The sequence below is a fragment of the Silurus meridionalis genome, chromosome 24 (assembly GCF_014805685.1).
Source record: "Silurus meridionalis isolate SWU-2019-XX chromosome 24, ASM1480568v1, whole genome shotgun sequence".
In the NCBI taxonomy this organism is placed as follows: domain Eukaryota; kingdom Metazoa; phylum Chordata; class Actinopteri; order Siluriformes; family Siluridae; genus Silurus; species Silurus meridionalis.
In genome coordinates, this window is record NC_060907.1 from 15,461,862 (window position 1) to 15,606,040 (window position 144,179).

The 144,179-nt window shown below is 37.6% G+C and overlaps 7 protein-coding genes across 11 annotated transcripts in view; 2 read left to right on the plus strand and 5 right to left on the minus strand.

Annotated features, from left to right (window-relative positions):
• Positions 1–572, plus strand: part of mrpl39 (mitochondrial ribosomal protein L39) — an 8,510-nt gene extending 7,938 nt beyond the window's left edge. Inside the window, exons 8-10 of the mRNA XM_046838424.1 lie at positions 1–75; positions 260–307; positions 411–572. The exon at positions 1–75 is cut by the window's left edge and continues 79 nt beyond it. Of these exons, the coding sequence (XP_046694380.1) occupies positions 1–75; positions 260–307; positions 411–494 (207 nt within the window). The 3' untranslated portion in view covers positions 495–572. The remainder of the gene's footprint in view (positions 76–259; positions 308–410) is intronic.
• An 8,808-nt stretch (positions 573–9,380) lies between these two features.
• jam2a (junctional adhesion molecule 2a) lies at positions 9,381–25,326 on the plus strand. 2 transcript variants are annotated; one of them, XM_046838428.1, is made up of 11 exons: positions 9,381–9,665; positions 16,340–16,405; positions 16,523–16,633; positions 17,193–17,342; positions 17,485–17,672; positions 19,564–19,666; positions 19,783–19,890; positions 22,445–22,457; positions 22,894–22,965; positions 23,291–23,324; positions 24,672–25,326. In XM_046838428.1, the coding sequence occupies exons 1-11, from the start codon at positions 9,617–9,619 to the stop codon at positions 24,708–24,710; spliced, it is 933 nt and encodes a 310-aa protein (XP_046694384.1). In that variant the 5' UTR covers positions 9,381–9,616; the 3' UTR covers positions 24,711–25,326. The 2 variants fall into 2 exon arrangements, with proteins under 2 accessions (XP_046694384.1, XP_046694385.1); XM_046838429.1 differs by lacking the exon at positions 22,894–22,965 and having other exon boundaries at positions 9,382–9,665.
• Positions 25,327–28,122: 2,796 nt separating this feature from the next.
• On the minus strand, positions 28,123–31,385 carry atp5pf (ATP synthase peripheral stalk subunit F6). Of its 2 annotated transcripts, none has more exons than XM_046838447.1 (4): positions 31,229–31,385; positions 30,134–30,310; positions 29,920–30,044; positions 28,123–28,233 (listed from the first exon to the last, which is right to left on the minus strand). In XM_046838447.1, exons 2-4 carry the CDS (start codon positions 30,301–30,303, stop codon positions 28,205–28,207), a joined length of 324 nt encoding a protein of 107 aa, XP_046694403.1. In that variant the 5' UTR covers positions 30,304–30,310; positions 31,229–31,385; the 3' UTR covers positions 28,123–28,204. The 2 variants fall into 2 exon arrangements, with proteins under 2 accessions (XP_046694403.1, XP_046694402.1); XM_046838446.1 differs by lacking the exon at positions 31,229–31,385 and adding an exon at positions 31,040–31,176.
• Positions 31,386–37,890: 6,505 nt separating this feature from the next.
• On the minus strand, positions 37,891–67,861 carry appa (amyloid beta (A4) precursor protein a). 2 transcript variants are annotated; one of them, XM_046838380.1, is made up of 17 exons: positions 67,597–67,861; positions 54,599–54,766; positions 54,076–54,205; positions 53,377–53,489; positions 51,590–51,780; positions 51,190–51,437; positions 50,888–51,055; positions 48,139–48,272; positions 47,037–47,111; positions 46,627–46,785; positions 45,356–45,484; positions 44,358–44,457; positions 42,716–42,910; positions 41,966–42,019; positions 41,525–41,616; positions 40,685–40,831; positions 37,891–40,085 (listed from the first exon to the last, which is right to left on the minus strand). In XM_046838380.1, exons 1-17 carry the CDS (start codon positions 67,681–67,683, stop codon positions 39,987–39,989), a joined length of 2,289 nt encoding a protein of 762 aa, XP_046694336.1. In that variant the 5' UTR covers positions 67,684–67,861; the 3' UTR covers positions 37,891–39,986. The 2 variants fall into 2 exon arrangements, with proteins under 2 accessions (XP_046694336.1, XP_046694337.1); XM_046838381.1 differs by lacking the exon at positions 50,888–51,055.
• A 5,026-nt stretch (positions 67,862–72,887) lies between these two features.
• On the minus strand, positions 72,888–79,537 carry cyyr1 (cysteine/tyrosine-rich 1). The gene is made up of 4 exons (XM_046838441.1): positions 79,160–79,537; positions 77,415–77,514; positions 73,924–74,084; positions 72,888–73,744 (listed from the first exon to the last, which is right to left on the minus strand). Exons 1-4 carry the CDS (start codon positions 79,236–79,238, stop codon positions 73,611–73,613), a joined length of 474 nt encoding a protein of 157 aa, XP_046694397.1. The 5' UTR covers positions 79,239–79,537; the 3' UTR covers positions 72,888–73,610.
• A 6,581-nt stretch (positions 79,538–86,118) lies between these two features.
• adamts1 (ADAM metallopeptidase with thrombospondin type 1 motif, 1) lies at positions 86,119–91,562 on the minus strand. Its single transcript, XM_046838376.1, has 8 exons — positions 90,652–91,562; positions 89,717–90,057; positions 89,459–89,591; positions 88,890–89,347; positions 88,619–88,805; positions 88,350–88,528; positions 88,058–88,233; positions 86,119–87,965 (listed from the first exon to the last, which is right to left on the minus strand). The coding sequence occupies exons 1-8, from the start codon at positions 91,262–91,264 to the stop codon at positions 87,251–87,253; spliced, it is 2,802 nt and encodes a 933-aa protein (XP_046694332.1). The 5' UTR covers positions 91,265–91,562; the 3' UTR covers positions 86,119–87,250.
• A 4,039-nt stretch (positions 91,563–95,601) lies between these two features.
• LOC124378636 (A disintegrin and metalloproteinase with thrombospondin motifs 5) lies at positions 95,602–115,615 on the minus strand. Of its 2 annotated transcripts, XM_046838377.1 has the most exons (9): positions 115,501–115,615; positions 114,178–115,298; positions 103,913–104,045; positions 103,272–103,439; positions 102,698–102,981; positions 100,960–101,143; positions 100,412–100,587; positions 99,853–100,028; positions 95,602–98,733 (listed from the first exon to the last, which is right to left on the minus strand). In XM_046838377.1, the coding sequence occupies exons 2-9, from the start codon at positions 115,177–115,179 to the stop codon at positions 98,103–98,105; spliced, it is 2,754 nt and encodes a 917-aa protein (XP_046694333.1). In that variant the 5' UTR covers positions 115,180–115,298; positions 115,501–115,615; the 3' UTR covers positions 95,602–98,102. The 2 variants fall into 2 exon arrangements, with proteins under 2 accessions (XP_046694333.1, XP_046694334.1); XM_046838378.1 differs by lacking the exon at positions 115,501–115,615 and having other exon boundaries at positions 102,698–102,978; positions 114,178–115,408.
• Between the last annotated feature and the right edge of the window lie 28,564 nt (positions 115,616–144,179).

A 144,179-nucleotide genomic window follows, 5' to 3' on the forward strand; every position in this document is an offset into this window, starting at 1 on the left:
ATGCATACACTGGGAGAAGGACAGTGGGGTTTGCATCGACGAGCCCAGGGCCTCTCACTTCCCCTCAACCTCACGGTAGAGAAATAATGTTACAGTTTATGTGGGTGCAGAAAAAAGGAAAGAGCATGTCGTTAACCAGACAGGCTTACTAGTACAAAGGCATACATTGTGCACAGAATGTAGAGAGGTGCATGTGTATAAAGAATCATGGTGTTGTTTAATATTTTGGTTATCTTTGACTACTTTTTTTTTTCCCCAGGCTCACCATACAATTTGGCGAAAGCTGAGGAAGAGAGCTGAGAAACTGGTAAGAAGGTTTAAACATGAATTACAGAGCACTTTTTATCATTCTGCTTATACTGAAATTATAAGGACTGAGATTTCAAGCAGTTAATTTCTCTGTCTTACAGGTGGAGATTCCTTCATCTGCAGCCACTAAACCTGAAACCACATCCCCTTCTCCCAAATCTATTCCCTCACCATCCCAACACTGACCTGCAATTAATCCTGTTTATACATAAATATTGTTTCCTATTGTGTAATTTTGCTGAATAAATCACTCATCAGTGCGATTTTCTTGTATTTATTTCAAATGGATGGATGTAATATTATAGCATATCTGTGGAAACAATGATTTAGGTTGATTGATTTTCAGAGATACTGAATTATTACAGAATCAATATTACATTATTACAATTAATTTCTATTTGTATAGCGCTTTTAACAATGAACATTGTCTCAAAGCAGCTTTACACAGATAATGTGGTGATAAAAAATTAATATGTTCTTTATAAGTAAGTTTGTCCCTGATGAGCAAGCCAGTGGCGACTGTGGCAAAGAAAAACTCCCCACGATGGCAAAGGAAGAAACCTTGAGAGAAACCAGACTCAAGAGGGAACCCATCCTCATCTGGGTTGCACCGAATGTCCATTTATTGCAGATTAAAAGACCAATTGGTGGATAAATTGCAAACTGATGGCAATATTTGAAGTTATAAAATACATACCTACGCAAAAAAGAACAGAATATGAAAATTGTTATTTATAATAAGTTTAAAAATTCTGTGGCAAGAACAAACTCCCTGAGATGAGCATAAGGAAGAAACCTTGAGAGGAACCAGACTCAAAAGGGAACCCATCCTCATCGGGGTGGCACAGAATGTCCATTCATTACAGTTCCATCACTGTTAAGGTGTGCAGTGCTAGGCAATTAAATGTAGCCTGTAATCCTGAGACATTTTAGTAGACTGTTGATATTAATTACAGTCCAAAGTTGTTGGGTTGCTCAGTAACTTTGTGGATCTTTAGACTGATCATGTGGAATCATCCACAGCTGCAACAAGTGGTCTCCAATAGAGGAGAATTCCATCCAAAGCTAGGGGGTCAGGATAAATCAAGCAGATCTAAAGAGAAGAAAGTGACAGGAACACATTCACTTATATTCTTATCTATTCAACTCAAACAACTTCACAAATAGGCTGTGGTACAGTACGAATTTCATAACTAGGATGGAGCAGGAAACTAATATGTACCAGCTGTCCAACTCACTCTTCAGCATCTCCATCAGTCCTGAATCTATTTTCAGACTTTCACTCCAGTTTGGTTGTTGACACACTCATTCTCTTTTCTATCCCCCTCGTCTGACTGACTGCCAGCTCTTGCATATCGCTGTGTTGTTTTTGCCTGAAGCTGTTGCCTGATGACATTTATCATAGGGACAGAAATTGTCTACAGGTAGAGCCTCTGATACAGCAATCATTTAATATTGCAGGACGACTTATATATATTATATATATATATATTATTATTATTATGTATTGTAGTGTTTATATATATATATAAACACTACAATACAGTAAAACATTTACGTCGATATTATATACAAACCCGATTCCAAAAAAGTTAGGACACTTTACAAATTGTGAATAAAAAAGGAATAATTTACAAATCTCATAAACTTATATTTTATTTACAATAGAATATAGATAAAATATCAAATGTTGAAAGTGAGACATTTTGAAATGTCATGCCAAATATTGGCTCATTTTGGATTTCATGAGAGCTACACATTCCAAAAAAGTTGGGACAGGTAGCAATAAGAGGCCGGAAAGGTTAATTGTACATATGAGGAACAGCTGGAGGACCAATTATTGCAACTTATTAGGTCAATTGGCAACATAATTAGGTATAAAAAGAACCTCTAAGAGTGGCAGTGTCTCTCAGAAGTCAAGATGGGCAGAGGATCACCAATTCCCCCAATGTTGTGGTGAAGAAATAGTGGAGCAATATCAGTAAGGAGTTTCTCAGAGAAAAAATTGCAAAGAGTTTGAAGTTATCATCATCTACAGTGCATAATATCATCCAAAGATTCAAAGAAACTGGAACAATCTCTGTGCGTAAGGGTCAAGGCCCGAAAACCATACTGGATGCCTGTGATCTTCGGGCCCTTAGACGGCACTGCATCACATACAGGAATGCTACTGTAATGGAAATCATAACATGGGCTCAGGAATACTTCCAGAAAACATTGACAGTGAACACAATCCACCGTGCCATTCGCCGTTGCTGGCTAAAATTCTATAGGTCAAAAAATAAGCCATATCTAAACATGATCCAGAAGCGCAGGCATTTTCTCTGGGCCAAGGCTCATTTAAAATGGACTGTGACAAAGTGGAAAACTGTTCTGTGGTCAGACAAATCAAAATGTGAAGTTCTTTTCGGAAAACTGGGATGCCATGTCATCCAGACTAAAGAGGATAAGGACAACCCAAGTTGTTATCAGCGCTCAGTTCAGAAGCCTGCATCTCTGATGGTCTGGGGTTGCATGAGTGCGTGTGGCATGGGCAGCTTACACATCTGGGAAGGCACCATCAATGCTGAAAGGTATATCCAACATATGCTCCCATCCAGATGTCGTCTCCTTCAGTTCAATTCATTTTTATTTGTACAGCGCTTTTAACAATGAACATTGTCTCAAAGCAGCTTTACACAGATAATGTGGTGATTAAAAGTGAATATGTTCTTTATAAGTAAGTTTGTCCCTGATGAGCAAGCTTAAGGAAGGAGATGGCATAAGGAAGAAACCTTGAGAGGAACCAGACTCAAGAGGGAACCATCCTCATCTGGGTTGCACCGAATGTCCATTTTTATAGCAGATATACGATGTACAGTGATGGTGATCAGAAGCAAACTGTAGTCCTGAGTCAGTGTAGCAGACTGTTGACATTAACTACAGTCCAAATCCATCTAAGCTTTTAACACGTAGCCCTGATTCAACTGCTATTTTATGTTCATTGTATCTTATTTTAATTTATTTCCTTAATTTTTTATTTATTTTTAATTAATTACTTTTAATTAAACTTTAAATTTTTATTTTTAATGTTTATTTTTTGCTTTACTGGAAAGCGCCTTGTGCTCCTTTTGGTGGTTGTAATGCGCTTTATAAATAAAGTTTGATTGATTGATTGATTGATCCTCAAAGCTCCCGTTCTTACTCCGGAATTTCATGGAACCACCCAAGGCGTTGATACGAAACCGTCCCCAGCTGTACAGAGTGGCCTCCAAACGAAAAGGACACTATCCAGAGGCACGGCTGAGCGAAGTGGGAAGATCCGCAGAGGGAAGAGGGGCAGGAACCAGAAGGTAACACAGACATGAGAGATCTCTGGCATGCGACAGCATACAAATATCATAGTTCACCAAACACTCTATATCCATGATCCCTCCAGATCTGCGCTTTTACCTAAGAAAAATCTACTGATAAAAGACATGACAAAATAAATAAGTTTTCAGCCTCAACTTGAACAGTGAGACTGTGTCTGAGTCCCAAACACTGATTGGAAGGCTGTTCCATAACTGTGGGGCTTCATAAGAGAAAGATCTGCCCCCTGCTGTAGTCTTCATTATTTGAGGTACCAACAAATAGCCTGCACCTTTTGATCTAAGTAGGCATGGAGGATCATACTGGTACAGAAGTTCACTCAGATACTGCGGCACGAGACCGTTAAGTGCTTTATACGTCAGTAGTAGTATTTTATAATCAATATGAGATTTAATTGGGAACCAGTGTAGACTGATTAAAACAGGGGTGATATGGTAATATCTACAGTTGTGTTCAAAATTATTCAACCCCCAATGCTGTAAATGGTTTTAGGGAATTTAGTGTACATTTGTAATTGTATTCAGAATGAAATCCTACAAGGACTTCTTAAAGAACCATATGCAACTAAAATGACATCAATTAGTTTTGTAATACAGTAGTAAATGTTTCTTTTGTGAATTCTTCATTGACATAATTATTCAACCCCTTAAAGACTACCACTCTGAAGAACAGAGGTTCAATGAAGTGTTTTCAATCAGGTATTGAAAACACCTGTGGATATCAGGGAGCAGCAATAAAGCCTAATAAGCACCAATTAGGCAGCTTTAAAATGACTGTGATACTCAGCTCCTTCTAGACATTTACTGGTGTGGTTACAAACATGGTGTGGTCAAGAGATTGGTCCAGGAAGACAAGAGAACAGGTGATTACTCTTCACAGGAAGGGCAATGGCTATAAGAAGATTGCAAAGATGTTAAACATACCAAGAGACACCATAGGAAGCATCATTCGCAAATTCAAGGCAAAGGGCACTGTTGAAACGCTACCTGGTCGTGGCAGAAAGAAGATGCTGACTTCGACTGCTGTGCGCTACCTGAAGCGTAGAGTGGAGAAAAGTCCCGTGTGACTGCTGAGGAACTGAGAAAAGATTTGTCAGATGTGGGTACTGAAGTTTCTGCTCAGACAATACGGCGCACCCTGCGTAATGAAGGCCTCCATGCCAGAACTCCCAGGCGCACCCCTTGCTGTCCCCAAAGAATAAGAAGAGTCGACTGCAGTATGCCAAAAGTCATGTGGACAAACCACAGAAGTTTTGGGATAGTGTTCTGTGGACTGATGAAACAAAATTAGAACTGTTTGGGCCCATGGATCAACGCTATGTTTGGAGGAGGAAGAACAAGGCCTATGAAGAAAAGAACACCTTGCCTACTGTGAAGCATGGCGGGGGGTCAATCATGCTTTGGGGCTGTTTTGCTTCTGCAGGTACTGGGAAGCTTCAGCGTGTGCAAGGTACCATGAATTCTCTTCAGTACCAGGAGATATTGGATGACAATGTGATGCAGTCCGTCACAAACCTGAGGCTTGGAAGGCGTTGGACCTTTCAACAGGACAATGATCCCAAGCATACCTCCAAGTCCACTAGAGCATGGTTGCAGATTAAAGGCTGGAACATTTTGAAGTGGCCATCGCAGTCACCAGACTTAAATCCGATTGAGAACCTCTGGTGGGACTTAAAGAAAGCAGTTGCAGTGCGCAAGCCTAAGAATGTGACTGAACTGGAGGCTTTTGCCCATGATGAATGGGCAAAGATACCCGTAGATCGCTGCAAGACACTTGTGTCAAGCTATGCTTCACGTTTAAAAGCTGTTATAACTGTAAAAGGATGTTGTACTAAGTACTAAGATTGAATGTCACTTGGGGGTTGAATAAAACTGATAATGATGTGAGCTCAGAAAAGACATTTGTGGTTATTTCATTATAAATGTTATGTTATATTTGTCTGACCTACACGTGCCTCTTTGATTTAATTGTAAGCAGGATGACTGAATGATCATAATCAATGTCAAACCGACCAAAACAATCAATTTCAGTGGGGGTTGAATAATTTTGAACACAACTGTAGATCTAGTAAGGACTCTTGCTGCTGCATTCTGAACTGATGCTTATTTATGCACTTACTCGAACACCCAGACAGTAAAGCATTACAGTAGTCTAATCTTGATGTAACAAAAGCATGAACTATTTTTTCTGCATCCTGTAACAACATCGCATTTCTAATTTTAGCAATATTTCTAAGGTGATATTCCTAAGGTGATATTCCTGGTAATATTATTCACGTGAGCCTCAAAGGAGAGACTAGGGTCCATAATCACACCAAGGTTTTTGACTGCTGTACACACTGAGATAGAAACACCATCCATAAAAGCTACGTAATCGGAAAGTTTACTTCTAGCTGCATGTGGTCTTAGTAAAAATACTTCCGTCTTATCTGAGTTGAGCAGAAGTAAGTTATCAAGCATCCACTGTCTAATGTCCTTTACACAATCCTCAACATTGTTAAGCTGATCTCTCTCATCTGGCTTTCCTGAAATATACAGCTGTGTATCATCAGTATAGCAATGGAAGTAAATACCATGTTTATGTATAATTTCACTCAGAGGCAGCATATATATAAAGAGAAAAGCAGTGGGCCTTAGACAGATCCTTGCGGAACACCAAATTTTACCTCAAAGAGTGTGAAGAACTCACCATTTACATCAACAAACTGATAATGATCAGTCAAATAAGACTATGCCAGGAGTGAGCTGTAGCAAGCAGTATAGTATGATCAATGGTGTCAAAATCTGCACTAAGGTCGAGCAAAACAAGTGAAGAGGGTCATTTACCACCTTAACTAACGACATCTCTGTGCTATGATGAGGCCTAAATCCTGACTGATACATTTCAAAAATGTTATTCCTAAATAGATGTGAGCATAACTGCTGTGCTACAACCTTTTCTAAAAGTTTGGATATAAAGGGGAGGTTTGATATTGGCCTGTAGTTGGACATGGGTCAAGGTCAGGTTTCTTAATTAGGGGGTTGATAACTGCTGGTTTGAAGGATTTAGGTACATAACCAGTGCTAATGGAATGGAAGTTTATCAATTTTAAACAGGTTCAATTATCTCTGGAATTATCTGTTTGAAGAAACTCATAGGCAAGGGATCGAGAATGCAGGTTGATGATTTTGATGAGGAAATAAATAGAATTAAGTCATTCTCTTGAATAGGAGTAAAACCTAGTAAATGATTGTCTTTTATAATTACACTGCTGTCTTTAGTGTTATTTGTAAAATAGTTTGGATTTTCCCTAACTGAAGTTTCATCTCAGAAGTTTACAGGCTCCATTTTAAGATTTAGAGTCCAGTTTATTTAGATTTTTTTTAGACAGAGAAGTGGTTGAGGAGACTGAGTCAGGGACTGAGTCAGGGAATGTTAGCACCTCTGACCTTGGTGTGTTTTGTCACAGAACCCACAACTCACAAGGAAATAAGAAATACAGCAGAAAGGCATCCTGAAGCATAACTATCTTGACAGTATTCTAGATGGCTAAACCTACCAAAGATGACTGCCTCAAAATGAAAAAGTTTTTACTATGTAGTTTTATATAAATATTTAAAAAGAAATCAGCAAAGTTAAAAAGCATTTTCAGTTACTTTCTTGTTATTTATTATAGAATTATATGTCAAATAAACAAAACAGAATTCTCTTAGACTTTCATTGTCTGGTAATCACATGCACTATTACTGCACTTTTATTAATTTCTATTATTATAAAACGTATATCCTAAATCAATAAATGTATGTAAAACTGTTCTGTGACAATGGTGATTATTAAACGTGCTATTCAAATTAAATTGAAGATGCAGTAGAGAGAAATGAGTTTGAAGTGAGCTGGAGGGGGCCAGTAAGATCACATGACATAGCCCACCTCTGCATCTGTTAGGTTCGAAAGCTCTTGAGGAATGTCTCATGTTGTAGAGTACGTGTGTGTTTGTGTGCCTGTACATCACTAGGGTGTGTTACTGTATTACATGTCTGGCCTTGTCTTGTCAGCTGAAGCTGTCTGTGCGCAAAAGTGAGAGTGTGTGTGCGCATGTGTGTGCAAGGCGAAGTCGGTGGTCAGCACTTCGGCTGAACTGAGACAAAGGCCTTGTTGTGTGACTGTCAGCCTCTCAGCAACTGGTGCATCTGTTGTGTGGGGACAGGTGGCAGGATTTAAATGCCTGTGCAGTTGACAAGTTGCGATTCCACAATTATTTCAATCCACCCCACATATCAACTGTAGAGCATGTTTTCTAAAGCTTAGAAAAACTCATTATTGTTTATCTAAAAGTTTAGCATTGTTAGCATTTTCAGTTATTTTTTTCCTATAGTTTTCTATTTATTCATATTGTGTGTCTGGGGTTAAAGTTTGACCAGGTTTGAGATCAATATCCACACTGCAAAAAAAATATAGCATCCTTTCTTTTTGTCACTTTCATTTTACATTTTCATTTGCTCAATGTACCTGTACAAATAGAGTTAATGGTTTAATCCTGAGTGCTGCATATTTCATATTCCAATTCCTCAATGTACAATTGCAACGTACATCTGTTAATATTACACAATATAACGCTGTGATATGTGATGATTTATTTCAAATTCAGTCTTAACATAGACTTAAGACTGAATTTGTGAAGGGTGAAGGGATTTTGCAACATTACACAAGGAATTGAAGTTTTTGAGGTTGGCCTGCCAGCTGTTGTCTTTGCTCAAACTTCAGACCACAAGCAAGTGTGTAAAGGGATACTTTGGTCCTGCCCTGAAGAAAAACACACTGCCTGCTGCATGTTGTCGAGCCAGTGAAGATGTTTGACCCACGGCCCATTAAGACCAACAGTGTTAATGCCTTCATGATGCCAACACATTCTCAGCATTAATCTGTCCGACCAAATACCCAACAAAGGTTGAGCAATAAAGTGAATGGTTGAACTGAAATTTGCAAAATGTATTTTTAAAAAACTTTCAGAATAAAATGTTTAATTGTTAAAATTGCATTAATGTCAAAAGCCTTATTGGTGTCTCATTTAACTTTTCTGCAAAGTTTTTTTATATATGAATGGTTTCCAAAAGAAGGCTACAAAAATGTTGAGCTTTTTGAGAACAGATAAACAATTTAATATTGGTCCAGTTTTATTTAGAATTTCATTTCAACATAGTACAAACACAAAATTCGATCGGTTCATTGAATTGAATAGAATTGAATTGAACTAAACTTATTTCACTTTGATTTGTATAGTGCTTTTGACAATGTATTATGCTTTTATTCCCAAAGTATCTTCACAGAAAGAAATAGTTTATAAACTTTAAATAAAAAATTAGTCTCTATACGTTTATCCCTAATGAGAAAGCTAGTGGTGATGCTGATATTGATGTCACTGAAGTCTCATTGATGGGTTATCTTATGAATAAAGCTAATTTCCACATGGTGTAATAGAAGTAATGTTATGCCTAAAATCTCCTGTGTTAGAGACAAAGTTCTAGCAAGTATCTAGATGGCAGTTTCCTTCCTTTCCTCACGCATAGCAGGAACAGTGGATGAACAGAGGCTTTGGAAAGCCAAAAGGGTCACACAAGAACACAAAGCAAACCCCAAACGCATGAAGTATATTCACACCAACTCGGGCCAGCCCACTAGGATGTTGCGAAGTAAAAATGTATACCCAGTTGACACGTAATTTATAAGCACGTTTCGGGTGCCTCGTTAGCATAGTGACCCTTTTGGCCTGCCTGAGCGCTCTTTGAGCTTTATAGGGTACTGAAACCCAAGACAGGAGAAAGCGCAAGTCGTGCCACGGATTAAACGGACTTGTCTGGTGTCTCTACACCTGTTTTTAGAAAAGAAACATCATAAACTCTCGCACAGAAGATTGTTCTCCTACTGAGCTCCAAAAGGTTGCATACTCCTTGGCTGCACACTTTAAAATTAGTATAAAATGAAGATTGCGGTTTTCCTTTCAGTCCTTCTAGCGCTGTTAATACACAGTAAGTAGCCTGACTTTTCATCCATCTGTTCTTCCTAAAGCTTCAACAATGGAATTAACTTGTAGGCTGCTTAGGAAGTGGCTGATTGTGCAGCCTGGTCAGAAAATAAACACATTCTTTCCTGGATGTGCTTCTTTTCCTGTCCTAAAACTGTTTCACAATTTCTTAAAATATATATATATATTTTTTTTTAGATATAAATATGAAAATATTAAAATAGGCTTTAGGAAAAGTCAAATGCATGTTTAGAAAAGAAAAAAAATGTATGTTTCAGTATGTAGGGAAAAATAATTCAAAGGATATAGGATTTTTTTCCATAAACAAATACATAAACTTTAATTAATTTTAAGGTACATTTGGAACTGATTTTACTGTTAAGTACATATTTAGGGGGAAAAAGAAATAGAGCCAAGTCAAATAGTCAAATATATAGCTTTTAAAGGTCTTAACAATAAACATTTTCTGAAATCAGAATCAGCAACTAGATTAAGCAGATATGTAAAGTAACACTATTAAAATGCTTTATGTAGATATGTAGCTGAAACATTTAATAAACTTTATTATATGATATAATAATAAATTATTTGTATAAAATTACATTTTACAACCATTGTTGTGATTATCATGATTTTTTCTTATTTGAAAAATAACATTATATAAGGATAAACTTAAAATGATAAGGAACAAACTTATAGGCACTCAACTTATAAATAAATAATAATATTTATCATCAGCAGCAGCAGCATCATAATAATAATAATATAAAAAATAAACATTGGCACATGAAATCTCAGATGTAAATAAAAATGAATTGAATTCAGTATGTGCATTTATTTATTTATTGCTAATTTGATCAGTGTATAAGTATCTAATACCACACTAATCTTATAACTATAATAACTCTAACACACATTGTTAATACAGTACTGATATAAATATACAATAAATACACAAGACCACAAGACTGATCTTCAGCAGAATAGATAAATATGTGTAATGTACAAAATATTTGGTGACCAGTGTAATGAGGGGAAAATAACATTAATAACAGATCAGTAATTGAATAGCCAATGACCAATTGTTGTAGGGACATTAAATTTAGCATGTAAGGGATCATTAACACTAATTGTGCTTTCCCAAGTGGAAACAAGGCTCAGAAATAACAGAAAACAAAACAGTAGCAGAAACCTAAATCAGTGTTGGCAACAACTGGAGAACTTATCACTACCACAGCTTTTGTTAGAGATAAAGAACAACGCATGTCTTTATATAATTAGATTAAATATTTAGAAAGACCATTTAAAGTGCTGAGTCAGGGGTCACAGTGTAATTAGAAAATAAAATAGAAAATACTGTGTCTTTAATATGTGTATTTTTGTAAAATAGTTTATATAGAGTTTATTTTTAATTTGAACAGGACACTGAATGAATGTGTTCATATGAGACCATCTGGTCTTATACCCTGTTTGTTAATATTCCTGGTTTCATATATGGTTATATATGTATTTATCTTGTTTCCAGGACTAATACCTTTATAGTAATGTTTATGATTATGTTTGTGCTTTTCTTTTTTTTTATTAGTTAGATTTTGTTCTGTGTACTTAAAACTATGATGTACCTCTGCTTTTGTTCTTTTTATATGATTCAGATGTATGTGAAAAAGACAAACTGAGGGGGAGAACTATTAGCTGTATGTATGTTTATGTGTGTTTAAAGGTGGGTCTCTCTGTACCAGAGCCATCCGTCTGAGCCAGCTGTTCTGTCTGACAAGTGCAGAATTACATGCACACAGAGAACCATTGTTTTCTCTCTCTGTCGTTCCTTCTTACAACTTGCCAAATGGCTTACATGAGAACATATATATCTTGCAATGAAATGATTCCCCTTTGTGTAATCATGGTACAGTAGTATTATGAATATTTATGGCATCTCAAAACTTAAGATGACATACGAAAAACAGTTTAACAATCTGGGGGCAAACACATAGAAAACCTTTTTTAGGGTTACATGATGGTGTGGAGTTTCATATGGAGTTTCTCCCCATGTTTGTGTCCCAAAAATGCCAGAAGGTCGATTGGCTACAGTAAATTACATCTCAAACACGGTGTTTTCCACTCATGACCAGCTGTTTTTGTAAAGTAAGACCCTGACTAAAATAACACGCTAATTTAAAATGAATGAGTTATTATAAATCTATATTATAAATGTATTTTTCTCTTGTAAAATGAGCTAGCTTTATAAGTCTTTTAATGATTGTAAGTGTATTAACAGTTTAATTATGATTGTTAAGAGGAAGAGCAGACAGCGTGTCCTTGTCCACAGCGTCGTTTTATCTCTTTCTTTTGGCAAAGTTTCCATGTCAATGGTCGCTATCCACCTGATTGCCTCATACAATAGCTTTTTTAAAATTTTGTTTTCTAGCCCGAGTGTTACAAAATATCCCAATAGGAAAGTAAAATGATAAGATTCCTGCTGTAGGGCCATGTTAGACACAAAGCCATGTTGATAAAAAATGTTCTGTGCTGTTTTAGAGCCTTTCTCTTAGAGAATACAGGTTAGTCAAGTCAAGTCAAGAAGCTTTTATTGTCATTCAACCATATATATATATATATATATATATATATATATATATATATATATATATATATATATATATATATATTCAATTTTTATTTGTATAGCGCTTTTAACAATGAACATTGTCTCAAAGCAGCTTTACACAGATAATGTGGTTAGCAACTTTGGCAAGGAAAAACTCCCTGAGATGGCATAAGGAAGAAACCTTGAGAGGAAACAGATTAAAGAGGGAACCCATCCTCATGTGGGTTGCACCGAATGTCCATTTGAAGCAGATTACAATGTTACAATATATATATAGCAGTATACAGTGAAATGAGACGTTTGTCCAGAACCCTGGTGCTACATAAAAACAACATAGAGCTACATCACACAACATAGAGCTACATAACAGAACACAGAGCTTAGGACTAATGTAATTTGTCCTAGCCACATAAAGTGCATCGTGTGCGACCGAGTGCAAACAGCAAGAAAAACAGCAAGAGCAGCAATCGAGAGGTGCAAAACAGCATGTAAACAGTATAATATAATTATAATATAATATGGATGGTGCAGAAGACATGGATGTGTATGATATGAAATGAGTAATGTGTGTGTTGAGTTCAAGTTGCACAACAGTAACACACAGTTGAGTGAATGTGTGTGAGTTTTGTACAGTTCCGTCCTGTGTGTTGAGAAACCTGATGGCTTGAGGGAAAAAAACTGTTACACAGTCTGGATGTAAGGCCCGATTGCTTCAGAACCCCTTTCCTGATGGTAGTAGGGTGAAGAGTGTGTGTGAGGGGTGTGTGGAGTCGTCCACAATGCTGTTGGCTTTGCGGATGCAGCATGTGGTGTAAATGTCTGTGATAGAGGGGAGAGAGACTCCGATGATCTTCTTGGCTGTTTTCACTATCCTCTGTAGGGTCTTGCAATCCGAGACAGTGCAGTTCCCAAACCAAGCAGTGATGCAGCTGCTCAGGATGCTCTCAATGGTCCCTCTGTAGAACATGGTCAGGATTGGGGGAGGGAGATGGGCTATCCTCAGCCTTCTCATGAAGTAGAGATATTGCTGGGCTTTTTTTGGTGATGGAGCTGGTGTTAAGGGACCAGGTGAAGTTCTCCGAAAGATGAACACAAAGAATTTTGGTGCTCTTGACAATCTCCACGGAGGATCCATCGATGGTCAGTGGAGACTGGCAGCTCTGTGCTTCACTAAAGTCAACAACCAGAGACAGGTTGTTGAATCTACACCAGGCTGTTAGCAGTTGTACCTCCTCACTCTCCCCACCACGGTCATGTCATCGGCAAACTTGATGATGTGGTTCGAGCTCTGCATTGCTACACAGTTGTGAGTCAGCAGAGTAAACAGCAGTGGGCCAAGCACACAGCCCTGAGGGGCCCCTGTGCTCAGTGTGGTGGTGCTGGAGATACTGTTCCCAGTCCTGACTAACTGAGGTCTTCCAGTCAGAAAGTCCAGGATTCAGTTGCAAAGGGAGATGTTTAAGCCCAGTAGGCTCAGCTTCCCAATAAGGTGCTGAGGGATGATTGTGTTGAATGGTAAACTAAAGTCTATGAACAGCATTCATGTGAATCTATCCATATTGTCGAGGCAAGTGAGGGCCAGAGGGCACTTCATTACGATTTATTACAAATTTTTCTTGACATAATGTAGTGTATGTTTAAAACGCATTTAAGTTAAAAAAAACATAGATTTGTTATATTTAACTACATTTACATTCCTCTAGAAATATCACACATAAAGAAATTGTTGAAGGTACAGCTTCTTAGAGTGATGAATGTGTTGAATCCCTATTCTTCATTCTTCATCTACTAATAAGGAAATGAGTCTGAAATCAGGAGCAGGAAACACCTCCTGATTAATGAATTTGAAGTGTGACAGCACCACAGAGTTATGCAGAGATAGCCAAAAAAAACAAAACAAATTGGGAGCACTTACAGTTTCCCAAAAGGAAGCTGCTCTCTGAAAATAGATTGAGCTATCAGTGATTCTATTTATCTTATAAATTTCTCATTTGATTAGATTTCCGATGTCCGCAAACACATATTCTTTTTTCTCCCTAGGTTCATTGTATGGTTTGTGACTCCTTTTGAGATTGAAATTAGCTATACTATACATATAATATTTTTTAAGATATATTTCTTTTCACAATTTGTTGGTAAGATAAATGGAGTGTGAGCAGTTACATATGAAGCTTGTGGGACAAAAAGATGAGAGCATACCATGCTGGTGCAATCTAAAATAACTGGTGTTAATAGACTGTGAAAAACAGGCTGAAGGTTTTTTGACGTTTTTTTCCCCCACTAAGATTTCAATCCTGATTTCAATTTCAGTCTTATATATATATATATATATATATATATATATATATATATATATATATATATATATATATATATATATATATATAGATAGATAGATAGATAGATAGATAGATAGATAGATAGATAGATAGATATGTACATACTGTATTAATCCCAAAGGAAAATGAACATTACAATTACACTCTATAGCTACCAAAGAGGCATGAACCATTTATTTCAAGACAATAGTGTTTGAGATATACTGCAAATTCGAAGCATGACAAGTAATTGTTGAATGGTGGCTTGATGACGTGATGACTGACCCATGAACAGAAACAGGATGATGAACAATGGTTGTAATGTCTAAACTGGGGTAGGGTTTAACTTGTTTCCTGTTGCTGAAAGGAAGTCAGTCATGAAATAATTTTCAGAAAAGCTATCCAGCTTATTGCTTGTTCATCATAGCACCCATGTGTGACTGGCAACTATTTATGCCTTATCTAGATAATATGTTGGAGCCTCACTTTCTATACAACAACAATGAATGAATAAATAAAATACAAGGGGATGTGAATTTAGGAAAGAAACCAAATTTCATATACAAAGCTGTATTCTTTTTTGAGAATTTAGGGACTGTATAGACTGTTTTTACTTTGCATATGGTGCTGCATGCAATCTGTTTGTTTGGTCTCTCATCAATTCTACAGTAATAACTATGCAATATTTATCCATAAAATGATTAAATCTAATATCATTGAAGGTTCTTCAGCTTCTTTTACTGAGGGAACCCCTAAAGTTTTTTTAGGTAGTTGCATACTGTACATATACAATAGATTATTACCATGTCTGATAGAGTTCTAAGGATTCTATCAAAAATCCCTTAAAGAAACTTTTTTTGATGTAAGGATTGATTGTTTGGATCTAAGTTTGAATTTATTTCCAGTGCTAATTATTCCAATCAATGACTTCCAACTTCAAATCAAATCAATTCAGTTCAGTTTTATTTGTGTAGTGCTTTTACCAATCAGCTTCACGTATATTAAAAGGTTATAAAATTTAAATGTATATAGGGGCCTATAAGTAAAGTGTCTATCTCTAATAATAGGTCTGTCCCTAATGAGCAAGCCTTTGGCAATTGTGGTAACTGAAAACTCCCTGAGATGGTATAAGAAAGAGATGTGAGGAACCAGAATCAAAGTGGAACACATCTTTATCTGAGTGGCACAGAATGTCCATTCATTATTCAATTGAATTCAATGAATTTCTATTTGATATTTGATATTTTCACATTTTATTTTATTTAAAGACACTGTACAGATTCTGGCAAGACAAACTATGATGACATAACTAAAATGGGGAGCCAAAAGCTCAAGAGGGCTCTCTGGGATAAGAGATAGGTGAACACATATCATGACCCCTCCAGATCTGTTCTTTTACCTGAGAAAAACATACTGACAAAAGGCTTGACTAAACAAATATATATTCAAACTAGACTGGAACACTGAGACTGTATTCTGAACATTAATGAGGGAAGCTCTGTCCCCTGCTGTAGTCTTAACTATTTGAGGTACTAACAAATAGCCTATACCTTTTGCTTTAAGTAGGTGTGGTGTATCATAATGGACAAAAAGTTTGCTCAGATGCTGTGCTCAGTGCTTTGAATGTCAGAAGTAGTATTTTGTAATCAATGCAATATTTAATTGGGAGCCAACCTAGACTAAATAAGACAACATGAATTGTGAAATGAAAAGCTACTACTTACATGTGAACAAAACATATTGTCCCTATGTTAGGTGTTCCTGTTACTCCTGTTACAGTCTCCTCCTCCAGCCCCATAGTAAAAGTGGAGGAAAACTCAGGTAAATGTAGCGAGAAATTGACACATGATGTAATATACCTTTCTATCCAAACACTTATTGTTATTGATATTATTTTATATTTCTTATGATGTTTATTGTACAATTTTTCCATTGTAGAGGCCAAGCTGTCCTGTGAGTTTAAGACAGAGAAAGATAAGAAACCTCGCATCGAATGGAAGAAAAAGGATAAAAACACCTTCTTTGTCTTTTATAATGATACCTTCAAAGGTGATTTTCCTACTTCTATCTAGAAAACTGCCATTAATATTGCCTAAAAATTGTAAATCTGAAAATTTTCTTTAAATTAACATTTAATTTTTTGTGCATTATAAATATCCGACTGCCACACCCATATGTATAAAACCGTTTTGGGAAAGCTTTCCATTAGAATTAAGATTATTGGAATATAACGAGCGATTGATGCAGTTTATTGATCTGATTCAGTCTGAAGAGAGTTTGTACATTTAGACAAAAAGAAAATCTGGTGCATTCTCAGTTCACAAGGTAATCATAAATGGGTTCAGTGGGGTAGAGGTCAGGGATCTCCGTGCAGAACATTTTAATTCTTCCACACAAAGCGTGGCAATTTTTTAGACCTCGATTAATGCACAGGGATATTGTCGTGCTGGAACAAGTTTGGAGAGATTTGCTAAAAACATTTAATTTGATTGTGTGCTTGCAGCTATGTGGCAATAGTTTGGGGAAAGCCTACATTTGGTGTAATGATCAGGTATCTTTTGCCGATATAGTGTAAAGACATGTGGTCATTCTAGCTTCTCTGTCTCAGGACCTTTTGTGGGCCGTGCAAAGATTGAAGGGGCAACAATAACATTACAAAAGGTGACACTGAAGGATGCTGGAGAATATCGCTGCGAGGTCAGCGCTTCTGAAGACACAACGCAGCTGGGAGAGACCAGTATCACTCTGAATGTGCTAGGTACGAATTCTATTTGTGTGATTTGTTTAATTAATTTTTTTTTACTTCGCCATTATTTCGTTACCGTCTCTGGATTGCTATTAATACTTTTGTAAGTGGTTTGCTTGATTGTTTGTTTTGGTCCTTGTTTCCTCTGCCTCAGTGCCTCCACATGTCCCGTCCTGTGTGATCCCGAGCTCTGCACTGACCGGATCTGCAGTGGAGTTACGCTGTATGGACGAGTACAGTATTCCTCCTGCAAGCTATACGTGGTACAAAGACAAGAAGCCTGTCATTCCAGTGCGCCATGCCAATGCCACTTACACTGTAAACAAGGACACAGGCATTCTTGTGAGTCCAAAAATTATGTATGCAGTAATGTATACTATACTTTTACTTTGTTTTTTATATAGAAGGATTTGGCAAACCTATACATCCTCTTATACATATGAAAACAAACTTCACATCATTACTTACATAAGCATAACAGGACATTCGGTGCCACCCAGATGAGGATGGGTTCCCTCTTGAATCTGGTTCCTCACAAGTATTTTTCCTTATGTCATCTCGTCTCGGGTAATTTTTCCTTGCCACAATCGCCACCGGCTCACTCCTCAGGAACAATCGTATTCATTCCTCATCACCACATTATCTGTGTAAAGCTGCTTTGAAACAATCTTCTTCTTCTTCTTCTTCTTCTTTCGGCTTCTCCCATTAGGGGTCGCCACAGCAGATCATCCTTCTCCATACCCCCCTGTCCTCTACATTTGCCTCTTTCCACCCCACTACTTGCATGTCCTCCCTCAACACATCCGTAAACCTCCTTCTTGGCCTTCCTCTTTTGCTCCTTTCTGGCGGCTCCATCCTCAGCATTCTCTTATCAATATACCCCATGTCACTCCTCTGCACATGTCCAAACCATCTCAATCGGGCCTCTCTCACTTTGTCTTCAAAACGTTCTACATGTGCTGTCCATCTAATAAACTAATTTCTAATCCTGTCCATCCTCGTCACTCCCAACAAAAACCTCAACATCTTCAGCTCTGCTACCTCCAGCTCCACCTCGACCTCCTGTCTTTTACTCAATGCCTTGTCTCTAAAGCATACATCGCAGGTCTTACAACAGTCCTATAAACTTTCCCTTTCACTTTTGCAGATACTCTTCTATTTTAAAACACTTCTGCCACTCTTCTCCACCCACTCCACCCTGCCTGCATTTTTTCTCTACTTCTCAACCACACTCCCCATTACTTTGCACTGTTAAACCTAGGTACCTGAACTCTTCCATCTTCACCACCTCTTCTCCCTGCAACTGCACCACTCCACTGCCCTTCCTCTCATTCACACACATGTACTCTGTCTCACTCCTACTGACTTTCATTCCCCTTCTCTCCAGCACATACCGCCACCTCTCCAGGCTCTTCCCAACCTGCTCCTACTCTCACCACAAATCACAATATGGTCCGCAAACATCATAGCCCACAGACAATGGTCCACAACAGTCCACGGTCAACCTGTCCATCACCACTGCAAACAGGAAAGGGCTCAGAGCCAATCCTTGATGCAGTCCAACCTCCATCCTGGACCAGTCTGTCATTCCAAGTGTGCAGTTGACCTTCTTTATACTTCTAAATCAACATTCACAAAGCAAATACTGCATCTGTGGTGCTCTTCCTTGGCATGAAACCATACTGTTGCTCACAGATGAAAGCTGCTTTGAGACAATGTACATTGTTAAAAGCGCTATACAAATAAAAATTAATTGAATTGAATTGAATTGAATTGAATTAACAGACCTGGAGGAAAACACTTTCTGCCCTGTTCTGCATACATAGCTTATAGTTAGTGTATTGAAAAGGAACAGAGAGTAGAATATGGCTTCCACCTAGAGAGTGTCATGGAAATATAAAAAACTTATTAAGTCAGATTTAAACTCGAATTAAATCAAACAGAACAAACTTTATTAAAAAGAAAAATCCTCTGCAGAGTAATGTCTGTCACATACACACACACACAAGATATAAATCATTCTTCTTCCCTAACCCCCCTCTTATTAGTCCCACTTTTGGGACTTTTATCACCTCAATGTGTGACAATGTGAGTGTGACTAACATTTTCCATTACAAGTAAAACAGACTTAGGAAGCCTGAGTGACAATCTGACCCTGACATTTTCAACACGTGCATATAGACAAGCACTGAGTATTTGTTACTTACATATTAATATTTTCCCTTTCAAATAGATGTTTCATGCAGTTACCATTGCTGACACAGGACTGTACCACTGTGAAGCTAACAATGGGGTTGGAAAGTCAAAAAGCTGTAAAGGAAGTCAAATGAAAATTGGTGAGTGCATGCTTCTGTGTCCACATCCAAATTCTAATCCAAATACATAGTCCATGTAGTTTCAGGCTTTTTTTTGTATGACTTGATGTTCCCTTCTTTTTATCCCACTCTCTCAGATGACCTAAATGTTCCAGGGATCGTTGCCGGAATTGTAATTTTGTGCCTGGTCTTAACTTTATGCATCCTCGGGGCCTTTTATGCCTACAGACAAGGCTACTTCAACCGTAAGTGTACAAAAACAGATGTTTAACTACCCCATGTACACAGGTTGCATGGCTGCAAAATTAATATAACGTATAACGTATAATATAACGTAATTGATTATAGTTTATATATATATATATATATATATATATATATATATATATATATATATATATATATATACACACACACACACACACACACACACACACACTCACTGGCCACTTTATTAGGTACACCTTACTAGTACCGGGTTGGACCCTCTTTTGCCTTCAGAACTGCCTTAATCCTTCGTGGCATAGATTCAACAAGGTACTGGAAACATTCCCCAGAGATTTTGGTCCATATTGACATGATAGCATCACGCAGTTGCTGCAGATTTGTCGGCTGCACATCCATGATGCGAATCTCCCGTTCCACCACATCCCAAAGGTGCTCTATTGAATTGAGATCTGGTGACTGTGGAGGCCATTTGAATACAGTGAACTCATTGTCATGTTCAAGAAACCAGTCTGAGATGATTCGTGCTTTATAACATGATGTGTTATCCTGCTGGAAGTAGCCATCAGAAGATGGGTACACTGTGGTCATAAAGGGATGGACATGGTCAGCAACAATACTCAGGTAGGCTGTGGCGTTGACATGATGCTCAATTGGTACTAATGGGCCCAAAGTGTGCCACGAAAATATCCCCCACACCATTACACCACCACCACCAGCCTGAACCGTTGATACAAGGCAGGATGGATCCATGTTTTCATGTTGTTGACGGCAAATTTTGACCCTACCATCTGAATGTCGCAGCAGAAATCGAAACTCATCAGACCAGGCAACGCTTTTTCAACCTTCTATTGTCCAATTTTGGTGAGCCTGTGCGAATTGTAGCCTCAGATTCCTGTTCTTAGCTGTCAGGAGTGGCACCCGGTGTGGTCTTCTGCTGCTGTAGCCCATCCGCCCCAAGGTTCGACGTGTTGTGCATTCAGAGATGCTCTTCTGCATACCTTGGTTGTAACGAGTGGTTATTTCAGTTACTGTTGCCTTTCTATCAGCTCGAACCAGTCTGGCCATTCTCCTCTGACCTCTGGCATCAACAAGGCATTTACGCCCACAGAACTGCCGCTCACTGGATATTTTCTCTTTTTCGGACCATCCTCTGTAAACCCTAGAGATGGTTGTGCGTGAAAATCCCAGTAGATCAGCAGTTTCTGGCACCAACAACCATGTCACGTTCAAAGTCACTTAAATAACCTTTCTTCTCCATTCTGACGCTCGGTTTGAACTGCAGCAGATCGTATTGACCATACATACATACATATATATATATATATATATATATATATATATATATATATATATATATATATATACACACACACACACACACACACACACACACACACACACACAAGAGTACAGTTTTAAAGATGCTCTGCCCCAGTCATCTAGCCGTATTGTCCAATTTGTCCCTCATCCTTACGCTTGCCCATTTTTCCTTTTGCTTCTAACACATCAACAATGAGGAAATAATTGTTACTTGCTGTATAATATATCCCACCCACAAACAGCTGCCATGATGAAGAGATAATGAGTGTTATTCATGTCACCTGTCAGTGGTCAAGTTATGCCTTTTCGGTGTATATAAAATTAATGCACAAACCATCCTGCCAGAGCATCTTAATGTGGTTGACATTTGATTTAGATGTTGATTTGTTGGTGTGTCATTTATTCTGTTGCATGAACTAATCCAAAATGTATGCTTTGTATTTACAGTCATGGAAAAAGAAAGTACATCCTCCCTAAATGTTATGTTTTTATTTATCAGGGTCTAAATAGCATGTGAATGTAAGGACATCTGTTTAAAGGTGTCTTTAAAGGTGTCTGGCTAAACCCATCTTAAACTTTTGAACAGATGTCCTTACATTCACGTCAAGACTTTTCTGAGTCCTTTGCTTTCTTAATGACTGCAATGAACTGAAAAATTTACCTCTCCACCATCATACACAATAACTGGTGGTTTCACCAAACATGGCACTGTGCATGATGATCAAACATCTCCACTTGGCCTCATTACTCCATTTGTTTGGTCAGATACAATTTCACAAACTTAAGTCATGCCTTACCTTATGTACTTTCTTTCTGGTTTAGGTATGATGTAGACACATGCCACACCTGACTCTTACTTTTATAAAAGTAGTCCTTTTGTTAGTAAGACCTGGCTGCTAATTACTCTTTTACTGACTGTAAGATGTCTTGTTTATTGAAGCCATAGCAATCCCATAATTGCTATTTGGACCCTGATAAATGAAAACATAAAATTAAGGGAGAGTACTTTCTTTTTCCATGACTGTAAATACAAAGCATCTATTTTGTATTCAAGTGACACATAAAAGGAATCTTAACTTCACAAAATACAGTTCTTATGTAAATGCATTTTATCATCATAAATGCCATAATTTTGGGATGCACAATTGTAATAGTGAGCTTAATAGTGAGGTGAATTTCATTTCAAATGAAAACATTTCAACCTGTTTTTTGTTTTTCTTTCATTGTTGCGGCTTAATCTCTTCCTGACAGGACACAGAGGAAGGTAAGAATGCTGACTTACTTTATTGATTTTGTCTGTGTGCAAGTATGTGTGTGTGTGTGTGTGTGTGTGTGTGTGTGTGTGTGAGTGTGTGGGTGTGTGGGTGTGTTTTAATGTGTCCCAAACTAAAGACTATCTAATGTATAGAATTTGGTTATTTAGGAGTTTCTGTACATGCGTAGGTCTTTTGTACATTATTGGAGGTTGTTTAGTGTGTGGGGAATATCCTGGCTTCATGGTCTGTTTAAATAATGGCTTATCAATATCAGCATGAAGTGTGTTGTGCTTTCCATCAGCAAGGACCTTTGTACATTATAGTTTTTGCATGCAGCTGGTTAATCCATCTATTCACACTCACTGGCTGTAAAACATTAGCATGATGCACTGTCGCCCCCAACTGTTACCTCTGACCTGTTACCCCAATGGCCCCTTATTGCAGATCATTCTGGATCCAACAGTGTCATGGAGTGGCTCACATCAGCAGCCAGAACCTCAACAGATCAGAGGACATGTGAGTTAGAGTGACTGATGGCAAAAATATTAGGAAATATGAGCACAATAACAGCTGAAATTCATGCCTAAATGTTCAGTAAAACGAACAAGCCAAAAACAAGCCATGGGGTTAGACTTTCATAGAAACACTGGCCAAAAGGCAGACAATTCATGAAATGAGACCAGTAGAAACGAGTGTAAAACTACACAGATAAATGTATAGTTCTATAGTATTTTATTATTAGGACAAAATTGTTGGATGTGTTCTGGAGGAATTTATCATCCTGCTTATTCAGATACTCTAAGATATTGTTGGGAGAATAACTGTGTGTTTTCCTTCATAGCCCCCATGCTGGTTATGGACCACCTTCACAAAATGTGAGTATTATTGTGTTGTTGTTTTTTTTTTTTAAATTAAACCAGGGGTCCTCAAACTTTTTTCTGTGAGGCCCACATAATTTTTGGTGGGCCGATTCAGTTAATTGCCTCCTAATAAACAAATGAGCATTACATTTCAGGAGATATATAGCTCATTAAAAGTGCATTCACATCATAACAGCATTTTTTCATATTAATTACTATTGAAATCAAAACATTTTCTTATGCATATGCATATAGTTGGTGGGTGAATCTACCAAATAATTAGGCTATGTTAATAACTATAGGTCGTCTAATAATGGCTTTAACTTATACCGATATTAAGATTGCATCATACTTGCTGATAACCAATTAATCGACCAATAGTTTTCAAAATACTGGATAAAAAACAAACACACATTATTACAAAAATAAAAAAACCAGTACTGAGTTATGAAAATGTGCTTAATATAATTAATAAATTATAAATAATAAATATAATATAGTGCTCTTAAAGCAGCTCGCTGTTTCATGTGTAAAAACAAACAGCACATGGCACCTGTGATTCACCTCTAGAGGTCGCTCTCGTAATGATAGCGGACCGGAAGCTGGAAAAACTATCGGTATGTATTTTTGCTGATAACAGATAGTTCCTGCAGTCAGTGCCTCGACCTCTGTTAATAACTAAGGGAAATTTTGGTTTGAAAGCAAACCTTTGTTATCAAATACAAATATGATATTAGTAAAACTTATTTTTAAAATGAAGTTCATCTGTCATTGTTCTGATGGTAATTACAAATGTGGGGATGAGGCATATTCAGCCATAGTATGGGGACCCCTGCATTAAACTATTAACTATTTTTTATCACGTTAAAAACATCTTAAACTAGAAAGAAACTTTTTGCAAACTAAATGTTTAAGCTTTGCAAAATGCAAAATGTTAAATATTTTGAAACAGAAATTTGATGCTAGAACTAAATTTTTTCAACACATTGCCTTCCTACTACCATCGACATTTGTGTGGAACACTTCTTAGATAGGCTCTGGGTTAAAGCTTAGATTGGGTTTGTGTTCATGCCTATTCTTATTTCTTAAAAAAAAACTACTTTGCCTAGTTTGTTAGAATTATGAGATGAGGTCATTTTTTCATCTAAACACATGCAGTTCTCAGTAATTCTTCATTTAGAGTGTAAAATGTAATGGCTGCTTTAAACTGGTCAAAAAATGTAAGATTCTATTAAATCTTCAGTTGAATATAATTTTCTGTAATGATGCACAAAATACATTTCTGGCATTATTTGTTAGTTTGCAATATTTAAACTGTATTTTCATTTATTTACTTTTTTTTTTTTTTTTGGACTTTCACAGATTCAGGATTTCAGACACACACAGTCATTTATGCTGTAAGAAGCTTAAAATCTTCCTAAAATCAAACAACCCTCATGCAGCATTTACAGACCCAGGAAATAGAGACTGATGCTTAACTCTGACTGTTACTGTGGAGGTTAACAGGAGACAAAATTCAACAATTTTCATGCATGTACGAGTGTTTTGGGGATGTCTATTCTCTTTGAACATTTGGTGTGGTAGTGCTGTGAAAAACTCAGTGACTGAAAACTTCTGCCCTCTAGTGAATACAGTGCACACAGACCAAATGTGCAACACTGGAATTTTTTAAGGGTGCGCCTCCCTAAAACATAGCATTTTAAAGTATTTGACATCATTGATAACTTGACCTTCCCTGCCTCCCACTGTGCCTTGCTGAAGGGAGCATTATTAGAATATTAGATTCACTGGTTAGCAAATGATCTTACATGGAAAAAAAACAAAAAAACAAAAACTTGATAAATTACCAGGATCTGAACTTTCTAGAATGCATCTCATGAGTAAAATTATCTTTGATTGTATGTAATTAAGACTATTTGTATTTGTATCTGCCTTTTCATTTGAACTGTACAGTGTTTTGATTGAAATGCATGAATGAATTGTATATTTTATCAGTATTAAAAACTTTTCTTTTGTACACGAGTGTTAATGATGCTTCTTTGGTAATGAACATTTTTATAATATAATCCAAAAATGATAATACATTTTATTAAGAATTAATATTTACTTGTGTGTATGAAGTAAAAAAAAATGTTAATGCTAAATTCTTTCATGGGGCTCTAAATCAGGAGGTGTTAAATCAGTGGGGTTCTGGGTCAGGGGGTTCAAACCCAAAAAATCACCAAACTGGCACACTTGGGCCAATGAGCAAGGCCCTTAACCATCTCATCTCTGATCCCAGCTTCCTAACATCACTGGGATATTTAAAGAAAGAATTTCACTGTGCTGTAATGTATATGTGACAAATAAAAAGCCTCTCCCTTCTCTCTCTAAAGATCACACAGGGTAGAGGAAGTTTTTCCTTTATATTATTAGACTTCCTTGCCTCTCCCATTGCAACAACCAGCAATGCAAACGAGTAACATCAATGCCCATGTGTGTTATCCAGAACTAATCTCTACTAACTGGACATGCTTTCTACAGAAAGTAATTTTATGCTATTTAATGAGTAAATTCGAGCTGATTCACACATAAAAAGCATTAGCAAGAAACCTCGAAGGAAACCAGGCTATTTATTTGTATACAGGACAGTGTGTGATTGACATTACTCTTTTACAACTGTGCATTATAAAGTAAAACAATGTATAATGTTCATTATGAGCATATTTCTAACAGCTGCCTGGGACGAACACAAGTTTATGCTTACAGCAGAATCTGTAGAATAGAGTGAGGTTATCCACAAAAACATGGGGGAGTCTCGGGCATAAAATGGTGGGAGAAGTGCACATTTTTAGCATATGCATGTGAAAAGGCCAAATGATAGAGTTTTAACAAAATCTGCAAAAAAATTATAGTGGAGAATTTGGTGCATTTCAAATACCCCAGTTAGCCATAACATTTAAACCACCTCTTTAATGTAGAGCTGCCCAAAAGATCTGACCCACTGAGGTATGAACTCCACAAGACCTCTAAAGATCCGTTGTGGAATCGGGTACCAAGGTATTAACAATAGATCAAAGTCCTGTAAGTTGTGAGGTGGGTCATTACGGGTCAATCATTTTGTTAATCACATCCCACAGATAATCGATTGGATTTTCATGTTTCTGAAGCCATGGATGTTTCATTTTTGGAGAGTGGCAGAGAACATTATACTGCTAGAAGTGGCCCTGGCATTACGGATGTCCATTAGCATAAAACATGTTTTCTTTTACATCATGTGGATGCTGGATACGTGTGTTGCTTATCACCAACACACGTATCCAGCATCCACATGATGTAAAAGAAAACACAGAGGAACTTAGAGTTTCAAAGTGGCGGAAAATGTCAGACTAATTTCCGAAAACTTTCTATGAAGTTCATCTTGGGAATTTTGGAAATATTCCAAATTGAAAACTTACCAGGAAGTTATTGGAATTAATAACAAAATTGGGAAATTTCTATAAACTATCATGTACAAACAAAAATAGAAACATTGTCATAAGCTAATATGACAAACCAATACAGATTTTAAAAAATTACTTTTGACTTTGATTTAACTATTAGTATTTATAAATATATTTTTTGCACAATAGCTTACACACAGCACAAAGAAACAAATGTATGTAATATTTATGTAATTTATGTGAATACTCTTCAAGGAGGAAATCTTTTGACGTGGCCTCAGTAGTTCTGCAGTAAGTGTGATGTGTGCATGTGATGGATGAATGTGCAGGGAAGAAATTCGACTACAATTGCATTAAATCTGGTTGTTTTAACCAAAATAATGCTGCAATAATTTTTCCTCCAGATACATATAACTTCCGTGTATAGGCTAATCTGCAATTTTGCAAAAGAAATATCAGTTGATCCCATAAAATAATTTTCAGTTTAGAAAATTTCTGTAATTTTACAACTCATAGTACAACTCTTCGTGCTTCATATTCTATTAGTTGCTCAGTGAGTAGCTCCTAGTTTTATAACTATAATGACTATAAGACTGTAGGAAGAACATTACTTATAATCACACATTCCACTGCTCATGTTAGTTCTCACTCTCCAGTGTTCTGTATTGTTGAAAGATTTATAAATCACACTCTCGATGTCACCCAAATGAGGATGAGGACCCTTTTGAGTCTGGTTCCTCTCAAGGGTTCTTCCTCATTACATCTAAGGGAGTTTTTCTTTGCCACAGTCGCCACGGCTGCTCATCAGGGATAAATACACACTGTTCACCTTGACTGTTGATTTCTGTAAAGCTGCTTTGAGACAATGTCTGTTGTGAAAAGTGCTATAGAAATAAACTTGACATGAACAAGTTCTGATGCTCACATGTGCATCAAAAGTGCACCATAAAAAACAAGTAAAAACACTGTCACCTAAACATGAATAATTGGCCCTCAGATCCCCTGCTTCCAACATATCACCTTAATACATCCCACCCCATCATTTTCCTTACGAAATAAATGTAATTAAAGGTTTAAGGTTTTAATTTGAAAGAAAAAAAATGAAACGGCTCCTTTTCTTTTCTCAGTAAAATATTAAAATTGCCTGTGGAAGTTACAGAATCAGCAGATAAAAATGAGGTTTAAATGAAAAACACTGGTGTATTCCTTTACTTTTTCTGTGGAAAAAATAATCCTTCAGAGTTCATAAATCTGGAGGCTGAAGACATTAACGCTGTACTGAATACTACAGTACTGCACTTGTTATTTTAAACTTTATATAATTGTATTACTTTTAAAGGAATCTGACATTTTTCATACAGTAGGAGAACGATGATGTGACGAAAATGAAATCCCATTTTTCAACCAAGTTTTATTAAATAATTATTTTCATAACTCAGAATGACAGACATGTAGATTTGAGCAGAAACCTGCTCACTTGGCAACCTCCTCCAGCTTGGGCTCTGTTGAAATAAAAATTGAAGGCAAAAATTAGATGAAAACCTACAAACCTGGTTTAAATAGTCAGCCAGACTGCCAAGTGCAGACACAAGGCTTTTTAATTAAATAAAATAGAAATATCATAAATACATATATATATATATATATATATATATATATATATATATATATATATATATATATATATATATATATATATATATATATATACACATATACACACACACACATATATATATATATATAAAAATAAAAGCGATGTGAAATTACAAACTTCGATGAAAAACACTTATTCATGATGTCCTTTCTTTACTCATATATATATAAAAAACTCCACCATAATTACTTTAAAACATTTACAAGAATATTTTGACTTTATGCTCTATATTAAATATGGTTTCACTAAAAATAAACATACATTTGCATATAGCATAAATATTTGTCCATGCTCATGTTGATGCTCATGACAATCAAGTGATTAATCACAATTAAATGTTTGATTGACAGCCCTCATTGTGTGTGTGTGATATATATATATATACATATACACACACACACACACACACACACACACACACACACACACACACACACACACACACACACACACACACAAAATAAGCAGGAATAAAGACAGAAGTTATAGATGCTTGTTCTGGTCATTTGCACAGTTCATAGACTCTACAAACAAAGTGAACGAGTGCATTCATTCCTAAAAGTTAGCATTATAAATATCCAGAATCAGCTTTTTAATGCTGCACAGCTCTGTGCTGAAACTATTTTCACTGCCAACAGAGCCACACTGTACTTACATACAAGGTGGGACATGTAGTTTTCTGAAATTGTGACATATGATTCATATAAATAATTAAGATCAGCCTTTTTGCCTTGAACCCCTTCTCAACAAAAAGATTTTGATTAATTTAGTTTCTGATTCATTTAGATTTATTTACTTAGTCGTGTTTTTATACTAACATAAGCCCAAACCCAATCTTCTGCAGAAGCATGGCACTTTGTTGTTGTTTTTTAATTTATTTTTTAAACTATTTTGAACATAATGACATACTGTAGTCTAACAGTGTATATAATGTATAATAAAGACACTTAATCGCTCCTGATTTTTTCAACAAAGTTGCCTGTTTCTCAGTGTGTTCATGCAGGTGTACAGGATATTCTGCGTTCTTGTTTTAAATCGGTGTGTTTCGTATGGAGATGGTGTTTAAGCTTGCTTGGGACCATTTCACCTTTGGATAACTTTTAAAGTATATTTTGACCACCACTCAATAGTTATCCCTTGCTGTCCATTGCCTGTCATGTGCAACATTAATTCTATTGTCATGAAAGGTCATATTGCGTTACTTACTGCCACCCACTGACATGGAGGAGCATTTCCATTACTCTGCCAGTCACTACATCGCAGGCAGAGACATTCAATACTGGCAAATTATTTCCAGTAAACAAATAATAATTTTTGGACTAATTAGGTGTAATTGGATAAATTTCCCATGGCACACCTGACCATCTCTCAGGGCACAGATGCTCTAGAGAAACTACTGCTACACCCACAGGGAGATTTACATAAGGGGACTCTGCCGAAATACAGATCGCACTAGGTTTAGATTTGTTGTTTGGTGGGGCAGAGCACTGAGAGTGTTAGTTTACCACCATGCAGCAGATCCAACACTGACCTTGGAATTTGAAGTCAGGGAATTTAGTCAGGTCACCTCCACCATATAACCTCTGCAGTTTGTTAATCTCTTCTGTCATGTTCTTCTGGTAGCTGGGGCCAGCATCAACCACTCCACCTGAAGTCCTACACAAGAAAGGAACAGGACAGGGACAATGCAAGGTCATGAAGGCAGATGATCATTGGCTCTCATCAAACTGGTCACGGATACTCACTTGCTCTTAACGGTGTACTCGCGGATTTTGTCCAGGAAGAGTTTCTGTACAGGGTCCAGATCTTTCGCCTTGTTAAAAAGAACAGCAGAGATGCCAATGTTCCTGCGCAGTGTCACACTCGCAGCCGAGCGGAAGACCAAGGAAAGCTGAAGAAGCCCACGGAGCGCCATGCTGTCTCTGAACAACAAAATAAAACAGTATTTAGTGCAGTAATACCTGAGGATACGTTCAGTCTCAAGCAGCCCGTTCCATCACCTGACACAAACTTATAGTTAAACTATAAATGTTCTCGACCAATTAGATGAAGTTCCCTTATGAGCCTGGTTCCTCTCAAGGTTTCATCCTTATACCAAAAAGCTTTTCCTAAACACAAGTCACCACTTTCTCACTCATTAGGGATAAACTTACACACACTAAACATATACAGTACATTCAATTTATATAACCTATTTATCTCCGTAAAGCTGCTTTGAGACAAAAGCCATTGTTAAAAAGCACTAAACGAATAACACCAAATTAAATTTAATAAAATACAGTTTATAAATAAATATCTTTAAATTAAAAAATTATATTTTAATACTGCAATAAATGAATGGTCTGTTCACATGCTACCCTGATTATCAGTGTTTCCCATTTTACAACCAGTCTGACCTAATAACCCAGTATTGTTTTTATACTTAATTTTTCACAATATTGCATTATATAATAGATCAAATTAATGCACGTCTACTGCTGATGGCTATTTCACATGTATATAAAGACACACAGGCACTAGAACAGTCCTGCGCCATGATGGAAGCTTAAAAGCGATTTCTTTTTTCACCAGAATCTCCGATTTACACGAAACTAAGGCGCAAGTGAAGGCAGCACGACCAGGTCACTGAAATGACTTCAGCTGTCACTCACAGCGGTTTAATGCTAATGTTCATTAGCAAGCGAGACATAATCCGTTAGAACAGCAGACAAAATAAAAAAGAAATGTGCATTAACCGTGTAAAAAAACTTAAACAAACTTCAAGAAAAAAACGTAGACAATAAATTCACTACAGTTTCGCGCAAAAAAACACAATTCACAGTAAAGACCCTCACAGTCACCTTGCAACTCGCTTCCGTTCGCAAGCAATGGCGGCCTCGCTGACGCAAAGTATTGTGGGTATTTTTCTTCTTCTCTTTCCCTCTATTATTTTTCCCTACCCATATTCCAATAAATCACACTTCCGGTATAGAGCTGCTCAGTGATTCGTAGACTCTGTGTAAGTAAGATATTTTATCCAATCAAAAACAGGAAGCGGGACCATGAGATCAAAATTCCGAAAAGGAGGCGGGGCTTTCTTGCAAAAAGGAGTATGTAAACGACAGAAAGAAGCTCTTTATTGCCTTCTAGTGGGCTACTGCAGTTTTTTTTTTTACAAAACATTCAGAGCATTCTACACAGTGTAATTTCTTTCTTTCTTTCTTTCTTTCTTTCTTTCTTTCTTTCTTTCTTTCTTTCTTTCTTTTAAATGTATTTCAGTATATATTTGCATGTACAACAGATGATTTTTTTGTATACCAATTCAGATGGAAAAATCTATCTTCTTCTTCTTTCGGCTTCTCCCGTTAGGGGTCGCCACAGCGGATCATCCGTCTCCATACAGGGGGGTTCTATACATCTGCCTCGTTTAACCCAACTACCTACATGTCTTCCCTCGCCACATCCATAAACCTCCTCCTTGGCCTTCCTCGTTTCCTCCTTCCTGGTGGCTCCATCCTCAGCATTCTCCTACTGATATACTCCATGTCTCTTCTCTGCACATGTCCAAACCATCTCAATCTCGCCTCCATCACCTTATCTCCAAAACGTTCTACATGCGCTGTCCCTCTAATAAACTAATTTCTAATTCTGTCCATCGTCGTCACTCCCAACGAAAACCTCAACATCTTCAGCTCTGCTACCTCCAGCTGCAACTCCTGTCTTTTACTCAATGCCACTGTCTCTAATCCATAAAACATCACAGGTCTCACCACAGTCCTATAAACTTTGCTTTTTACTCTTGCAGATACTCTATCACAAATCACTCCTGTCACTCTTCTCCACCCACTCCACCCTGCCTGCACTCTTTTCTTCACTTCTCTAACACACTCTCCATTACTTTGCACTGTTGACCCCAGGTACCTGAACTCGTCCACCTTCACCACCTCTTCTCCCTGCAACCGCACCACTCCAGTGTCCTCTTTCTCATTCACACACATGTACTCTGTCTTACTCCTACTGACTTTCATTCCCCTTCTCTTCAGCGCCTACCTCCATCTCTCCATGCTCTTCTTAACCTGCTCAATACTCTCACCACAAATAACAATATCATCCGCAAACATCATAGTCAATGGAGACTCCTGTCTGACCTCGTCCGTCAACCTGTCCATCACCACTGCAAACAGGAAAGGGTTTAGAGTCGATCCTTTGAATGCAGTCCAACCTCCACCTTGAACCAGCCTGTCGTTCCTACTGTACACTGCACCACCCTCACATACTTCTCTGACACACCTGACTTCCTCATACAATACCAGACTTCTCTCTTGGCACCCTGTCGTGCGCTTTCTCTAAATCCACAAACACACAATGGAAAAATTCATGAACTGACTAAAAACTGAGTAAGACATTTTAATTCAATTCAATTCAATTGAATTTCTATAGCGGCTTTAACAATAGACACTGCCTTATGGATACTTTTACAGAATGTAAGAATTATAGTAAAAAGTTTTCTTATATTTAAATTACGAGTTCTCCTCATTTTCAGAGACCCATCTAACAAAAAAACCAAAACAAAAAAAAAAAAGCTCTTACTCATATTTGTGGTGAGTTTTGTTTTAAGTTGTTTTTCATATAAATTCTGAGGTTTGGTGAAACTATGGGAGGTGGTAGATCAATTTTTAAAACATTGGATTTTGGATCTGAAGGTCACTAGCTGCCTCTGCTGGGCCCGTGAGCAAGGCCCTTAACCCTCAACTGCTCAGTTATAAGTTGCTCTTGATAAGGGAGGCAACTGCTGTAAATAATAGAAGAAATGTGTGATTTCTCAAGCAAGAAGTTGGCTGTCTAGAATCTGAAAATAATATTTTCACTTCTACCACAAACGTACTGTATAACAACAATGGCATTTGGAAGAGATGATCAGGAGACCAATCCAAACCTCAATCAGACAAAAAACGACCTTCTTCTAAAGCAGTGGTCCCCAACCTTTTTTGTGCCACAGACCGGTTTAATGTCGGACAATATTTTCAATATTTGTGGATAAGTCTGCCCCCTAGAGGATATTTTAATCTTTTTTAGGTTAAACGGCACTCATGATTCATCTTTCTCCTGATCCCATAGGAGCTGCAGAGACTTGGGCTTGTTAAATTTGTTATCTGACAAACAAGAAAATGGCATATAAAAATGTGAAATGAAAATGAAAATTCAGAAAATATACTGTAACGGTATAATGAGTTATGGGTATAATTGGTTATGGTATATGAAGATTGGTTATGGTATAATAGGATCAGTCTAAAAACAATTTCTTGCTTCATCTATTATATGCAAATAAATTTGAGAGCAGATTCAAAACAGATTTGAAATCACTTGTGATTTGGTAGAGTGACCAAAAAAAAAAAAAACAGAAAATGAGGTGATTATAAGCAACAGATGGACCTTTTGCATCAAATGTAGTATAATTTAGTATTGTATAGTACCAATGGCTTCCTGTTGTCCTTTATTGCTTAGGCCTTATTCATTTCTGCTTGCAGCTATATTGCAAATTAGCTTGTAGGCTAATTTCTAATATATATATATATATATATATATATATATATATATATATATATATATATATATATATATATATATATATATATATGTATGTATATATATATAGAGTGATTAGGTGGTAGGTGTATCATTTTCAAAGTCTACACCTAAGAGATTCCTTAATGAATGTAAATACAGATGTTTACAGAAAGGTAAACCTTTGGTATTTAGAATTTGATAAGTTTAAAAAAATAAAAACTCATTCTTTGAACAAAAATAAAACTAAAAATCAACTCATACCAGAATGATGGGTAGAAAAGAGTATAAAGAAGAAAACAAAGGACTCGAGCGAAAGAATCATAGCTCACACATAGTGGAGGCAGTGTTATGGCATGGGCATATACAGTACCCTCCACTTTTATTGGCACCTTTAGTAAATATGAACCAAGAAGACTGTAAAAAAAATACTTATTTATTGTTAGCCCTAACCTCAACTCTAACCCTAGCCTTTTAATCACACAAATACTCAACAAGTGCAAACAAAAAATAAATTTGAAATATATTCCCATTGGTATTTTACATTTGAGCATATCTGGGTAACTAGTAACAGGTAATTATTCAATCATCATTTCCTGTTTCTCAAGGGTATACATATAAAGTAAATAGCCATTTCCTGCCATATGTGCTTCTTCTCCAAACTGTTACCCCAAAGCTTGAGGCACACAGTTGTATAGGATTTCTTTGGATGTGATATAATTAATAAGTTAATAAGTCACTTGGAACCCAAATCTGTTCCAACATGGCAATGCCCCTTTCCACAAAGTGAGCTCTATTAAGATAAGGGTTGGGGAGGAAGATCTTAAGTGGCCTTCTATAGAGCTTGGATCTCAACCCTACTAACACTTTTGGGATGAATTGGAACGCTGACTGAACCTCATGACTCCTTACCTCTCATACATCAGTACCTGACTTTACTAACACCTGTGCGGCTGATGAACGTAAATGTCCAAAAGCACACTCCAAAATCTAGTGGGAGATCTTCCCAGAAGAGTGGAGAGAATTATATTAGCAAATTGGTACTAAGTGTGGAATGCAATACTCAAAAATCACATACCAAACTTATGACCAGGTGTCTGCAAACTATTGACAATATAGTGTAGCTAAAATATCAAATGCATTAACAATGCATATTTCCACCATCATGGCAATAATTAAAAAGTGTCACCTGGAAATAAAATACATCAGCCTGGAAGAGAATGTGTATTTATATTGTCTCAATGCACTGTAAAGAGGATCTATTAGATACAAGAATCACAAACGTTGCATACGTTAGTTGCATCTTGAGGTCAGAACATCTCCAAACCAATCTAACATTACCTATATTAAGTTGTTAGGAAGGTGGCTCTTTAATGATTTGGGGTCTGTTTTTCTGTCAAAAGACCTGGGCATTTTGTCAGGATACATGGCAACCTTGATTGGCAAACTCAAAATGGCCTATGGTTGTATCTTCCAGAAGGTCAATGATCAAAAACACATTTCAAAATCAACATATAAAATGTTTTACTGATCAAAAAATCAAGGTCCAGCCATGGCCATCTCAATTCCTTGACTTGAAAAACTAATCTGAACTTAAAAGGAGAGTCCATCAGCATAAACCTTGAGAAAATTTTCTGCAGAGATTCTGTGTGGAGGAGAGGTCTCAGAGGCCTTGTCACGTATTCTCCAACCTCATAAGGCATTATCGGAGAAGAATCAGAGCTGTCATCTTTTAGGGAGTTAGCACAAAGTATGCCAATAATTGTGCCACGCATATATTTTACAAATACATTTAAATATCAGTGTGTTGTGTTGTTTGATATCCATGAGAGTGGATTCATTTTGTGAATTTGGCTGAACAAAATAAGTCTGTTTTTCACAGCTTTGTTTGGTTTTATTTACTAATGTTTGCCAATATTACTAGAGCACAGAATGGCTATTGAAGGTGTAACTGAGTTTTATGTGTATAAAAATGTATAGACGTATACTTTCTGGTCAGATTCAGTTAAATGCTGCTTTAGGACAGTTCCAATTGAACAATACAGATAAAGTTGAAATAAATTGTTTTGAAAATGGTGTAAAATGAATAGGACTATGCTTCATGGTACAGACAGATAACAATCCAAACATACAGCAAAAGCAGCTCAAGAGCTTTTTAAGAAAAAGAAATGAAATGTACTTAAATGACTGAGACAGAGACCTGACCCAATTGAGCATGCTTTTCACTTACTCAAGGCAATACTGAAGACCGAAAGAATCACATACAAACATTAAAGCATTGACAAAGCATCTCAAGGGAGGAAACCCATTATTTGTTGATGGGTTTCCAACTCTTAGCTGAATGCTCAGCACCTTTCAGCTGTATCACAAAGGCTTGTCAGGAAAGATCATGTACTCACACCCGGAAAAGTAAAATGAGCCAACAGTGCTGAAGTGTGCAAGAAGGCTCATAACATAAACAGATGTTCACCCTCTAAGAGAGGTCTGTCTATTAGACTGATTATGTCAGATAGTGGCCCCAAAATCTGGCAGCAGTCCTATTCACCAATTCATAAAAACTTAGTTGAAACCTCAACAGACCTTCAAAAATGGTCATGCTCTGACAGATCCCATCTGTTTTATCAAAGGCATTGGCAGTGCAGCATATTAATAAACCTCTTTTATATCAATTTGCAAATGGGAATGCACACAGGTCAGTACTTTTTTTCAGTAGGAGCTTTCAAGCACTATCCTGAAATGCAAAATTATTAACAATGATAAATAAAGCAAACTTATCATTGGTTATATTATCGGCTATTTATAACATGACATTATTATCCCAATTAAGTCCATATTAGTTTGAAGTTGCAATACTACAAAATTTGTTAGATACAGTATTAAGGAGTTCTTTTTATTATGTGTAGCACCATCATATTTACTGAAAATCTGAACTATTTTTTCCTTGTCTATTAGCTGCTTTTAACACAGAGAATTCATGTATAACAACCACGACTAACACAGCATGTCCTTGAGATTTAAAAGCCAGATTCAAATCCAAGGTTGAGATTTGTTGATGTAACAAAATATGTAATTTGGGGTGGATTTACATTTATAGGATTTGGCAGACCCTTATCCAGCACGACTTACAAGAAGCTCATTTATCCACCTCAGCATTACTGTTTTAAAGGTCTTATTCAAGTTCCCAGCAATGGCAGCTTGGTGGTCGCAACCTTCCACTCCAAGGGCCAACACTTTAACCACTGAACTACCATGTAACTTTGTAGGAAAACAATGAATGTTTTTTAAGTATATTTCAAAACTGAATTTGTGAACAATGAAATACTGAATAAGATACAAAATTTTTTGAGGGGGTGGACAGTGGGGCGGTGGGGTTGCATTTTAAAATATAATTTCTGAACCCTAAAAAAAAACTTTGAAACATTTGTGTCAAAATTTTGCTTCTGTACAGCTTGACATATTTGGACAGCTGAGAAAATGAAAACAAATGTGCACAAATGTTTGCAGATTAATGTCCAAAATTGAGTTTGATCCATTTTAAATAAAATCTCAAAGATTTTAATATTTTTACAGACCTACTGTTTATTACCATACTCCATACACATATACACAGCCATTTATTTAGAAAAATATTATTTTATTTATTTATTTTATGATTTGGTATTTATATCGAATAAGAATAATTTGCTTCCCACCAGGGAAAGAAAGAGCAGCAGTAATCTTTCAGTCTCTCATTTATTGAAGGTGTTATTATGTAAAGGTCAGCACAGTTTCATTGGTTCACTGAAACCAAATTTAGTCCTGTCCCTTTGTGTTTGTTTTTCTTTTGGAAAGAAACAGTCATATTAAACTCTCTGGGAAAAATATTAAAATGTTATATCTGGTCCAGGGTTTTTATTGAGGTTGCCAGACATGGCAACATAGTCTATAAAAACATAAAAAGAGGTCACACCACATAATATCTTGTATGTACATTCAGAACTTTATTTATGGAATACAGTGTATAAAGCATAGTGTTTCCAGTCAAAGCAAATGTTCCATACACTTACACAGAGGAAGAAAAAGTCACACAGATTGAAAATGAATCCTGCTTTCTGTATCTACAATGCAGTGCATTACTGCATCCTAATTCCTCAGTCAGAAAACTGTAACCACAATCACTTTATCTATTTAACCACCGATCTCAGTCATTTACATCACCTTTTTTTTAAAGGATTACCCAAATAGCTCAAACAAAAGAATCCCAAGAAAACATGATGTTCACGAAAACATTGAGTTTCATTTGAACACATTCTGTTTGTTGAAAGACACTGACTACAGCAGTGCAGATGTTTCAATGCATGCTAAGATGGAAAGTGTAGTTTGTGTCACATTCATCAGAAGAGCTGAGCGAAGGGTTTCAGGCCGAGAGGATTATGTGCAGTGTAAGGACCAACCACAAAAAAATATTAATTTGCCTTATTTAAATCAGAGGAATAAATGATTCGGATGTTAACTGACTGCTTTCCCATTTAAACCCACTTGCTAAGTCGACCTCATATCCCTCTGTGTTATGTGCAATGATTTATACCCGAGTGAAAGCAACTGGCTTACATGGATCCAATCTGGCAACCTCCATAAAAACCAACTAAAACATAGCACAAGACAAAGACAGAAAAGAGATTGTACTGTCATTAAAGACTTTCTCCGTAACATTTTTTTTTATCTCGTTTCCTTCCATCCTTCATGTCTGTCTTTCACTTGTTTCAGTGTAATCACACCCAGTTCTGCACTGCAGCAGAAATCATCAGAAATGAGACATGAGAGGGGGAAAAAGCCTCTTTGGTACAACTGTGTTCTAGGAAACAAGAGGCTGAAGGAAAGAAGGGTATATTTATATGTTTTTACTTCACATGGGATTGTACAAAAACACAAACTTCACTGGAAAGAACATACAAACACATACAGTGAATCCCTACCTCCCAAACCCTAAATACCCTAGATCCTGAAAACCCATTACAAAAAACACATCCAACCATGTGAATCCAAACGGAAACTGAAATTAAATAGTGCAGAAACAGAGAAAGGGAGAGCGAGCGAGAGAGAGAGAGAGAAGGGGGTAGCAAGAAAAAATAATAATAATAAAAAAAGATACGAATAGAGACAAAATGGATCTCTGCAATGCATTAGATGAGAACACATCAAGATAGAAATATAGACACTGATTTTCCAGCCCCCAGTAGCTGGAGGAACTCAAAGTAGAAAATAAAGGTAAATGAGGAAAAAAAAATATTATAATAATCACGGTTCTTAAAAATCACATCTGTAAAAAAAAAAAAAAAAAAAATCATCAAAGCAGAATACCAATTTGACTACCGGTAGTTGTGTTGCTCATTAGTGAATCTGAATTCATGTTCATGAGGAGATAAATGTAAATGATGAAACCCTGCTAAAATTACAATCTCTACATGGAAAAGAACCCATTCAGACAAGTTTTTCTTCATTTTTTTTTTATCATGCACTAAATAGGTACAGCTATTCTTTTCTGCATTACGACAATACATTAGACGCAACAAAAAAAAACGTTCTCTTTATCCGTTTTTTTTTTCTTGAAAAAAAATCTTCAAATTAAGAATTCATTCAAGAGTACATTAGGGTTATCACTATAATCGTATTGTCATGATTTTAATCCTTTTTTTTAATCCACACAGCACAGCTGTCATCAAAGCACACAACAGGATACGGACAGGAATTGAATAAGGAGAGGGAAAAAAGAGGAATAGTGTTTTTAACACTAATCAGTTCTATCCCAGTGTTCAGCAGTTAAAGTAGTGTGGGAATGGACAGTAAGGGGGACACTCACATAAAAGTTTTATTCTAATCAAGAAAAAAAAATCCCAACACCTGACCCTGAATCAGTGCTTATTGAGAGATTTTACAGTTTTGTATGCATCTTTTTGACAAGTGACCAATCACAAGTGACAAGATATGTACTACATGGAGTGAGTCCTTCCCTACACTGTCCAGATCAGGGTAGGGGTTAGGGGTTTAGGGGACTACAGCCTAGCACATGGACCATTAGTTCATCTGCTCAAAGAATTTATAGGTTGGATTCTCGTAGCCGTTCTGCTGCATCTTAGAAAGGTGGCGCTCTTCTGGAGTGATGGCAGCATCCACCTGTAAAAACAAAACAAAACAAAACGTTAAATTCAACTATTCATATTTATGTGCATCTCTCATGGTGTCTAGGTGAAAGAAAAGCACACTGGAGTATTTCATGGCAGGTGTGCGTTACATCAGCGGTCTCATCCTTTTTGCTAACCATTTTTTCCCCATGGCACAGGGTGGGCACAATAACATGCATAATATATTTCTATTATACATATTATATGATTAAATTATTAATTCAATTATTACATATATAGTGAAAATTTTATTAACTCACTGTAAAATTGCAACAGCTAAATTTATTATGCATTGAATGTCAAAAACATTGTCAGTTTTATGTAAAAAGTCCTCCAAAAAAGTCATTCCTTTACCACCCTCTCTTTTATTTATCCTCGCTTTTAAAGTTAATCAGGCAAAAACTTTCCCTTAAATCTTTTCCGTGATATACAAGATTATGTTACGAGTACGTTTTCTGTAAGGAGAGGTCTAACTGTATCAATGATTAGAGGTTTTTAAATCAGGTTATAGGAAAAATCCCAGTGGGAGTCTTTACTTCAGAACTGTTGACTGTTTTAGACCATTTGTAATGTGAGGACACACGCACTGACCTCAATCACGCCGTGATGGATGGATGTGTACTGCTTCTTTCGCAGCATTACAAGAGTGATGACAATGACAGTCGCTATGACGACACCTCCTACCATCAGGCCAATAATAGCACCCTTGTTAGAGCTGACGTCTTCGGCAAAGAAAACCTAACGAGTAGGAGAGAAGACAGAAAACTAAATGGTTAAAAAAAAGAAGAAGAAGAAAAAAAGGAAGACACGTCCCACTATCTACTGGTAGAGAGAATTCTGTCACTAGGGAGGATGCTCAAGAGAAGATGCAGCAGCTGCCATCTCAGTGGGTCTGTGTTGCCATGCCAACTTGACCTGGTGGCATGGTAACAAGGACGAAGCTGCTCTTTTCCTGGCACTAGTTTATATCCGATCACAGGAGTGCAGGGGGCTGGTGTCCGGAAATAGTGATGTCAAGTGTGTGTGTGTGTGTGTGTGTGTGTGTGTGTGTGTGTGTGTGTGTGTGTGTGTGTTTTAAAGTAACGGAATGTATAAAACTGTTCACATGTCAGAGTGGCATTTGGAAATGTGTGTTACACAGGACTACATTTATGTGTGTTCAGGGAAGTTTGTAAAGTCATTTAATGTTAATATGAGCAATTTCAACAAAAAACAATTCTAGAACAACAAAGCAATTTTGTGAATCACCATCTTTCTAGTTCTACAAATATTATTATATAATTTCAAATTTACAATAACCTCTTTTCTAGATATTAGAATGTTCCTTTGCTCAAAAAACAAATTACCTATAAATGTGTATAATGACGATGCCTGGCTGTTGAATTATTTTTAAATCAAAGATTTCGGAGCATTCTTGTCGTGGATACGTACCAGTTTTTGGTGGTGCACTTCATACGCAGCATTGTGTCTCTCCTCTGCCTCCATTCTCAGTTCAGGAACATCCTCAGGCTTCAGACCAGACACTGAAACCAAACAGAGCAAAGTAGAATGTAGGGTATGAAAATGATAGAAGTAATTAAATTAATTAAATTAAAATGTAAAACTAGGACTTTCTAGTAGATAATTTTCTGAACTTAACACTTTCGGGAATCCAAGAATCTATCATAATACTATAGTGATGCTCACAGTTACACTATTAATTCAAGTGTAATACTTCACTGGGCTATTTAATGTTTTGAATTAAAATGTTATTTACCTCACAAGCAGTAAGTGAATACTAAAACCTATGCTAAGCTCCATAAATTAATTTAAAATAAACATTTGTTACTAACTTTTCTTAGAAATGCAGCACATTGTATTTAGTAAATGTACCTGGACGAGTGGGAAGACCTCTGTCAGGGAAGGGACGAACATCAACAGGCTCAACTGTGGAGATAGAAGCGTTTATTATGAGCGTACATGTTATATTAGTTATGGTGTTTTTTATGTGTACATGTTTACAGAGTTTAATTGTGTTTTCAATCTCTTACTCAATATACATATTTGAATTCATAAAATCATAATATGATAACTTTCGTCTGACTAATAGATAAATAATTGTTTGTTTTTTTGAGTATATTAAATGGTTTAGCATTCATTTAATTAAGGAAGAAATCGTTCAACCATGCCTTTCTGTTTTATAGGTGTATAAATATGAGGTAACACAAAGATAAAATTTTCTTAGTTAATCATCACAAAGGGTGCCAATATTAGAGGAGGGCACTGTATATACACTTACTGTCCAGCATTGTGCTGCTGCCAAATGATTGGCTGATTAGGTAACTGCATGAATGTGTAGGTGTATATAATAAAGTGAACAGTGAGTGTATATACATATTGTAGATTCAGAAAAAAATTTATAAATCTGTAGGACATTGCATGGCCAGTGTCAGCTGAGTGTTCTCTGCATGTAACTGTGTAACAGCTCACTTACATTCACTCACTGACTCAAAACAGAGGCTTCTTAAAGGGATTCTCTTAAACATTAAACCCTTGAGGTTTCAGTAAGTAGGTGCTTAAAATCTTACAATGGTGACATCATCTATGAACACTGTCTGACTGTATGAGTGTGTTTGTGTGTACCATGGTTCTCCGTGTTGGGCTGATTAAAACTTTCAGGGTGAATGAAGCCCAGGTGCTCGGAGTCCTCAGACGGCAGTAGGTCGAGTGGGGCGGTGCTGTCGGGCATCAGGGCGTCATTGCCATAGCTTATTCTCATGTCACTCTGTAGTGATGCTAACTGTGCAGACATCTCCTGCTGCTCATGCTGTAATAGTTCTGTTAAACGGGAAAAAAAAAGAGAGATTAACTGTCTGAAACACTGTGTTTACAGCGGGAAAAAAATCGAATGAATGAGCTCTGGCTTGATGGTGCAGTGGGTGGCTTTTATAGCATATGACATTAGAGTTTAGTGATGCAGAATAATAATGATAGGCAAAAGACTATCACACTTGACTTATGCTACCGGCTTTTATATAGTTTATAATTTTTTTATTTTAATGCTATAACAGGCAGTTGAATCCTGCAGTCATCCAAAATCTTATAAAATGAGAATCATGAACCCACAGTCCCAGTTTTTAATTATGTATTCATTTAAAATGCACATACTCTAAATGCATTTCTATTGTACAAGTACTGTAATCATAATACATTATATAGTAGAAGAATCACTGACCATTAAATTACCCAGAAATTTCAGTTAGATTAGCTTGACTACGCATTCTTATTTTTTTATTCCAATTGAGCCAGCAGGCAGACTGTTAACAAGATTAAAACGTCATACACAGAGGAATTGCCGCACAAACAAAGCAAAATGAACCGAATCAATTTATTGCATGAGAAAACAAGAATTCAAAAAAAGAAGAAGCTGTAAAAACGAGCAAAGGACAAAGAAAGTGTTGGGAAAGTATAATGAAAACACCTGAGAGGAAAAGAAACATGATTGAAATTTAGGACAAGATTGCAGGTAAAGCAACATGAAGAGCAGGGGCTGCTTAAATCACAGACTTACTGATGTTAATGACTACACAAGAGTGGAGGCAGTGAGGAAGACAGACGTGGTGATGAGCAAAGAGTCAAAGCGAGTAAAAGAGAGAGAAATAGACTGTGACTGAATCAGGGGCTCACAGATGGTCAAATGACGTACAGGGCACAAATATACAATGTACACACGTGTGCACGCACACACGGAGGGCAAAAAAAGATGTGTGAAGGACAAGAACACTCAAGATGATGGAATAGTTCTATTATAGCATATTTTGAATTCTCAAATCGGTTAGAAAGATGTTGAATAAAACCTATAATTGTACGAATTAAAGATGTATACTGATACCAAATCATTATAAATACAGTGAAGCTGTCTATAAGAAAATTTTCCTGTAACATTTCTGGTTGGAATTTCCTGTAACTTTATAACAGTTAGTACGTTTTTAAACTATTTTGGCCTTGTGAACGTGCCACAAAACTACAAAACGTTTTCTTTATTGAATCACAAAATGAAAAAAGAAAGCACTTTTTTTTATAATAAAGGAGAAATAAAACACTTAGCTGGAACTCCCCCTCCCTGTTTGGGCCTCATCACACAACCATTCCCTTAAATATTTTCCTATATTTCTACACTTATTTAATCAAACAGCAAAGAATCGGCTGGCACAGTGTGCTAAAACATGTTCATGCAAAATTAAACAAACAAACAAACAAACAAACAAACAAACAAAACACTCACCAACTTGGTCCTGGATATCCTCCAAAACACCTGGAACTTTGTACAGAAGCGCCAGAGACTGGTTCATCCGCTCCTCAATCACACGCAAGTGGGTCAACACCTGAGAACAAAAAGCCAGAGGTCCTGACATCTGGAACTTTGATCCCTTTATCCCTTGAAGCGGATTTAGTTTTAAAAAAAGACACATTCTTTTCATATGAATCTTCTGGGATATATTCCCTGCTCGTATTTCAATTTCGAAATTCTGTTATTAACTATTAAATAAACTGCTTCCATTCTTCGATCCATGAGCTGACTGAAGATTTCTAAAAGATTTCTTTTTTAGGTGGTTGACAAAAGCTTCAACATTACACAGTAGTAACTAAGGCTAAGCAAACCTTGTTTTCCCCCAAAACAACAATCCACCAGTTGACATTTGGGATCAACAACAGCAAAGCAGTCAAACTTAAAGAGTAGTGGGGATTATTTTCCTCAAAACAGTCTGAGAGATTTCTTATTGATTACTTTCTAATAGATGTCTATTGATTAGATCAAATTTCCCTCATTCTGGCATCTCGGTTTTGTCCCCCACAGAGGTGTGATATTAGGCAAGAAGGCCATAATGGGATACTCATGCAAGATACCTGCCTGGACAGTTTACATCGAATGTAGGATCAGTTTTCTGAGCTTTATTACTAATATTTCAGGCAACTTTATTAAAGAATCTCATTTGACATTATAGAATGACAGGACACAATTAATTACAGTGTAACTAGTTGGGCAAATATATTAGAATTAGATTTTTCATGTAAACTTTCACCATGTCCCTGTAATCCTATTATTTAAACCCAAATAACAAATACTGATCATTTTATGTGCATTAGAATTGCTGTATACTGTTGTAAACGATATAAACAAGGTACAAACAGCATATAAAAAAGGTAATGGATGCATTACTTCTATTTATAGCCCAAATTTCATTTTCATATATACTGTGAATATGAGGTCTGCTTGTGTACCTGAGGTCGAATCTGGGCGGCCTTCTTGGGGTCGACAACACGCACATGCTCAAAGTGTTTCAGGGTGTGTTGCCTGTCCTTCTGCTCAGCGCGGACATACTTCTTCAACAGACTGAACACATGACGTGGCTAAAGAAGGTGAGAGCGGGAGAGAAAGAGAGGGCGAGAGACAGAAAGAGAACAAGAAGTCATTCTTCTTGGTGGAAAAATATCCACCAAATGGCCAGCCATTCCTCTTCAACCTGTCACTGCCTTAGGGATTCGCACTTAGAGCTGGGAAGGATAACAGCAGCCATATGGCGAGGCGAGTTTTACTGCTATAAATATGTATTCATATGTTAATGTGAACTTGATGCATGAGAATATGTGTTGATAGGTTTGATCTGAAAGTAATGTGTAACATATTGAACTATTTACGATCACCTGAACATTGTTTAAGCCTTTAAATAATCAGGGTAGAAAAGAAAATTACTTTAAATCCTAAATACTCATAAAAGGTCCCTCTATCCATCCTTTCATTCATTTATATGTGCCATATATTCAAGATTCAAGAGGAAAGTCCTTGATGCCCTGCTTCCTTCCCAGACTTCTAGCCACATATATGACAGGTAGCAATCATTTAAAATCATCAAGATAACATGAGTGGGATTTTAGTATCTGGAAGAGCTTTTTTTATAGTCTTGGTGATTTCTTAGCAGAGTTACAGCAGCCAACATGTAAAGCCGTAAAAATGTAAAATAGCAATCCAAACTAACCAAAGAAAAAAAATACGTTTTTAATGTTCAATTTTGATTGTGATACTGCCCAACTCAAAATGCTGCGGTTGCTATCGTCACTATATGAATACTGGGTCCCACAATGGAAAAGCTTTAGATGAATTGAATTCAGTCTCAGCCCGATGCTACGGTGTCAAATTCAATCCGCTATGGGCTTTGAAAAATAATAAAATGATTTTAGAGCAGGGCTGGAGGGAGGAAGAGAGAGAACGAATGAGTGTAAAGGAGGAGAGGGGTCGGAAAAGTGCTGGAGCATAAAGAATGGATGGAGAGAAAAAAGAACAGTGTCATCTGGAGAGCACAGATGGTGAGAGGGTTATTACCAGGAGCTCGAACTAGGTGAAAGTGTGTGCATGTCTTCTTGGCCATTATTTTGTTTGCATTTGATTTAGTCCTTAGGCACACTTGGGACTAAGAGGCACATGTTGCAAAAAGTGAAACATGAGACATATTCAAACACACTGTGTGTGTCAGTGAGTGTGCAGTTGTGCGTACCCGTGGCTGATCTGCCTGCAGGGCACTCAGAAAACTCTCGAGTGCAAGGCGTCGGCGGTCGTTAAGAAGAGCCTCCACACGCGCCATATGAGTTTCCACTAGCTGTTGCCTCTCGCTGGCTGCCTCCTTTTCCAAAGCCTCCACCTTCTCCTGGAAGTGCTGTTTAGAAATAATTGAGAATATTAGTGAAAAAGAGAAGAGGTGGGGGGGGGGCAATGTGAGAAGATGATGTTAGAAAATGTAATGAATGGTTTGGAAGTAGAGAGAGAGAGAGAGAGAGAGAGAGAGAGAGACTGAAATCTGATCCCAGTTTTAACAATACACCAGAGGCAACATTTCCATTAAACCTTGTCCAGGCTGCCTTTAATGGAAATTTCCATATGATGAAAGCTTAGATGGGTGGGACTCACCTGGATGACTGCCTTCTTGTCAGCACGTGGCAGACTCTTAGACTGACGCTCGGCCTCCTCCCACTCTCTCATCACCTACACATCAAAACATCAATTTTATTGTCTGTGTTTTTCATGCTGTATCACTACAGCATATCCAGACAACGTCATGGAAAAGAGAGCGCTTAATGGGGCATTTGACACGACATCTTGCGCTGCATGTCCACTTTTCTGACTACCTCATTCAGTGACCAATCTAGAAGCCCTTGTGTACATGGGTAAAACATCTGAAACTCCACACAGACAAGTCCAGGAGCAGTGAGGCAAAAAACCCTATGCTGTTCTGCCCAATCTTTGTTTATCTTTACACATTTATAGTTGCATTTGATTTCCACTGGGTTAACAATTTCCCAGAAAAAAATCCTATGTGATAACTTAAATCCATTTCTGATTCATACCAACACTGATTTTGAAAAAAAAAGTAGCGCTCTATGACCATGATGCCCTTCAATGTCTTCTTTCATATTCATCTGTATGAATTAAATGCCCCTAAAGTAGACGTTACAAGCAAAAAGGTAAGCAAAAAAAAATCTGAATTTAATGTTAATTCAATTTCAATTATACAAACATTCAACTTCTATTAGACAGACACGAGGCTGGACAATACACAAGCTTGATTCTACCTTCAAGTCATTTGTAAAACAACCATAACCTACCTGTCCATCTGCTATCTCAGACCGCCTACCCTCTCTTCACCTGTCTGTCTCTCTCTTTCTGTAACTCATTCTCTTTTCTTTCTAGCTCTAAACAATAAAGTTTTATGTAGTGATTCTTTTTATATGAAATATGTCAATGTAAATACTAAGTGCAAATATAATACAGTTTTAATCTTCTAACTACACCCACCCACACAAATGCCAAGCTTACTGAGGCATGTCTCTACTTATAAATCCATTCCCGACACATTAATCATGGCTTAATCTCAGGTCTAGCAAATCTTTGCTGCAGGCTAGCAGTAATATAACTTTATAATAGAGATTCACCTCAGCAGTAGATAGTAGATCTGGAATGAAATAAAATGGTACTAAAATTCGGAGCAATCCCTATTTCCTTTTTCTCTCACCTGAGACATTCTCTCACGATGTTTGGCTTCCAGACTCTCTTTGGCCTTCTGGAAATGTGCATGCTCATTCTCATCTGCAGGCGTCTCCAGGTAGCGGTCTACTGCGTCTGGAGAGCTTGGAGAAGTGGTGGGCACTGCGGATGGACAGAGAGAGAAGTGTTAGATGAAATGGAGAGACGGCAGATAAAAAAGGGGGGGAAAAGAGAAATAAACAATAAGGTGATTATCTTAGAGTATGTTAGAGAACTTGTTGCCAGGAGCAACAAGATATCATGTCGGCAGCTGTAAGCACATTAGTCATTGCAAGAGACGGGTTAAAAAGGGGAAACAGGAAAATTAGTTTGAAAACAGCCCCCCAAGTAATGAGATCCACCATGTCAAAAAGTGAAATGCAAGCAACCTGAAGTGACAAAACTTTAATTAGCATCCTGCCGAGTGTAAAAGATGCTAAAAAAAAAACAACCACACCACACATATCTCTACTTTACAGCATAAGCATAGAAATCAATGTGGATTCATATTACAGCACCTGAGTCCAGGCCATTATCATCTGCAAGCTTAAATCTTTGCATTCTTGTTGTTATCCTGCCTAATCATTTAACTGCACCTCATTAACATGCTAATGGCTTCAAATAATGAAAAGCACAAAGGACACGTTTTCTTAATGATGTCATAATATGCCCTTGAGTGTTCAAACTGATTCAAAGTATCAAGAAGTTTGCAGGGAAATAACATGTATCATTCAAACCAGAAAAGATCAGCCTTTCACATAACAGGGGAAGGTTATGCCAATATGCACAAACTTAACCTTAATTTAAAATCGGTGGAATTATTACACAATTAAATGGTTTGCACCCACCTACACACTTTAAGAACATGAACACCAAGTCATTCATGCGTTTATATAATTATTATGTGGCAGCAGTAAAATGTTTGAAAATCATACAAACACGGCTTAGGGTATTTTTGGCAACAACCATCGGAATGGAAAATAAATGTGATTATGTGGTTATTTTGACCCCTTGGTTGGTATTTGTTGGTCTGAGATGGGCCAATTTATTTATTTATTTATTTATTTTTACAACAAAGGCTGATATTTTAGGATTTTCATGCACAACCATTTAAAAACAATTACCCAGAATAGTTTAATAAAGAAAAAACTTCGAGTCAGAAGCCAGGGAAAAAAAACTGCCTTGTTGATGAGAGAGATCAATGAAGAATGGCCAGACTGAAAAGGTTACTGAAACTCAGACAGTCACTCTGTATGACTGTTGTGAACAGAAAAGCATCTCAAAGTATAGAAAAGCAGATGAGCTACAACTGCAGAATTCCTTTGCTACAACCATATTATAGCACTTATTGTAAGTCGCTCTGGATAAGGGCGTCTGCTAAATGCCGCAAATGTAAATGTAAATGTATATTGATTTCCACCAGTCAGCCAAGAGCAGAGACCTGAAGCTGCACTGGGAACACGCTCTTGTTACTGAACCTAAATTCTAAAATCACTCCTTTAGGATGTGGTAGAACAGGAAATTCACAGCATAAACAGTGCACCTAAAAATCTGCAGGGATTTCATGATGCAATCAGAGCCACATGAACCAGAAACTCAAATGTATGTTTACAACATACTGAAAAACTGTGGCTGCTCGGAGAGCAAAATGGGACCCTAGAGTGTTAATATAGTGCTCCTAATAAATAATTAAAAAAATGTGATCTCCAACAAAACAACTCTGCCCCACCTCCAATCCACAGAGCAGGAGAGCTTACTGGATGATTTGAATGGGTTGAAAATGATGCAAATCATGTGCTATGACCTTCACAGTCACCAAATCTCAATCCAGCTGGAAACTAATGAGATATTTTTGGATCACTGTGTTAGATAGTGCTATCCACCATTATTTACACATTGCCAAATGAGAAAAATGTTCCAGTGAGGTGTACAGTCTATACTTAGCATCATTAAAACTGTTCTGGTGGCCCAAAACCTTATTTCAACCAGAATTTTTTTTTTTTTTTTTACATTTGACATGCAGTCACAGATTTTTTTTAAATGCATAATATCACACTTTGTGCATATATATTGTTTGTTTTTAGGATAAAAAGTATACAAATAAGGTAAACCTTAAAGTGCATTTATTTAGATCCTTTTCATGACATCCGGTCACAAGTTATTTACGTTTTTTTTTTTTTGCTTTTCAAACTCAGTATTATAACTTGAAAATGTAAACAGTATATGAATTGAAATTTTTACTTTCAGCCTGAGCACATAAGCGTTTTGTGAGTAACTAATCATCATTGCAATCAAAGAAGCCCAACATGCAAAGACACGTGCTCATCTGCGAGCTTCAGCCTGTGTTAGACAGAGAATGCGCCAAGCATCTTTGTCATCGATTACACAAGCTGTGACTGAACGAGTGTGAAATATACAGTGATCGAAGTGCTAGTGTGTCATCTCGCATCCCTCGGGTGCACACAGTGAGAGGCCGACATTGTGCGTGTGTGAGAAAGCAAGAAGAACAAGGCGGGCGACATATGGTGCGTGGATGCTGACTCAGTGCATGTGTATGTGTGTGTGTGTGTGTGTGTGTGTGTGTTGAAGATGCAATTCAAATTCCACACCTTGGAAACAGTAAATACCAGAAAGAAGGCACGCAAAAAGTGTGTGAGCGAGCAGTGTGAGGAAGATTAGCAAGGAGGACGGTAGGCTTGGAGAGACATCTTGCACGTCTATACACACTCGTGACTTACACGCACCACCGCAGACAGACTGGCAGTATTCCTCGGACTCAAAGTTATTACGGTTGCCTCCGCAGCCCCCATAGATGAAGGGAGCACAGCGACCCTCTTCTTTCACAAAATACCAGCGGGGCAACATGGCCCTGCACGGCCCAGTCTCTGCATTCGCCCAACACACTTCTGAGAGAGCACACACAACCAAGGGCTATCAATGTTTTGTAGGTTTGAACACTTTTTTTTTTCTTTTTTATTCTTATCCATTTACATGTGGAGGTATACACAAGACACATTCTGATATACACTGCATTTCTTACCACGGACCACTTCTTCGACCGACTCAGTCGTGGTGGTAGTAGTGGTGGTCATGGCGATGCTAGTGGTCTGTTCGTTCTCTGTGCGTTCATCGATCATCTCATCATCTTCCTCTTCCTCCTCCTCCTCCTCTCCATCACCATCTGGGTCATTATCTAGAATCTCCTCTTCATCTTCAATAACTTCATCATCCTCAGCCACTGCAGGCTCCGCCTCTGTCTGCTCTGCTTGCCCCGCCTCCCGCGTCATGCTAGAAGATGCATTTAATTTGTATTAAGTTTAATATAATGAAAAGCAACCCATTTGAAATGGTGTTTTAATAAAAATGGTCTCAGTGATTGGTGAGAGATTTGGCAATTTGTCTACAATTTGTGTGTCTGCAGGTCAAGTGTGTGAAAGCACCTGTTATCAGAATAGTCTGTCTCGGCTCCTCCCCACCAAACATCTGAATCGTCCTCCTCTGCTTCCACGTCATCCTTCTCCTGCTCAGTCTCCACCGGGCAGCATACAAACTCCACACCACGGAAGCGATCGATGGCACACGGTAACAACATCCCATAATCGTGTAGGTTCATTGTATGATCGCTGCAAGACTAGAGGGAGGATGAAAAACGATGGAGAACATTGAGTGTGACAGATTCGATAGCATTTAATTCGCTTCAAGATAATTTATTCTAATGCTTACTGTGGGAAGTGCAAACACGGGCTTGCGGCAGCAATAAGCTCGAAATTTTATCTACTGGGGTTATGAGAATTATTCATGGCACTGATTTAATAAGCGTAATTGGCTGATATTGCTTATTGGAGATGCTCAATAATGGTTACTGGGGTAATTCACAGAAATTCGTTTAGAACAAAGAGATGTGTGTCAGAATGCTTTAATCTGTGGGAATGTGCATATAATAAACACCAAACTGAATTGTGGTAAATTCTGCCACAGTGGGCCCAGTATCAACAACTGTATCCATGGTGACCCAGACCAAAATAAAGCTCTTATGAAATATGAAAAATTGATGAAAATATCAGCTCTTTTGCATGTGTCACAAGCAGAAGCAAATATTACAGCATCCTGACTAGCACTAAAAGTGAAATATAGATTTTGTTCAGACTGAGGAGCATGACTGTTTGGAAGCTGATATCTGATTGCAGATCAGAACTGCAAAAGATTATGCCATTTCTATAAGGCGTACACCACATAGACAAGTATGTGGACAGCTGACCATAAGAATCATATGTGCTGTTAGGACATGCCATTCCACACTGCTGTAATAATAACCTCCACTTTTCTGGAAAGATGTTCCACTAGATTTTTATGGATGCTTATGGACATTTTGCTCATTCAGCCACAACGACTCTAGTAAAATATCAGGGTTCAAATTCATTCCAAAGGTGTTCAGTAGGGTAAATCTTCCACTCCAACCGATTGTAAACCATATCTTCATGTAGCTGGCTTTTGCAACGGGGGCATTGTAATGCTGGAACAGGTTTGGGTCTCGTAGTAAGGAAAGTTTTATGATTCAAAGATCCTGTACAATTGTGTGGTAACATTTTGGGGAAGAACCATATATAGCTGGAGAAGTCAGGTGTCCCAATACTCGTGTCCATAAAGTACAGCTCTCCAAAAATTTATAAAATGTGACATTGTTCAGAGAAAAGAATCAAATTGAGCATACCAAAATATTAGGATCTTTTCAATAAGTCAGTAAAGGAAAGATAAATGCACACAGTTTGGTTAAATGTAAATCGGTTCCTAAAGTGTCAAAGAATTTCATAGCCATAGCTGGTTTTACTAACACCCTTGTGGCTGAATAAACACAAATATCCACAACCACACTGGAAAATCCAGTGGGTCATCTTCCCAGAAGAGTGGAAGTTATTATAACAGCAAATGTGGACTAAAGGTGGAATAGGATGGTCTGCAAACTACAGATAATAAAACCAGCTCATTTTTAAACCCTAAACAACTACTTTTGTTCAATTTGTTCAATTCAAGTTCAATTTGTGATAGTTTATATTTTACACTTTACAAGAAGTAAACTCTATGGAGGTTATTTGAAATATATACATTTATTTAATAAACCTGAATGTAAATTTGCACATACCACATTTTAATTTGAAGTACACAAGTCCTAAGATTTATAATAGTCTTTCTATGCAATTATCTGTTAAAAGTAGGAAGTTCAACACACCTCTTTGGCTACTGTGTGCCAGTGCAGGTGACTTTCACACTTGTCCATCCGCTCCTGGTGCAGGAACTTGCACTTATCAGGAACCAACAAAGCGTCACTTACAAATTCACCCACTGCACACAGAATCACAAACAATAAACATTCTGTCAACTGTGTACCTATGGATGACTCACAGACACAAAAAATGACTTTTGATTTACCATCAGTACAACTGAAACTACTTTATGATACTAAAGGTGAAATTATCTACCACTAACTAGAAATAAAAAATAGTTTTGGAACCAGACAATTATAACTGTTTGTATTAATTTGTATATGTGCAGGTTAATGGTACAAAAGCACAACATTAGTCATTTAACATGTTACTCATCATGCAAGTGATGCAATTAAAGTATACTTTATTGTTCCCACAGGGAAATATGTTATATCTTCACAAATACCAGGCATTTAGGAAGCTGGGGTCAGAGTGCAGGGTCATCAATGCTACAGCACCCCTGGAGCACAGAGGGTTAAGGGCCTTGCTTAGGGGCCCTAAGGGTGGCAGCTTGGAAATACTGGGGCTTGAACACCCAACCTTCCAACCAGTAACCCAAAGCTTTAACCAATGAGCTACCTGTCCCCTATTATATGCTTATTTGCTGTAATTATACAAAAAAAGCAAAGGCACACATGCACAGATGCACACAAGTGCATACACACCAAGGCAGCGGTAAGGCACTACAATGTGCACATGACTGCGGCACTGCTTCCGACCCTTCTTGCACCAGTTCGGGATGCTGACAGGCTGATTGGCTTCCACCACGTTTGTGATCTGCAGATCAGGGTAGACCTGAGGGACGACAGACAGGAAGTCACGCACATTTCAAGGTACATTTCATATGGTAAATATACACCAGTAACTTACAACCACACTAATTACTTTCTATCACTCTATTTTGTGTAATGTGTTCGACATTTACCCTCTTCAAAGAAAAATCACAAAACATTCTAATCCTTTATGGATATATTATTTCTAACCTGACTCATCAGCCTTTATGTCCTGATTTAGGTGTGCCACCCATTACTAAACCATATCCCCACCTATCTTGATATCCTCTTATTTCCTTAGGGTTTTGCATCACCACCCATTTCCACATTTTTATGTTTTAAGCCGTTTGTAGCTTCCTTTATAATTATAATTCTTTTTCAAATATACAGTATGTCTGTATGCTCGGGCTCTTACCTCTTGGCAGTACTGCAGGATGCCCTCTTTGGTGTTTACGCAGCTCTTGGTGCCTGAAGGGTCTGGTTCCCACTTGCCACTCTGGATGTTCATGTGCATATTGAGCTTCTCGCAAAACATGGCTACCTGCGGCTCAGCCAGTAAACCTGGTTCTTCTTTTGACGGCATCTGAAAACACATTTTGACCAAATGTTAAAACGTTATAACAATTAAAACATATAAAGCATAAAAGTGGAGTACAGAGTAGTTTATTAATCCCCAAAGGGGAAATCTGATTTCACAACCACCACAAAACACAGGCGCTACATAAACAGGGCTGAGCAGGTAAATATACAGACTACTGTTATTTCTGTAGAAATAACTGTATGACTCATATTACTGGATGGCAGGTTTGAAACCGTTAGTTAGACTATAAAGTCAAAAAATAAATTGCCAGGGCATGTTTAAGAATGTGCAGTTACCTTATTTAATCTGACCCTCCCTAATGCCATCAAAATGATCCATATTTATGTGGCCTTAGGATAATGTTATTCATCATGTTACCTGTCCACACATACCAATGTCTGGGTTCATATGGGAGTAGAAAGGAAATTAGTGGGCGTGTTCTGCGTTACTCATAGCACACCCAACGCTAAATCGCGCAAGAGCGAGTAAAATTGGGACAAGCCGGATGAACATCACTGTTTAATCATGCTCCTGCGCCCTACCCACCCATCTTATCAAGCGTAATTGTATGCAGTGTCAGAATGTTCTCCCTTCCTTCTTTAATCATCTGTCAGGTTCACAGACTTGCACAACACAACACACTCAGAACATAAGACACTCCTCAGTTGTGTTCACTGGCCTAGTTCCAGAAAATACTAGATTTTGTTTGCTGCAATTCAGGTCTGCCCTCGGGCACTCAATTTACCATCACCAAATCCCCGAGATGCATAAAATCCTGCCAACAAACCCAACTCTGCGGAAACCGGGAATCAAAACACAATCTTGGCTTAAACATACAGCATTAAAGTCTGCTTGGATGCTGAGATAATGTTCTCAATGTCTATATGAAACCTTGCGCTGACTGAATAAAATGTAATTTAGCCGAAGTGTAGGAAGAACAACTTAAAATAATCCACGATTCAAGTGGAGGACAGTGCCGAAGTGCTGCAGAAAAACGGTGCACTCTGGAAAGCTTGTGCGTGTCGCTTTTTCTTGTCGTTTTTCTGCAGCATTTCCACATTGTCCTCCGTTTGAATCATGAATTATTTTAAGTTACCTATTTTAAGGTAGCATATACCTTGCGCTGAAAAAAAAGTATTTATAATGCTACAAACTCAAAAATGACTCATGATTCAAACTAGGCCCGTGTATGTGTATTAAAATAACCAGTTTGACGCAATTTAAATATTAAGTTCACTTCTCAGGCAAATGTCGACATAAGAAAAAGCAAACGACACATCTGGCAGTATTTTGACACAAAGAGCAATATTACACAGATGTGCAATTTTTAGGCTGTGCACTGGGGCTAAAATATAACAGGCAACACATAAAACACTTATAGGACAAAAGAAAAACGATTTTCCTATTGCGGCACTGCATAAAATTTTCCTTGTGCTGGGTGGACTTTTTGTGATTTTTCCGTGCTTGGAAAAGGCTTACTTATATTTTCCATTGCATTATTTAATGATTAAAGAGTATTACAAGGTCGTGTTTTTCCCCTGCTGCTTCCATACATACACACACATACACACACACACACACACACACACACACACACACACACACACACACACACACACTCACAACACACTCACAGATGCAATTTTTGTTCAGCTATTTCTAATATTCTGGAAAAAGTCTATTACAGCAAAAGCTGGAAGGAAAACCAAGTCCCTCGCTAAACCATAGCGCCGAGATGAGCTACGATATCGGTATACACAATACAATGACCTACTTACGGATGGTGCAAATATCATTAGAATTTCATTACAACGTGTTCCAACACAGAGCCCACCAGCACTACAGGGGCCACTTGGGTCTCTGAACACCAGTTGGATAAATGAGAAAAAAACACTAATGTGATTAGTAAAGGAAGAGAAAGCCTGCTGTCAACAGGATTAATTCCTGTACCAGCTTTGTACAAGCTGCTGGCAGGCTACAGAGGGCAGGACTGAGACAAACACACAGTGATCTGAAAAAAGGCCTAAGAAAGTTCACCATCAAAGTTACAAACCTAAACTTCCCTAAACTCCTTTCTCACTGGGTGTAGTATTTCGATTTCGCTTTTGTGTGTAATGCCTGTGAAAGAATTCTTTTGTGAACGTGAATGTTGCCAGAATAAAAAGCCACTCAAAGACGGCATTGTGTTGTCGAAGAAAACAGGGCGAGGGAAGGTGAAGATGGGAAGAAAGGGGGTAAGGTAATGTTTTTGTGTTACTTAATCATTTTAGGAGACTGGATGTGCTGGCAAGAGAACAACAAATCTTTTGTTAAACATCTTTGGTAGGAATGGAGTGGACTTTGAGAACCATGTGACTGACACACACACACACACACACAGCTACTTATTAGGATTTGCAACTAAAGTCCTTCAAGGTCATCCAAATCTACAGTGAAAATACTTTTCAGATCGCACATGTGCACACACACACACACACACACACACACACACACACACACACACACACACACACACTTACTGACACTCTGGAACTTATAGGCACGGAAAAGCATCAGGGATCCACAAGATGCGATTAAAAAAAAAGCAAGAGCTGCTCTATTCTGCTCCATACTATTCATTTTTATCGCAATTTTACACAGGTCCCGCACACACCTCTTAACCTGCTCCTAATTTCAGTATTTCGAAACCAACATATCAAAATAACACCACAAATACCACCATATGCATGCACAAGTCGATCGCTTCAACCCAAAGAAACAACACTAGCACCTTTAGGTGCTAATCGATAACTAATTATACTCGGCAAAGGTTCAGGAATGGTGCAAGTCGATACCTTGCACTTCTCACAGAGAAGCTGTACTTTAGGAAAGTAACTCTATACTTTAATCTTTGCTGAAATGCCAAAAGGATCACAGAGTGAAATGGAACTTATTCAAGCTAAACCGCATTCGGCTGAAAAGGCCGAAACTCTAAACTATTGGGAGACACTCTCTTGAAATATTAGCGCATTTTCATTGTTGATTCATTCAGTTCTCATTTTCATGGGTTCAGAATGCAACCTATATGAATTAGTGAAAGCAAATGACAGTTAATGGCATAGTTTTACATTGTAAACTACTGTTCACCTGAAAATGTGCTTAGCGGTTTGTAATAGAAGACCATTAACCTTTACCACATTTCCCATTTAATGCTATATTATTAGTTTTTAAAGTTTCCTTTTTCAAAATGAATTACTGTTATTTTTCATATTCGTTTCTGCTTCGGACAAATTATTTTGTGTCTAGGCTAGCAAGACCTGACATGGCTTAACAAGTTGTCGTATGATAATATGCTAACTGCAGTTAATATAATAACATGCAGTTAACCATTTTATTTTAGCAGTACACACTGGCTTGAATTTAAGCCACACAAACATCAGCAACCTTTGTAAAGTGGTCCAACAACCCACAAGATACACTTATATTCATTAGACTTTATTTACAGTTTTCTTCTGTTTGTCTGTGTATGATTTACATCACTTGAAGCCTTGCTATTAATGTGAAAGCCTTTCATAGTATTTACAGGCAAACTGCTTATAAGCATTACAGCAATTTGAGTGTAATGGCTTTACATTTAATTGTAATAACACAGCCTTGTGTTTAACATATACCAAAATAATCATACAGCACACGGTGCCAGACAGTATTTCAGTAGATGTACAATATCAAGCTCAAGCCAAACATTTTAACACTGTCTTCATGTTTCTTTCTGTGGTTCTGTGCAAATTAAATGGAAAACAAAACCCCCCACAAATTCTATGTCTATATAGTCCCTATATTTTATGAACAAACTACAGTAAATTGTATCCATTCACTTTGATTTCATTTCATGACTATGTATTTGTGCTTCAGTTCATGCTATTTTTGCTCATTAACAAAGAGGTTTAAGAAAAGCAGTGCTGAACTGGCAAAACTGAAGTTGACATAACCACTGCTTCCTGTTACTGAGATTCTGTCTCAGCTATCTGCTTACTTTCTGCTAATTCCTTTTCCCCCTCTGGTCTGTGTCACTGTGGAGCCAATCAGATTGTTCTTGATGTTCAAAGCTCTTGAGGCAATCAGATAAAGACTACAAGCCCAAACCTGCCTCTCCCTGATAGAGGATTCTAATAGCACAGGACTCTGGCATTGACACTTCCATTAAAAAAAATGGACAAAAGTAAAACATTTTGTTAATTTATCTGTGCTGCAGATTAAAAGGCGGCTGGAAACTGTAATGTGATGACTGACCAAATAAACTGCAATGAAGTGTCCCCATAATGTAGGAGAGTGTAATTGCGATTCCATAAAAGGCCTAAACAATGCCATATCTGTATTAATAAACTGCTGAGTCCAAAGACAAGTGCACATTTTTTTCTGAGTATGATTATGAATCTTTTATAACGATGATGGAAAAAAAGAAAAGTACAAAGAAAAGCTTAGAATCATGAGTCATCTGGTTTAAGTTAATAATCAAAAAAGCCTTAAACTTCCTTGTTTAGAATACAAAAAAACCAAAAAAAACCCAGACCCTATTAACAGCCTGTGACCTTTAGTTAATTTTTTTCTTGAACACATACCAATTTTCCTTCCAAGCATTATGTGCAATTTAACTTTTTAATGCATACACTAAAATAGAAATTACACTAAAAAAAGAAAAATTTAACCAATGATATATAAAAAAAATCTGCCACCTCAAACCAAAATTCCTTCACAGGAATGGGGGTCTTCTTGGCTCCTAGTTAAGCAAATTATTTTATATGAATATTATCAGTATCAGTACACTGTATAGGCCAAGGTTTGCAAACAAGTGGCCAGAAAAAACTGCTTCTGCTTGATTGGACACTACTGATCAAAAATTTGTAACCACAGGGCCTGAACCCTATTCCATTTATTCCTATTATTATAAATGATATATTCCGATTATTATTCCCTCCTGTTCCTTTTATAAAGTCTTGCAGAAAGCCCTGATCTCAACCCCACTGAACACATGTGGAATGTATAATACATTACAGAATGATGTAGCATTCATCTCCACTACATCTCATGAAACAGATTCCGTATTTAAAAGCTGCTTGATTCTAGCTCACTACTGGAAATGCAAGGAATACATTTGCAAAGATCAATATTTTGAGATGGGCGTAAGGGACACGTGAGACATGCTGACAGACCTCCCACACGTTTGCGCATGCCATTCATTTACAAGTCTCTGCTGGCCAATTACGGTGGAGGTGTGTGCTCAGGTTTTAGAGTGCGACTTTTCCGAACTGATGACCCATCTGTAGTGCCATTCTGGCTGCATTTAGAAGGAAGTTATTTTTCTGTGGTCTTCAGCAACATCTGGAAAAATGTAGTGCCCTGTTTGAAACTATGGCCTTGAAGACAAGACACTATTGAAGGTTGTATAGACTACAATCGGACACATTGGTGATTGTTAGGGAAAGGGACACTTAAAACATGAGGAATTTCCCAACCATCTGCTGTGCTCGAGCATTTTATCACATTTGCATGCAAAAGCCTTATTGTGTAATTCACTGCTACAGCTTTAAAGACTAGGGTCATGTTTAACCATGAACATGAAAGCTGTCGGTTTTTCAGAGGAAGAAAAATTGGATGCCGTGAGAGAAAAGCGATACTTGCAGCAACCAGTGTGATGGTGCTATTAAGGAACCAAATGTTCTGAGCATCATAAAAGCTGATGGAGCGCAGAACATCTCGGTCACCGGCTTTGCACTTTCAGTGTAAGTGAAGGGCTTGGAATTTGTGAGGAGGCAAAACAAATAATCTTCCTGAAAGAAAACTTGTGAGTTTTATCTAAAGTCTAGAAAAGTACGCTGTTAAAACAAACAAAAAAACAGAGTAATAAAAAAAATAAAAGCAATAAATCTCTCAGTTAGAAAAAAAAGCAAATAGTGGGTTCAGACAGAGGGTTAGGTCTGCTTGAGGTAGATAATAAAAACACACTTGCAGTTCTGATAAGCCTTCTTGGTGTGCCTGTGTGTGTGTGTGTGTGTGTGTGCACGCGCGCAAAATAATATCCGCTGCCGGTTGCCTCGACCGGATCCCCAGGGTGGATGTGCAGTGCAGTGATTACAGGGTGATCAGTCTCTCGTTTCCTTTTCGCCCCATTTGCCAACATTCCACTCGGCCCTTCACCATCCCGCCGATACACACCATGTGAACCAACATGGACAACAAAGACAGTAAAGCTGGGAGTTACCACAGACAAGGCCTGCTGACGCACCAACCCCCAACTAAATGTCATGTCAGTGCTGCACAATAAATCAATTGTCCCGCCCCTCACAGTTCTATTTGGAAGAGGGGGTTTTGATGGCTATTTGTGTTCTCGTGGTTGCCCATTTGCACAAAGCCAACTAGCATTTTTGCTTTAGCATTTTGGTCTAAAAATCTGAGGAATTTCAGTTAGCCTTAAATCTGCACCAGGTGCATTACTGAGCATAAATCTGTGGAAATGCCAGAGATACCTTTAATAAGATCCAATAGAAAATGAATTACTGCATTAAACAGCAAACAAAATTGGATGCTCTATTATTTGAAACAGGTAGATGTTGGATGTTCGAAGCGTCTAGAAAAATGGTTAGTTATATTTTTATAAAAAAATATAACTGAAGAACTCTACCACTGCTCTTTAATACTGAAGAAACTAAAACTTTCAGCAGACACAGTTCTCAAAATAGCCATTCATGTCAAATGTTTTTTAAATGGTGGTTAAAAATGTGTGTGAATGTTTAGACTGTTAGATTAATCTGAAATAATGTTTGACGCTGGTCTTCTGTTTATTACAGTCACTGTTTAGACTATACCAGGTTCAGTTCTAAAACACAGTCACTCAAAGGAAAGGTGCTTTTCTCTTTATCATTGTGCTATATGGTGTCTGGAACATATTTTATCATAAATATAAACCACACTTTGAACATAACACACAGACGCACCGTAATAAAGATTACACAAAATACAAACAAACTCTGAAGAACTCCACGTTCATTTCGAAGTCTAAGACAGATAAGAGAAGATGGATCCTAATACTGCAAGGACACAGGACAGCAACATTGACTATTTCCAAGAAATGCTACCGTGCCCGCTGTCTGACCTCCACGGTCACTGCGGTGAAACATAAGTCAAGCTGTTTAGTGTGTGAGTACAGAGAGGTGGATGAAGGGGTTTTGTTATCTCTATCAGTTATCTGAAGTCAGCTGCTTTGGTTTGTATGATTGCACGCTTTTAATCTGGAACGCTGGAATAAACCTTTTTTGTAGCTAAGGGATCATAGCACATCGTATATTGGTTAATTCTGCTAATAAAATATATTAAGAATTTTCAACTGCCTGTTCTGTAGTGAAAAAGCACCAGGACTGCAGCACCTCAAATTAGCTCTTTTTTTTTTTTTCCCCTGCAGCTGCGATGTCTCAATCACCTGCCTGGTACAGTAGTCAGAGGTCTGTTCAGAAAATCGGCCATTTTAAGGGCTGTCTCAATCATAAAACCTTTCCCTTGCAGTGCACTGGAATATTTGCTAGCTAAAAAAACAACACCACAAAATGCACTGCAAAATCTAGCAATACAAACTGTTTCTTCACTGGAAATTAAGTCACATTTTCTAGTGGCTTTCAGCTAAAAAAAATAATCAATGTCGAACGAACCCTAACACTTAGTCTAGCAATCATTGTAGTCTAGCGCTAGTGCTAGACTCTAGCATATTGTAGTTCTCAAATAATTACTTATATTAGTGATTTTTAACTGTATTAGATGTCAACTTGTATTGAGTATTATGACTTCATAAAATGCACTAGCTAGCCTAAAATCCTGCTTGAAGTATAACGATATACTGTGGCGCCACAGCGGATCATCCGTCTCAGATAAAATATTATATACATTCTGTAAATGTATATAATATTTTATCTGAGACGGATGATCCGCTGTGGCGACCCCTAATGGGAGCAGCCGAAAGAAGAAGAAGAAGATATAATATTTTATCTGTTTATTTTACAGTGACTGATGAGGAAATGAGAAATGTATTAGTCATATTGCCGGAAATTGAGTCATTAAGGTCCCAATATGTGTAGTAAACACGGTTCTTATTCTTAAAACTATGTACACCATACATTTATTAATGACCTAGAAAGTTAGAGAGCTGATTAAGACCCCCACTTGATCCGCTTTCATTTCAACCAAGCAGGAGCCACATCTGATTCCACCAGTTTAATCAGCTGATCCTGGCCTTCTGTTGACCATAAGGCGTGCCTGCTGTTTGGTTAGAATGAAGTCACACCAAGTCTTTGCAGATAATGCCGCATATGACTAAAGCTTTTAAAGCCGATATTTTTTGTATCTGCTTTTGGGGGAAAAAAGAAATTGGAAAACCAACTTTGGATTTCTAGACAAAGGATTCCTCAATCCCAAGTTCAGTGTATGAAGTCATGCCAAGATGGCTGCTCACACCATAAATAGTAAATGCATTTTCACCACAGACAGATCAGCTGCTGAAATCAATAACAGTGTCCACTGTTAGAAGAATGTAAATACAACAGAAGCTCATAATCACTAATGGTTTCTGGATAGCTTGTTGACACAAAACCTATACTTTTACAAAAAATAGTGTTCATGTCTTTTCCCTGGTTTGTAGTGTGACACACTTAAGCTTAAAATTATATAACTTCAAGTTTATACTTCAGAGAGTTAGATTTCAGCAAAGCACACATTACAGGGTGTCTCTAAATAGGGCACTATGAATGCTAACACATCAGTTGTGCCTTTTTCAGTAGATGTCCATTTCTTGGTTGGTCTTGAATCTGCTTGAATATTTATTGTTAATGTCCACATTAAGAAAAAGGCTGGACAAAATATACATCTATAATATAAACTGAGTATTCACAAGTTTTAGAAGATTTGGAAATGTTTAGAATTTGCTATGTATGAAGATTTTTGGGAAAACCTGTGTATGAGCACGTATAACACACATACACAAAACAGACAATGACTAACACCTTTTGTCTTCGCACCACCAGGGGTCAAACAAACAGAGGAAATTCCCCTAGGCGAAAAACAGGAAAGTGAAGCAGGAAAGGTTTTGCACAGCTAGCAAGTGGCCTCTGCTCCACCCTTTCACAAGTGCTCTAAAATTAGGCTCACTTACAAACTGGGATATATGGGTTTTATATCTAGAGTTAGACCATGCATTATGATATTTCCATGGGGATTCACTTGGAGAAATCCTTACCAAACAATCTATACAAAATATAAAAAAAAGCTACACTTGGAGTTAATTTATCATGAGATAAAGTAGAAAATAAACAGCAGCAGAAACATGAAAAGGTGCATGAACATCATCTCCATCACTTCTACCCGAGGGAGCACTAATTATAGGGGTGAGCACTGAGGGATGGCCTGGGTGCTACAACAAACATGTAATGCAGAGATGAAGGGACAAAGGGAGGGGTTCAAACACAACCAAGACTATTTAAAACCCAACGAAAACACCATAAATATATAGTTATTATACATCTATATTTATCTTGTCCATATATTTGGAAAGCTAACATACACTTACACAGAAAATGTCACCTCTTCGAAGAGGATCCATTAAAATGCTCTACTGATTAACTTGTGAAGACGTAAAATCATAACGGCATAAATCTGATTTCATTCACAAAGAAATTGTGTGCAAAGTAAAATAAATCTCTTGAAAGCAATATTTTAATATGAGCTCTGATATCCAATGAGGAGGGAACACATAACACACAACCTGTGATGCTGCAACCTGTATTCAGGTCATGGTGCCAAGGTTACTCCATCTGTGGCTTCCTGGTGGAATAGGGTCTCCTGGGGGCTTTCAAGCTCTGCACTAATCACATTTCCTAGTCACAGCTGACTGTAAAGGTCAAAGGTCATCTAACACAAGAAGAAACATCTGTCATAATATGTCTGCACAGTTGATTGCACTTAGTTGCAGCACCGTTGCCAAAGCAGCAGGACCACTGGAGAATCGACATAAACCATGGATCACATCATCCACCCAATGAAACAACCTGCTGGAGGCTCTTGGGTTTTTCTCCAGGGCATGTAAATAGAGTAAAACCTGCAGCCATTTAAAGATCTAGCACTGATAAAGAGTTTTATTTTATTTTATATATATATATTCTCTAACTAACATTTTAAATCCCAATTTTTTTCCATGTAACTATTTAAATTGGGTTAGTCATTTTAATGGTTTACTTACAACTATCCACTTGATTAGATAGTTATCTAGCCATGCACTTCTCCATGTCAACATACCAAACCGGATAACGACAAGCTAATATCTTCGGAAAGCACAAGAGCTACCCGGACAGTTTCCTCCCAAATATGAGACAAATAAAATATCATAAATTAATTTTGGTGCATTACTGCAGACTGGATGAATCCTGGGCAGCTGGTCAAAGCGATTGTGCAGGAGGCCATGGCTCGGCTCTTCCCTGCAGACACAACATCCCTCACCTGCTGACAAGTCGTGTTCCAGCCAAACAAAGCTGCCCATTCAACACCGAGCTTTTCCAATGACCAGCGTTGAATGCTTTCCATTCCACTGTAGGTAATGTGAACTTTTCAGACCATACAGCACTGAATAAAGCGGATGAACAGCAGTGCACCACGAGGGTAATTGAAAAGAAAACACATGAGGAGGCAGATCAGGCAGAACAAAGCCACAATTTGTCGAAAGCAAATATATAAAAGACTGTTTATGCGGTTTTCTAATGGCTGGCAACAAAAGTCTGCAGTTGGTGCTAAACAAGTTTTCTATAATAAATTTAAAGGAACAAAACTAATATAAGTAAATAAAATATAACCATATTTAACATGTTACTGCATATTACTACGAAAAAAGTCAGGAGGTTGAATTATAGCAAGCAACCTGAAAATCATTCTTACTATTACGTAATAAGAAACATTTTATAACAAAGGGAAATAAGTATCTCCAGGCCATGTTACAAAAAAATGATATAATGACAAGCTATTGGACAAACAAATTCACTAGTTAAGATAACTATAGTTGAATGATTTTATAACAAAGAGTTAAATGGGGGAGATCAATCAAGACCTTAAATCTATCTAGCTCTCCTTCAACATAAATCTCACATTATGCATTATCGATATTGACTATGGCTTAGTGCTTTTAACAGTCTGAATGGTCAGCATTAAGGATGATTTATGCTAACAGAGTATAGTCCATACATCAACAATATTATGTACTAATGTTGCGAGTTTGAGCCAAGTTTGTTACTTAAATACAAACAATATGAAAAGTGCATTTTGTGTTTGTCAAACGAGCCTAAGAAATGCCCAAGAAACACTAAAATACCAGTGTTATGAAAAATGTACATATTTTTATTATTAAGGTCATGGAAATGTACAATGGACAAATGGACATTCATCGACTTTGGACTCGAACTGTTCAGGTCTATTCGGTATACAGGTTGCATTGTTGAACAATGAATGTAACGCCGTGAAAAGCCTGTTGTTTTGCTCACCCTGATGGTGTTTGGATGTGTTGATGGTGTAGTGAATGGACAATACAATCTAGTAAATATGCATTGATCAATATGGTTGAATTTGAGGCCAAAGACATGGCAGAGCTTGTTGAGTTTCGGGGGTTGGGGGTGCATCAACAATATTAACAATACCATGTCAAAGTCTAGGGTTTGTTACAGTTGGGTAATTTGGTCTTGTAAAAGACTTTACACCTTCAGAGTAAATACTATTGTCCTCTTTCTGGGAGTCTCAGTGAATCCAAAGGCTCAGCTTACTGCAGTTTGCTGAGAGACGCCATTTTTGCTTCTGTAGGTTACATCCAACTATTCCAGTGCACAGCAGACTGTGTGGGAAACATGTTCCTCACGAAACAGTCCCTTATTTTATGATTATTATTATAAAATATATAAGATTTTTTTTACAACATACAAATACAAGAGAAGCAGAAGATCTGGTGATACTTTTGAATTCCTTCAGACTATACAAACTGCATTTATCAGCCCTAACAGCGTTGCTATTTATAAATGAAACCAGGACGACTACTGCGCAATTGTTAAGACAGAAGCTCTGTGCGAGCAGCAACCCCGAATTAAACCCATGGTATTTAAAAGAAACGCTGATAAAGATCATGTTTTAGACTTCTACATTGTGCTAATCAGCAATGTTTCAATCTTCTCGGGTGGGAAACATTATATGAAATGTAGTGGTTTAATGTCCGCTTCGTCGATATAGTTATATTTATAGATATTTGCTTCGAATCACTTGATTTCATTAATTAATGCTCCGATGTAATCAATAAATGCAATTAATCAGAGAGAAACGGCAACAAATATATTCCGTTTTATTCCCAGGAACGCCATGTCATCTTATGGGAACGAGATACAAATAATCGGGTGATTTTTCAGCACACAATCCGCCGTAATATAATAACAATATATATATATTTAAATATAAAAAAAATAAAAACCTTTAGCCTTTAATTACCGAACATATTCATCTGAAATAGGTGCTATTATTATATATATATATAAATCTTTTGAATCTGTGTTTCAGTCATCCCAGGGGTTTATCACCAACAACGAGGATATGTGGTATAAGTTTTTAAGACCATCAGAGGTGAAATAACACCAATCCTATGACTAAATGAACTACCAGCCCTTTATTGTATATAAATAAGCACAATGTAACCCTATAGTTGTTATTTTGTGACTATTAGATCTGTATACATTGTAGCAGGACGCCGCGCCCGCGCCCACGTCCACACACACACAGCCGTATCGCGTTCCTACCTCCAGCGAGAGCGCCGAGCTCACCGACACCACCGCCACCGCCGCCGCCGCCGCCGCCAACACGAAGAAAAGCCGACGGTCGCACATTCTCCTGCAGATCTCTCTCCCCGACGATCCTGAAATTCAGCGACCCTGAAGTTTTTCCCTTTTTCTTTGTTCTTCACAAAGCGGTATTGGTTTTTATCCGTGCTCTTGGTGCATGTGTGTAGAACAGCGAGACTGCACACCACGCAGCGTCACCTGATCGACCAAACAACGCGTAGGAGGGCGACTCGATCCCGGAAAGAGTCGAGTCTCCGAACCCAATCATTAAGACATGGACATTCGGCTCTAAAGCATGTTTGCACTCGTTCGTTTCAGTGCCTACACAGGAGATGTAATCAGATAAAGTCAGAAAAAAACCATGAAGCCAGGAGATGCCAGTGGGCACGACTTGATCTCCACTATCAACAACATTAACAGAAAATGAAGTCAAATTATTTCTAATAGTAGTCAAAAACTAGGCATGTTGGAGACCTGTTGTGAAACTATTCATTGTAAACTGTGGGCATAAAAATCAGAAAATAAAAATGTTTCGCTTCTATTATGGTGTTTTGTTTTGTTTTTGTTACTTTTAAACCTTTTACATTATTATGCGTTTCTATCGAGGAGTGGGCCATAAGTCCTAGCAAGGCCTTCTCTGCTAGCCTAAATGCTATCACGATCACTGATTTACGGTTATATATCATTTTGTCTATGAACATGTATTAAATTATCTCCAAGAGCCTATTCTCTTCATTTGAAGCATTCCTTTTCACAACCAAGTGCCACACAACCAAGTTTAGGTTAGAGTTTCTATCCAATCAGATTTCAGCTGTACAGCAATCTGTCATAAGCGCTTCAGGATCACCAGTGCAAAGTCTTACAGCGTAAAATCCATGTAGCTTGAAGCTGTCGCTTTAACAATGTTTACAAGTTGCTGACTCCAGAGCCATCCAGCAGGCATCTAATAACGTCAGCATTTCCACGTCCGTTGACTGGATGATCAGACAGCGCACTAGTCAGAGCTCAACCACTGCATCTGTAGCAAGCTGCACAAGCTCAAATATATCCATATGGATTTAAAAGCTGTTTTTTATTTCATAATGGCTTACACAGGTGAAGAAATTGATTTTGGTTTAAGAAAAGCTGGACAATTTGAGAAAAGGTCATGCAAAACACTTCAAAACAGTTGTTAAGCTCATTTATACATTTGCATTTTATTTCCTGTAGAATTAATATGAAAACAAATGCACAAAAATGCACAGAAAATCCAGGGGGCATTTTATGAGGTTACTATTGATGCTTCTGCTAGAGATGATGTATGTTGTTGTGACTGCAGTGGAAGGAGACTAGTTAAATTGGGTTAATTGGGTTTCATGCTTTAGTAAGTGCATTTATGCAGCTGCATGAGATACCTATCTGTGATGGAATGTTCTGTTATACTCTGTTGTATAATATTGATGGTTTCTATAGTCAAGGCATCATAATGATAGTATTAAAAGGTGGATTGATACAGGTAGGACACCATTGGCAGCCTAGGGGTTAAATGCATGGCCTGTCACTGGCTTCTATAATGTATTGCAAATAGGTATATTTACTAATAGTATAATCATATTTAATAAGTGATGAATGTTTGATTAGAATCAGCACACTTGAAGCAGGAATGAGCAAACAAATCTTGTTCTTAGGAAATGTCTTATTTGAAATAATTTCATCTTGGTATTTATTTCTTATTTTTTGACTAGTGATAATAATGGGCTTAAAATGTACAAGCTCTAAATGTAATCGATTTGGCGTTTGACAATCACGGTTTAATCGTGTAGAATTAGAAATTATTATTAGTTTGTGCAGACATGTGACTGAAGGTTCACTGAGTTCATCAGACATGCTGCCTAAATATATTGTACAGAGTCGGCGCTTTGAGTCGGTTCCAGTGAGTCAATTGACTCTGCATCATAAGGTCATCTTAAAGGAGTCGACTCTAAAATGCCTGGAATTGGCAAGCAATCCCCCCTCTCTCTCTCGCTGTGTGTGTGTGTGTGTGTGTGTGTGTGTGTGTGTGTGTGTGTAAATGTGTCTTTGGTGGTTGTTTAGTAACTGGCCCACGCCACTCATAGGTGAGGTGACTTCACTAGCCTACACAGAGATCATTCATAATCCATAACTCTCATTTATTACACAAAGGCTTACTTGAACTGCTTAAAAATGTATTTGACTGGACGATATACTGGCAAAAAAAAACATTTGACCCGAGATGTCTGTGCTGGTATTTGCTGCCCCTTTGTGGTGGCTTATAGTACTTGGTTTAATAAGCATGCTTTCTTTTGGGTTATATTTTTCTTTCCCTTCAAAAAAAACAACAACAAAAACAACAATTGATATGAGAAGGTTATATTGTCCTGGCCAGTAAATCCTGGTCTTTCTTGAACTAAATCCACTTATAAATCCACCTAAAATGCTTTTCATAGATCTGGAAAAGTAAAGAAAGTAAAAATGTAAAACATTGCTCATACATACGCTCTCCGTCCACAAAAGCAATGTCAAGAGCTTCATGTTCATAGATAGATAGATAGATAGATAGATAGATAGATAGACAGACAGACAGACAGACAGACAGACAGACAGGCAGGCAGGCAGGCAGGCAGGCAGACAGACTTTATTGATCCCGTGATGGAAATTATTGCGTTACAGCAGCAGCAACTTACACAAATAGTAGTAGGGGAAAAAACAGAGTGTAATTAAGTAATTGTGATTTATATAAATTAATACAATTTTGCAGATTATACTACATAAAAAAAGAGTGCAAACTGCCAATTCAAAAGAAGAAAATAAAGTAATGAATTGTGCAAATTGTCAGTGTATGTATGTGTGCATAAAGTGACAGTAAATAAGAGGATATGTTTATGTTACTATTAGCATCTGATTATGTACAGGCGAGTCATTGTACAGTGCAATGGGAAACAGCAGGAATGATTTCCTGAACCGCTCTTTGTGACAGCGAACCTGAATCAGTCTGTTGGAGAATGAACTCTGCTACCTCTGCATGGGATCATATAGTGGGTGGGATGGATTTTCCATGATTGACAGGAGTTTGTTCGGTGACCTGTTGTCCCTCACTGTCTCCAGTCTATCCAATGTGTGTCTGATTATGTATTCAGCCTTGCGGATGATTTTATTGATTTTGCCTGCATCCCTGGCACTGATGCTACTCCCCCAGCAGACCACAGCACTATAAAGAGCACCTACCACAACAGACTGATAAAAGATTTCCAGCATCCTACTGCATACATTAAAGAATCTGAGCTTCCTCAGGAAATAAAAAGTCTGCACAACCCCGTCTTATACACAGTGTCAAAGTTGGTTCTCCAGTCCAATCTGCTGTTCACCAGGAGGGAGGTGGTAGCTCAGTGGTTAAGGCATTGGGCCTTATTGGGCTTGGGCTTTGGATCAGAAGATCACAGGTTCAAATCCCACCACCACCAAGCTGCCACTGCTGGGCCCTTGAGCAAAGCCCTAAAACCCTCCCCTGCTCAGTTGTAAGTCGCTCTGGATAAGGGCGTCTGCCAAATGCCGCAAATGTAAATGAACACCCAAGTACTTGTAGTTGTCCACAACCCCACCCTCCTCACCCATGATGGTAACTGGTTTAATCACAGTTTTACTCTTCCTAAAACCCACTACCATCTCCTTGGTTTTCATCATGTTTAGGAGCAGATGGTTTCTGGTGCGCCACTCCACAAAGCTGTCCAGAAGTCCTCTATACTCCAACTCTTGTTTATCCCTAATACACCTCACCACTGCAGAGTCATCAGAGAACTACTGCAGGTGGCAGGACTCAGAGTTGTACTGCAAATCTGAGGTGTACAGGGTGAACAGGAATGTGAATGTTGAAACATGAATGTTTGTATCAGATGGGCATGTTTGAGTATTTCATAAACTGCTGATCCTCTGGGACCAAATAATCTCTAGAACAAAATGAACAAACACAAACAAAAACCCAGAGCGAGTGATGTTTATGGGTGGAAATACCATGTTGATAAGAGAGGCCATAGGAAACGGAACTGCGTTCCACTACAAGAACAGGAATCTGTGACTATCAGGGGAATAATGAACAGGATAGTTGAAGATTAGGAATAAAAATGACCTGTTTTTACTCAGTCTTCATCTGTCAGTGCATAATATCCAGAGATTCTTGGTCTAGGCTGACAGGAAATAATGTAGATGCTCTTCTGTTTTAGCTCATTCACCACAAGATTTGATGTGTTCTGCATGCTGAGAGGTTTTTCTATTTAACATGGGTGGGGAAAAATATTATATAAGTTATTATATATATTATTATACCCTTCTTGGCATTTTGGTATCTGGCCTCTCTCATTAGCAAAGCATGTCTACCAACAGAACTGTTGCTCAATCAGTGTTTTTGTGTAAAGTTATTTCTAGTATGTTAATATCCCAAATCAGAAAGAACATATTTTACCGCCGATGTGATGCTTGTTGTGAAGAAAAACTATAGCTCTTGAGCTGTATCTGCATGATTTTATTGCACTGCTACATGTTCCTAATAAAGTGGACAGTGAGTCCACACTTCTACTACTACTAAAATAATACCTAGTGAATGCAGAGTAACTAATGCTTTGTCTTGTGTAAACTCTTGAAGCTGTGTAAATAGCTGTTTTGTATATTTCTAATTTGTGTTCTTCTGTGATGTAGCTGGATAAAGGACATGGTCAGTACCCAAACTGATTTGTGACCTGAACAAAGTGCTATTAGAAACGCATAAAGCATGCCTCACAAGCTAAGGAAATACTGCTGATTAAGCAACAACTTCTCATGTACCTGCAGTGAGGAATGAAATGGAAAGCAGGTATGGCAGCAGAGCCTGCTGAGAAGAAAGAATGCTTTTGCATTGCAGCTGCAGGATTAGAGTCTCAGCTGATTAGTCTCTTTGAGATGAGTGAATGCTTTTACTGAATATGCAACAATGCAAAGAGTAATATAGGGCAGAGCTTGTGGATAATTGTAGCCATTTGTTTGCAAACTGAACATGTCTTAACGTTTTACATGGAGTCATGCAGGATAAAGTGTAGGGTATATTTTTGATGCAATGCAACCTCAAAATGAAAAAAGGTTTGTGTCAGAACGGCATGTAAATTGCTGTGGCATCTCAGCATCAAATCTGGAGAGAAAGTCAAATTTTTAACACCCACAAACACAATGGTCAATACACACAGGCATATCCGGTGAGTAAATAAGAAAACATAGAAAATATATTCTGATCACGCAGTTTTTAAGAGTGTTTATTTTTGTTCTTTAAATTAATATACCTCACTTGAAAGATTGTATTTCTCTCATATGTCCAGTGGAATATAAAAAGCAAAAACATTTGTATTACCATGGTAATAAAAGCGTCAAGTTATCTGTGCTCATTTGGCTGACGCTTTTAAGTGGCCTTACATTTAAGACATGGCACATCCAAAAAGTCCAGCGACAAGGGACTTTCTCCTTCTTCCGATCAGTATGCCCAACCACTTTCCCACAGTTATTGTCCTGTATGGAATTTCTTTGACTTATAAACCTTTGATTTTATTATTGTCTGGTTTCTGTTCACAGATGAAAGTCCTGCAAATAGATCTTCATGAAACAATCCAAATCCCAAAATGGAGCATGGCTTTATCTATAGCATTGCTTCTACATTTTGTGTCAAAGAATAATCCAACTGTTCATAGACCACCTGCATATCCATTTAAATGTACACACAAGCCATTAAAAAAAAACATATACAAATACTGGGAATGATCCACATCCCCATTAATATAAATCATATTCACAAGGTGGCAGGTCGTTTGAATGCACGACATTGCAGAGTTTAGTTACATTTTTCATCCTTGCGATGTACCCGAGGCAACTTTTAATATTTTCGAACATTAGCGCCACTCTGTATATCATAAGTAGTGTTTTCCAAGCCATGTCTTGAGTACGTGCATGAGGAAAGTTTATTTTTGATTGTAGCCCGGATATGGTGGGGGTGGGGAGTAGTTCCCTGTTCTGGTAGGCATTGGGGTATATGGAGGAGGTTGAAGATCTGGGGGAAACATCTCATAGTCAAAGCTGTAAGGAGGTGGTGGCCCTGTGTGTGAAAGACAAAAAAAAATTAATACGACAATGTAAATGCCAGATATAGAGGTGTAGCATTATAGAAAAAACATCCATTTAAGCACTATCAGTTCATCTTTAACAGCGAAGTTCCCCTGTGGACTATGTAATTCAGTTCTGTAAAGAGTGTGATAAAGTGTGATGAATTGTTACCTGGATAGCCCTGAGTCACTGTGTTGATGTATGATGTGTTAAAGACGCCCACTCTCGCTCCACGGCCATTCTTCAAGCACATGCAAATGCACAAAAATATGGCGGCCACAGCACCCATCAAAAAGACTACTCCGAATACGATCCCTGAAATAGCTGTGCCCCTAGAATTGTTAACAAAAACGTATGTTACCATTGCATAATAAACAAACATATAAGCAAACAGTAAACATAATTCGCAATCATTTATTTAGATGACAGACCAATGAAGTTTATTAGGGCCTATATTTATTAGGGTTTAAATTACAACTGTGTAGTCCCTACCAACTTCTATACAAACAATAAATAAATAAATAAACAAACAAACAATCTAAACCAGGTGGAAAAAGTACACCCTTTCCAATTTTACAGTTATAGAGAGAGTTTTAGCTGCCAGTTGTTACTAATGAAATACACAAGATCAATAATTAAGAAGTGTGGCTACCTCTATAAAAGACATTGTTTTGTTCAAAGAACATTAAGGTATGTCTATATCATGCCACAAATAAATGACATTAGACATGACCCCAGAAAACAACTGCTACTGCTCATTAGTCTAGGAAGGGCTATAAGGCCATCTCCAAACAACTGGAAACTCACCATTCTACTGTGTGAAGGATTAGTTATAAATAGAGCCATTTGCTTCATTTATAAACATTACTTTTTATAACCGTTTTATAACCAATTAAATCCCCTTATTCCAATCCAGATTAAGCACATTTAATGTGAAGCTGAAAATGCGAATGTTGATAATAGCACATTAAAAAAAATCATAATAAGTATGACTCTAATGAGATGTTGATTAAAAAAAAAATGTTACTGAATTATAGGGTGTATTTCTTTTTTTCCCCGATCTGGTTTCTGAATGTTTAATAAAAAAAAAACACATAATAAAACCACATAACATTTGTTTTTTTGGTCACTTGAGATTATTTATTTGTATAAAAAAGTTGGTCAGAACCAGATAAACATTTATGCCCTTATAAATAAAAACATAGAATCTAAGAAAATTGTACTGTAATATTCTAAATATATAATCAATTTACATTTTCTCATTTAGACTGGTAAGTTAACTTGCATGTTCATTTATAACCTCCTGCGTCATTGCAGCATAAATAATAGTTCTCTTTCATCGACATGGGACATATTAGAGACTACACAAAACAAATGAGACAGTCTGCTATGTGTCATAAATCAGACATATAGCTATAAAACGTAGCTACATGCCTGAACACACACATATTTGCTGTTAGATCATGGCTGGGTATTTGTCGAACAAAATATTTGCATGGAACATCAGAGGAAAGCATTTTCTTTCATGTAACCACAAATATAAGTGTTTGGAGTGTACAATACAGTACTGAAACCCTTCACTCTAATCTGGGTGTGTGGCCTGATGAAACAAAAAATTGTTGCAACAAACAATCAAGGTGGGTTTACAATAAAAAGCAGGATAGTTAAACAGGAAAGAACTGAACACCACTGTTGAGTATAAATGATGTGTTGGAGCTGTTTGTCCTCCAAAATATCTCGGAATATTGAGAGAATACTGATTACACAATCATTGGACACTGTCAAGCTACAATTGTCTTGTCATTTTTTTCCCGGCAGAATAATGAACAGACATATAAAATCTGAAGAAATAAAGTATTGCAGACTGAACTTAGTTTTCATTGCTCTTAACTCTCAGCAAGCATTATGAAAAACTCAAGTGATTTTATGCTGACAAAGGGATCTATCGATCTCTTATACTTTGTTAACCAATAGCCTGTTTGGACTTGTAAATTGTCCAGAGATTTTTCATTTCCAAAAAAAGGAAAAATCTAAATGTGGAAGCTCTCTTACACTTAACTAGGCAGATCATTAAAATTAAGACCAGACCTAGATGTTCACCACCACAGTTAACATTAATGTGGGCCTGGTCCTTGACATCAGAAATGAATGAAGATTTGTTATCTCTAATTACACTGCAACTGTAAATGAACATCTCATTAGGCACATTCTTTCACACGAACAACACTTCTGTTTTCAACTGACACTTTCTTCCTTGTGTTAATTTGGTCAAGGGATAAAAAGTGTGATATTTCCACCAGCCTTGCAGTCGCTTTCTTTATGGTTACAGTACATGTGTCTGTGGGTTAATGGATCAAAATGTCCAGTGTGAAACAGCCTTACCAAGGGTCCCAATAAATCTTAAGCTGACTGTATGTATTGCCAATTTCATACAAAAGTGCAATATTGTTTGTAACCTGACAAACATAATGAATCATCCGTATCTGGGTCTTTCTACCCCCCCCCAAAACAGTCAGCAATGTTGTAATGGCAAGCCCGACCACCCAAGTTGTTCAAATGTATTTGCTTCTTGGAAAAGATAAATCCTTCATTATTGTCTGCAAAAGGCCAAGTCAACACTGTTCTGTCACAGAAAAAATGGAGCACTTAAGATACTAAAGACAAAAGTTAAAGAAGCATAGGACAAAAAAAACCCCAAAACATTTAACACACCTGATCAAACAAGTATAAAGTGTTGCACAGAGAACTTCTGCCCATATATCATATACTCACTCGCCTGGAATTAAGTGTAGATCTTTGTGAAAGAACCTTTAATGCATGATTTGCCTTTCGGACTGTAATCACTTCATAACTGTAGTTATTTGAGAAAACACAAACCCCTCACAGGTTATTGGCTTCCTAAGAGTGTTCTACTTCTTTCTATAATTAAATCATTCTCAATAGAACCCCTTAATGGTTCCCACTGCTGTAAAAAAAAGTTACAAATATTTTCAAAAGCAGTTGAGGTACCATGTACAGATGATGTTACAGAGCAGAACAGAAATCCCTATAGACCAGAGATACCAAAACTAGTGTCTGCATGCCAAAGTTGGTCTGTGGTAACTTTTGATTTGGCTCATCATGCCACAAATGAGAAGAGGAAAAAAGTAAAAAACTTTGGGAAAACTTTGGAGGCCACTGAATAGTTATTTTAGGCATTGAAATCTATTGTACATTAATTTGATTGTTTTTCAATGTACTACAAGTTTTACTGAACCAGAATTTTGGAAATATAACTGCATTAATTAAGAAAAATGATTTTTATTTATCTATCCATTTTGAAACTTCATGAATTCATAAACAATAGGAACCATGGCAAATTTAATGTTAATATAATGTTTAGTATAATGCAACATTTATTTTTGGCCCACAGCCTTCAGTTAGCCATTCATAGCAAAAAATTGGGCTCCTCAGCTTCAAAGACAGGTTTTTGAAGAAAAGAGCTTGTTAGGAAAGTTTATTGTTCCAGAGCACCGGAAATCAGTGAGGTTTCAGATTTATGAGCATAGCAATTAAAAAACAGCTGTCTAAAGGTCGAAGTTCAACCTACTGGTAACAGCAGAAGTTAAAATATCAGGGGGAGACGTGTGTCTGTGGTTATGCACATTGCACTGGGTACTTACGAGAGTACATCCCCCACGTAGGCGTAGTACGAGCAGCAGAAAGGAGGCACTCCATCGCAGCAGTATTCAACACAACCACTGCACTGAGCCTCTCCGTGGCCTGTAATTGCAGACAAACATGAAGATAAATACCAGTATGCCTACAAATAAACTAGAACCTCAGCAACCAAATGAAGATCCTTTTATCCAATTAAGTAAACTAATGTGGGTACAATGCATTTTTCTTTTTTCTTCACATGACCATGATTGACATTTCTGTCAATGAAGGAACATTTTGTAACAAATATTAAAGTTTAAAGTCATGAAGATTTTATGTGCATTAAATAAAGACACTAGACTTTAAATCTTTAAATTCAATGACCGATTGTGGTAAACATGTGAGGGTATAAACACTACAGCATACTACCGTTTTCTTACCTGTTTCTAAACACAACCTTGATGAACTTATTTTCCCTCATCCTTCTTGCTGAGCTTGCATGTGCTATACACTATCTAGGCTCCTCCTGCTCACTGACACTTCTTTCTTTTTTCTTTTCTTGCATTTCTTCTTTTTATGTAGACACAATTGCTGCCTTTCTTAAAACAGATGACTATACAATAGCATTTGCACTTGTTTGTGACAACGTCTTTCATCATAGACCAATTAATGACTTCTGGACAGTCTCTTCTCATATGCAAAATTAAGACCAGTTAACAACGAGCAGCCATCTGGTTTGCATTTATTTTAATGAGATGATTAGCTCAATAAGGCTTGGCTTGAATTTTTCAACCATGTACAAAGAGACACCCCATCCCAATTTTTTAACACACTTTGCTCTAGGATTCTGAGCAAAGACATGTAATTAGCTGGATCAGCACTGTAAGATTAGAGATAGAAAAAAAAATCTCCTGGAGCTTTTCCAGAGATCTCTAGGATTTTGCCAAAAGTTCCCAGCATATCGGCCCCAACATGGTCTCCTATTTAAGTATTCCCCAAAACATAAAGCATACAATAAAAACATTTTGGGATTGACTAGAATTTTTTATACATGATCAGTCAAATAAAATGCAAAACATTCTCCACCCACACAAAACAAATGCTTGCTGACATATCTAAACCCTGTTGACTAAATAATCGGAAGTGATGCCACAGCCATAATGAAATCCCTAAAAGAAAACTGCAATCCCTGCAGTAAATCTTGTGTAGGTGGCACCAGTTTACATGTGGAACCCCCACCCCCTTCAGTTTAATGTGTGGTGTTGATGAGTGCATGTGTGTGTACCACCATGTGTGGTCTCCAGGAGGTCCTGCTCATTCCTCTGGGTCCTGTCGGCCAACAGGATGAGGACAAAAGAGCCCATAGTGCTTCAGGCACCTTTTTTAAATGTTACCACCCAGAGTAACCCCCACCTCTGTGATTGTGCATTGTGAATAGGGCTTTAGCAATGTGCTGGCATTACTAATAGGCGCTTCATTGAGCTATTAACTACAGAAAAGTTCACAATCTCAATCAAGTTTAGGATTTTTGAGTTACTATTTCATTGGACTGTACGACAACATTTGTATTTCCGTTGCAAAAAACAACGGCAACATGTATTAGATTGTGGCACAACACAATGCATTTGAGGTTTGTTGGAAAGATTTGAAAAGAAGCATGGGAGATCATGGAGAAATATTTACACACACACTCTTTGAGAATGATCATGCCTGGTGCATACATGTTTTTATAACACTGTAGGATTAGTTGCCATGAAATGAGTCTTACCGGCGAAAAGGCACAGAAGCAGCGATTCCCTTAAGAGTTTCCATCCCGGTTGTGAACTCGTCTTCCTGGAGCTTTCCATCTTTTTTAAAGCTTTTTTTTCACCCAAACGGATGGGGAACTGTAGCACAGTTATCCAACACCTCACATAAGACAGCAAGGCGAGTCAGTGTTTACTAAACATATCTATATTTGTGTACACACGAGTGTAGAAATAAAAAGAGAAAGACTGAACTATATGTTAACTGTATGATCATTGAATAAAGAAGGTCATAAATGAAGATCGAATCCCAAAGAAGACTTTTAAAGCCCTGCCCCACGTGTTCCGGCTCCACAAAAAAAGTGTCCCTTGACTTCTTCCTCTTTTTTTTGCCTCCTTCCTTTTTTTTTTTTTTGCCCGGCTCTTAGCTTCATCCCCTCCCCCTGTGGCTGTAACGACTCTGTACTCGAGAAGAAAGAGAGAGAGAGAGAGAGAGAGAGAGAGAGGATGAAGAAGATGAAGAGGCCAGCTCACAGCGCACAGATTCCCAACAAAACCCCGTGGGCGCCTCCAAAGTCACGATGCTTTAACATGAAAGAAAAAAAAGCACGAATAAATGCTCAATTAGACCTATTAGGGAACACTGAATGAGCTCACGATCATTCCGGGAACATGATACACTCCAGGGTTGTTTACAGCACAGACTGTGAAGTTACTCTTGTATCTCAGAGGTTTAGAAGTCCATACACAGCATTAGATTCTTGTTTTAGCCACCATTTGTACCTAATCATTCACTATCTGCTGATAAAACAATAGAAACTGAACATAAGTTCTAAAGTTTTGCACTACAAACCATCTGGTGCAAACCATTAAAACCATTAATGATTTTTATTTATTGTTTTTAAAAAAATTTGTTCTATAACGTACGCTGGCACTGGATGACCATGAACGCTAACTGGTTTCAACAAAATGTGATCTACAACTTGCTAAAAAAATCTTCAATCGGTGGTTCAGATATACATTACACAGGGGTCACCAGCCTTTTTGAATCTGTTTGATACACACAGTTTTCAGTTTGATCTGAAATAACACATTTTAATATATGTTATTATTAATAATTAATGATATTCATCTATGTGAAGACACTGATCATGGTAATGATTTCTCATAATAATTATCAACAATCATTTAACAAAGTAGGAAGCAGCTATTTTTAGAAAAGGCCTGCGGGCTACTCATGTGGTCCTTGCAGGCTACCTGGTGCCCACGTGCACCATGTTGGTGACCCCTGCATTAGACATAACATGTGTGACACACAATTGTCACACAAAGCAACAAATAAGAAGACATCCAGACGAACCCTAACAGTTTCCATTAAAACCAATACAATTCCCATTTTACACCGCAATGTCCAATATACAACAGGTTTACTGGCGGCGCTATTTTGTGATTGAAGAAGTTTTTAATGTCTTTAGCCCGAGTGTATTTTGGTCTAAATTTTGGTCTAAATTGATATGTTTATATCATAATCAAGAAAATGTTTGTGAATTGTGGGCACATACAATATATTTATTGGTTTATGCTTTCACTTTTTTTTGTATTTGTTTCATGCCTATTCAGGGCATCATTTTATAAAATTTCAGTATCAGGAATTAATACAAAAATATATAATTAACCTTCAATAATCTATCTATCTATCTATCTATCTATCTATCTATCTATCTATCTATCTATCTATCTATCTATCTATCTATCTATCTATCTATCTATCTATCTATCTATCTATCTATCTATCTATCTAAAGTCATCTATCAGGATATCAGTATACTCTTTCACTCATTGGACATTTTATTAAGTAAACTATATAAACAAAAGTTTGTATTATCTGACCAGAACATTCATACATGCTTTCTGAACATCCCATTCCACAATGGCTTTATGCAGAGGGCCATTGTCCTGGAACAGGTTTGGGTCTACTAGTTCAAGAGAAAGAACATTTTATGTAACTGCATCCAAAAGACATCATGAATAATTGCTATGGTGACAGCTTTGGGAAAAAACACATATGGCTGGAAATTTCAGATGTCCTAGTACTTGTCCATGTAGTGCATGTCAACTTGATATGTACATATTATAAAATACACTGATGCAGAACAGCATTGCTCACCCCTTTGAGTTACCCCCCCCCCACACACACACACACACCCATGCCCAGCCACAGTATGGTCAGGTGGAAATTACAGTCACATCTGAATTGCAGCCACTGTGTCTCATTTTGTATTTCAGCAAAATCGACAGTGCTTTTGCTTATTAGGTGTTTAGCAAAATTACACCAACATTGTATTGGGAATAGAATCTCAGACTGACTGATTCTCTGATTCTAATGTGTGTAGTGTCGCCCCCTTGTGCGTATAATGCACTAAACAACGTGTCATATCCAAACCAGGATAAAAAAATATAAACTATTTTGCATACATTTACTCTGAGGATAGTAAAACTTCATATTTATAACTATTTTTACTGTTTCTGTGGACAGAATGGTGCAGCCAGCTGCCAGAGCAAAGATAGAAGAAATGCTTTAGAATTAAAATGTTATTTTTATCTGTTACCAGTTTTCATACCTTTTCACAATATACACTCAATGTCATCTTTTTTTTTCATGGAGTTATTTAATCAAGCAATCATGTGCAATGCAGGAGAACATGCAGAGAGTCAGGAGCTATAGGTCAAAAAGTTAGTTCACAACAAACATCAGTATAAAGAAAAATTGTGGTATCTGTAACTTTAACTGTGCTACGGATGTTGGTACCATGTGGGCTGATTTGAGTATTTCAGATACTGTAATACAAAAACTGATACAGTCTTCACCAGTCCAGTTTCTGCTTTTCTACTGTAATTGTAATTTTATACATCAAAATATATTTTAAAATAAAATACCAAATACCTTAAGTTTAAGTGTATGAAAATAAATGACAAAATGCAGCAGCCACACCATTTATCAAAATAAACGTCTGTATTTAAAAAATACTAAAAAAGTACTAAGAAAATACTTTTAATGGAGCATGAAATTTCTTCACAAACCTTCCATTAATTGGCCTATACAATCTGTATACACTGATATAGTTGATTAAGTAAACAGTGTTTAATAGCAACAGCTTTTCTCTGGTCGAGTCACGCAATAAATCTGACACGTGCAACCAGATAACAATTAAATATTTATTTATTTATCAATCATTGGACACCTACTTGAAAGCTGGCAGCCTGCACATTTCTTACCTCCACCACCTTCTTCCATATGGATCAATTTTCAGTTTTGATCTCAACAAATTTTGGGCAAAACACTGAGTAGGCAGCAATCACAGACTACATTTTTATGATGTCATCATGTAGACTTCTTACAAAGTATTTTACAGTATTTTAAAACTACAAAAATACATAACACTAAAGTATTTTAATACAAAATATGAAGCTATTTTATTTAACCTATCAAACACAAATGACAAAATCTTATTTTTTAAATACATGTATCATAAATACCAGAGGTGGCAAAAGTACACACATCCTTTACTTAAGTAGAAGTACAGATACTCATGTTTTAAAATACTCGGGTAAAAGTTGAAGTACTGATTAAACTTTTTTACTCAAGTGAAAGTAAAGAAGTCTTGGCTCTGACATGTACTTAAGTAAAAAGTAGTTTGTGTCGCAATTATGAGGAAAAAACAAAACGCCACCTAGAGGGTTAATTGTGTAAAACATGGCGGATTTTGTGTTTGATTTGAGACTTGGCGCATAAATAAAACAAAAGTTTACTGATTAAAAATATTTTTATCTGGAGTTTATTTATTTATTTTATATCTAAGTAAAGAAAGGACGTCGTGGATAAATGTATTTTTTTCCGAAGGTTTTAATCTCCCCTCTTTTATATTTAGATATTTATTTATGTATTTACTTTTTTTATAAAAATTGTAAAAACTGAAATGCGCGCTGAATTGATAGCGCGTTAATAACATTTAGTGCCGTTTACAATAATTAGAATTTTGACAGCCAAACATATATATATATATATATATATATATGGAACCCGGTTATCTCGCCCTCGGTTACCTCGACAACCCTATTAAGTCGACGTTTTTGAAGTGGAACCGCCAAATTCTCGCTTTTTCTAAGCATTTTTTATCGGTTATGTCGACTTTTTTTATGTCGCCGAACCCTGATATCTCGAGCACAAGGGGGGAAGAATTTGCCATTTAACGTCGGTTATCTCGATCGGCGCTGTGCAGCCGCAGAAGAACTCGCGAAAGTGGCGGAAAAATCAAGGCTTACAGCTGCTACAGGTGTTGTATTGTATACTGGTGAATCTCTGCTGTTAGTTAGTGCACATATGCCTTTTGTTGTTAAATGTTATGTGATGAACGGGAGGCGAAAGCCGCGCTTGGCGGCGCGGAACGTGGGATGAGCAGCAAAAGCATAGAATGAACACCGGCAGGATCGGGGGGGAATCCGCGGTGCACTTTGGGAAGAAAAGAGCAGCCGTTGAGAGAGTGCCGATGGGAAGGCACATACCGGGATACGCATGAGCGATAACAACGACCGCCGTGAACCAACATATACCAACAATAACGGACAGTGAGAGTGTGGAAGTTTAAATAGGAGCTGGTGATGATGATAAACGAGCACCATATGTGTGCGATTGAAGCGGAGCTTCAGAGAAAGCGGCCGAGAAAACACCTGACACGCTGAAGGGGGCCGAAGGGGGCGTGGCAGGTGAAATCCTGACAGATAAACATGTACTGTATGTATTTTTATAGCATGCCTTCATCAAACAAATCGCAGCAACGCTGTTGTGTAAAAAAAACCCTTCAAAAACACGTGCATGCACATTCTCATTTATTAACACACATCATGTACATAAAGAAATTTTAAGCACGTTAATATATTGCCGCCATTTTGATTTTCGTTTATCTCGATCATCGGTTACCTCGATGCTTTTTGGCGACCCCCTAGGACATCGACATAACCGGGTTCCACTGTATATTAATACAAAACGAATTAAAAATGCTGTTACCTAATGAATATGTCCAGGCTGAAGATCCACATATAGAACACAAGCAGAGAAAAGATGATGATGATGATCATGAATGTGTCTGTTCTCAGTCATGTTTAATCACTGACTCCCTCTGTCTCATCCACGTTAACTTTACTTCTTGTTGCGTTCTACCTGCTCATTCTAAGCTTCGTAAACTAGTCTACATCTGTGGTGAGTGAGAGTCAGGACTTTATACACCAGTGGATTGAAAAAGACGCGCAGTAACAGGAAATCGGTTGTTCGGCTGAAATCGGCACGCAGTGAAAATTAAAAAAAAATTGTTTCACCAAATCAATGGATTAAAACTAAAGTAACGAGCCGGTTTTGTAAATGTAAGAAGTAAAAAGTACAGATATTTGTGTAAAAATGTAATGAGTAAAAGTAAAAAGTTGTCTAAAAAATAAATAGTGGAGTAAAGTACTGATACCAGAAAAATCTACTTAAGTACAGTAACGAAGTATTTGTACTCCGTTACTTCCCACCTCTGAGAAATACTGCCTGTCCCTGGTTATAAAGAGTATACTCATGTTGTGTAAAAACTTATTTGGCATGAAAAAAACCTCCTGAAATGTACTGATTTACGTAAGTATCCATAACCTTAGCTGAGGCACTCCAAATTACGTTCGGGCATATCCTGCTTATTTTACTTATCTTGAGAAAACTCTAGAAATTAAATTAGCAAGATCATTCGCATGATTTAGATTTAGGTACTACCATTTACAATGTATTTCGGATCAAAAACTGAACCAGAAACTCCAGAAAATCTATTATAGTATCAAAATGTGCTGAGACACACATTCCAGCCTGAGTGTAAAACCATTTATAAAGAGTTGAATGAATTTTAGGAGCACAGTGTAATACATGAAGTTTGGGACCACCAGGATTTTTCCAAGAGCTGGTATTCTAGCTAAATTCTCGTTATTGCATTAGAAGGGCCTTGGAGAGGGAGGTGAGCAAACATCCATTGACTGCTAAAACAGAGTTTCAGATGTCCTCTGCAGAGACGTGAGCCCCTTTAACAGCAATTACAGCTAACTGTAATCATTTGCACACCTGGAATTTGGACATTTCTGTCATTAATCCTTGCAGATCCATAAGAATGGATGGAGAACATGTGTGACCTGTCATCTTTATGCTGTTCCCAAGTTGTTTTATAGAGTTCAAGTCTGGACTTTGCCTGGGTCAATCAAGGACATTCAGAAACTTTCTTTTTTTCTGATTAGACCAAAGAAAGTCATTCATATGCCTGATATAATCATTTTCCTCAGGTTTGGATTCCATCTGATCAATTTACCATAAAGAGCTGACTGATTGAGTATTTTTGTGAACCAGCTCTGAACAATAAATTAGAGAGTTCTTCCTTTTGCTTTGCCATCTTTGTTTACTGTCTGTGGATTGAAGAAAAACTTCTGAATACTGGTCTGGTCTGAATACTTTCGAACCAACTGTTTTCTATATATGGTGGGCAACAGGGCAGCAGTTGTAACTGTATACCTCCTCATTCCTACAACTATTTAGATATAGGTCAAAAGCTTGAGTTCATGTTTATCAGACTTCAGAATGTGGAAGAAACGTCATCTCAATAATGATGATTAAGGCATGGAATTATAAAATATATATATTTATTGGATATTTATGTACTTAGTGAATTTGTATTTTGATTCAAAATTCCCACTGGGTCTTGACGTTTTAAATATAACTAATGTATGAATAAACAACCACAAAAAGATATAATAAATAAATAATAAATTTTAAAATGTGATCAGTCTTAATTATTGTGTTGGTACTTGTTGTGTTGCCAGAATATTCTCAAGCCCTCGGAGACCTCTAGAACAAAGTGTGTCCTTATGATTCCCCTCCAAACCCAAATGAAGCGCAAAATAACTCGCACACAAATGATTTCGGTTCACAAATCAATGTGATACTTTATTCATAAACCTAAAAACCATATATAATACTGTATAAATACTCCAATATAATCTACATCCTTCTGTTTGTTTCAATATTAATGACAAATAAAAATTCAATAATAATAAAAAAAAGCCACAAGATTATATTTAACAGGCTGTACAAAAATAAATAATGTTTGGATATTCTGTACAAAAAAAAAAAAAAAAGATGACACCTTCTCGGAAGGCACGAGAGACTTACTTATGAAGTAGTAGCAGGAGAGAAGTCCCTCACCCTCCATATATGCCTTCTAACATACACACGCACCCACACGTACACAATCACTCCGATACAGAAACCATATTATTTGGCATTTCTTCTCTCTTCCTTTGTTTGTTAATGATGGGGTATGCATTGGAAACTCGCAAATACATAACTCTGTATATTAACGGAGTAGTTATAGTTATAAATACATACATAAAACCTTTGTATTATAGCAGCTTGAGTGTCTGGGTGATCTGAGATTTTGAACTGGGTTTAACAAGGGCTTGATACGGTCTCACGTACTGGATCACTGCTTCTCTCTGTCTCAGCCAAATACTAATAGATTCCAATATATTCACTAATTATCTTTTCATTGTTTTTTATGGATGCTCTCATATAGTTTCCTCTTATATAGCAACAATCTGCCTAGTCCAGCTTAGACAGACAATACAAATATATATATATATATATATATATATATATATATATATATATATATATATATATATATATATATATATATATATACACACAAACACAGACACACACACTTGAGCTTATCATACAGCCATTCATCCTTAAACACACACTCATACTTAATGACCTATAAGCATGTCATTAGCACCTAAAGCAGCCAAGGTGTCCTTAATTTTTTTTTACTCTTCCTCTATCCCAGCTTTGCAGACAGGAACACAGTGTGCCAGCTTTGTGTCCTGCACCCAGAGTTGGAGGAATGGGAGCTGTAGCGCTGGTTCAAGGTTGCTTGCAGTCACCGACATGGAGGGCCCTATTGGATCCCAAACCTGCATTGTTCTGCTTCAGACAATGAATAGCAGAATTTACAGTCAGAGTTTAAATATAGTCCTAGCCAGTCTTAACACGCACTTTGGACGCATATGTCCAGCAAGGGTCGTGGTCGATCTTTTGCATGACATCTATCACTGGGCAAAACATAGCCATCATTACCCACACAGTGCAGTGGACGTTTCCGGAAGCCTCGGCCACAGGTCTTAGAGCAGGCTGACCACTCGCCCACTACCCAGGATGGGCAGGCTTGTGTGATACAAGGACGTGAGGAAGAAGGGCGCAGTTCTTCAGGACATTCTTGTGAAGGTCGACCACGAGAATCTAGACAGAGGACATCCCTTCTTTGTGTACCTTCACCACAGGTCTGTGAGCAAGGTCCCCATTCACGTAGTATCCACTCTGCACCTAATACTTCTCTGATGGCATTGACGGGACGTCGATTTGTAGAAGCAGGACGTGGGGCAAAATAACTGTACTTGACCCGGGGCCGGGGAGAGTCACCTACAGACAGTACCTGGACTGTTAGTGGCTCTGGAAGAGGAGCAAAGCTACGGAGACGCTCAAGAGAGGCTGAGGAGCCGCTGTAGCGCAGAAGTGCCCCTTTAAGAAAGATGTCTGTCTCCAAAGTTGTAAGCTTATAGTCACCATTTAGTAGGTAGGTGCCATCTTGCTGGCGAACAGCCAGGTAGCTGTTGTCATGTCGACGGCCACCAATGGATCTCTGCTTGACATCAAGGTGGGTGGCACCTGCAGGGATTGTCACAACATCCTGATAGCCGGGTCTGAAAGCAAAATAAAAAACCGTACAGGTTATTTTCAGAGCTTGAGGTTTTGGTAAGTAAATAAGGAAATGTGTTTATAAATGTTTGCTCACCTAGCATACTCCAAAGATCCAGACACTTTTTTGCAAGTAGATCCATCCCCTCCACAAACGCCACATTTATCAAATTGTTTATCGGAGCCGATCACACGGTCGCATCCAGCCTTAACACACTGACCTTGAACACAAACAGAGGTGGAGTCGGGGGTGCAGGGAGTTCCATCCTCCACCTGAGAGCAGCAGAGAATCAACTATTATGTCTTGTTTCTGACCTTATTTTGCAAACCTGAATTTTATAATATACATATTTAAATTGTTTTATTATTTATTAGGTATTCGTACATACCTTCGGTTTGAGGATGAAGAAGTAGCCTGTTCCTTTTGCTCTGCAAACCAGCTTACAGCGGTCCTTTGGTGAGACGCCAGCATACTTTGGTACCCATTCAACACCCTCACCTGAGCCGAATGTCATATGGGAGGAAACATCGTTGTGGGCCAAACACTGCTCTTCACGGAAAGTTAAACCTGGAGAGAGGATCAGAAGGTATCGTTGGCTACAGACCAAATACACAAATAATAATCAGTCATGTCATATTCTTGAATTTTGACTCTTACCATTGCTCTCAGGGCAGTCTTCTGTATTGCAGGATCGGTACTGAACTCTTTTACCCTCACAGTATTTGCCTCCATTCTTGGGCATTGGGCTGTCACATTCCCTAAAAGAGTACTGAACACCGCCACCACAGGTACGTGAACACTCACCCCAAGGACCCCAGGTTCCCCATCCACCATTAACTGGGGTCTGTGAATAAAAGATAGAGAAACGGTAAGAAATCTAATTGTCACATTTTTTTCTAATGCGAACAATGCACCAAACAGTGCTTACCTGATAATGGGCTGCTTCACTACTGCTTAAACATTGGCCTGCCATGCAAATGCTGTCATGCTCACATGGAGTTCCATCAGCCCATGGAAAGTTCTTGGTTTGGCACACCAGAATACCATTTGTTGTAGTGACAGTGCACCAGAGCGCTGCACAGGTGGTGCTCTGGTCAGGGCAATGCTGTGACTCCTCACCAAATGTGAGACGGCACTGATGATCAGCATCGTAGACTGAACCGGGCAGGGCTTGTGGTAATTGCTGAGGTTTCTGTGGCTTGTCCAGCAGACACTGACCATGGCCATTATCCAGGAAAGATGTTATCATCAGTGCACTGCATGGAGACCATGGCTGCAACTGGTTCAGATTGGAAAGAGTAGACGCCATCATGTGGGCGCCCCAGTTCTCAGCATTGATGTTAGCACACTGTTTTGCATCATCGTGGGGCATGTTGAACACATGACCTACAGGATATTGAAATCAGCTATATAAGATTGTGCACATTTTATAACATAATATTACATCTTTTTGTTTATCATTGATTCATAGGCAGAAATCATTAAAAGAAATCATACCCAGCTCGTGTGCAACAGTGAAAGCTGCCTGCAGTCCATCATCCTCGACGATGGAGCAACTTCGCTCTGGATCGCACGCTGTGCCAACATCAGCCATTCCTAATGTGTCACAAGAATGAGCACCACATAGGTCCTAAAGAAGGAAGATTGAGAAAAATTTAAATCAGGCTATTTCAACATCTAATTCAGAAATTCCATGATTAATTATTTATTGCTGTTTGTCTATTTTGAAATATTTTTTGTAGACTGAATTCTTACTTGTCTTGTGAACAGGATGGCAGTGTCATAATGTTCTGGGTGACGATCGCTCAGGGGGTTGTGCTGTTTTTGCCACTGGCAGAAGTTCCTCAAGGTAAGGGCAGCATTTGAGGAGACTTCTGGTCCATGTTCTTCATCATATATCACCATAAGTTTTACCACGGAAAGTGTAATAGAGTTATGAATAGTTGGGTGGCGGTAAAGTCGAGACGCTACAGCCATTATAGTTAGAAGGTAGGGCTTCAATCCAGCTCCATGGAACTCTGCCATTGACTGATCGGCCACAATCATGATTTCCAGATATCGTGGGGTGGACACAAAACGACGACCCCGGTGATGTGCTGGAACAAAGAGAGAGAGAGAGATGGATATTTGTCATCAAAAGTAATTCTCTTTTCCCCCCAGAAGATTCTTTTTTTACAAAGACTTTTTACAAAATAATTTTCCTAAGAAGTAAGAGACTGCATAGTGAGTGATATTATGGCTCGGCTTCAACCTAATCTACGCAATAAGCACACTCTGACGTCTCTGACTGAGATTTACTCCATCCGCACTCGTCCCGGGGGAAATGCCTGCGGATGCTGACCTGCGCAACAAGCGCTATCAGGAGACAAGTTTCCACGTTTCCACCCGCTCAGACCCTCCCGCCTTCTTCCACTCCCTCCTACGCAATCACTGGGCCCTGGGCCCTACCCAATGGCCCTCCCCTTTTCTCCTCTTTTTCAAGTTTACTCAAAGTTCACTTGTAGCATATGGGCTTCATTCTCGTCTCCGCCTGGCTACTTGTATTTTATGTACTATATATGGTGTATCAGTGCATCAAAAGTAGCTGAAATGTTTAATTTATAGGTTTTATAAGTTACACGTTATTTATGTATTTATACGATGTATTAGGTTATTAAATATAAATGGAAATAATAAAATGTGAAATCTACCTTCAGACTGATTTGGATTTGAGGCGTGTTCTTTATGTGCCTTCGTCTCAAAGTGCCCAGAGATCTTCTCCTCGTCCTCTCTGACACCGCACTTGGATCCACCGACCTCCGCATGGAACCGCCTATTTCTCCTGCGAATGATGTGCGTGTCCGCGCTTGGAACGCCGCTTTCCCTGGTGGCGTTCGCAGGCTGAATGAAATACTCTTCCCCACCGTAGTTGAAGCCCCCTCTCAGTCCATGGCAGACGTTTAGAGCGACCGCAGAGTTCTTCTCTCCGTTCACAGTTCCTGTGTAAAAGCAGCGCGCCTCCCCCGAGCTGTCAAACCCCTGCTGGCCCTCCGGTTTCCCCACCACATGGAATACAAACCCTGGCGCCAGGAAAGTCTGATCCGGCTCCAACTCCAGCACCATCTGTTTCCCGAAAACGTCCAACCGATAGAAAAGCTTTTCGGATTCTTTCTCCTGCGCCTCTGAGCTTACAGGCGACTCCTGGTTGCTCTCGTAGGAGTCGAGCCGAACTGGTATGAGGGTCTCTTCCTCCCATGCGCTCTGCGCCGCCGTAGCGCACAGAACCGCAATGAAACTCAGCGCGACGCGCACGAACATCATCATAATCCTTCAAGAACTGTAACAAAAACAGTCCAGGTGCGGGGTTCAGCAAACTTCACAGAAACTAAGATCTATTAAAAAAAATCCAGTGCAAACTCTACATGAGTACCAATAAAGAAAAAGAATAAATATAGCAAATTTGCGCCCGGTGCGTATTTATTATTATAATAATTTTTTGTAGACTAGACGACAGATAAGTTACTATGCAGCCTTTCAGAGTAAAGACTACTTTCTCCGGGACGTATTCAGATGTCTGGCTTGGGATAGTGACTTTCCTTGTCTCTGCTTTTCTCTTAGGTTCGAGAAGAGCCCGGCGGTGTATTTATACCTCCAGGAGGACCACCCCTTTCCTACAGCCCCTTTTGATCTGGCGGCTACGAAAATCTCGTGCGCAACCAAACGCAGCAGAAGTTTGGCGTTGGGCCACAATAATTAATCACAGTAGAGTAGGACGATGCTGGACCAGAACACTCTCCCACTTCCCACTTCTCTCATACACACGCACACTTTTTACGCAGTCAACTTTGGAGATCCGACAATTGGTTCCAAAATGTAGATCTTTTAAACTATCTACTTTTTTTGTGGCATGTTTTTAGTATGATGTTATAAAAAATCTGGGGCATTATTTCACAAGAGAGTAAATGTAAAAAGGCAACAGAGGTTCAGGTCAATAGAGATTGGCAGGACAGTGATAGCACACAGCTGAGCCAGTTCTTCTCTTCTTGCGCGCTACGTGCAGAACCAGAACGCCGGGTGGAGAACGAGAACGCAGTAAAGCGGTTAAGGTGGAATCTCTCCTCTTTCTCATCTCCTTCTTCACCTCGTCCCGAATGCAAGCTCCCCCTTTAAACCCCCCACTGGCAAACAATTAAGCTGAGATAAAGTGTCCCCAATTAGTCTCACACTCATGTGTTTGGGAAACGAGATCTCTCTCCAAACGCCATAATAGATCTAATTTAATTAGGTGAGTGAAATCGGGTCTGTTTAAAAACCGTGAAGTGACGGCATTTGGACAGAGGGGGGAAAACAACGGAGCAGACAAGAACAAAATGTCTTAAAAGAGAACATAAATTTAGATAGCGATCAGAGGTGTCGAAATGTGCTCAGAGCAGGAACACACAGTGCCCCGAAGCTGGGAGTCACACCTCACGCTCCTCTTCCATCTCGTGAAGCTTCTCAGAGAGACGTGCACCACAACAAACCTATAAACACAAACACAATGACTTGTAAAAGCTTTGATTAAAAATCTGTTGCTGATTTGGAAGAATGAGTCATTCAATTAAAATCTATACATGAGTGTGTGTGTGTGTGTGTGTGTGTGTGTGTGTGTGTGTGTGTGTGTATGTGTGGAAGCACATCGACCACCTAACAGATGTCCCTATATTGCTCAACAGCTTTGAGCAAGATGTCTGGTCCACCTTAAATCAAGCAGGTCAGTTGAATTTGTTTGCGGTCATATACCACCGTCCACCAGATGGCACTCACGGATCATGCAATAATATCACTTATCATTATGTGCCCTTGTGAGAAACATTAAGATTAGATATTAACAGATTAAAAAAGGTCAAACTGTTCCTGAATACAATGCTATTATTATACTTTCCGCAGTTCTTCATTACTTCCTTTTTATATCTCCTTCAAGGCCTCTTTCAGGGACGTTTAAGGGCTGTGTGTGGAACAGTTTTTGGTATATGGTATTGGGCTACTTGTAAGATGATTGTCAGTTTAAATCACAGTATCACCAAGCTGCCTTTGTTGGGCCATTGAGCAAGGCTGTACACCTTTATCTGCTCAGCTAGATCCTGTCTCAATTGTAAGTTGCTTTGGCTAAATATGTCAGCCAGATAAATAATGGTCCATCAAGTAATTATTTAGATTTAAATTATATTTTAACACTAACTTAATAAAACACAATTAAGGATTCCATCTTTAGGACAATTAAATAACCAATAAAGGTCGAAGAATGTATACAATAATTAAACAATTAGTGTAAAATTACAGGTAAAAAATTTGGGACAGACAGCATCCATTTATAAATCACCCAAAGTTGCCATTTTAGATTGTTCAGGCATTTTATCTATAACATTTTATATATAAACATTTAATTCATAGCTCTATTAATGAGGCCACATCCACAGCTACACAGTCTCAGAGATCCACCAGATGGCACTATCACTTTACAAATGACCTCACCCTCATTCGTAGCGTTTGGCACAACACCATGTATAATTTGTGTGCTTAAATTAATTTAGGAAGAAATAATACTGGCAATGCATTTAAAGCCAATGAATACACCTATTTCGTGCACAGGGAAAAAGTTTATTTCTGTGCAGTTAAACAACAAATACATAAAAACCGGGAGCAGTTTTCCAGAGAAGATTTCTAACCTTGTGAGCAGGTGTAGCTGTAGACCTTGTCGTGGAAATGTCATTAAGATGCAACGGCTTGTGAATAGCTTAGCTAAAGTAATGACTAAAATCCTCTTAGTTTATAGTTAGTACTTACATTTGCAGTTATAACGAAACATATTGCAGATGTTCTTACGTTACTTACACAGTTTAAAATCCAAGAATACAGCTGATGAGTTTAAAAAAGTTCAAGATCCCAGTGCTGGGACTCTTAAATTCTGATGTAATTTGATATTATAATGAACTTTGTGGACTTCGCGGGTTTTTAAAGCTGTTATTAGGGCCTTCTTCTGCTATCTGAACCCTAACCACAGCATTAGCCTGAATTATGTCCATATATTAACAGAGGCACCAGCAAGGTTTTTTGTTTCCAGGATGCAGTTATCAACATTAGAACTTTTCAGATCAGCAGATATGTCCATTCTTTCTAATGAACTGTGTCAAATGGTGGTTCACAAATTGTGTAAGAAGAGGAATATCTGTTTGCATTGTTACTTAAAAAATCAAGCAATACACATTCAGTTATAAGCTGTACATTATATAGTATACAATGGACAGTGGACTATTTAAAACTGTATGATTACTAGGTTGAAAGGTTTAATTTTATAGAAACAGTACACAGGTTATCTGTGTTTAGCTTGGGGTCTGAGAATATGTCTATGCTTAGATAATGTACAAAAACACCTGAAGTAAAAAAATATTCAGATCTACAGTTTTCTGTTGTTTATCCTAAAATTCACATAAATTAATGATTTTTGAAACATATTTTTAAATTTATTATGCAGTTAATACAGGTATAAAGTAATTAACTGATACACCTACCATGCCACCCAGAAGTACTGGGATTCTTCGTAAATTGAGCAAAAGATGATTGCAGAAAATGAACACTACACACTGACTCGAATTTTCCACTCAGTCAGCAGTAAGAAACTGTTTATCTTTGTTGAAGCAGAAATCATTTACATGTTCACATTTCAAATTTTTGCGGATATTTGGTATTTTTGATTATGATGCCAAACAGCTTTTATTTGCTTTATAACGTTGCTGTGAGCATATATTAAAATACAGCACCTGAGCTTCACCAGATGTCATTAGAATTGTATAGTATAGTATTGAATTGTAAAAAAAAACACTGTGTAAATCATTTGTCATGCACACCATCAGCAACAGAAAGAAACAAAAATGGACCTCATATAGGGGATCATTTTTTAGCCCATTGTAAAATATTGAGGTAGATAGTATTTAATAATATAATCCAATAAGACAAAGGAACTTTGCAATAACCATGTCTGTGTCTGAATCTCTTCATGAAAGATGAGTCAACATGCAGAATCATAAAAATATAAATAAAGCCTAAAACGCTCAGCATGGGTGAGTGATCCAAGATCCTCTACAGGTGTCTCCATCCTTGGTAGACACTGGCTGCTGTTATTTTTTCATGAATAATCACAAAATATTATTGTAATATATCAAAGGTAAGTCTTCATGCATGAAGAGTTTGGATGATCGGTTGTTTTGCTAAAAAGAATGGCAATGGAATAAAACACCATAGAAATAAATTTAAACTTTATTGTACTTCAGTTGTCTCAGCTGGCTTAAATTGTGTGAATGTGGATGTAATTAGAGACACATAAATAGTTATAAATTCCAGCTGGCTGAGTTCAACAGGGGCGTCTACATCCAGCGCAGTGTTTTTTTGTTGAATGGAATGAAATGAAATGACTGATGTTGACCAGCAAAGTAAGAAAATACTTAAGTTATGAGACTCTGTCACACCACATCGCTCTGATAGAAGAAAATAACTGGTTTCATCTTTCTAAAAAATATACTCTCTATTCCGCTCTTACATCGGTTGTACAACATACATGTGATTCTATATATCATATGATTGTGCAAGGTAAAAGGAATTGTAGAAAGCCAAGGAAGAACATATTAAATATAGAGATTTTATATACATATTCTAGAGATGACAAACAAAAACATGTAAAAAAGGAAATACTCTGCTTAGTCATATAATATTCATATTCCTTGTCAAATACAACATAATAACAAATAAATAAATTCATCAATTTTTTTTTACATACCAGTTAAACACACAATAAATTATGATTTCAGTGCTGTGTTTTTGTCATTCAGGAAAGGCATTTTCCCATGGCGATAATCAGACAGTACTGCATGTATATAAAAAACAGAGCTTAAATCTCAGGGCCCCAGAGTTTGGAGCCAACTGAAATTTCCGCTTGAGTAGACAAGTGTCTGGCATGACATGAATTTTAAACAATTTTGAAACAATTCCTCTTTTGTCCTACAGTAAATACGAATGCATTCGAAAGCATACAACAAACAATAATGTGAAGTAGATGTTAGACACTAACAATTTGCATGGTTTTTTTTTAAGCAGTCCCAACGTAACTGTGCTATTGTCGGAATTTACTAGATTATACATTAACAACATGATCTCCTGTCAATTCATTTGAATAAACATAATATTCAAGGCTAAAAGAAATACAAGGGCACCATCACTTTTAAATCCTTAGCTCTCAATTTGAAGGCAAGCATGTTATCACTGTAAAAGCGGTTGCTAACACTTCGGTTTCACTTAAAAATGACCAAGCAAATTGTTAGCTGAGGTTAAAGTATTGTCTACTCTTTTATTAGTAGTAATATTTCAACTTTGTAAGTCCAAAATTGTGTGTATTGGTTATCTAGTTGCACCAAGTAAGACTACGACTTAGTGTTAGTCTAGTATACTTTCAAGATAATTGCCCTATATTCAATATAAAACGGTGTGCATTTGTATCAGCCAATAAAAATTGAACAGAGAACAGAATGCTAATGTTAATATTAATCAGTGGTCTCCATGATTGGTTTTATCAAACAGATATTATAGTACAAATTAATATGTTCTCTCGTATGTTTTTGCACTGGGTTGCCTAAATACAAACAGATGACAATGGAAAGAAAGGAAAAATGAATGGTGGCACTGTTATGCAGCTACATTTATGGCATGGGTTTCATCCATTGCAAATTCATACAAAGTTCTTCTGATTGACCTACTTAATCCTACTTGGAAACATTTCCATCCTATTGAAAATGGTCTCTTTCCAGGGCATGTTCCCCTAATCCACTGGGCATGAGGGCTCACTGAATGTTTTATTATAGCTAAAATCATTTGCTATGGCCTTAACAGACACCACAACTTAACCCAAATACACAACTGTAGGAGATATGGACCTATGTGTTAGATAGCGCTCTCCACTATATCATTAAAACAAGAACATTTTAAGTATGTTCATTTGTAGAATCGATACCATGGTGCATTTAAGTTTTAGGTGGTTTATAAACTTAACAACTTGAGTTATCTTCAATTTGCTTAATTTGACAATGCGTAAGTATTTTCTAATTGTTTGAACTGACTATTTCAAAAATCTCACAAACCTTTATTATGCTGAATTGACATGTTTATATTAAGTTCTATTTGATATTGGTCAGGATCACTTTTTTGAGTGTATTTTTACGTGATGACTGTATTACGACAGATCACATGTCTAAGAAATGATGTAAGAAATGTTTTTGCCTGTTTAGTATGAATGCTTGCTTTTTCACATCATCATACACGTCCACCATTATTGCTGTAAATGTTTACGCATGTTCTTAAGGAAAATGTGTTAAATTAACACGTTCAAGAAAAGTATATTCTTTTTTTTCAGTCCATTCCTTTTTCAGCAGGAATCCAGCAAACATTAAAAAAAACACTGACAACTGTTAACCAGAGAATTAGCAACAGAGACATAGCTGAGCTCACACTGTACTGTATTTGAACTATAGTTCAAATTTGGTGGTACGTGCATTAAGTAAGTGAAAATGTACTGGAACATGGTGTACACCCAGAAACCATTGGGCATGTTTCCAAAAGTTCCAAAAGTCAGTCCAAAGCCAGAGAAGTCTTTAGTATAGTCCAATCATGCAAAAAAAAAAAAAAACCTCCATTCACTTGCAGTTCTTTTGCTGAACTCGAAATTAATGTCTACTGATTTCTCTGGTTTACAGTTTAAACTTGAAGTTAATGAGATGAAATGCACTAAGCCACATAGAAGGATGACTGGACAAAAAAGATTGTGGTTTACATTAGAAGAGTGGCTACATACTGTTGAATCTTTAGTGAGTCCAGACAGCAATTGATGTGACTGCATCAGAGGCCAGGACAGCCACTACTTTGTCCAGGGTCATATTGTTAAAAAAATTCAGTTCCACAGTGATAACGTTCAGGCGCTTAAAAGAGCATTAGAACTTCGAACTGTTCTGCTCTATAAGACACTGTGTGCTCCAGTTTGTCTGTCTGTCTCCTCTTGAGACCTTTTACCGCAGACCAGAAAGGAGAAGCACGCATTCATGTGCACAAGTTTTTCCAATTAGATTTCCATTAGGAATTCTCAGCACTTTTTAACCAGACAGTGTTTAAATGCTGAAGGTCTGTCCACTAGAGGACATCCCTTAGCTAGCTTTCCGTATGGGTCCTTGCACTGGACTGTACGACTTTGCCAGCCTGTGTGACAAGTTCTCGAACAGGACATCCATGGGCCTGTCACCCACCGTGGCCCAGGTGGGGTCGTTGATGAAGGTTCTGTTGTGGGAATAACCTTTGTGGTCATGGTTAAGACCTCATCAGAGGACAAAGCTGCAGGTGTTGCAGAAAACACCAAGGCCGTCCGAGGTGGAAGAGGCATTTTGCGAGGCAGAAAGAAGCTGTAACGTATGTCTAGAGGCTTCTTTGGGTCAGTTGCTAGTACTTGCACTACAAGGCTCTCTTGGAGAGCCCCAGGTCCTGTGGTGTGAAGACCCTCATCGTGTTGGCTCCAGCCGCTGTAGTTGAGCATGGTGCCATTCAAAGGGATTATTGTCTCTGAAGTTGAGATCATGAACTTGCCATTAAGAAGGTACTCTCCACTTGGTCGACGTAGGGCTAGGTAGGCGGTAAAGTGAGTCTGACCTTTTGGCTTGTACTGACGGACTTTAACGTGAGTCGAACCCTCTGGTATCTTCACAACATCTGTATATCCTTTACTGTATGTAGGAGGAGAGAAAGAGAAAAAATGGAAAGTAATACATTTTCAGAAAATTTTAATAGAAAATGGAAACATTTAATGGAGACATACAAAATATGGTTATAAATGATATTAATGTTCCATACACAGACACTTTTTGCCACTTTTGCACTTTCTTATTTAACTCAGGTGGTTTATTCCAGATATAATCTGCTACTGCAAGTAATTAACACACAAGGAACTGACCCATGTCTTATAGATATTTAGGAAAATTGGCAAAAAGCATAAAATTTTAATTGTGTGACTGAAAGTAGGCTCATTTGGTTTCTTGTCTTTCTGGATGAACACAAAAACTGCTAATCACCAGGGTTATGTTACATAGAACTGTATATCTCTGTAATTGTCCTGCAGCCTTCATTTGTGATTGTCAGCTCCCACTTGCATAAGAGAATGGAACTCTTTTATATTTGGGCTAATATTATCCTAAAATTCAGATCTAACTGATAACTGCTAGTTCTGTCGAGAGGTCTTTCAGCAATGCAGCACCAGTGAATGAATCTTCTTCTATCGTGTTTTTAGACAACTTAAAACAGAAAAATCAAACATTCTTTAGTTGTTTATTTAAAGTGAAACACATTTAAAATCTTGAAAACATCATGAATTTTTTATTGGATGATTTCAAGCATCTGCATAGGGCATGTAACAATGTGCTTTTAACAAAATCAGATGTTGCAAGTTTCCATTTAATATTTCTTATATTTGACCAGAGATTGTTCATTTGTCTGGTTTTAAAAAGTATTGCAAAAAATAAAATAAAAAAATGGCTGAACTGAACTGCAATAAAATAGTTGATCATTAATGATGTGCTTCTGTCTGTTGCACTTCCATGTTTATCTGATTTTATTTGTCCTGATATTATTCAATTATTTATCTTAGCATATTTTTTAGTAAGCACTAAGAATTATTCATTATATCCAATTAAAGTAAAATAATTGTTTTATGTAGTTACACAAGTGAGAAAGAGTCCTGGGAATGTATGGGTTTAGAAATTCGGCACAAAAACTCGAATTCTAACCCCTTTAAACTAACCCTAGTGGTAAAATGATTTGACCACAAAGAACATGTAGTGTTTTCCTACCTCTTCTTGGTGAAGTTGCCAGCGACTCTTACGCAGCCTGTGCCATCACCACCACAGATGCCACATTTGTCATAATGCAGCTTGGAGCCTATTATTCCGTCACAGCCAGTGCGCACACACTTCCCTTTCACACACACTGAGCTACTGTAGGGCCTACACTCCGTCCCGTCTATCACCTAAAAACAAGTTTTAATCAGTTTTAATTATTCAATTAACTCTGAAATGATTCGCTTCTTTAAAGACACAGCATAGTGTGAAAATAATACATTTAATGAAAGTAGGTTCTTGTGCCAAATGACCAGACAGATTCTTTACATCCATTGTGGCCAAAAAACATCTAGGGTTGAGGCAGATTAGCTACAACAATAGAAAACTATGACCGGGTCCACTTCTGTCAGTCCAGTATAGGAATCTGGGGCTACAACTGGTTCAACTATTTCACTGAAACCTGAAAAAGTCGAGACCTTTTAGGATTGTGATCAATAATCCGGTTTTGATTAATATCAGTATAATTATTATTATACACACTATATTTCATATTAAACTATGCTGAACTTACCCTCTGTGAGAACACCACGTAGTACCCTGTGCCTTTGGCCCTACAGGTTAACTTGCACACATCCTTTGGCAGAACACCAGCATACTTGGGCACCCACTCGACAAAGGTCTTCACACCTTTAGGGTCTGTCTGAGGCCCATTTCTCGCGGCACACTGTTCCTGCCTAAAATTCTTATCTAATTCAAAGCAAAAAGTCACATTTAAGAGTGAGAGTGTGTTCTCAAGAATATAAATATCTGAAAACTTCATCTAAAGAATCAAAATGTTTGTTCTTGTACCAAGGTTTTGTACTAATTTAGGTGTAATTAGTGGCATCTATTAACACATCAGTGGAAATTTTCCACAAGATTAATAAAACAAACATTTTGAAACATGTTGTAGAGCAATTTATATAAATGTAAGTGTGCTGCACAAGGCAACACATTTAGATGATGTGTCATTTTATGTGTTTATAGACCATCTTGGATTAATTTGCATCAGGGTATGTGTGTATTGTAAATATGTGTGTGTGTGTGTGTGTGTGTGTGTGTGTAGGGGTTGGCTCTTACGTTGCGCAGGGCATGGAGTAACGTTACAGGACCTGTAGATGGCTCTCTTTCCTGTGCAGTATCGTCCACTGTTGCGAGGAGGGGGGTTGTTGCACAGACGCTGTGTGAACTGCACTCCACCTCCGCATGTCCGAGAGCATGAACCCCATTGCCCCCAGGAGCTCCAGCTACCATGGTTAGAGACCTAAGAGAAGATGAAAACAGAAGGAAAGTGACTTAAGAGGTTTTGTTATTGACCATAAGAAAGCCCCTTAAAATCCCAGCATGAAATTGTAAAATGCAAATGTGGACAGCACAAATAGGTCTCTTCATGAGAACAGCATAAACCACCGATGAAATCCACTGTAAATGTAATTTATTTCATGTTTTTTTTCGTGTAACATGAATTTATTAATTCATTGAAAGTCATCTGACCATTTATAAACACATATATAAAACAACTGACAAATGCGTTACGGAATCTGCATCTGGATCTGTAGCATTTAAGAGACAAACAAGGTCATTTTTTCTTGAATTGCTTAATGTCAAAAGAATTCAGCCACAGCAGTAAGTGAGTTAAGTTTCTCACAGAGATGTTTTATGTAAGAATGTGAACACACCCATTTCCATTACTAATAAACAAGCATGAAGCCAACAACAGTTTAAAAACTGTCTTAATTGAGCGATGGCACACTACAAACACTTGACATTGTGAAGATACAATGCACATTGAGGCAACTTTACCAGAGGGGAAGTGGGGAATTATGCATGTGTAAGTCTTAATGGAACACACCAGAGCCACATTTTCCTGATTCCTTAGTACAAACAAACAGACACGAGTAAACGCTCTCAAAAAGGACATTCTTCTTTCAAAGAAAATGAGTTTCTGTGACACTTAGTACATACAATTTATTAAGTCCTGCAGGATTAATCTGCTTGATATTATCCTGACTTCTTTAGGCTAGAAAGAAAAATGTCTTATGACTACATCACTGCAGAGTTATGCACAATAACTGAGGTACACAAAGTACAGCTTGTCATTTGGTAATATTTTATGACCCCAGTTGGTTTCTTGTATTTTATGTCATTGGAATATTCTTCTCTTATCTATTGTCTGCCATCACTGAAACAAATTACTGAGAATACCCTCTTTTGTCAAGTCAAAAACATTTGGCAAATCCAGCATCAGCGTCCGTCTCACGTTCCTGCATCTCATATATTTGTTCCCATTCCCTACTCCTCATATATTCACAGTAAGAAGGCCCACACACCTTCATGGCTCATTTGACCTGCTTTCCTGCTTATACTTTTCTTAATGACATTTCCAGTTCATCTGTCTTCAGCTTCCAGTCACTAGTTCCACCCCATCTTTCCTCACTTCAAATTCCTCTCTGCCTCTGACCGTGCAATATCTCACTTAGGGTGTACTTTATTTTCAGTAAGCCTGCTTCACTTTCCCACTGACACTCTGCCTGTCTCTTTCTCACATTCCAGCCCAAGTTCATGCTGGGGAAGCCTTTTTATCCACACAATGCCTCCTGGAGAGCTGCTGAACATTCTTTTAACACATTTAACCATATATTTTTCTTCAGTACTCTTCCACTGAGTGATTGCCGTACATCATGCTTAGCTTCTCAAAGCAGGATTCCTAAAACACCTTTATGCTTTGATTAACTATGTGATTTGAAACACTGGTTTAATTGCAATAGATGATCAAAAGCTGTCAATTAAATTGTTCCATACTCTCCCTGAAACCCACCGAATAGTGCCTCTTGCGGGTCTTGTCCACACACTTCCCATGCAGGCATATCCTTCCTTTGCTGCACTGCGTGCCCTCGGCCGCTGGCAGCTTCTTGGTTAGACACACCATCTGGCCCTTCCTGATTACAGCACACCACAGACGAGCACACACATCCATGCCTGGGCACACATTGTACTCAGGCCCGAAGGCAAGCTGGCACTGGCGCTCTGCGTCATAGCTCTGACCAGGAAGTTCTTCAGGACCAAGCAAAGGATTATGTGGCATGTCCAACAAACACTCTGCTACAGGAAAAGATAGAAGGATTGGGCAGTCAGCATACTGATGCACTAATTTAAAGTTATCTTTGTTTTCATTTATAGATCCATTTCTTTGATATGTTTATGTGTTAACATGAAATGTTAAGCCCCTTAAATGAGTAATATTTCAGATGTTATTTAAGATACTAAATATTTAATTTAAACAAGACAATGTTTTTTTTAAATCAACATTTCAATGAAAAGAACATGGCTTTGGAACAATATCTTTTTTTTTTGCTTGCAAAGCCTATTATAACTTTGATGAAGATTCACACCATTTCCATCATCAAAGAAGTCAGTGATAGTGGCTGAGGTGCAGCGGCTCCAAGGTTTGGAGGCGTCAATGGAGGTCAGGATAGAAGACATGAGTCTCTTGTCCTCCGTGGAGCCAAATTTCTCCTCACAGAACTTTGAGTCATCATGTGACAACCCTAAAAGATGCCCTGGAAAGAGGAATATGAAATTGTAAGAGACTTATGAGTAATTTGTGGTAATTTCAAAACTGATGAATATCAAGGAACATACAGATATTTTTATGTTAATGATATAAAGTTAAATATTATACACTTAAATCATTTCTCAGAGTCATCGCGGTTGAATCTTTGGTGTCTGATGTCTTTTTTTGTGGTCTAGAGATCAGAATTTTAAAGCGTCATCATGCTATACATTTTATATAAAAATTAATCAAGTAAAAAAAACAGATTTAAACTGCTGTGTGTTCATTCTGTTTTCTATTTCCAATCACATCTACTACAAGGTTCTGTAGTGCAACTAATCCATTTACTGTTGCTTCTACTTTAACCCAATTAAATGCAATTATTATCTTACTGCCAATGCCAGTGTTGATTGGACTTTAGAGTGTGCAGATCTGTTATTAAACATGTGCATTGTTCTTGAATAAGTACTTGGTTCATACCAATTTCATGTGCAACAGTGAAAGCAGCATGCAGGCCATCATCTTCTATCACAGCACAGCTCCTCTCTGGAGAGCAAACCGTGCCCACATCAGCCATGCCCAGAGTATCGCACGAGTGATGTCCGCACAGGTCCTAAAAAGAGCATATACGTGCATGACTCAAGTTCAGCTGAGAACTGCACAGCGCAATTTTCTGTCAAACACATTGTAATAAACACACGCACACGGTATTGCAATTATACACACTGCTAACTCTTTAATGAAAGAGCTCTGGGTTGAAATAATTGCAAGAGGACATCACTGTCAATTGCTACAACTCCCAATGATCATTTTGTGTCTTGCTTGTTATTCCGTTTTTAATGTTCTGGCAGCTGATTAAGGCATTGATCTATTTTCTTTTATTTCTCAAATACAACTACAGCTTTAGGGCTGATTAATGCTCAGCAAGGGAGGAATCAATTAGATGGTCAACAAACCATGCTCTCTGATTTACATCTCAATAAGAATACACACATATAAACGCATGTAGACTTTAGAGAGACAAAATGATCTATAATATGAAAATTGTGGAAAATTCAATATAGTTTAAAAATTAAGTTTTACAAAACATGATTACATAATCAGTGCAGAGATTTTTCTGTTTTTTTTTTTCTTCATGTATTACTGTACTGTAGCCACTCTTAGTGCCGGTCCCAAGCCTGGATAAATGAGGAGTGTTGCGTTAGGAAGGGCATCCAGCGTAAAAACATGTGCCAAATCAAACATGCGGATGATCCGCTGTGGCGACCCCTAACGGGAGAAGCTGAAAGAAGGTTTTACTGTACTGTATTATTGTAGCAACAACTAAAGACATGTCTTGCCAGATGAAAGTAGAATCTTTCTTTCTTATGGTAGAAATCTGTTTTGTTTTGCCTGGTGTAAAGTTGAAACTGCTGTTGTGATGATGTGATCACTGCTCAGGTTTTTTTTTAATAATAATATATAAGCAAAAGTCCCTTGAATTGCAGTCATGGGATTGCCCAAGAGTATTGTTTTCAACTCTAATGTCAACCATGGTTTTATTAATAAGATGATAAGTAAGCTTATAGCAGTGGATAGTAAACTCACAAGAGTGTTCAGTGGTTTCTTTCTATTAATAGTGAAAAATAAACATCGATGACTTTCTATGGAATGCCAAAGGTATAAAGCAAATTAAATTTTTCTCAAAATGAAATCATTTATTGCATAACTACACTGTTATTACTCCCTACAATTAAATCTACTTTAGGTGATCTGGCCCACTGCTTCATGGGTCCCTTGGACGATAAAGCATCCAATGAAAACCTCACCCACCCCCATGTTTTCTTGCAAACAAATGTACAACATTTATAAGACGATGGAAATCTATTATTGGCATAAAATACCACATATTCCCAGCTCTCTTATAACAGAATAATTATGCTCCAGAAGCTTGTGGAGTTTTTCTGCGTGCATATTTACCCATTTACTCATGCTGAAAGAAGACAAACCACACTCTGTTTCAGCTTTTCACACAAGTTTATGTCAACACATACACACACAAACAAGTCACTTCCTCCCACACCCAAACCACATTAAAGAAAGGGGCTTCAAAATGCCAAGTTCTCTAAAGACCAAATACGTTTTATGAGACCATCTGAGTTTGAAAATCCTGATGGACAAGGTTTCAGTGATTACATCATCAGAGTGTGTGAGGCCAGAGTGAGGACAGTGCTGAATGCCCTAAAGGCTTGGTCTGGGTGTTGCATTGCACTGTGTGGTTGTATATGGTCTCATGAGATGCCATGTCCCTAAACTACCATAACTAATGAAAAATTTCACATGGTCAACAGTGCCAAATTATTTGATCTTGATGTTGTTATTCCTGACATTTGTGGTTGAAAGGACTAATATTTATGCTATTCCACAACATTCACTCCCTTCTCATGGGTTCCCTCATCCAGTATCTATCTAACCCTTTTTGTTTTGTTCTTTTACCCTTTTCTTGACACACCCTCTTCCACATATCCCTTTTATTTTCTTTCTCTTTTTCACCTCGCTTTTCCCCCTATCCACTGCATCTGACCTCTTTACTGGCGTTTTGTTGATTTTGAACGTAGATCTTTCACAGACCCATGAGAAAAGGGCACAGACAGACATAAACAGAGATGGAGACAGAGAGAGACATGGCACAAGATAGAGATGAAAAAATATGGGAATAAAGAGGCAAATACACACACACTGATTTGAGGAATTCCCTTGGCTGTACACCAAAGCAAAAAAGGGGCCCTAAAGGAAATGAAAGTTTTTGGAATATTCAGGGCAAACAGTTTTGGCAGCGAGAACTAAAAGGAACATACAGTATGTGAGACACCAGTCAAAACAAAAGCTGGGGATTGTGATCCAGGGCCATTTCAAAGGTAGCGTAAGTAGTCATGGCTGTGTGGTCATTCAAAGATTAATCCGTGATAGTGATGGCCTGTCACTTTCAGAAGCTGCATAGTGGAACATAACAGAAATGACAATAAAAGTAAGAATCAAGACAAAATGATGATGTGTAGGAATTATAATGACAAGAACAGTTTATAGTTAGGTTTGGAAAATTTGGTGAGACAAAGAGAAAGAGTCTCTCTCTATCTATTTACCACAACTTCACTCCTACAACATGCAGCACCACTGCAAGCTTGGTCGGCCCTCAAACCTGGCATTCATTCAAAGCAAACATGCTGAGAAGAGACAAAAAGAGTGGTATTTAGGTAGAGAAAACTTTGGATATTTGATGCTAGGTGTGACCACACCACAAGATTCTGTCAGCTGTTTCTGATTTGTTGTTCTTCTGAAGGATGGGTGAAAACAGCTCTGCTTCCTCCATGCTCGGTTTCACATTTGGCTGTATTTCCTCTTATGAGCATCTATTTAATGCATGCGATAAGTAGAGGATTTCTTCATTATCATCATTAAAAACTATAGTACCAAGGATCTGTGTACATTATATATATATATATATATATATATATATATATATATATATATATATATATATATATATATATATATATTTATATATATATAATTAAATGGTTTTTTTTTGTTTGTTTGTTTATTCATTTGAAGATAACTTTATTCATTGCATGGTAGACTATGGGACACGTTTATGTGTGTGTATATATATATATATATATATATATATATATATATATATATATATATATATATATATAAATATTTTATGTTTTTTTTACATGATTGCTGTGTGTCCCATAGTCTACTATGCAATGAATAAAGTTATCTTCAAATGAATAAACAAAAAGGCCCACTCCCATAATGTCAGCAAAAATTTATGAGCAGACCCACGGTGGTCAAAGACAAACTTCTTGCCATATTGAGTTTCTCAAAAGTTCCCGGAACAAAATCCAGCAGTGTTGCTTCCTCTGTTACACTGGCACACATCCCACAGCTTTTTGCCAGGCTGCTGGCATTATGGTTCAACATTGTCCATCCCAAATTTGTGTGAGGTTTTTAGCATGCTGTCAACTTCCAGTACAGGCAAAGAAATACGGATGTGTGAAATACCAGACCCTGATACAAACATTAGTAAAGTAACTTGTAAAATAGTAAATATGGATATGTGTTAAACAGCAAAATCAAACAATGCTTGTGCTGTGCGATGTGACGAATCTTGTCTTTTGACTGTTGGTCACACGCTATGACTCTTGTTGTCAAAGTTCTATCAAAAAGGTGCTCACTGAGTGACACTTTACAACACTGTGTGCACTCTATAATACTGTACAATGATACCTTATTTATCTCAGTTCTGAGGCAGTGTTGAGTTTGCACAGTTGTTCTCAAAATGAAAAAGTAAAAAAAGGGTCAGAAGTAGGCAAACACAGATGGCGCCATTGTCACTTTTCAATTACTGCTGATTCCACTAGCTGGGTTTTTTTTTTCTTTCTTGGGATTTTTTTGGGATATAAACATGAGAGTCACTCTCAACCACACAATGTTAATGATAGCACAAACGTAACTGATGGTTCTCAGTCGGCTTCTGTTACACACAGCAAATCACAACAGGGTCCACACTACACAAAAGACTTTTTAGATATTGATTTTTCCCCCCTGTTCATAATTTATCTTGCTTGATCTTCCAGAACGAAGAGCCTAAATGAGCAATTGCACCATTTCAGGATTAGAAAGGGTGTGGGAGGGAAAAATAATATACATTTTGCACTCAGAAAATGCTTACCAGCAGTGGCAATTACATAAACTGGTGAATTGTGTATTTTAGACAAAGAAATCTACAATATTCAGTACATTTTCCAATCGGTTGTCAAACCGTAATTAGACTGATATTTTTCACTGTTTTATGCTGCCGTTTAAAGTGTCTGAAAATAGTGTATTTAAAAATGTTCGGATAATCTTCAACATTATAATAACTTGCAAACACTTTATACACTATGCTGGCCTATGTATTTTAAAAAAATTTCATCTTTAATTTATTTTGGACAAAAAATTAAAGAATTGGTGTCAAATATGGTTTGTTGCATCCCTACTACTATACCGTATAGTAAACTGATTTTAAGTACTGTATATGCTTGTCTAGTGTATTTAAAGTAATAACCGAGGCAATATGTTCAATTAAATTTAATTCATATTTATTTGCATAGTGCTTTTAACAATGGACACTGTCACAAAGCAGCTTTAGAGAGATTAAGAGGTTAAACATATGTATAAACAAATGTATAAGTTTATTGCCTATAAGTATGTTCCTTATAATTGTACATTAGTGAGCTAGTAGCCACTTTGACAAGGAAAAGACTCCTTGAGGTAGTATGAGAAAGAAAGCTTGAGAGGAACCAGAGTCAAAAGGGAACCCATCCTCATCTGGGTGGCACTATCATAACACAGAAACTGCCCTAGTTAAAATCACCAATGACCTGTTTTTAGCTTCAGACCAAGGCTACATCTCTCTGTTAGTTTTACTAGATCTTAATGCTGCATTTGACACTATAGATCATGATCTTCTCCTAGATTGCTTACAAAATTACATCGGCATTCAGAGACAGGCATTTAGCTGGTTTAAATCCTACCTGCCCGATCGTTACCATTTTGTAGACTTAAATAGAGAGCTATCCAGACTAATGCAAGTAAATTATGGGGTGCCACAAGGTTCAGTTCAAGGACCCCTGCTTTTCACAATATAAATGCTTCCCTTAGGAAATATTATTAGAAGGCATGGGATTAGCTTCCACTGTTATGCTGAATATACCCAGCTATATATCTCATCGAAACCAGACAATACAGCTCAATTGGATCGGATAACTGAGTGTGTCAAAGAATTAAAAGATTGGATGACTCATAACTTTCTATTATAAAAATTCTGATAAGACAGAGATTTTGCTCATCGGCCCAAAAACTAGTACACAGAAGATCCAGCATTTCAACCTGCATTAAGAAGGATGTACTGTAACTACTAGTTCAACAGTAAAAGACCTGAGAGTTATTTTAGACAGCAACTTGTCTTTTAAAATTCAGATCAACCATGTTACAAAAACAGCCTTCTTCCACCTTAGAAATATTGCTAAGCTAAGAAACATGTTATTTATATCTGATGCAATGAAGCTTTTTCACGCATGCGTTACTAAGTGGTTGTTCTGGATCATTAATAAACAAGCTACAGTTAGTCCAGAATGCAGCAGCCAGAGTTCTCACAATGTCGAGAAAATATGACCATATAAACCCAATCTTTTCATCCCTACGCTGGCTACCTGTTAAGTTTAGAATCGACTACAAACTTCTGCTACTTACTTACAAAACACTAAATGGTTTGGCTCCCATATATCTTTCCAGTCTTCTAACACGTTACACGCCACGTTACCTGAGATCTCAAAACTCAGGACTTCTGATAGTTCCTAGAATAGCAAAGTCCACTAAAGGTGGTAGATCATTCTCACATTTAGCTCCTAAACTTCGGAATAGTCTTCCTGACAGTGTTCGTGGCTCAGACACACTCTCCCAGTTTAAGTGCAGATTAAAAACTTATCTTTTTAGCAAAGCCTACACATAACACACATCACATCATAACCTTGTGCTCCATTACATCTGATCAAATGCACATTATCAACTTATGCTTGTTAATATCATGAACAGCAGCTACGCTAATTCCTCTCCACTGCTTCTCTTTCACTACCCATGCCGAGGCATCCTGAGGTTGCGCCAGCCCCAGTCACGTCCCACCTCATGAAGATCGTGATCCTTTAAAGAACTAGATGCCACCCCGCAAACATCCCGAACTATCTAGAGACGTACCAACGCCAGTTGGATCCCACTTTAAGTGGAGTTCGGACACTGGACCTTCTTGAGTGTTTAAAGGCTCCGACATGGAGAAGTTGGTGTTGGATCTGTGATGATAGCAAATGTTGAGCTATTTTATGAGTTGCTCAGTAGCTCCTAGTTTTATAACCACAAATGACTGTAAAAGACGGTAGAAAGAACATTACTCAAAATCTTACACTCCAGTGCTCATGTTAGTTCTCACTCTCCAGTGCTCTGTATTATTTAAATATGTATAATAACATGCTTGATGTCACCCAAATGAGGATGGGTTCCCCTTTTGAGTCTGGTTCCTCTCAAGGTTTCTTCCTCATAACATCTAAGGGAGTTTTTCCTTGCCACAGTCCGCCACAGGCTGCTCATCAGGGATAAATGCACACCATTCACCTTAACTCTTAAATTCTGTAAAGCTGCTTTGAGACAATGTTTGTTGTGAAAAGCGCTCTAGAAATAAACTTGACTTGACTTGACTTGTGGCCAGTGTCCAGAAATTCCTTCATAGTACAGAATACAGTGCAGGTAGATGATTAGGATATAATTCGGACCATTAGAGATATTTGAGAAGTTTTGCTTACTATGAGTTTTAATTTCCTGTGAGGGTATTTAATTTAAATAGGCATTTGAAAATAATAGGTAATAGACAGATATATATATCAGCTGTTATTTAATCGGATTTTAGTGCATCAAACGTTTACACAGCCTTCATACGTATTCAGAGGTATTGCCTTTTAATTGCTGAACTTTGATCAACCACTTGGGGACAGTATGTCATCCCAGTGCAGTAATGGCTCAGAGTTTAAAGGCTATGGGCTACTGATCAAAAGGTTCGGGTTTCCAGCTATAGCACCAACAAGTTTCCATTGTAGGAAATACATAGGGGCATACTCCTAATGCAGAAATGTTTCGGACCAGTAATAGATGTACATATTTTAGAACCCGATGCCTTCAACCACTTTACCACTACATTTGTTAAGGATTTGGTATTCGATTTCATCTTTTAGACCAAAATTCTTTACTCCTAGGTGTTATTTCTATAAATAAATTTAGATAATGGTTTGTATAGATGCTTGCAGTATCTTAGGTTGTTTGGAAATTGGTCTTAAGAAGGAATTGGACTTCCACTTTTTTAGTGTTTTTTTAGGTTTTCCATAATATCAAGAGCTTAAATATTAAACACAATCACAGGTTGTGTTTAATATCCATTATCATCCATTAATTTGATGATAATAATTGGCCAATCAGAAGATGTAAATGTTACTTCCTCAATTTTTGAAATCTTCCATACTGTTTGGGACTTGGTGTACAGTATGGAAACAATTTACTTTATTCTATTGTAATGTCAAATTTATGTATTTGTGAAAAACGGAGTTTGCATATCTTTTGCCGAGGTGTATGTAAATATCAAATGGATGACCTAAACTCTACCGAATGTATTGTAATAGAAGATGACCACCCAGTGGGTGGGAATTAGCAATTTAGGAGAAAATTAGGAGTGCATTTTCAGTTTCTCCTTGACACCAGGCTCAAAACTGAAACTGAATCAAATGACATTTCAGTTGACTCAGAGATTATTTTGTTGAGAACACAAGTGAATACCAAATCTTTTCTGGCATACACTCTCTCAGAAGCTGCTCTATGCATCCTATTCTTGTCTAGTTCCCTTCACAGGCTGACAGTCGAAGCTTTGTCCCCTTCTCTCTCTGTCTCTCTCTCTCTCTCTCCTGCAGTATCAGAACACTCTTGCATTCGTCTCCTGCATGACATAACATCTCATAATGCCTCTCAATGTGCCTCTTGTTTGGGTCTCCTCTGTCATCCTCGCATGCTTGAACTCACACTGGAGCTGAAAGAGGGGGAAAGGGATTCTGAGAACTGTGTGTTGGTGTAGGGAAACTGCTTGTTTTGTTGTTCTGCCTCCTCTTTGTGGATCAAAACATGACTCAAAAAGCCAGTGCCAGACCCATTCTGAATTATTTTCCTTGCTAAATTTCACCTAGGTAAGGTCTGTGCCAATTTGTTCATATCCACAATGGATTATTCCAAACAGATTGATATACAGTCAATTGATTTCACTCATTCTCTCTTATGATTCATTTGGCATTATAAAAAATAATTTGGCATTATAAAAAAAAGCACCAATCCCATTTTATTGTAATAATACCAATTTCTGAATATTGAGTTATACCAAATCTTTCAGTAGATATGCTAGCTAGTTAGGGTGTATGAGAGGTGTGACCGTGACATGCTCTCTGTCAGGTTGTCGTATGTTCACATACATGATCTGCGGTGTCAGTTAACATCACAGCTGTTCATGGCTGATTATATATCAGGGGATCAGCTCATAATAATATGTGAAACATGAGCTGGTACCCATGCAGTGTTTCAGGCTAATATCAATCAGTATCTGTTGGTACTGTTTTACTGTCAGATCTCAACTTGATGCAACTTGACTGAGGCATGATTGAAAAAGCTGTTGGCACATATTTATTTTTAGACATCACTGTAAAAGGTGCATTTATTAATTTTGCAGATGCTTCAATCTAACATGTCTTAAAACTAAGCTGGGCAGTTAAGAAAGGGTCCAACACTAGCAGTTGGATTGACTTAGGGTATGAACTCTCAACCTTCTGATCAGTAGACCAGAGCCTTTACCGTCTAACAGCTTAAGTGTCTCATAGTCTACAAAGTGAACCAGCAAGGCTTTATTTGTCTTGGTAATTATAGTCACTGCATATGCACTTGGACACTGTGCACCCTGAGGAAGTGAAGGGTGATGATTTTGTAAGTCCATTTCCCAGACTCATCACTGTGGGTAGGTAACTTCTCCTCTGTTTTTTTTGCATGCTCTTTTCTGCCTGCTGTCCCCTGCTGACGTGACAGAGACATCCATGATAACCACACCCACAGATGTTGCTCCACCAGGTGTGTAAGCACCACTCAGCCAGAAAAATGCACTGGCACTGACTTACTCTACACCAGTCCAGCACTGTGTGGCACTGCCAAGGGAAAGCGGGCTGTCAGTGGAACATGGCATTAGTGAGCTCTGCCAAGGGGAAGCAGCATCAACCTAGTGCCAAGTGAAAGCACCTCAGAGCAGATTCTTGAGAAATGAGAAGCGCCAAAAGTAAGCCATAAGTAAGCCATAAGTAAGCGTGGGATCTGTTCCATGCTGAACAGGACCTCACATGATTCACATATGCTGAGAGTGTGGTTAGGCAAAGAACATAGCACTTGCAAGCAAGGATGAAAGCTTACCACATGTGACGGGGTGATAGATGCACAAAACATTTTACTTTGCTGTGGATTTGGTTCAAACGATGAGGGAATTTAAATGAGGGTGGTCTTAACATCCAAAAGGAAAGCAGAAAGCATTAAAAGTGTTTGAAGGTCAGAAATATTTACACATAAAAGAATTATTTGAATGCTGACTGGTGTATATTTTGTTAAATCGCACATATTTTGAAATGGTACACCTGCTAGAGGTGCTGAGACATGGACACTTATGTGAACCATGTGAACTACATGGTTTTGATAATAATGAACTTCTGGTTTGGCACGCCTCTTTCAAGTGTGTGTAAGTGGGTGTATGAGTGCGTGTGATGAGAGATTCTTGTATGTCTTGTATGAGTGTAGGCCCTGGAGGTTTCAATAGCAATCAATGAAGGTTTGTGAAAACAGGGCACATATTTGTGGAGATTTGAAATGATGACTTCCTTTCTTTATTCCTGATTTCATTCATTATGGAACAATCATGAATTTTGGATCGTTCTGAAATGATGCATGACTCAATCAAAACATTCGCACGTGGATCTCTGGACTCACCCAACACACACACACACACACACACACACACACACACACACACACACACACACACACACACACACACACACACACACGTTACTGATTCTAAACATGCTTCTATGTTTACTTTTTACCTGCCTGGTGAAGAGAATGGCCGCGTCGTGATGGTGATGATCATCATCATCCAGTGGGTTTTGCTGATTCTGCCACTTACAGAAGCTCTTAAGCGTTGCAGCAGCGTTCTTAGATACATCGAGCCCTTTCTCGTTCTCTGTCAATACCGTGACCTTTACCACAGAAAGACGGATCGGGTTCTCGATGCTGGCGTGGCCGTACAGCCGCGAGGCGATCGACGCCAGGGTAAGCAGGTAGTGTTGCAAATCGGTGCCATATTTCTTGGCCATGGAGGCGTCCGCCACCAGCAGCAGCTCCACGTGCCGCGCGCGCGACACCGATCTCCGGTGGCGCGCCTTCGCCCAAAGCCTCCTGCCGCGCGCCTCGTCACCGACGCGCCCTAACGCATGACCGAGCCCTCGGTGCTTCCGCGCACCGCCGTGCCGCCTTCTTCGGTCGCGCGTTCCGCAGCTTTCGTGCTCCGTCACTGCCTCGAAGCGAAAGCTTTCCCGTTTGTAATAGTGCGGCGCGCGTTCTGCGTCGTTCTTGTGCTCCGCGCCGTGCGCAACCGGCCTGATCCTGTAGCGGTCACGGTTCACGGCGAAAACCCCGTTCAGTCCTCCCTTGCACGTGTTGAACACCGCTAACGACTCCGGATTGGCGTTCACCGTTCCTCGATACAAGCAGCCACGCCGCATGGTGCCCGCGCCGCGCACGGTCGCGCTGGACGGAGCGCCAAAATCAGGCGATGTCACTGATTCATCCCGCTCCAGGTCGATCTGAAATCGCTGATCGTCCAAATACACGAGGTAGCCCACTCTCCCACCGGCGTGATACAGCCGATCGATGGAGCGCACGAAACCGCCGGTGTTCCGGACAGGTGCGAAGCCCGACCCGTTGACAGGTGGCGAGAGACCCGCGGACTCCGGAAGAGCATCGACAACACGATGCAACGAGAAGCACAGCAAAACAATCCTGAGCAACGCCACGCAGCCGGGGAGAGGGCAAAGTGCGGCAGTCATCCTCCTTTAGAAAGCGCACGGCTCACATCCACTCGGAAACGCGCAAAACAGGCTGAACTTGGAGGATGAAATCTAGGAAGATGTAACCAGCTGCTCTGTGAGGATGTGGACGAGCATCTCTTGATATAAAAGTGGGAAGAATAGAAAGAAAGAGAGATCAGGTCATAGATAAACAGAGCCGGGACGGAGAGTGCGCGAGAGGTAAAGCCCAACATGAACAACCGTAAAGTTCTCCCCTTTAAAGCGCACGCACGCACGCGCGCACACACTCATATATATATACACACACACACACGCGCACAGAAAGTCCTGCCCCCTTACCGTTGATCCCTCCAGTACACCTCCCTCTACACAGCGCTCTTTTTGGCATGGTCCAAAATATGCACGCTGCCCAACTACACAGTATGTTAACCATGATGTGTAGTATTGTCTTCTTAGGCATTGAGTGCGCCAGTGGGCAGTTTTGCACGCAATCGCTCTCCTTCTCTCCTTCTCTCTCTCTCTCTCTCTCTCTCTCTCTCTCTCTCTCTCTCTCATGTCTCCTGGAATCAAAGTCAAGTGCAAACTGTCTGGACCAAGTCTGTCTGGCGCCGAGACACAAACAGCAGGAGGTTAATGTTCACGCAGAGGCCAATAATTGGTGCTAGAAGACCCGCAAAGGCTAAAAAGTTAGGCTGAAAAGTTGATTGTGTCCCCTGAAGTGTTTGTCAGGAGCTTAAAACAAAACAAAACAAATAAAAAAAATGTAAACTGTTTTGGCTTTTTGTATATTGCTTTACAAAGAAACAAAATCCCAAATACTCCAATGTCAGATTGTCCCACCCCAATTCTGGATTTAATAATAAACTTGAATAATAACCCATTTGAACTGTAATTGTGCCAAAGGAAAAGCTCAGTTTGACTATGAAGGTGTGAAAAGACAGGTGTGGCCTCCGGATCGTGAGCAGAGAGCATTTTTAAAATGCTGTAACTTCGGTATCATAAACAAACATTTGTGAGCAATTTTACTCAAAACAAGTGCACAGCTGAAGAAAAACCTGCAAGATTCAATTGGACACGAATGCGTAAAAAAAGAATGAATTCAACAAGCTGTTTCAAATCAACACACTGTAAATACCAGTCCAAAACCCCCACCCCATGCACACACACAGACCTATTTATTGCTTTGTAATGAAACGTGTACACACATGATGATGCCTTTAACACGAGATGAAAGATCTATTGATTCTACAGCGTGTGTGTCATGATGTTAATACAGTGCTGAAAACACACAGGAGAGGAGTATGCTACTTAGTGAAAAGCTAGAGCAATGCACATGGCACGTGGACTAGGGCATGCACATACATGCACACACATGCCATGCTCTGCCACACACTGGCCAACGTGCTAACGTTATCCCGGACACACACATAGAGGAACACACACACACCACATAAAATCACACACTTCAACACCAAGCATTAGCAAAATTACAGAACTACATATAATCCAGATCCTGTGAGAGAAAGTCACCAGGGAGCCATATGGACAATGTCCAAGCTCTCTCTCTCTCTCTCTCTCTCTCTCTCTCTCTCTCTCTCTCTCTCTCTCTCTCTCTCTCTCTCTCTCTCTCTCTCTCTCTCCCTCTCTCTCTCTCTCTCTCTCTCTTTCTTTCTTTCTTTCTTTCTTTCTTTCTTTCTTTCTTTCTTTCTTTCTTTCTGTCTTTTCTCTCATAAACACACACACACACACACACACACACACACACACACACACACACACACACATATAGTTACAGCCCACTGTAAATATAGTGAACTATGGTGTATTAAAAACATGCATGTGGACATGCTTGCTAGGGGACACGTGCCAAATGATCTCCACACACACACACACACACACACACACACACACACACACACACACACACACACACACACACACACTTACTGTGAGCACACCATCCAATTGCACCAACCAAAAGTGGAGCAAATTACATAACTGGAGGCTTGATCCACAAAGATAATGCATCTCCACAGCTGCATGACCATTTTACACACACCCAAACACACACACACACACACACACACACACACACACACACACACACACACACACACACACACACGTTTAAAAGCTAAAGAACAAAGATTATGTATGTTTGTTCTTTTTTGCATTTTTTCCGATGTAAATTTTTTCCTATCATTCTGTTTCTGTCTCTCACACTCATCCAATGTGTTTCAATCTGCTTAAATGGCGTTTATTCATAATCTCTTGCCACACTGTATGGCCAAAAGTATGTGGACATACGATCACCACACCCACGTATGGACCCGCTCCAAACTGTTGTTTTAAGTATTTAGAATGTCTTTGTATGTGGTAGAAACCTGTGTCCCTAATTTAGAAACACACAAAGACAGGACAGCAGCATTTGTGATTTCTATTAGAAATTAGTGCTTTAGGTTCATGCATGTATCTGCTCCAAATACCGAACAAGATGAACTGAAAAATGAATACACTTACCATTAAAACTGTAGCTAAAAATGAAAAATTCTGAAATAATTCTTAAATAGTTCTGAACTATGTCTATGAGAAGGTACATTACAGACAGTCTAGCATATGTATTTACACTGATCGGGCATAACATTATGACATTATAACTTCAGTCAGCGGAGAGTGAATAACACTGTTTCTCTCTTCATTATGGCACATGTTAATGGGTGGGATGTATTAGACAGCAAGTAAACATTTTCTCATTAAAGTTGATGTGTTAGAAGCAGGACCAATTGCCACGTGTAAGGATTTGAGCGAGTTTGACCAAATTTTGATGGCTAGACGACTGGGACAGAGCATCTCTAAAATTGCAGCTTTTTTTGCCTGTTCCTGGTCTGCAGTGGTCAGTATCTTTTAAAAGTGGTCCAAGGAAGTAACACTGGAGAACCATTGACAAGGTCATGGGCGGCCGAGGCTCATTGATGCATGTGGGGAGCGAAGGCTGGTCCGTGTGATCTGATGTGACGTGTGATCCAACAGACGAGCTCCTGTAGCTCAGAATTGTGCAGACATTAATGCTGTTAATGCACGAAGGTTCAGGACAGTTTTAGCAGCAAAAGGGGGACCAACAAAATAGTAGGCGGGTAGTTTAAATGTTAAGCCTGTTTGGTGGCCATAAAGTTAGGCTGGACCAATGTAAATACATCCACCACTGTAGCATGATATGGAAACCTGAAGAAAAAAAGGAGGAGACACTTTTAAGGGAACACTGGCCTGGAGTATTATGCAGCTTCCGTTTTATGCTAGCCAGGCCCAATGCTGTAACTGTTGTCTTTGTTCCAATATTTCAGCTGTTGTATTTTATCTGAAATGGAAGTCAAATAATGCATACCGAATTAGTACACATTATAAGCAAGGGAGACAACTGCAAACATTGTAGATTCCTCAGAGAATGGCAGGATAACTGTAGACAAACACTTTCACAGGGTTTAATGAAATACGCTATTTCAGGTTATCTAAACCACTGGAAGTTTTAAAAAAAAGTCATGGTAGGAGGGATAGAAGCAATGGGTGAAGGACAATGATACATGGATGAAAATTATTACACATAATTCATTTATATAAAACATTTTTGCTGCTCTATAATTCTTACGTTCTGTAATACTGCTTTAAGAAGATGTGCATTGTGAAAAGCGCTATAGAAATAAAACTTGAACTTGGGCCATTGGGCAAAGCAGATGCAACAGGAGTTGGACAACCACACAGATTTTGTGAGGTACAAGGTGATACCCAACCCAAATGAGCCCAGAATGAGGAAACAAATCACTATTTCAGATACAAGGCATCAGGGATTAGAATAATCCATTGATAGGGATTGTAAAGCTAAAAATGTATGTATAAAGTTTTAGGTGTGGTCTTTTTCCCAAACTTCAGTTTGACATGGCAGATTAATGGCATCCAGATGTTACACTTCACTGATAATGAATTATATACAAAGGCTTTAAACAAGAGAGGTTAATTGTTGGTCTTGGTCAGGGACCATGTCCTCAGGTAAACTGAACAAATGAAACACATGATGCAATGGTATTCCTTCACTGTTTGGGGAATTTTGGCGAGGGAAACAAATACATGTGCCTTGGTAAAATATATTAGAAGAATACAAATCTCAAGAGGACAGTTAATTCAGTCAGCAAGTGGTAAGGGGTCGTAACAACATGTTAATTTCTTTATGGAATGCTGTGGGCTAACGTAACACTGCAACATCCATCTTAACAGCTAAAAGTATTGTTGGATGAGAGTATTTGTTGATGTGAATACAAAATGTGATTTCTAAATGACAGAATACTTTAGTTTTTTATTCTGACCACTGGCAATTCGTAAGACTTCTACTAATGATAGCTCTAATGGTTGAATAGACCCCAGACTGAATAGCACTAAAGGTTAAAAAAGAAAATGAGATATTTATGCATATTTGGAATTGTATAAATTGTTATTTGGTGGATATTCAAATGGATTTTGGATCTTATGAATTTTGCTATCATCCATTCATACCTGAGCATTGAGAAGCAAAAACTTCTTCTACTACTACCACAGTGTATATGCTTAAAGGGAAAATAGACTGAAAATTGAGCATCTGAAGTTGATATGCCCCAAGGTTTGGTTGTAAGAAATTGTTTTCAGTCTGCAACTTTATAGGGTATTAGAGAATATATAATAAATTCTGCATGAATGAACCATAAAACTTATCTGAATACATATGTATACGCCTGTGGAAGTGATAAAACACTATGAATGTGGACTGAGATTGCTGTCGGAATGTACTTTGCAGACAAGAAACAGGAGGGAAAAAAAGGAGAAGATGAATAGCAAGACTATGCAAAAAAAAAAGGAAAGAAACGTATACAGTGCCTGATTCTGTAACAACTAGTCGCTTATGGTTTTTAAAACACGTTCCTTTTGTTCATACGCAACAAATTAGGTAATTTATTAGTATAAAAATCTACTTTGACTAAATAAATATATAACAGTACAGATGCTAAACATTTCTTTTTATTGAAAAACCCTCCCTTAGCATGAATAACAGCATTAAAAACTCTTGGCACCTGGACAGTTAGTTTCACTAAACATTCAGCTGAAATACTTTGCCATGCCTTTTCTATAATGTGCAAAATGTGTTACACAAGTAACTGGCCTTGCAATCCAGTTCATCCCAGAGTAGTTTAATAGGATTTAGGACCTGCAACTGCCAGTTCCATGATAGATAAGACAGCCAAATGTTTGTTCTCTAAATAACGCTTACAGACCTTGAAAGTATACTTCGGTCCATTGTCTTGTTGCATGGTGAAGTTGGTTCCAATTAGCCGCAGTCGAGACGGAATTACATGGCATTAAAGTATGGAATGGTAGCAATGTTGGTTCAGTATTCTTTTTCCCCGGAATAAGTTTTCAACCTTCCCTGCTCCAAAACAACCTCAAACCATTAAGTTTCCACCTCCATGTTTGACTGTGGGGATTACACAGTCTGCTAACATATACTCTCTTTTTCTCTGTCTCACATAAGCTCTTCTGTTAGAGACAAAAATGGCAAACTTTGACTCATCTTTCCACAGAACATATATATCATTGTCCAATTCTTGTGTTTTAGCCTTTTACCTAGTTTGTAGGCATAAACAAAAAGAACATGCATGTGTTTCAAAACCAATTAAAGGACCACATGTTTATAGACTTTTGACAAGTGCTGTATACTGCACCTGTATCTTACAGGAGAAATATAGTTTGCCATATATGTGAAAAAAAATCACAATATTAACCTCTGATACTGTGTCCATATGCCAGTTAATACTAGGAATTTAAATTCTCCTTCAAACTGTATTGTTGTGTTTATATAATAATTAATATATGAATACAGCTACATGGGAAAGCTAAATAAAAAATTTTATTTCTAGTAAATGGCAGTAGTAAAACATATAATTTTCATTATGATGTTATGCATATGATATAATGTATGTATAAAATGCAGAGTTCATTTAATAATGAAAAAGACTTAAAAGAACATGTGGTAGTGAAGTGAATTTGCAGGGAATGTTATGCATGTGCGATCACTACAGTTTGGCAAGTAAGGGGGAATTGGGGCATGGCTGCACCCAGCTGTATTTTTCCATAGTCTAATAGAGATTTACAGCACTTAATGTTGATACTTGAATGAAAATACATTTTTCTTTACTGTCTGTAGAGAGGTAAAACAGACCACAGTTCACGTAAACATAATGGAATCTGTGGCAAATGACCATACTTAAAGTACAGCATGACCGAAAAACATGGTTCAACAATACATTTCTAAATGATCATCTCTATTTGCTTAGATGCTCAGAAAAAGATGGGTAGTGAAAACAAAACTTTTTTCAGTTCCAGAGTTCTAGACCTGTGAACCCATGACTCTGATGCAGATTAAATTCCCAAAGCCCACCTCTGAGCAAACATCTTCAATACCTTGCTGCAACATACCTTTCCTACCACAAGACACAGTAAATACTACAAAGGAAACTTTAGTAGATAAACATGCTAAAAGACAGCCATATTTTTATATCATCCTGTTTAGGTCACGCCCAGGCCAAAGCTAGTGGGCACATTCTTTTCTCTGCTAGTGCTTTGTAGACCATGGCCACAGCAAGCCATAAAGTTATTTACCATCATAGGTTTTCCCCAGTTCAGCTTAGGGTGTTTATCAACTGTTTTCCCATGCCATTATGTTTACTGCCCTTCTCTGGTTTAACATCACATTTTTTTAGATGCTTTGGCATCCTGAATTGATATTGTAAGTGGTAAAGGCATTCAATTTACATCTGGAGCAAAGTTTCATGGAATCACTGGATGCTTCTCTGAGTCTGATTTAAAATTATTAATGTTAATAATTTAATAAAAAAAGTTATTATTTAAAAGTCAGTGTTCAAGAGGAGTGGACAAATCAGGAGATCAGATGCTGCCTGTATGCTTTTTAAGAGATAAGATAAGATAAACCTTTATTCGTCCCACAGTGGGGAAATTTCTTTGTTACAGTAGCATGAAAAAATAAAAAATAAATGCAAATATATAAAAGAATAGACAGTAGACATACTATAGTATACAAGTATATACACAACACAATGTATAAATACAAATGAGGAAAAAGTACGTATTGCACACAGGTGGTATTGCATGTATTGCAGGTAATATTGCACGTATCGCAAGTGATATTGCACACAGGTAGTATTTTACACAGTAAAACAGTAATAACAGTAACTATTACACCATTGAACAGTAATAACAGTGTGTATTATGGTTAATGGTTTTGTACATGCTACCTCTTGTCTTCCCTACTTAGTGTTGATTGTTGACCACCTGAACCTTGCATGCACCTTAACCTCGATTCTTGATAACATGTTTGTCTTGTTTGCTAAACTTATGCATACTGGCACTTGTATGCATACCCCCAGTTGTCAGCTGGTAAATTTACAATCCACCTTCTAAAATGCAAATTTCACACTCTTCTGTGAATCAAGATCTTTGTTGAATGTTGAATGATACATTTTTAAGGAACATTGTTCCAAATTGTTCCACAACCCATTTTTTTTTAGATTGTTTAACCTGTACATCTTTAGTTTTAGAGTCTCTGCCTCTCTAAGATATACTTTTTTTTTACCCAATCATGCTATTGACCTGTTGCCAATTAACCTAAATAATAGCAAAATGTTTATTTAATTTAATTTAATTTAATTTAATTTTATTTTATGCTAGTTTATGCTATTTCAGACTAGTTTAGATTTAATGTGATTTTTAATATATATGCCTAGATTCTAGTAGTCTGTGCACGTGTGTGTATGTTTGTGTGTGTGTGCTATTATGTCTGTTGCTAATAAATAGTGCACAAAACTCCTATTATATTAAAGTGTTGTCTATTGCGATATACAGCCAATACTTTTAAGTCTGGATTCCAGGATGAAAGCTCTGCATGTTTTCTAGCATGCCCGTCACACCCTGTCTAATTCTAGCCATTATAGCTTTCACAGCAATGTCTATATCTAGTACGATGTAATTATGGACCTGAGAGAATGAATCGTGTTTCTATGAACACTTGTGTCAATGTTTGCACGTGTCACAAACTTGACCAATGTAATTAAACATACAGTACATGCAAGTTTATGACGTAAGTAAACCTGCAAAGTCAGGGAGGATTTCTTCTCATCCCTGTTTTATTTATTGGCACTATATATCTAATTCAGTTTAATTCAATTACATTTAGCTTTAGAGAAATCCAGATGTAGATTGAGATCCTCAAGCCAGAGGCAACACTTGAAAGGAAAAACACTAAAAGACAACATAAGGAAGAAATGTTAAGGAACTGACTTAAAAGGGAATCCATCCTCGTCTCAATGACTCCAGCTAGAGGGAGTCACTTCTTTTTTAATATTGTACAGTATAATATATATATATATATATATATATATATATATATATATATATATATATATATATATATATATATATATACACACAAGTACAAGTACAAGTAGAGTACAAGTTCAGTAAAAGCATACAGAAGATAAGCTTCTCATTTAAGTCTATGTGCAGGTAAAGTGATCTAATAAAAATCAGATTGGGCCAGGACCATTTCTAAGCATAGGCAAACTAGGCAGCCACCTAGGGTGCAACCACCTGTGGGGACGGCACCAGTGAGCGCTCCCTGCACCGCTGCCGGCCTCAATCATTTAAATTATTTAACTGTTTTTCTGCTGAAGTTTAATGTACAGTATATTTTTACATACTTGAATTAAGACAATTTTGCAATGATTATTAAACATGTTTTTTTTTTTATGGAAAGTTGCGAATGGTTTTTATGGCCTGGATTAGCCATACATATGTTACAATATATACAATATTTTGGTAAGCCGTTAAAAAACAACATTCTTTTGCAGTATATTACTTGCATCACTGCTTTTCCATTAGCGTCTGCAATTCTGTATTCACTATAGCCAGTTCAGTTGACTCTTATACTGCTGTGGAATTAACCCCTGTTTTTGGTTGTGGCTGAGAATTAAACTGCAAAGAGTGTGCTCAGCAGCCTCCAAAGGTAATGAATTTTTATTTAAATCTTTTTTCTAGATAGATGTATGTATACTGTTATACTGTTATTGTATATAATGTTAAAGAATTAAAAGATTGTTAAAGAATTAAAATATTGGATGACGCATACATTTCTATTATTAAATTGTGATAAGACAGAGATTTTGCTTATCAGCCACATACTTAACACATAACACATTTACATAACACATCACATATCATAACCTTGTGCTCCAGTACATCTGATCAAATGCACTTTATCAACTTGTGCTTGTTAATATTATGAACATCATCTACGTTAATTCCTCTCTACTGCTTCTCTTCCTTTACTCATTCCGAGGCATCCTGCAGTTGTGCTAGCTCCATACATGTCCCACCTCATTAAGATTATGGACTTTGAAAAGAAGTCGATGGAGACACCGCAAACAACAAGCACCATCTCTAGATGTAACAAGCCATTTGGATCTCTTCATGCAGAGATTGGACATCGGACCGCTTTGAATGTTTAAAGGCTCTGGCATGGAGGAGTTGGTGTTGGATCTTTGATTATCAGTTGAGTTGCTCAGTAGCTCCTGGTTCCATAACGTCAACTGACTGTATAAGACTGTAGAAAGGACATTACTCATAATCTCACACTCCGGTACTCATGGTAGTTCTCACTCTCCGGTGTTTTGTATTGTTTTAAGATTCATAATCACACTCCTGATATCACCCAAATGAGTATGGGTTCCCCTTTTGAGTCTGGTTCCTCTCAAGGTTTCTTCCTAATAACATCTAAGGGAGTTTTTTCTTGCCCCAAGGTTGCCCCAAGCTGCTCATCAGGGATAAATACACATCATTCACTTTAATTAAAAAATTCTTTAAAACTGCTTTGAGACAATATCCATAGTAAAAAGCACTATAGAAATAAACTTGAACTTGAACTTATTGAGCTACAATAGTGTGGTAGATCCATTGTTCTGCTTAAACTACATTAAGGTACTGTAGATTAACCATTCTGATAAAATCTGTTAAAAACCATTCAACTCAGTTTATATATCATATCATCATACTGGAAACATACACTAGTGAAACAATCTGTTGTGGGATTGCAGTTCTACAATCCCATAATCCCATTTTCTAGAAACACGACGTGCTACACAGAAGATTCAGTCTATTAGCTGTTACATTTTTATTTTTATTGTTTTATTTTGTTTATATAGCTTGTCTTGCTCAACATAGGGGTTTAGTCAGGCTTTAGGTAGTGTTTATATTTTTTTTCTTTAGATAAAAAGCATAATCAGTAGACATTAATAGTTATAAATGAGTAAATACACTTAAAAAAAAAACTGGGCTTTAAAAAGACCATCACAAAGTACTTCCATATGCATTTTGTATCTATACCCTATATATCTCTATATTAGTGATTATGAGTAGCGGATTACATTTTCTATACTATGACATTCAGGTTTTATTACAGTGAAAGTTGTGAGCTTCCAATGTCATAATTTGAGTCCAATTTAAAAAAAAGAACTAATGCCCCATGAGGAAACTAATAATAATCATTTAATTAAATAAACACAACTTTGGCAGTCAGGTCTTTAATTGACTTCAGAGTCAAACCTTCCAGTATTTTTCTAAATTAATGCTTTGAACCAGGTGAGGCCAAGAAAATAGGGAGAAAAACAGTACAGGTGAACATACAGAGGAAAGAATTTACTTCTATATTGGAACATTTGCTGTTTTTCTAAGTCATGCTTGTTTTGGAAAACCATTTCTAGTTTCATAGTTTCCTACTCCTCACCCTTACTTGAGTGGGGAGGAATTTGTGAAAGTGGGTGGGCAGTCTGGTTTATAGAGCAACAACCTTTATGCTTATTACAAATATGTGTTGATATATTTCTGCAGAATATAAAGTGTAGTAACATTTAACACGTAAAACTAAACAAACTCACAGTGTAAAGCGGAAGACAGACTGAAACCTTAATTGCAGTGTGTATGTTATTTTGACTGTATGTGTCAGGGCATTCAAATAGAAATGACAAACTATGAGATTAAGGTGTGGCATGCTTTACCAACTTTATCTAGTTTATTCATATATTTATAACAATATTCTCTTCCATATTTTCTAGGATTAAGTAATACAGCAAATTAAGCTTTGGTTTCAAATATAAACAACAGCCTAAGCCTTAAATGCATTCTTAGAGAGGTTCATCCCAGGTGATCCACTTGCCCAGTCAAGCACATTCCACCTTGACAATGAAAAAGTTTTCCAGTGTGTTTTTAGTCATTACCATGCCGGAATGCCAACCATTGAGTTTTCAGCCTTTTGGTCTGATCTGAACAGTCAATATTATTTGGCCATTATCTATTAGATTTGTAATAAAGAGAAGTGACTCAGCAACACTGGCAGCCACACATGCCGATTACAGAATCCTTCCCAGGTGGTATACTTTGCATTTTTCTGCACTTTCCATATTTTGTATAAATAATTTGCCAACAATTCTTGGCCAGGCACTCTACATACCCTTAGATGCACAACCTCAACAAACTGCACTAGAGTCTTTCTATAGCAATTACTGGCAGTTTTCATCTTCTGAAATATATAGTTTTTAATATATTTGAGGTTGTGATTGTCAAGTCTCCTCTTTATTATTGTGAAGCATCTACATTATACTTTTATCCCAGATCTGTGCAACAACTTTCAAACTATTTTAAAGTCTTGTGCTACTGGGGCTTGCTGTGGTCTGTGACTTGCTGTGGTTTGCTAGTTCTGGGACTATAAATCTCTTAACATAACGCCTATGTGTAAAAGATAATGCAATTCCTACATGCTTCCACAGGATATTGAGGTCTATACCTTTGCATTTATATTTATTGCTTCACTTCAAAGCAAATGTAATGTATACTCTGCCTTAATGTATCCAGGAGCTTTGTCACTTCAGTAGGTTTTGGTGTCACTGGCATTTTTGGCAAACCTTGACAGGGATTCCTACCTAGTCAAACAGAACCACTCCTAAGTTCAATAGCAAAAAATAACATCTGGGTTTCCATCTTGGAAGCCACTGAAGCATCACGTTTCAGGAATTTCCCCATTGTCCAACCCCAATGTGAACTAATGTGCATACTTTACTCCATCAGTTTTGGAGTGACCCATTTAACTCTAGTTGACTTCCAAATTCATTAATACAGTTGCTCTAGTCAACTTAGACCTTACTTATTATAGAAATACACAAGCAAATGTAAAGTTTCATATTTGCTGTTGTACAGTTTTTAGGCACCTAAAGAGTATGTGTATATATATATATATATATATATATATATATAATTACAAAATATTCTCTGTTATTTCTTTGTGTGTTTAGTGTGTACTCAAACTGCTTCTTCTTCCTCTTACCTGGTCCTGACCTCTGGCCATGTATCCAGTCTGTCGGATGTGATCACCGCCTTTGCAAAAACCTCCTAAAACAAACCCAACACATTCCTGTTATTGGCCTCCCCATGTTGAGCTCACTTTTAGAAATGCATTACAAGAGCATTCCACTGATGTCTGCCTTCAAGACAGCTCTCCTGAGAGTACCTTAGTGGGCTGTATTTATTGTGAGTCTCTCTAGCTAATAATTCGTTCTCCTGAGTTTATATGTGTGCTTCAACAGGAAATAGAAGAAAAAGTATAGATCCCCTACAATACCAAATATCCATGAACAGATTAGGTCTTACAATGGGCTTCATTATTCAAAGGTTAACACTGGGTCTGTTGACCTCTTGGACACAATTGTCCTGCTACCTTATTTTATAACAAGCCAGCAATACATTTTGTTTCCTGTTACTAAACAGGATATAATAGTAGTTAGAACAGACCTGGAGGTCAGATGGTTTAACGAGTCTAAAGTTAATTTAAACCAGAACTGTGGTAAATGTTGTGTCTCCGAATTAAACCCAAAAATAGAGCACATGTTAGTGTGAGAACGTATTTGAGCCAGAAACAAACACTGTAATTAACAGGGTTGATTTATCTGAAAATGAGTGACTAAAAATGAGCTTTATTAGAAACCACTAAAAAAGTCTGTTATTTAGTCTGTGCATTTGGAAGGCTAACCTGTAATAAATGAAATAATTAGCTATTAAACTGAAACTGCCATTTTAGCTTAATAAACATGAGTATGTTTTAAATATGTGATATTATGAGTACTGTGTTGTCAAAGCTAATCTTGAAACTTGGACTTGTTTTCTCATTTACTCTTTACCTACTTATAACAACATATACAGTACATAATTATAAAATTTAATCTATAATCAATAACAATTTACCAAAGTATGTAACTGCAATGTGCACAAATTCTATTGGCTTAAATAATTGCTGGGAAATTGCTATTGAAAATGTCTACACACTGATGTTGAGTATAAGTATGTATTAAAGAAGACAATATGCTCATACAGCTGTTAGATTATCCTCTATGTGTCCTACATGGACATTTTAATAAGGCATGTTTCTTTGAACCAGTGAATGCCATGAATAATGATTTCAAAACAGGAAGCTAATGTTTAAATATATATAATATATAATATATATATATATATATATATATATATATATATATATATATATATATATATATATATATATATATATATATATATATATATATATATATATATATATATATATATATATATATATATATATATATATATATATATATATATATATATATATATATATATATATATATATATATATATATATATATATATATAATATACAATAGTATTTTTTCCTTCTTTGTCTAACAGATATTTCAACAAAACTTCGTAACAACCATTTATTCCTGTGGTCCCAGGTATACCAATATAACTACCTTGAGCTTTTTGGCCATTAACTGAATAAGCAGCTGCAGCTATAATGCAGAAAATCTGGAATAGCTTTAAAACTTTTTTTTAAAATATAGGAAGACAGAAGCCCCATAGTCAAAAATTTCCTCCACCAACAGGCTGTAGTTCTCTGTAGTTCAGATTTGCTAAGTTCTGATTCCTGTGCCGAATAACAGGTCATTTGGCTGTTTTAAAACAGAGAAGACGATTTTTCGAATGTAAAATTGAGTGGAAAACATATATGCAAACATTTGGGTGATTGCATACATCATGCATGAGATCAATCATAGATCATTACTTTCGTTTAAGTAGTGTTTGTAACCAGGCAGGATCTAAATTCACAATGTTCAAATACATGCTCATATTTTACACGTTCAACATATAATTGATTTGCCAAATTAAATGAATATAATTATATAAATGCTCAGGCCATAACACTTAGGATGTCTTACATTCTTGAGGGCTGCATTAGTTTCAGGGAATTTAGATAGCTCAAATTCCTTGTATGACCTATTCATCAGTCTTTATGCCAGAACCCAAATTGAGGTTAAGCACCTTGGTCAAAGACTTCTTCACAGTGGCTTCTCAGGGATTTATAACTTCTGGTCTGCACAGTCAGCCCTATAACAATAACGTTGTTTTGTTGTTATTGTTTTTTAATCTACTTCCTAGTGATCATGAGAAGAAAGCAAGGTGGTCAAGTGTTTAAGCATTTAGTGCAAGTCTATGTATCCAACCCTGAGTCAAACAAAATCCCTGAATGATAAATTTGTGATGTTTCCGAAGCAACCTGCACAAAAATGAGACCCAGAAAAGGAAAAAATCTCTCAGAAGATTCCAAACAGTATGATTACCAGATAAAAAGCAACTACTAATAATGGGTTGTGACAGGGAGATTCCAAAATGTACAATGAAAAGAAACAGATTAATTGTTACAGCAGAGGAATGGCACTGGCACTCCTATTACTCCACTACATATGCATCCATGGAAGGCCAGCATCCTTGGAAGGTCTGGTTTTTATTTGGCACTCTTTAGTCACTGGTGCAGTGGAATATTTAAATCAAGCTGCATCGGCAATTCAGCTCCAAACAAAAAAGTAGCTGACCTTATCCAAACCAAACAACTGCAGTTGCCTTTGGCTTAGATTTCTCTGTTATGAGCTCTACAAAAGAAACATATGTGCAGAAATGGGGATTACATCAACAGATGGCAACCTAAAAGAGCCAAGCTCCCCAAGTGAATCAACCGCACTGAGTAAACGGCTTGGTTAATATCTATGCAAGCTTGTCCATGTGGAATCCTCATATAACAGGGGCATAGGCACAAGTTTATAGGGAACTGATGTACCTTCATTGCTTTTCAATTAGTTCCTATGCTGAGTATGATATTCTAAACTAACTACTATTATTTTCAGTGGTGGACGAAATACACAAACCACGTGGTTGAGTTAAAGTAGAGATAGAGTAGGTAAAATATTACTCCAGGAAAAATGTAAAAGTTCTTCCTTTTAACTTTTATTTGAGTAAAAAGTACAAAAGTATTTTCCTTTAAATGTACGTAAACGTACATAGCATCTAAGTACTATAATTTATTATGGCTATAACGTTCCTATAATCATTTTTATCACAAGACTCTTTGCTTAATCAACTCAGTTTATGTGAAAAGGCTCCGATGTTACTTTAAACACACCAATCTATTAATAAAATAATATTAATTAGTCAAACTCTGATTGATATCAATTACAATTATCATAAGCCCAAAACATACTTTTCACCTATTTAAAAATAAATCATGCAAGATAAGGCCACGGGTGTTGTGGCAAGTTAAATTTAGAAGTTTCATTTATTACCCGGTTAAGTTTTTATCCACTCATTAATAAAAATGAACGACTGAGTTCACAAAATGTAGTTAAGTAAAAAGTTTGACTGCAAAAATTTGACTTTGAAATGTAGCGAAGTTAAGGTAAAAGTCTCCACAAATGGAATGAGTGAACACCTCTCTTATTCTAACTGTTACTAATCGAAACCCTATGGCTACTACAGTGTAGCAAAATCAGACCTTACATCGGATTACAAGTTTGAGAACTGAAGATAGCTGTAAGACCTGGGATTTTAGTCATATACCAGTACTTTAGGTTTCTCCTGGCAAGAAAAGTTGACATCTAATTGTAGATTAGATTATTATTATTATTGTTATTATTATAAAAGTGTTGTTTCTACATACCTGCTAATTTATATTTCTTTAAGCATATGGACATGGCAAAATGTAAAAGGTATTTAATCATTAAACACCGTTACATTTGAGGTCCACTGGTAGTCAAAAAGGTTCACCTGGGATTCATTGGCATACAAAAACCTAGAAAAATGCTTTGCAATTCTGAAGCTTCTGCAAAATAAGCTTCAAAAAGTTACATCAAAGGCTAGCTAAGAGCTCTAAAGTAAAAGTGTGACAGCAGTCATGTAGATTAATGATTCTGTATGTTCTGGATGTGTGTCCTAAAAATGAACTTTCCCCAAAGGCATAGTAGCCTGCAAAGCCATTTGTACTGAATGCTAATGCAATGTCTAGGTATAATTTAATTTATATTTAAATTCTAAATGAATTAAAAAAAAGTTATAAATAATAATAATAATAATAATAATGCATTTTATTTCATGGCGCCTTTCAAAACACCCAAGGTCACCTTACAGACAATTTTACAGGTCATTGCATAAAACAGAACACACAACAGAGAAGCATATGCATGTAAGATTCATTTAAATCTCAATAAAACATTTTATAAAAAGGCCTGTATAAAAAGATATGTCTTAAGACGCTTTTTAAAGGTCAACAAGCACTCGCTATTGCGAACATCAAGGGGAAGAGAGTTCCATAGTCGGGGGGCAGCATAACTAAAAGATCTGGCACCCATGGTAGTCAGTCGAATCCAAGGTGCCACAAGAGAAATTGAAGATGAAGATCTAAGTGCGCGTGAAGGAGTGTAGACATGAAGAAGTTGAGTAAGATATTGTGGTGCAAGATTGTGAAGTGCCTTATAAGTGAGTAGCAAGATTTTAAATTCTACTCTATACTTTACTGGAAGCCAGTGTAAATGCTGAAGAACCGGAGAGATGTGAGCCGTATAAGGTGTTCTAGAGAGAACACGGGCTGCGGAGTTCTGAACCATCTGAAGTTTATTCACATAGATTTATAAACATAGATTTATCCTTAATGAGTAACCAGTGGTGAGAGTGGCAAGAAAAAACCTCCTGAGAATACATGAGGAAGAAAAGATGAGCCAGCACATACTCTTCCAGATATCAGTGGATAGTGCTCGTATAAATAATTTCTCTTCTTTAAATTTAACCCAAACTGTATAGCCAGAAAGTACTAGTTGTGTTAACAGTAACATTTGTATGAGGATCATTATATAACTTTAAGTCTATCGTATCAAACTGAGGTTGTCAGCTTCATTAATGGAGATTAATTATGAGCAATTGCAATCCGCGGTCCAGTTTCAGGTAGAACCAGTAGGAACAAAGGTATCCTTTGACCATTATTGGGCTAATTTGCATAGTTGTAAAAGTGCACTAGGTTTACATTGACACAAAACCAGTAAATAGCTTATCTTATAAGTTATATTATAATTATAAATTAAATAACTAGCTCTAAGTAAGTTTTTTATTTTTTTTTCCAAAACAAAGTTTATAATGAAGATGATTTACTTTCCCCTGCTGTAGAAAAGCACCTGTGGTATGCAGCTTATATAATAGTCAGACCTGTGGTAGATTAGTTTCGTCTATAATTACAAACAGCAGTCTGAGTGCTGGTTCAGTCTGTGCTCTTAAATAATGATCCACTCACAACATTTCTCTTTTGCATCTATATCAGGATAGAACTTTAACATTTCTACAATGTTGTGTTATGTTGTGGCCGACGTTTAAAACTTATCATTGTGAGCAATTTGATTTTTCACTACTTATTTTGACAGCATCAAACAAAAAAAAAAACAACAATAAAAAAAAAAATGCTGTTTATGTGTGAGAATATGTTTTTTGCCAACCAACAACCTGTTTATTGGACAACAACCCAGATGTCTGACCTTTTTTTGCAAAAGTCAGATTTGCAGGCCTTACAAATGTCTGCCATTTTGACCATCACGGAATCAATCAGTATCATTCCTCAAGCCTTTAATTCAAAGAAGCTATAAACACAGCCTGCAGTTGCTTCCATGCCGGGAAGCTAAACAGGCAACAACAACAGTGGTACCAAATGGCAACATATGGGTGATCATTCCTGCTTAAGATGCGGTCCAGTCTAGCTCTATGGTTCTCGTTTTATCACCTGTCCTTTGTTACTGCTTTTAATAAAATAAAGATCTACACTTCTTTCTATGTTCAGGCAAATTCTAATTTTCATCATATTATTTATTAAAAGTTTTTTTTTAATTGAGAGGCTCTCAGAAAAGGTTGATTTTATTTCTTTTTTCTTGTAGCATTATTTTCCATTCTATGCAAAATTTCTGTGTTATTTAGTTCTAAATAATTTAAATATTACATCTAACTATTGAAAGGTGCACATAAGTATGCTATATAAATTTCGAGATTAGTTTTTGGATATAAACTTCAAAGCCCATTTAAATTAAAGTGGGCTCTTTACTAATGACAGGTATAACATTAAATGGTGTTATAATCTAGAACCTAGAAATCAAAGTCAAATGTTTTAAGTCCATGACAGACTTTCTAAGTTAAAGGGCATGTGCAGAGATCTTGGAAAGTTTTGAATTTGTAGCTCTTTGCTTCTTGGACATATTGAATGTTGAATTAAGAATAAAGGAACATTTGACACAAATTATTTCTAACTTCACCCAGATATTATCAAGTTTCACTGCACATTGATGAAAGCTTGTGACTTTCACTGTTAAAGTAATAATCTTTTCAAAGGGCTTGTCTGCTTTTGACTAATACAAAATTTTGTTTAAGTTTTTGTATTAATATTCATCTTTGTGAACTTTAGTTTCAGTATTAGCATCTGCATTTGAAAGTGCAGATTCTATACCAGGTATATTCTTTATACTGGCCTGCACTTTTGCATTTGGAAGATTGCTCACTACACCTAACTGTTTCTTGTTAGTAGCCATAACCGAATCTAAAGAAAAAAGTCTTATTAATATTAAGATTAATAATTACATTTGAAAAAAAACTACTAAAAGTCTTCCCTTGGTAAATACCTACATATAGAGTAAATGTACAGGCTTGTAAAGTGCAATTTTAAAGAAAAGGCTGTTTTTAATAGAATTAAAGTCATAAAATTTTAATTGGTTTCCTCGGAATAATCATGTGCTCATTTTTGAGCAAAACATTGACAAAATTACTACACTATTATCAAGTCAAGTCAGTTCTACTATACACAGTTGAAATTAGACAACGTTCCTCCAGAACCCTGGTGCTACACTAAACAACATAGAGCTACGACACAAAACATTAAGCTACATAAAGTGCATCTAGTGCAACCAAATGCAAACAGTGCAGACAAAAAACAGTACAGACAGACAACACAAGACAGGGGGAGGGAGATGAGCTTTTCTCAGCTTTCTCACGAATTAGAGATGCTGCTGGGCGAAGGAGCTGGTGTTAAGTGACCAGGTGTGGTTATCGACTAGGTGAGGTTCTTACTGATGAGACCCACCACGGGTCATTGGTGAACTTGGCGATGTGGTTCGTCCTGTGCATTGCTACACAGTTGTGAGTCAGCAGAGTGAAAAGCAATGGGCTGAGCACACAGCCCTGAGGGGCCCCAGTGCTTAGTGTGGTGGTGCTGGAGATGCTGTTCCCCTATCCGGACTGACTGAGGTCTCCCAGTCAGGAAGTCCTGGATCCAGTTGCAGAGGGAGGTGTTCAAACCCAGTTAACTCAGCTTATCAATCAGATGCTTTTTTGAGTTTATTGCTGAGCTGATTTCTATAAACAGCATTTGTACGTACGTGTCCTTGTTGTCCAGGTGGGTGATGGCCAAATAGAGGGTTGTGGAGATGGCATCGTCCGTGGAACGGTTTAGACGATATGCAAACTGCATAGGGTCCAGTGACGGTGGAAGCTGGGTCTTGATGTGCCTCATGATGAGCCTCTTGAAGCACTTTATCAAGATGGGTTTGAGCGCGACTGGACTTTAGACATTAAAGCAGGAGACTGTAGACTTCTTCAGCACGGAGGCAATGGTCTTGTCTTGAGGCATGTAGGAACAATGTTGCTGCTCAGGGAGATGTTGAAGATGTCAGTAAAGACATTTGCTAGTTGTTCTGCACATTCCCTGAGCACTCTGCCAGGAATGTTGCCTGGTCCAGCAGACTTCCGTGGGTTTATTTATTTTTGCATTTATACATTGTCTTGTGTATATACTATATACTGTATTATGTTTCTATATTTTTTTTTTTTTTTTTACATATTTGCACATTTCTTTTTTTTTTCTTTGCTGCTGTAACAGAAACATGTCCCCACAATGGGACGAATAAAGGTATATCTTATCTTATCTTATCTTATCTTATCTTATCTTATCTTATCTTATCTTATCTTATCTTATCTCTGCATAGAGTTTTCCTCACTTCAGCTGTGGTAAGACATAGCACCTGGTCACTGGGAGGAGAGGTGGTCTTCCTTGCCTCCATGTGGTTCTGCACCTCAAACTGGGCATAGAAGTTGTTCAGCACATCTGGGAGGGAGGCGTCACAATCACAAGCAGGTGAAGTTGTCTTGTAGTTCGTGATCGGGACAGTTTGGCCCTTGCTGTTCTTAAGGCCGTCTTGCCCCCAGCTATAAAGGCGGAGTCTCTTTGTTTCAGCAGCGCACGCACTTTTGCGGTCATCCACAGCTTCTGGTTGGAGCGTGTAGTGATGGTCTTGGAGATGGACACGTCATCAAAGCATTTGCTGATGTAGCTGGTCACTGATTATGTGTACTCCTCCAAGTTAATGGAATCGCAGTTGGTAGCAGCCTCTCTAAACCTGTCCCAGTCAGTACACTCAAAACAGTCCTGAAGAGCAGAGGTGGCTCCTGCTGGCTAGGTTTTCACCTGTTTCAGAAACGGTTTAGAGCGTATGATTAACGGTCTGTATGATGGAATTAGCATAACAGAGATGTGGTCTGAGTAGCCGAGATGGGGCGGGGCTCCACACAATACCTGCCGGGGATATTTGTGTGACAAGATCCAGCGTGTTCGCTCCTCTTGTTGCAAAGTCCACATGAGGATGGAGTTTAGGGAGCACAGTCATGAGATTCGCATGCTTGAAATCTCCAGCGATAATAAACAATCCGTCGGGATGAGCATTCTGCATACAGTGATGCAGTAAAACTAGATAATTGAACTTTATACAAAATACAAGTTAAATATATCTGTCCCCTGATTCTGACACACAAATTATACACTGAAACAAGCCAGGTTTACTTGTGGACATTGCAGTAATGATGTCAGTTGCAAAGATTTTACTGAATGCAGGCAGGCAAAAGAAATCTAAAATTTTTACCAGTGTCACAGTCAAAATTGGGCAGTGTCATAAGAAATGCTAGAAGAAAACACGAATAAATACTTGGCATGTACCTAACATCTCTTTTGTGGGCCATACTTCTCCCAATCATTGAGATTCTGAGCATGTTTTTGCAGCATGAGTTCTGATTTTCTTTGACAATCTATCTTAATTGTCCCTTGATTTTAAGGAGAGATTAATTAGCATAACCTGACTAAATTATCATATCTGATCACTGATATCACATAGCATTTACTATCATATCTTTCATATCATAAGATATTATAATGATATAGAAATATATATTTCAGGGAATGTTTTACAGTTTATATCTTAAATTCTTATCAAATAAACACTCATGATGCCTCATATGGACCCAGATGTCTCCCCACTTAACTTTAGGGTATGCACTTGGCATGGACTAGCTGAGCCTGTCTCCCCTGAGGCTCCTAAGAGATAAAATATTCAGCTTTAACATGATAAAGTAGGGTTAAATGTATATAGTAAATGCATGTGTCACAAACTTGCCCAGCATTTGGGACCAAGACAAACAACTGTTAATAGGTTTCATAAAACTGCTTGAAGCTCTGACTTTACAGCTTGCCCATGGTTGGTACAAATTACATGTTAGATACAGTGGCGGGTCATCAGGGCCAGCAAGGCCTTCTCTGCTGGCCTAAATACTATCAGAATCCCTGACATTTGTTTTTATATATGTTTTTTCTATGAATATTTATTTAATTATTCTCAATAGTCTTTTCATTTCATAGCTTTTCTCTCATGTGTGCTGCTTCAAGTAGTGTATGTTTATGTTTCTTTTTGCACAAAAAACACAAATTGCGTAAAACTATTATGCATAGACAAAATTGCTGTGGCTGTAGTAAAAGGGGACTTGTTGATTGTGTTAACTGGGTTTCTTGTTTTAGTAATGACATTCATACTCGCTGCATGAGTTACCTTTCGATGATGAAGCCCTCTGTTATGCTACATTATTTTTGTGATTATTTTATACAGGCATTATTCTGAATTCAGGTCAATAAGAATGCATATACCAGTTTTACCCAGGTCTTGTCATATCTGATGTAATGAAGAATTAGGTTATTAGGGAAAAAAACTCTAAATCTAAACCAGAAGTAACATTTTAAAAGGATGTGTGTATATATGAATTCATATGGTGCTATTTAAAAATAGAGACATCAGTAAATTTTTGTAGCAACCACTGGAATGACTTGATAATTTATCAAATGAATGTTGGAAATGTATAAACCATTAAAAAATGGAAAGAGTGGAAGAGTGGATGGTAAGGAAAATTCCAAATCTTGTGGCTTGGAAAATATTCGTATTCTTATTCCTAACGTGGAAGACTTTATTAATGCAAGTAACATTTTATGTGTCTATCTATAACCCACAGTTCAACATCTCATTTATCACCTATAAGATTATGGTAATTTTATGCATTATAGAATTACACACAAATAACAGAAACTTCAGTTAAGCAAAAAACTATTGAAACCATTGTGGTGAGTAGGAAATATTCATACAAGGATATGAATATAAAATATCTCACAAAAGTGAGTACACCCCTCACATTTCAGCAACCACTTTTATTATATGTTCTCAAAGGACAATACTATAGACCTGAACATTGGATATACTTTAGAGTAGTCAATGTGCAGGTTGTATAGCACAACATATAGCCATTATTGTCAAACTAGCTGGCAAAAAAAGTGAGTAAACCCTAAGTGAACATCTTAAAACTTTGTCCAAAGTGTCATTATTTTGTGAGAGCACCAATGTTATCTAGCATTACCTTTATCCTTTTGGGTATGAAATTCACCAGAGCTACAGAGGTTGTTGCTGGGATCCTCTTTCACTCATCCATAATTACATAATTGAGCTGCTGGATGTTAGGCACATGGCACTTCACCTTCTGCTTAAGGATGCCCCACAGGGGCTCAGTAGAGTTTAAGTCTGGAGACATACTTAGCCACTCCATCACCTTCCACTTCAGATTCTTCTTGGCGGTGTGTATGGGGTCGTTATTATGTTGGAAAATTGATGTTTGGGCCAGTTTTTGGAGGGAGAGCATCATGTTCTGCCCCAGAATGTCACAGTACATGTTGGAATCCATGTTTCCCTCAATAAACCACAGCATCCCAGTACCAGCAGCACTCATGCAGCGACACATTAGGCATCAGCACACATGCTGGACACCCTTTTAAGCCAAACAATTTTATTTTAGTGTCATCAGACCACAGGACATGGTACCAGTAATAAATGCTCTTGGACAGGTTGTTTGTGGGCTTTCTTGTGAGCCAGCTTCAGAAGAGGTTTCCTTCTGCGAGAACAGTCTAAGCACTGACAAGTGGACCTTCTGCTTCTTTAACCTCTAAAGCAATGCAGCAGAACTCATGTGTCTGTTTTTTAAAGCAGCTTCTGCACCTGACGCACAGCACAAGGACTCAACTTCTTTGATCCGAGTAAAACCCGTCTTGGGAAACCTCAGTATGACCCTGGCCACTGTACTGTTATTCAGTTTCAAACTTAAGACGTGCCGGGACATGTGCTGGTTTAAGCAGGGTAACCTATATATATATATATATATATATATATATATATATATATATATATATATATATATATATATATATACATCAAAATTACCCTGCTTAAACCAGCACATGTCCCGGCACGTCTTAAGTTTGATAGGTGATAGGCAAACTGGTGTGGGTCCAGTGAAGTAGGTAGGCCTGAAGTAAAGTGATCTTTTCCACAAAGGGCTGGTGTGGGTGCAAGTTTTCATTCCAACGAATCAAGGACCATACCTGATAGTCATTAAAAATTTTGTGGAAAAGCTTGGACACCCCTGACTCACTTTTGTAAATTTATCCAAATGTTATGGGTGTACTCACGTTTGTGATACTATATGACTCTTATGGAGACATGTTGTTGACAAGTTGCCATGCATTTGTGTTTTTTGTGTTTTTTTATTTATGTCTAATCTTGATCTGTGTCCTGCCATTGTTTGTATTCAATGTGAATTTTGATTAATCCCACCTGCTTTAAGTTTGCCCTTTAATTTGTTTCTGTATTTAAACCCTTATGTATCTTCCTTTAAATACTCAGATTGTCTGTCTGACCATGTTACTGTGTGTTTGCTGCTCTGATTTTGACAATACCTAATTATGTGGTTTTCATTAATAGTCTTTGCTGGTTTGTCCGGTTTGCTCATTGCCTGGCTCAAGACTGCTTTGGCCTTGAAACTGTATACTGCTAACTATACTTGCATCTCTTTCTGCACACCATTCCTGAAAGAATATTTTGCCAATAACATAGATGCAGGGCCATTATGACAGGATGGCCATGCTGAATTTGACTCAGTGGACTTAATTGTATTACACAAAACCTTTCGACGACTACACTAGTTTCCCCAGAAAGCTACTTGCTACAGTGGCAAATCTTTTTTTAGACACCATAACTGAAAAGAAGCTGTGGTTATTGTTATCCTGTGTCCTCAGCTGAGGCCAGCAATGGTGGAGCTCTAACAGAGATTCTGGTTCCTTTGCTAACCTTCTGACATTGACCCTGCCCTACTTTTTCAAATTAGTTTGCTTGCATTTTTAATAAAACTGCACTTGCATTTGTCTCACATGACACAATCCAAGAGGCTGAAAAGGGAGCTTAATTAGATAAATATGTAAGTTTTTGTTGCTTTTTCTATTAAACATATGGTACATCAAACCTCAAACGTATTACATCATCCTTTAGACAAGTTCAAAATACATAATCCATACTGTTTATGACACATTTATATTCGTAACCATTTTATCTCTATTATTCATTCAGATGAAAATTCCATATTCTGCAACACACTGGTGAGTGCAGATCAGACCAACTGTGGACTCTCATACAAATTGTTTCTGTTATGCTCCATTTCCAATAGTTCATGATGGAAGACCCTGGCAGAAAAACAGATGGATTTTGGCAATGAAGGGATCACTTGTTGGTACATGCAGTAAAATGATAGTAAGAGATGGTGGGAAAGTTTTCAAAAAGAAGAGTAATCTAGGTTTAATCAAATTCCTCTACATCTATTGAAACTGCACTGTTGTGGCTAGGTTAGAATCTTCCCTCTGAACACGTGAAAGCATGTGAAAAACATTTGCTATTATAAAAAAAATTGAGTGTGGAGTGACCAAATCGCAATCTGACTGGTTAAAGCAACAGCTTCAAACAACACAAGGTTTATGCAAAATAAAACCTGTCATGCTGACTGTGAGGGCCTTACGTAAAATTCCTTTGTCCATGTAATGCATGGTGGTGCTGCAACTTGAAGAAGTGCACCCATGAGAAATAATATGGAAATAATTTAATGCATAGTGATTTTTATAGAGTTTAGGCCAACAGAGAGAAAAATAGCAGATCTCTTGAAACACTGCATCTCAATGTCAGGTAATTTTACATGGCTGCAATTTTAAAATAGTCTTTAATAAATTATGTATTCTTCATTTATCCTATGCTTCATGGCATGAATTTGTACTTGGAGTATTAGCAGTGAGCTTTGATTACCTCAAGAATCATGTTTTATTACTGTTGCCATGGGAGGTCAAAATACAAAGAACTGCTGACTAAGTTTCAGACAAAACAAGTCTGAAACCATGAGCAAACTTTGGGGTAAACATAGCAGAAATACATACTTTTCGAATACACTCTTGCTCTAACACTGCCTCAGTGGATGAGACACACTTTTTTTGTTAGGCCCTTGCAAACAATCTGTGGTAATGATGATTACAGAGCCCAGAAAAAGTCAAATGCAGCTAATGAGGAAAAAACCTGAAAATAGAAACTTTAAGCTGAGAGTGAGAGAAGTTAAAAATAAGTGACACTAAAAAAAAGCAAGAAAAAAGGGTTTTGTATAATTTAAGTCTTTTGAAAAAGGCTTAACTTGGAAACTGGTCCAAAAAATTAATCTAATTTTGACTGTAATAGTGCTGTTTTTTTAGTGGGCTAGACTAAATGGTAGTGCATGTGCACAAAAAGTGAGTCAGTATGTACATGTACATGTGTGTGTGGTGTGTGGTAATGATGGAAAAAAGCTTGGTGTATGCTTAAACTGCTTACTGATAAAACTGCAGTTTTCTCTCTTTACATTCTGGCAAATGTCTTGGTAATTGAGGTTAAATCATATAATTAAATACCCTCAAATACCCTTGTTTAATTTATAAAAGGTACAATGTATAGCTTTACCATAAACAGTATTCATCATCTTACTTTTCCATTTCAAAGTCACGGCTTGTTAGAGTCAGGACTTCATCAACAGCTGCGTCCCCATTATCCCTAATGATGCCAAATCCTGTATGTGACCACATAGAAATAATGAAGTCCCATGCAGAGTGCTTTTCAAATGAAAGCTTGAGAGACTCTGCAGGCCACCAGGAGTTGTACAGACCTGAGAGGAGGGAGGCATGAGGGAAAAAGTGCCAATTAGTCTGATATCTGTTTCACTTCAATAGCATACTTAGAGACACAAGTCTGTAGAGTCACTCTCTCCATACCCTCACCACCAATTCCACAAATTGCTCTAATAACAGGTTCAATTTGTATGATTCATCAAAAAGAAGATAAAGTCTATGGGATGTTCTATAAAAGATGCAAATAAGTAGTATAACCAGTATCTTACAGTGTTGGATGTCTGATTAGAAAATAAGTTATTTATAAGTTGAATAAAATATATCCTTTACATTGTTATGTCTTTATATGCAAATTCAAGTCATGTGATGATTTTTTTCCATAGTACTTTGTTGCGCATGTAAAAGTGAGGGCATGCCTGTATCTTTCCTGTGGATTTGCCTCATCAAGCAACTGATTATTAAATATACCAGAAATATTTTTTAAAACACGTTTTATATAAATTGTTGAAACTCCATCCACTGCATATTCTGGTTATTTTGACTATTCAACAGTAATCAACATGGTGAAACTTTAACAGTCTACAAACCCGATTCTAAAAAAGTTGGGACACTGTACAAATTGTGAATAAAAAAGGAATGCAATAAAAAAAAAATCTCATAAACTTATATTTTATTTACAATAGAATACAGATAACATTTCAAATGTTGAAAGTCAGACATTTTGTGTGTCATGCCAAATATTGGCTCATTTTGGATTTCATTAGAGCTACACATTCCAAAAAAATTGGGACAGGTAGCAATAAGAGGCCGGAAAAGTTAAATGTACATATAGGGAACAGCTGGAGAACCAATTTGCAACTTATTAGGTTATTTGGCATGATTAGGTATAAAAAGAACCTCTCAGAGTGGCAGTGTCTCTTAGAAGTCAAGATAGGTGAAGGATCATTCCCCCTATTCTGTGGCGAAAAATAGTGGAGCAATATCAGACAGGAGTTTCTCAGAGAAAAATTGCAAAGAGTTTGAATTTATCATCATCTACAGTGCATAATATCATCCAAAGATGAAGAAAGTGTCAAGGCTGGAACACCATACTGGATACCTGTGATCTTCGGGCCCTTAGACGGCAGTGCATCACATACAGGAATGCTACTGTAATGGATATCACAACATGGGTTAAGGAATACTTCCAGAAAACATTGTCGGTGAACACAATCCACCGTGGTATTCGCCGTTGCCGGCTAAAACTAAAAAAAAAAAAAATGTCAAAAATGAAGCCATATCTAAACATGATCCAGAAGCACAGGCATTTTCTCTGGTCCAAGGCTCATTTAAAATGGACTGTGGCAAAGTGGAAAACTGTTCTGTGATCAGATGAATCAAAATTTGAAGTTCTTTTGAGAAAACTGGGACGCCATGTCATCCGGACTAAAGAGGATAAGGACAACCCAAGTTATCAGCGCTCAGTTCAGAAGCCTGCATCTTTGATGGTATGGGGTTGCATGAGTGCATGTGGCATGGGCAGCTTACACATCTGGAAAGGCACCATCAATTCTGAAAGGTATATCCAAGAACAACACATGCTCCCATCCAGACGTCGTCTCTTTCAGGGAAGACCTTGCATTTTCCAACATGACAATGCCAGACCACATACTGCATCTATTACAACATCATGGCTGCGTAGAAGAAGGATCCGGGTACTGAAATAGCCAGCCTATAGTCCAGATCTTTTACTTATAGAAACCATTTGGCACATCATAAAGAGAAATATACGACAAAGAAGACTTAAGACAGTTGAGCAACTAGAAGCCTGTATTAGACAAGAATGGGACAACATTCCTATTCCTAAACTTGTCTCCTCAGTCCCCAGACATTTGCAGACTGTTATAAAAAGAAGAGGGGATGCCACACAGTGGTAAACATGGCCTTGTCCCAACTTTTTTGAGATGTTAGTGCCATGAAATTTAAAATCAACTTATTTTTCCATTAAAATTATACATTTTCTCATTTTAAACATTTGATATGTCATCTATGTTGTATTCTGAATAAAATATTGAAACTCAATTTATTGCATTCTGTTTTTATTCACAATATGTACAGTGTCACAACTTTTGGAATCGGGTTTGTAGTTTTAGTGTATTTAACACACATTTTAGGACTTTTCCTTGCT

Bases quoted from the DNA above. Each gene is read 5' to 3' on its own strand.
- jam2a (XM_046838428.1), top strand. From the start codon at position 9,617: ATGAAGATTGCGGTTTTCCTTTCAGTCCTTCTAGCGCTGTTAATACAC. The intron at 17,343-17,484 runs GTACGAATTCTA...CCTCTGCCTCAG, and splicing joins TATCACTCTGAATGTGCTAG to TGCCTCCACATGTCCCGTCC. The intron at 17,673-19,563 runs GTGAGTCCAAAA...CCTTTCAAATAG, and splicing joins ACAAGGACACAGGCATTCTT to ATGTTTCATGCAGTTACCAT.
- atp5pf (XM_046838446.1), bottom strand. From the start codon at position 31,077: ATGTCTCGCTTGCTAATGAACATTAGCATTAAACCGCT. The intron at 30,311-31,039 runs GTGAGTGACAGC...TTTGTTGTTCAG, and splicing joins AACATTAGCATTAAACCGCT to AGACAGCATGGCGCTCCGTG. The intron at 28,234-29,919 runs GTCAGTGTTGGA...TTATTTCAACAG, and splicing joins CCCTGACTTCAAATTCCAAG to AGCCCAAGCTGGAGGAGGTT.
- appa (XM_046838380.1), bottom strand. From the start codon at position 67,683: ATGTGCGACCGTCGGCTTTTCTTCGTGTTGGCGGCGGCGGCGGCGGCG. The intron at 46,786-47,036 runs GTGAGTCCCACC...ATTTCTAAACAG, and splicing joins ACAAGAAGGCAGTCATCCAG to CACTTCCAGGAGAAGGTGGA. The intron at 42,911-44,357 runs GTGAGTGTTTTG...CCCGTTTAACAG, and splicing joins GGATATCCAGGACCAAGTTG to AACTATTACAGCATGAGCAG.
- cyyr1 (XM_046838441.1), bottom strand. From the start codon at position 79,238: ATGGAAAGCTCCAGGAAGACGAGTTCACAACCGGGATGGAAACTCTTA. The intron at 77,515-79,159 runs GTAAGACTCATT...CTGCAATTACAG, and splicing joins GCTTCTGTGCCTTTTCGCCG to GCCACGGAGAGGCTCAGTGC. The intron at 73,745-73,923 runs GTAACAATTCAT...TTTCACACACAG, and splicing joins AGTGACTCAGGGCTATCCAG to GGCCACCACCTCCTTACAGC.
- adamts1 (XM_046838376.1), bottom strand. From the start codon at position 91,264: ATGATGATGTTCGTGCGCGTCGCGCTGAGTTTCATTGCGGTTCTGTGC. The intron at 88,806-88,889 runs GTAAGCACTGTT...TTTTATTCACAG, and splicing joins GTGAAGCAGCCCATTATCAG to ACCCCAGTTAATGGTGGATG. The intron at 87,966-88,057 runs GTGAGCAAACAT...TTTTGCTTTCAG, and splicing joins GGATCTTTGGAGTATGCTAG to ACCCGGCTATCAGGATGTTG.
- LOC124378636 (XM_046838377.1), bottom strand. From the start codon at position 115,179: ATGACTGCCGCACTTTGCCCTCTCCCCGGCTGCGTGGCGTTGCTCAGG. The intron at 102,982-103,271 runs GTGTGAATCTTC...CTTTTCCTGTAG, and splicing joins CTTCTTTGATGATGGAAATG to CAGAGTGTTTGTTGGACATG. The intron at 101,144-102,697 runs GTGGGTTTCAGG...ATCTTCTCTTAG, and splicing joins CCCGCAAGAGGCACTATTCG to GTCTCTAACCATGGTAGCTG.